General features: G+C 38.2%; 1 protein-coding gene across 1 annotated transcript; it reads left to right on the forward strand.

Moving 5' to 3' along the window:
* The first annotated feature begins 1,460 nt into the window (after window positions 1-1,460).
* On the forward strand, window positions 1,461-86,147 carry LOC145989865 (uncharacterized). The gene is made up of 4 exons (XM_083125330.1): window positions 1,461-1,867; window positions 14,853-15,011; window positions 38,541-39,037; window positions 81,602-86,147. The coding sequence occupies exons 1-4, from the start codon at window positions 1,721-1,723 to the stop codon at window positions 83,955-83,957; spliced, it is 3,159 nt and encodes a 1,052-aa protein (XP_082981456.1). The 5' UTR covers window positions 1,461-1,720; the 3' UTR covers window positions 83,958-86,147.
* Window positions 86,148-144,179: the final 58,032 nt, after the last annotated feature.

Raw genomic sequence — 144,179 nt, forward strand, 5'->3', positions numbered from 1 at the left:
GGTTAGCACAACGCTTTACGGTGCCAAGGGCCCCCAGGTTCGAATCCCCGCCAGGGAATGCGTCTACTCTCCTTTCTTCAATTTCATCATATCATCACGCATCCTCATCTTCGCGATTAGCCATATGTGACAGATAAGCGAAGTAAAATAAACTAAGTCTATTAATCAATTATTTTTTTAAACTCAATAATTCTTCCTTAGCATGCCACGTTTTTGTTAAAATTATATTACGATTTGTAAAATGACGAAATTCTAAAGGAGAACACGTAACTTTCTTTGTAGCGCATCGGTCAGAAAGTTTCAGGAATATGGATTTTCCATATACATTTTTTCACATGTACTTTGCCCCTTTTTAAAAGTAGCGCGTTTTCAATTATGTTACTAATCATTACAAGGATGCCTCAATATCATCTTGGAGGATGACAATTATTATTTTCCCCCACCTAAAAGTAATAATAGACTTTCGCTCTCTCAATCTCCCATATAAATGCTAGGGGCCGTCTGCTTCAGCCGAGCTCACTGCTTCTCCGGTCTCTCACGCGTTCGTGCAAGATCGGCAATCTTCGGATGGCTTTACCTAATCTCTATCTACCTTGGGGGCTGCTATATCTCAAGCCGTTTAGTTCATCATCATGGGCGTCCGTAAGAGGGGGTCAAGGGGGCCCTGGCCCCCCTGGAAAGAAAGTCAACCAAAAAGTATGTATTTTACACATATAATTTCATTTTAGCCACAATAATATATGTTTTAATTATTGCATGAACATCATAAATTCAAATTTAAGCAATGGTTTTTTAGGGAACGACGCTATTTTTGGAGAAAATGTGCTTTGTTTGCCCCCCTGGAAAAAAAAATACCTTCCTTGCCCCTCCTTGGAAAAAATCCTGCGACGACCATGTTCATCATAAATATTTTCTCATTGGTCGCACTCACGGCGCTGCTCGTTACCCCGCCTTCCCCTCCATTCTCATACAGTTTTCCTCTTCTTCCCTTTGCCTCACGAGATCGAAACGCTATATTCTGTGGCTCAAACCTTTGGCGAGCAAGGTTCAAGTTCGCTCAGCAAATAAGTGAGTAGCGCTCCCGGAGACGCGCCCCAGACCGTTGCTCCGGCTTTGCAACGCGTATACGTACCTGTGCGTCTACTCATAAACTGTGAAATTTTGCAGTTGCGTCCTTCTTTTTTAACAGATCGTAATGGAATTTGCTTTATGAAGCAATGCAAGGCAAAATTGTTTGTTTATGTTCAATATATTTAATAGGAAAACAAATAAAAAATATACTAACAAATAGTATGACATTTCATTGTAAAATATCCGGTCGTTGTGCAACACTGTAACACTATCAGTAACCGCCCCTGCCTATTCAAGGCGCTCTACCTATACCGACCATTTCCCAAATAGGAGTTTTTCACCACTCGGATACAAGTAGAATTTATCATTAATGAGAAAGTTTTAGATATTCATTTCCAGCCAATCAGGAATGAGAACGCCATCTTTGTTGTGCAGACTTGTGGAAGAAGAATCTATTGTGTGTACTATGTTAGATATAATATTTGTAGAAACGTTAAGTGCGTTAGGGAATACAGGAAGAAGTTAGTGAGAAATAAGGACTATACACCAGCCGAAAATACGTGACTTCTTTTAGTGAGTGTGTGTTCGAATAAAAAGTAATAAACTTTCTGTGTGACTGAGTGACAGTTTGGTCTGAACTCGTGAAACAATGTTACAGCAAGAAGGAACCGATATTTATAATGTGCTATGCAGATTATGTTCATCTGATGATGGAATCAGAATTGTTAACATATTTGAAAACGAAGGGAAGCGGCGTCGAATATCGTCCCTAATTCAAGCCTGTCTGCCTGTTGAGGTGAGTATTTGTCGTATCACAGAGTTTTTTTTTCAAAACGTGACTGAATGAGCCGGTGACCGACCTTACACCCTCGAAAATAGAAAGTTTTAAATATTTTTAACAGAATTAGTGTCTTCACTAGATGCTCAATCTACCTTTGAGGTATTGGTACTATTATAGTATAAGGGAAACACCTATAAATCGTATATTTCGCACTTCTTTACATTGCTAACGTACTATTCTGCATTGCAGAACATTTCCTAAGGTGAAATAATGTATTTCTGACGAAAATAATGTCTATTTCTTACATTAACGAGTACTTAATGTTGTTCCTTATTTCCCACAAACCATCCACGGGTAGCCCCCAAAACCATTGGTTAGCCCAAAAATTCACGAACCATCACAGGAACGAGGTATGCCTACTAGGTTAGGTTAGGTTCCATTAGCACTCCTTTCGTTCAATTTAGTATATACGGACAACACCAGCTGGTAAATGTCTGTTATATCGGAGACACATTTCTAACGCATATTTTCAGTTTCAAATGGTTCGTACTTACCAATTTCCATACTTGACCGCCAATTATTACATGCAGATTCATGATTAGGAGGTCTCAATTAGTGAGTAGGCGAAATTTCATAGCAATTGGAGAATTGTACCAGTTGTGATGGTTAATAATTCTTAATTTCGTCGCTGGATGGCACTGGAAGCAAGGGTTCGTGCACAGTCTCAACTGTTACGTCAGTGTGTTGCCAGGACAGTACCTGTCAAAATGCCGTGGATGTGCAACCGAGGGCGAGTGATCGTGATATTGGGTTTGTGTGGAAACATGTTGACCTTCAAACCAAATAAGGAGCATGTCCTGCTTTTCTTTTTCAATCAAAAGAAAACTCGAGTGAAAGCATCGTATCCTTGTGGAAACATATGGTGACAATGTCCTAACGCAAGAAGCGTGTGTGTGTGTTGGTTTCGACGATTCAAAAGTGGTGATTTCGACTTGAGAGCGACAAAGATTGCCTGGGCCAGCTGAAAAAATTCCAAGATGCCGAATTGCAGGTATTGTTGGATGAAGACGATACGCAAACGCAACAACAACTGGCAGAGATGTTAAATGTTGGTCGCCAAACCATTTCTGATCATCTTTATGCCATGGGAAAGATCCAGAAGGCAGGAAAATGGGTCCCACATCATCTGAATGACGGACAAATGGAGAAGCTAAAGACGGTGTGTGAAGTGTTGCTTTCTCGGCATGAAAGAAAGTCTTTCTTGCATTGGATAGTCACTGGGGACGAAAAATGGATCTACTTCGAGAACCCAAAATGCAAAAATTCATGGGTTGACCCAGGACAACCTTCAACATCGACCGCAAAACCGAATTGCTTCAGAAGGAAGACAATGCTGTGCATTTGGTGGGATCAGAAGGGTGTGGTTTTCCATGAGCTTCTGAAACCAGGTGAAACAGTGAATGCCGTTCGCTACCGTCAACATCCCATCAATTTCAACCATGCATTGATCGAAAAGCGCCCAGATTGGGCGACAAGATATGGAAAAGTGATTATGCAGCACGACAATGCCTCATCACACACAGCGAAAGGCGTCAGAGACACCATTTCTGCACTTGGCTGGGAATTCTTGCCTCACCCACCATACTCACCAGACTTAGTCCCTTCGGACTACAACTTGTTTTCATCGATGTCTCACTCACTTTCCCAGCAACACTTCAACAATTACAAAGATGTCGAACAATGGCTTGCTGACTGGATCACCTCAAAATGTGAATGATTTTTCTGGAAGGGCATCCAAAATTTGACGCACAGATGGGCACATTGTATAGCTAGCGATGGTGCATACTTTGAATAAAGCATTTGTTACCTTTCTCCCCAGATACACTTGTTTTCTTTCGGATCAATTAAGAATTATTAACCGGGACACCTTGTAAACTCGTTCCATTTTTCATTGTATTTATGATAATGGAACCTAACCTAACAGGCCTAACATAACATTGTAGGCATTCCTCGTCTGACGTTGGAACACAAGGTAGGAAAACTGTTTTGCAACAAGAAATGCGAAATAAACATGGTTGTCAGTTGCTTTGTATGGAGAATCATCGTGGTATTTAACAAGGTTATTTTACAACTTCTATACATTATTTTACAATTTCCATGCTTGACCGCCAATTATTAGCAGATTCGTGATTAGGAGGTCTCAATCAGTGAGTATGCAAAATTTCATACAAACTCGAGAGTGGTCCGGTATTGTAAACTCATGCCAAATATTTTATTTTCTAAACATAGAATTATCATGGCTCTTTAATGGTGCTGGTTATAAGAAAATGAATGGAAATTTGTAAACATTGTTTATTTGAGGAATATGGTACTCTGAGAATTGGATGTGGTTATCATGGCATGCTCCAGGTGTCCTGGGTTTGAATTCCATCCTGGCTATGGCTGTTCTTTGCGAGTGTCCCTTCATCAATTTCATTATATCATCATTCATCTTCATCATTAGGATTAGCCAAAAGTAGCAAAATATCTACGTAAAATATCCCAACCCAATAGCATTTTGGATATTCTCTTCATTCCACATTTTTGGATCTGCCCCCCTCTTATGCCTTCTGGCCATCTTGTACACCATACCTACCTTGGAGGGGAAAGCCACATAGAACATGTGTTGACATCACATGCATTTATGGACAAACAACTAGCATCTCACACATGACCGCGCTCTTTACGAGCCAAGTCTCAGGTGTCAGCTTCACAAGAAAACGAGTGTAGCTTTCATTTGTTCGGTCCCTGACCTGTGCCAAAAATAGCACAGCTAACTCAGTTCCCCACCCTCACCTCCAACTTCCTTCAATTTAGCTTGTTCCAATGTCCTGGCAAGCAATACCTGTGTGAAAAAAACATGCTACTGTGTTTACTGTTCTCTAGATTGGCTGAAACACAACTTCATCTTCCTTTACCTATCACTGCCATTAACCCTCTTCCCAGAAGTGAAAAGATCCCGATTTTGTCCGCAAACATGAAATAATCTCTAGATTTCAGAATTGATGAAGAGAAGCAATGTTCAAGAATCCATGGAGAAAAATCACAAAAAGTAACTGCAATTTCTTTTTGTCTCCCTTCCCCAGATATAGCCAGAATCAAATTACAGCTAAGGTAAAAAGGGGCACCGAAATTAATAAAACTGTTAAATGTAAGCCTCATGTATAAAGTAGTAATTCGATTACATGTATTGATCATAGAACCGTGTCTTTTATTCCCCAAATATAAATAAAATACCTAGTGGGACATATGTTGCAGCTTGGCCCTTAAGAATTAACCTCTGTTTCGCTGAGGCTTTTTCGCGCGACGTTTAAATTTGTACACTTATTTCGGAAAAACGTTATAACTTGTTGATTATTGGACCAATCTGCTTCGGGTAAGTTTTGTTTTCAAGCTAAGAAACCAGGGCATGCAACTGTGTACAATTCAGAACGCCAAAGTGAAAAAGACGGGCTGGCAAGGGTGCCGACTTTCCAAAATTTCTGTGGGTGCATATCAATGGCGGTTAGATCTGTAATTATCAAGTATTGTATACTTTAAACAACTTACATGGACAATGATTGCAAGAGGCAATGATATTATCAACACATTACTAAAAGAAAATACCACATTCATACAAATTAAAATAAAAAAATCTTCATAAATGCAAATAATTTTAATTGTATTGCAGAAAGAACTATGCAAGGATTTTGTTGTGAACAGAAACTACAAAATGACTAAATTTATGCACCAAATAACAATAATCATGACATGTTAACTTTCAATATAAAACACATTCCTTCTTATGTCATTTGCACTTATGAATTTGTTTGCAATTTTGGTAATGTCAATATTTTTAGTCATTTCTTTATGAACATGCAAAATTGCCAAATCATTCAATCTTTTTTGGGTCATTGTTGACCGCAAAAACATTTTCAATTGTCTAAATAACCACTCAGAGGTATAAGATGTAACAGGTATAGTTAAAATCACCTGTACAAACTTCACAAATTCTGTGAGCATTTCACGCATGGGACCACTGTTTTCTCTACTTATAATATTTGTAATGTCTGACAAGTTGGCCAATTTTTCTTTGTTCGTTCTGCACACATCTAGAAACATGTCCCTGTGCAATGTTGGCTTGTCTTTATCAAAGTCTGTCCCATAGAACTGCACAAATCGATCAGCACCAATTTGACCGATAGCAAAAGCTTCAAATTGTGAAATACGTTCCAAAACCTTTGTTTGAAATCTACGATTTAGTGAATCCACAGCCACATCAATTATTTCAAAAAATATTTGTCTGTACATTTCATCCTGTGTTTGATACGTATGAGGATCACTACCTTCGTCGTAGTGTTTTTGGCATCTTCCTTTTTCTATTCAAAACTGGTTCATCAATGTTCAATTCCTCCGCTTTCCTCGTGGTTTCATTCCACAACTCAAAAAATATATCCCTTTGTGAAGCTAAACTTGCAGACATAGTTTCCACCAAAGTTTTGATTTCTCGGTATGACAATGATTTCTTCTGAGAAGAAGAATGAAGTTGTTCAATCCTGCCGAAAACTGAAATTAACATTTTCAGGAAAATAAGAAATCTGAATTGATGTAGGTTTGAAAAATATCCACTAGCCTTCCCACTGATTTCACTTTTTTCTTCTGACAGATCTTCCAAAAATTTTAAGAGAACGTCATAATTACTTTCCAACAATTGTAGTGATTTTACCCTCACACAGTCAGTCTGGGAATGTTTTTTTACAACACCATCTTCGTTGTCTCCTTGTAGCGATTGAAACACTGCTAGCCTCTTTGGCGAATGTCTTACAAATCTTATTTCACGAAGAATCACCAGAAAGTCTCGCACATAACTGATACCTTGCATCGCATCTTGCACTACCAAATTCAAACATTGATCAGAACAATGAACAAATATAGCTCTCGGCTCCAATTGAGTAATTTTATTTTGTAATCCTGTTAAATGTCCACTGACAGTACTTGCACCATCATAACATTGACCACGACAGTATTTTATGTCGAGAGATAAACGTCTTATGATATCCTGGACGACTTCAAACAATGTCCTAGAACTTGTTGAAGCTACTTCATAGAAGCCCATAAACACTTCTTCAACTTGCAGATTTTCATCGACAAATCTGAAGCATATGGATATTTGTTCCTTCACTGATATGTCGGAAGTCTCATCTACAATGAGAGAAAAATATTGTGCCGCCTCAATAGATTTCATAATTTTTGCTGTACATAGCTGGATAATAGAGACAATTTCATTCAATATATCGTGAGAAACCCACTTATATGTAATTCGCTGCAGCCAACATTTCAACTCAGGAGCATCTTCTGCTCTAAGCAGCAGCAACTGATGAATATTTGATGCTTCATCGGTGTGACCCCGAATTGCTATTCCTTGCTGACTTAAAAATTGAAGGGGCGTTATTATCTTTAAAGTCACCTTGCGTGCATTTTTCATATCTCCTAATTTATGTTTGAGATAAGAGATGACATTGGTTCCTTGTTTCGTAGTTGCCAGAGCAGTCACGGATGAACGATGAAGTGTACATTTTTCATGAGCCCTGAAACGTTTAATTGCCTTTTGCCACTGGGAAAATCCATTTCGAACTAATGCATTACTGGAATCAAAAGCATTTTTACACACACTACAGAACACTTTGTCCGATTCTTTGTCGTAATAAATCCAAGGAAATGTCTTTTTCCATCCTTCATGGTATGATCTGCCTGATGATTTCTTGACACTTGTTGCTAATGTACTACAGGAACTAGCAGAAGACACATTCTCGGGTTCCTTATTTTTTTGACTGAACATGCTTTTCGCTATGTTCAGTGTCAGTAATCCACCTGTGATGACGACGACAAACATATGACGAATTTATCCATAGCGACTAGCAAACCTACTGTTCGAATTCGAAAGTATGTAAAGAAGCACGTTTGAAAATTGCAAAAATTTTTGCCCGGTGAAGAGCTTTTGCTCCACGCATCTGGTCATTAGACCCTTTTCTTGGTACTAACTATTAACACGGTAACACCCCTTTTTTCTAAAAATGAGAACTTCCCAGTCTACAATCTAAGCTCCCCCGTCCTTCTAAGCCATTGTCTCTCGGAGAACAAGCAAAACGATAACAATCCAGATTACATGAAAACAACTTCACTGAAATCGTAAACCACGCTCTTATCTGATTGAAACAAACAACAGAAGGAAAAATCAACTATTGAGGTAGTCGGTCACAATCCGTGTTTCGGTTTATTCTTTATTAGTGCTCAATTGTCACTTGTAAGGAAACATCAAAGCAAGCAGAAAAGATGGGATTCTATTCACAATACAATATACTTCCATTGTTATTGTGGGAACTATCTTTGACTTGGCCAGAGACAGGCAAGGAAGGGAGGAATGTGTTGCTTGCTTGCCTTTGCACAAACACATTTGAAACAATTATGTTTTAGAGGTTAGAAATTTTAACTTCCATCTCAATGTTTTAATTGCTTATTATTTTTTGATAATGGCAAGTGAGAAATATTTATTTTATTTTGTTTTTATCAAACTAAAAATGTTGTGGGTGCGACGCACCCACAAGATTATTTATGTGGGTGCTCGAGCCCCGGAGCACCCACGTAGTCGGCGTGCATGCGGGCTGGGGTTAGCATGCCCTACAAATTTCCATGAAAAAATAATGAAAATCTGGACTTCGCCCCATCTTTCCCCAGTCCTATGGGAAAAGGATGCAAACTTTAGCTTTCTTTTTATAGTATGGTACTTTCGTAATGAAATGAAAGTTGTTTTGTGTTCCTCGCTTTCACATATTTACACAGTTTGCCGAATGTAACCTCTGATTCGCCGAAGCTTTTCCCCACGATATTTAAATTTTATTTCGGAAAAACGTTATAACTCTCAATCTGCTTCGGGTAAGTTTTGTTTTCAAGCTAAGACACCAGGGCATGCAACTGTGTACAATTCAGAACATCAAGTTGAAAAAGATGGGCTGGGGTGGGCCGTACCCCCCAAATTTCCATGGAAAAATCTGAAAAATCTGGACTTCGCCCCATCTTTCCCCACTCCTATGGGAAAAGGACGCAAACTTGAGCTTTCTTTTCATAGCATGGACCTTTTGTAATGAAATGAAAGTTGTTTCATGTTCCTAGCTGGCACACAAAATGTAATATGAGCCAAAATGTTGAAGTCTGCATGCACAGCTCGAAAAACAAGGTTAACAAGGGCTTGAACACGTGACCTTGGCATGTTGAAAGGGGGAAAAAGTGCACCAACTGTGACAAAAGCTTTTTCCAGAAAGCCTGTTAGTGTTTCCACCACAATATAAAAGTATCAAGGTGCAAATAGCGTGGGAATTTTACTAATTCGTCTTGACACACATATGTGACAACGGCGACAAGAACCTTATTTTGCGTGGCACACATATGTTTAACAGAAAATTTATTTGAAGATGCAGCTTGTCACCTTTCCCTTGCTAGTGATTGCTGGACAGTTTCTGTGTCAATCAAAAACTAGGAAAATGTCACCTAGACAGCGAGGAGTGAATGGGAAGCAGAAAAGCAGTACATATGCACAGGGCTCGAAAAATCCCGGTCGCCATGGCGACTAAAAATTTCAGCCTAGCGACTGTGATCTTATGCTATAATATGTATGAAATTTGGATGATTCTAAGTTCAAATTGCAGTACAGCGTAAGTTAGCAAATGATTTTTTTTTAAAATCAACGTTGTGAACATTCCAGAGTGTCAGTAATAATTTCTTACTCTTTGTCCCCCAACACCCCATTTCCTTCTCGAATGATTTAGCGTTGTTTTGAATACCGTGATGCTCAGCTTCTTATACAGAGTGTTTCAAAAGTTGCACAACCCAAACTTTGAAAATGTATATCATGAAAACCGTAAGAGATATTTACACCGGGTTTTCTGCATTATATAGTCTCATCCATTGAGATATTTTTCACAGTGGTCAGTGGTTAGAGCAATGGCACAGTATATCAGAGACCCGTGTTTGAGTCCTGGTCGAACCTGCATTTTTTCGCTGAAAATTTCTACGTTGGTATATATTGTTGAAAATCAATTCTCAGATGTTTTCAGCAAATTAACAATATTTTTTTGAAATTTCAGTCAACAAGTTCATTTTGCACAATTATCATGATAGCGGTTAGTATGCCGTACAAACATTTATGAATTCCTGTGTAGCTTATTCACAGTCTAGCTTCCCCTCAGCAATGGAGGAAGGGTGTGTGTGTGTTGGGGGGGGGGGGAGGGGTAGCAGTAGATATCTAGAATGACTTGTGTTGGTGCTAGAAAGTTTAGAAACTTTCGGCAAGCACGGGAATTCTGACACTTTACGCCAAATGCAGTTTATTTAGCCCCGAACCATACGCAACATTTGTTCAATTCTTTATATCTCAGAGCAGGATATTTTAACCTTTTCTAAGTGGGCTTTTCTAACTCCCCAGGGAACAGTTTTTTTTTTTTTTTTTAGAATATCAAGTTTTCCCCAGGGGACAAGGGTTTTTTTTTATATAGAATATAGTGTTTTCCCTATAGGACTGTGGTTTTTAGAATTTTTTTATTTATTGATAGATTCTAGGAGTTCTCGCCATTATATGCATATTTATGTTTTGTTACCATCTACACTGGGATGTTTGCCAGCTAAATGCATCTGATGTTCAGAAAGTTGAAGAAAGAGATGGTAAATTATTTGCCACATGCTCTAGATGTCCAGCAAACATGGGATTTATTATAATGAAGTTCTGGTCCTTCATCTTTTGTTTCTTAAAAAAAGTGGAAATGATTATTTTTTGAGTTCCTCGGGCAACTCACCATGCTCTGTGGATGAGCAAAGGTGTCTATGTGCTGAAGATATTCTTATTTCTACATCAATTGCAGTTGGGCCCACGAGAAATCAAAAAGATAACTGACCAGCATCACAGAAACAGCAAACATGGTCAGCCATCTTCATCAGGAATCTCCATTTCTGAACACACATAAAATTGGATTGATGCTCAGCACTGCACTCCTGTCTTAAAGATGAGTGTGTTGTTCACCTGGTTGATAGCCCGATAGAATCTTTTCATCATGACTTAGCTTTGTTTGTGAGCTTGGTCTAGATAAAACAGTGAAATGAACAGGGTGGCTACTCAATGGGAATTCCTTAAATTCTGGGAATTATGTGTAAATGTTTCTCCATAGACATGAAGAATTGCAACTTTTATTAATTCAGATTCCATTGAATTTATACATATTTATAAATACAACGAGACCCAAGTTTTTCACAGATTAGTTTGTATTTTTATGTAGGAAGGAATAGAAAGCTGCATGGAGAATAAAACAGAATTCTCTCAATCCATGTACTTTGTTAGTGTCCTTTTCAGAACAATCTATCTGACAAACAGAAGAATATAGAAGATATCTTGAAGTTGATTAGGTAAATTTGAGTTTGAAAATCTTATACAGTTGACAATTTTTCTTAGATTAGAGTATCCTGTAAAATTTGTGACTTGCGTTTGTAGGTGTATTTTGAGTCTGAGCATCAGGGTGTCTACCAGTCTGGAAAACCTGGAAAAGTCAGGGAATTTTATTTTTCTGGAAAAGTCAGGGAAATTTACTATTTCTCTAGAAAAAATTGTATTTTTGTTTCTGGGTCATACCAGAACTAGTGACTTGCTCCTGGCATTTCAAGAAGGTGTAAAAAATAACAATTTGAAAAACATAGTGCAAATATCCATGGATGGACCAGCAGTTAACTGGAAATGTCTTACCTTTTTCAAGGAAAACATAACTATTAATGAGCCAGAAAGTACAACATTGCTGGAAATAGGAAGCTGTGGACTTCATGTTCCTCATGGTGCTTTCAAAGCATCTTTTCAGAGTTCTGGTTGGAACATAGTGGTACTCTTAAGAGCAGTGTGCAATTTATTTAAAAATGTTCCAGCTCGGAGAGCAGATTTCACAAGAATTACAGGATCAAAAGTTTTCTCCAATTCGGTGGTTAGACAATGGAAGTGTAGTGGAAAAAGCACAGTATGTTTACCATTTCTGAAAACCTTTGCTGACAGTTTCTGGTACAAAGGAACAACCAAGGTGTGAAACCTTTAAAACTATAGTCACAAGTGAGCAATCCTCTGTACCAGTCAGGCTAGCTTTCTTTCAGACTATTGCAGCTGATATAGAACCCTTTCTTGTCAGGTTTCAGTCTGATTCACCAATGATGCCTCCTTTCCTTTATGAACATTTGCTCAAGCTACTGAAATCCCTTATGTCCAGGTTTATAAAGAAGTCCATTCTGCTAGAAGCTGTATATCTGAAGATCTTTTGAAACTAAATCTAACTGATCCAGAATGTGTGTGTTCTGCAAAAGAAGTTGACATTGGATTTGCAACCCGGCCAGCATTTAGATCTGTGAAACTATCTGACGTTCAGGTGTTACATTTTCGTGAAGATTGTCTGAAAATATTACAATGTTTGTGTAAGAAAATATGTATGAGATCACCATTGAAATATAGGCTCACATATGGTGCAGCATGTCTCTCTCCAGCATCTGTTTTGGATGGAAAAGTAGGTGAAGACCAAGTAAATATGGCATTACAAGTCCTAGTTGTAAAGTGCCATTTTTCTGGTCCTGCTGCAGGTGATATAAAACGGTTCTATACTGACTTATTTAGTAATGACAGTGTGATTGCAAGAATGAAAAATGTTGAGATTGTTGTTGATCGGCTGGATCAGATGTGGATGACAGTTCTTGAAGACTGTAACAACAGTGCCTTTATACTGTTCGTCCAGAAGATTTTAATGTTTCACATGGAAATGCTTCTGTTGAGCGTGGTGTCTCTGTAAATAAGCAATGCCTTGTGGATAATCTTGGTGAGGACTCACTTATTGCCCAACGATGTATACATGATGCAATTGTAACTTATGGAGGGGTTGAAAAAGTCCCTAAAACAAAATCTTTAATCCATTTAATCTGTTTCTGTGCAATGAGGTGCAAAGGGGAAGTCGAAGAACCACACTTTTCTCGGGTCAGTTTGATGTTTGTGTGGTGAGCAGATGACATAACCCCCCCCCCCCCCCTCCAGTGACAGTCAATGTGGAAGGGAAGCCCAGCTGTATGTACTACTGTTGCCAACATAGCACCAAAGAACTATCTTTTCGTCTAATACCTAACTGGTCTCATTTGTAGTTAAATCCAGCCTTGGCTTTGCAGTCTACCTCTAGTTGCTTCACAGAAATAGTATCCCCCTTTTAGGCAGGATTTAGCTCTTTTCTGCCAATACAATGTGACAACACTGGCTTGTGTCCGGCAGCCCTCACCGGTAACTGGGCCCCTAAGCAGACATATGAATAACCCCAGAGCATACTTGCCCAATAATCTTTCCTTGCATTGGCACCCACCCCCTCTCCTCTTGTTACCTCTTGAGGGTAGCGGTACGGCATCTCTCTTTTATTCTGTCAGCTGCAGAAAAAAATGTCCTCTGCAATATCTACTCAATGGCAACGCTGTTGGTAAACGTATTTAACCATGTTGAATGTTGTAATTTTATTAAAGCAACTTTTTAATTCTTTACATTTTGGCAGATCCATGTAATATGCCAGGTGTAAATATAGTAGATGTCTGGCACTGTGGTCAATCAGTCTAAGGCATCAGGCTTTGGGCTTGGGTTTCAGGATGCGTGTTGGTTTAAGTCTCCTGGGGGAAGCGTATCAACTTTTCTCCTAAAATTTTTGCCATGTATAGGACCAGTTTCAACCCCCCCCCCCCCCCATAGTGAGGAAATTAGGGAGCTACGAATGAGAGTCTAACCCAGTCATGGAAACCTACAACCACGACTGCAGGTTCATTGTGCAGACCACACGTCACCCTGTAACTGTGAAAACATATGGGAGTGAGGCCGGAAGTCATTATGCCGGCCTTGGCCCTCACGGCCTGTTGCATCATGGGTTGTTGTTAATACGAGAGCATGCAGAAAAGTAGTGCCTCCTATTTTTTTTATTGGAAAACTTTTGAATTTACTTGAATAAAAGAAATGCAGGTAACTTTGTGGAACTTTATCGTCCACATTTACTGCGATCAACACACATCTGCCAACAAGATACTAGTTTCTTAATGCCATCACTGTAGAATTGTTGATCTCAACGACTGAACCACTGCCTCACTTCTGTTTGTATTGCATCACCAGATTCAATTTGAACTCCTCTCATGTGTTCCTTAAGCTCTGGGACACATCACCTTCAAGTTTGTAGTGCTGAAGCAACTGTTGGCTAATGTCCAGTCTCTTCTGTTTCATGCCTGGAGTGAGCTACCAAGGCACAGCCAGATCTGCGACAAGTATGCCACACTTGAATGCAAGCTCTGCCTGGGTTATGCGACAGTTCATCGACACGATACCAATGGCCATTGTTGCAGTACGTGACTTTTCACTCCATTATTTGTCACACACACACACACACGTTGGAGGGTTCCTTGGTTTCATTATGAGCACTTGCAGCTTAACATTGTACAGTACTGCCATCTACACATACATCCCCATAAAAAGCTTTCATTCTCTGATGAATGTCAATTGGGGGAACGGGAATGTTTTCTGCAATTAGAAACTCGATCACTGATTGCTGCTTCAGGCGCACCGACATAATATGGTTACATGGCACCATTTTTCTTGCTATAGTTTGCTGAATTCCTGGTGATAGAAGATTGAAACTTGTAATGGAGAAGTGAGAAAGTCTGATGAGTACAGCTTTAATGAATGCTCAAAATTCGAAATGGGATTTAAAAAAAAATGATCTTGTATATCCATCCGTGTTAGTCAAGTGTATTTTAGATGCTTCCCATAAAGTTATTGCTAATACACAGAGTACGTGTATTAGCACTATTTTAAGTAGTTTATCAACATATCTTGTGAGAATGTATGTATCACTAATGTTAGACATTAACTTTAATAAATGAAACTATTTCTTTCTCCTAGGTTTCTGAAGGTGATCCTCTGCCGAAACTAATATGCCACCGATGTCTTCACAAATTAGAGATGTTTGATGAGTTCCGTGAAAGTTGTGCTCTAGCACAAGAAAGACTGAAGAGCTACTTTGCTTCTGTTGAAGCAATACCAGCCATAGGGTCCAAAAAGGTATGTTTTGAATTCTTCATTATCTCTTTCACAATTTTTATTTAGAAAAATGTTAATTTTTTTCGTGTAAGTTTGTTAAGTTTGTGTTGCTTGAGCTTACAAAATTTTCGAAAATTCTGTAAGAGCACATTTTTTTAAAAAATATATTTTTACGTTCACTGGTTTCATGAGCAAAAATGTGGGGATCGAGCTAGGAAATGTTTGGGGACCAGATGGTAGAGCTAGGTACGTTTAAGTTCCCCATAGAATCTCCCTAACAAGTCCTCGACAGAGAGTGGAAGATATCAAGGGATGTTGTTGTTGTACATTTTACCTCTCGGCCAAGCGGATGTATGCAGATGCCAGGTGACAGATCAAGGAGTCCTGGGTTCGACGGCCCACAGTCTTCCGTTTCTGTGGCAGGCGACGAAGCTTGCTTCGGTTCTAGTAGGAAGCCACTCTTGGGAAGGTGTCCGTGCATCGGTCTGAACCGACGGCTGATACCTCGTGAGCCGTGGTACTGAATTTGTCTAACTTATATCGAGACTTCACGGTTGCCCTCGACAAATGCGGCGTCTCGGAATCCTGAGCCTTGCTGAAACCTGAATAGTGTGCAGGAGGTCTTCGCCTGGTAGCTGATATCTTTCTGAGGTCAAGATCCTGAATTCTTGTGGATACCTCTTTTAAGCTGCTGGTAATCACTTTCTAGCCGCATACTCAGCTCTTCTGGTAACTTTTTGACAACAGAAGGCATCACCATTGTCCTGGCAACTGTTGTGTTTGGAAATTTATGGGTGAAGGTAACCCTCAGGTTTAGATCATTTTCCATTGCAACAATCTGAAAAGCATGGCAGATAGCAGGCTGTGCAAGTCATGAAACCTCTTGGATAGTAGCTAGCCTCATAGCAAAACCTAAACACCATACAAATGGAAGTATGTGATTGGTTAGCTGCTTCGAGCGTAGTTCTACTGATGCTGTGGCTGAATGATAAATATAAAGAGTAAGGATAGAAATAACAGTAAATAATAGGGCTGAGACGATACTCCTACTGTACCCTTACTGAATCCCACTGATACCATGCTTCAAAATTGTAACAATTGAAAGTTGTTCAAAACTATGATTTAGTATTGGTTTAGTATTCCACTCCAATTTATCAAGTTTTGCTTTAAGAGCATGCGGAACAGTTTCCCTGAGGCTCTTCCCTGGCAGAGGTGGTCACCCTCCGGAGGGCGACCCTCACGAGGGCAGACCTCACCCTCACCCTCCGAGGACTTGTGAGGGTGAGGGCGAGATCGATCCGTGAGGGCGAGGGCATGTGAGGGTGAGGGCGAAGCCGAGCCGTGAGGGTGAGGGTGTGTGAGGGTGAGGGCGACTGGTGAGTCATGAGGGTGAGGGCGTGTGAGGGTGAGGGCGAAGCCGAGCCGTGAGGGTGAGGGCGTGTGAGGGTGAGGGCTACCTGTAAGTCGTGAGGGTGAGGGCATGTGAGGGTGAGGGCGAAAGGCGAGTCGTGAGGGTGAGGGCGTGTGAGGGTGAGGGCCATGTCAATCCGTGAGGGTGAGGGTGTGTGAGGGTGAGGGCGAAAGGCTAGTTGTGAGGGTGAGGGCGTGTGAGGGCGAAGTCGAGTCGTGAAGGTGAGGGCGTGTGAGGGTGAGAGCGACTGGTGAGTCGTGAGGGTGAGGGCGTGTGAGGGTGAGGGCGACTGGTGAGTCGTGAGGGTGAGGGCGTGTGAGGGTGAGGGCAACCTGTGAGCTGTGAGGGTGAGGGCGTGTGAGGGCGAAAGGCGAGTCATGAGGGTGAGGGCGAAAGGCGAGTCGTGAGGGTGAGGGCTTGTGAGGGCGAAAGGCGAGTCGTGAGGGTGAGGGCATGTGAGGGCGAAAGGCGAGTCGTGAGGGTGAGGGCGTGTGAGGGCGAAAGGCGAGTCGTGAGGGTGAGGGTCAGGACGAGGGCAAGGAAAATCCGTGAGGGTGAGGGCGAGCCGTGAGGGTGAGGGCGAGGGATGAAGGTGAGGGAGATTGAACGAAAACGACCACCTCTTGTCTAAAGTTGGATCCGAACTACAGTGTGCCTCCTCCACCGGGTCTAGTAAGAAATAGGCTTTAATATTTTTAATTCGTTTCGTGGTGTTTCTAGTCCAAAAACGCATTTTTATATTGCCTATAAATGCCTATTAGGTGAGTGCCTATTTTGCTTAATCGTCCCTAAAATGCCTATTCTGCAATTTTTGCTTACTTTATCTTTGTTATGCGCCTTTGACTTTCCCTATGTTGAATGTAAGCCTTCGTTGACGTTGAACTGACTGAAAGCCTCAATCGGGGTAAGCAAACTGGACAACCTGTTAGTGACTCATCATATATGTGGACGTAACGACGCCAGCTCTCCCCTTCTTGGTCTAAGTTGGTGTTCTAAGTCCACCTAATCGGGACTGGACCTACAGTTTAAAGTGGGATCCGAACCACTGTGCCATGTGCCTCCACCTGGTATCGAACCCGAGACCCCTTGATTACAAGGCGACGACGCTACCAATGCACCATCGGGCAGGCCCCTCTCCCCTTCTTTTTTCCCCCTGAAAGATTTGTGGGAATCAATCAGTACTCATTTGCTTTGTTGTGCCTGTGAAAAAATGTGGTTGTATGAGGAGGTATCATGTGTTTCAAAATGACAAGGATATGACAGCCAGAAATGTATTAATTAGTGGCGTGCCAAGAGGGGATCGGTGGGGGTCGTAACCCCTCCCCTTTGCTCCAGTATTATTTTTAAAAAGTGAAAGGCAGTAAATGATAGAAATTACTGCAAAAATTCTGGACACGCCACTGGTATTAATTAACAATTCATCTTCGCAGGGAATTGTGAATTAAAGTAATTCTGATATAAAGAACTTGCACTAACCATTTGGCCAATTTGAACAAATATCCCAATTTCGGATGGCATCCCATTTCGCCTAACCGCCTAAACCGGTCGGAAGGGGAAATGAGGGAAATTTTGATCCAAGTAAACACCAAACAATTTCCAACATGTGCCCATGCCAAATAGCCAGGTGTTGCTCCGAAAAAGGAGCATTGTCACACAATCCAGCAGCCGGTGGTGTTTGTTATATTTTCTATAAGATAAAGGAAAATATGACTCCATTTCTTGGTCTATCTTTTAGTAGGCAGAAACAATCCTCCACTCGTCCCCCTTCAATCTCTGACTTTAGTCGGATTAGAAACTCTAAGCTGCTTCATTGACGCTTAATGTTCTGCTTGTTCTTGTTTTATCTAACCTAACAAGGTGTGCGACATCAAGGATAACTAAGAATGACTTTCATAACTTGCACCGGAGTTCGGGTATTTATTTTGGTTAGAATAGGCAGAAAAAAAAACATTTATAATGTGGAAAATAGGCACCAAATTAAAAAAAATAGGCACAATAAACAAAAATAAAGTGGGAAAGTTCCAAATAATTTATCTCTATAATTTCATTTTAAAATCAACATGTAAATAACATATTTACTTTCATTTCTTGCCTTGATTACACACAACCACTATTTTTTTTTTTGAACATTCATTGCTAGCCGTCTGTCAGAAAGAATGATTTCATAACGAGAAAATGATCTCATTTGACCTCCCCTGAAATAGGCTATTGTAAGAACTGGATTCATATCGTGAATGAAATATTTTTTCTCGTTTAAGAATATCACAAATAGTTTTTACTCATTACACCTTTGCACTTTTCTGAAACTGCTAACTTTTTCTCCTGACACTTCAATTAGTAGCTGCACCGATTCCTCCAAGACTTTAATGGATAAGAGTTTCACCACTTTTTCCTAGCTTTGTAATTGTTTCTGGCAACTGGCAACATCGTAATGTGCTAATAAATAATGTTTTTGAAAGAAAACTAAGTTATGTACAATTTTTTAAAAACACATTCTAAAAATGTAATTGAAAATTTAAAAAAAAACAGGCGTAAAAATTAAAGATATAGGCAGTAGGGTATAAAGTAGGTAAAACGAAAAAGTTTCTAAAACATTATCACCAACATAAAAAATGTACAGGGGATGGACAAAAATATGGAGACAGCACGACATCGGAACGGGTGATATCGACACACTTTTTCCACTTGAAATCGGACACGTTGCGACATTATTTTGTCTTGCGCCGTGAGATAGGACCCTGTCGGACTGGTAGGAGTCGACATTTGCACTGTAGATAGCGTGCATCGCAGTTGATACTGAATCATGTCGGAGCTGACAGTGTTTCAAAGAGAGCAAACTGTTGGTGCCTGCCTTGCAGGGGCCTCTGTTACCATAGTAGCCATGTTATTTGGCGTAATCAATTTCGGTGCAGTGGCGGCGATAGGATTCTAAAACCGGCAGGGGCAAGGTGCCAAAACTGGGGGCAAAGGCAGTATATTTTCCTTTGTAGATAAGGTTTAGCAAAGTACGAGGGCAAAAGTGGCGAAAAGTTGGGGGGGCTATTGCCCCCTCGCCCTCTAATCGCCGCCACTGCCTCGCTGTTGTATTTCCTTTTTCATGACATAGGAGCTCCAATAATTATTTTAAACTTTCCTTTCAGAAGTAACTCAAAGAAAAAAACTGTTGCTGGAGGGTAATTTAAAGGGAAGATTTCCCAAGTTCTTTAGATTTTCTTATTGTCAAAAAATTTCGGGGAGGGGTTGTAGCTCCTTATTCCCCCCTCCTCCGCGTACGCCAGTGGGGTAAGCAAATTGTGTCTGCTAGTAGTGGATTCCCGAGATCCTTGGATTTCAAAGCGACAGCGTGGGCACTACATTATCTGGGAGTTACCAAAGGGAACCCCACGATACAATTAACCATGGAAAATAAATGTAGAAATTGACTGACATATTTAAAATTATAACACAGTACTATTGTACTTGTACTTTGATTGCTGTTCTGTGTCATTAATTTTCTCTTTTCAAAAACTTCCACCCAATACGTCATTATATTTCCATTTCCACTCTGTCTTCAAAACTCTTCATTCACCAAGCTATAGTAAATGCTCCTGTTCCTTCTGTGAGATTACCATCATGGTTTCCAATGTCTTTCTTCAAATCGAAACTGTCCCTCTTACAACAAAGGACGGGGTGGAGGTAGGAGCTTTGAACACCAGCGGGGCAAGTCTTCCTTTTCCATGGAATTCCAGTAATTGTCACGTAGTAAGATCAAGTTCAACACATTTGTGCAGAGGATGAAGTGATCCCTCAACTTAGATGTTTACATATTATCAATAGCTTGTGGATTTTTTGCGGATTTGCCTTTTTCATTCTTTCGTAATAAAACATAGGCTTTAATATTTTTAATTCGTTTCATGGTGTTTCTAGTCCAAAAACGCATTTTTGTATTGCCTATAAATGCCTATTAGCTGAGTACCTATTTTGTTTAATCGTGCCTAAAATGCCTATTCTGCAATTTTTGCTTATTTCAGCTTTGTTATGCGCCTTTGGCTTTCCCTATGGTGAATGTAAGCCTTCGTTGACGTTGAACTGACTGAAAGCCTCAATCGGGGTAAGCAAACTGGACAACCTGTTGGTGACTCATCAGTCATCACCGTGGACATAACGACACCTACCGCCTAACTACCCTTTCTTTTTTCCACCTGAAATCTTGTAGCAGTCAATCCGTACCCATTTGCTTTGTTGTGTGTGTGTGTGTGTGAAAGGAAGTAGACAGTTATCTGTGGAGATATCATGTTCATATGTTTAAAAATGCCAAAAGCACAAGACTGCCAGATGTGTATTGATTTAAAAATGGATTTCTGCAAAAGTTTGTTTAACCACCGACGGAAAATTTGATTTTTGTTATTCAGCATCGCTTTTCTTCCACTTTTGGCTAATCGCGAGGATTCGGATGAGGGATGACATGATGACATTTATGAAGGAACACTCGCAAAGAACATCCATGCCCAGGCCAGGATTCGAACCTGGAACCCCTGCTGTGCTATCCACTTCCCCACGGAGATCGGCCCCACTGACAGAAAAGTAATTTTCTGTCAAACTTGTGTTAAATTACTATACAAATTAATATTCTATCCCACATACACGTACGTACCTATATAGTTTTACAAAATATCCTTGTTCAAAACTCAAGTTCTCTGTACGTGATTTTAGGCTCCTCTGAAAATGTATTTCTACCTATCGCGTTCTTAGGAAACAAGAATAAATGGTGAACAATGCACACCGAGATGAACCCTCTTACATTGCCTCAGTTCTGAATGAAACAATGCTAAGTTATAAGTTATGTGAAAAACTTAGTGTAGTGCCTTTGTGTTGCATAAGTCAAACGATGCTATTTATTCTAAAATGTAATGCCATACAAATTAACAGCTCAGGTATTAGTGTAATGTGCGTAATCAGCGCAATGAGTAACGCAAGTTCATTTCTTCAGATACATTTTATTGGGAACATCCACAATTTATTTTAAGGGTGCAATTTTTTTTCATAACTTGCAAACAATTGGGCATGAAACTGGTGGAATTTACGTAAAAATGGCAAAGGCAATAGTGGCAACGGAAAAAGTGGCAAATTGAAAATGGCAAGCGGATAAAATGGCAACGATACAAATGGTGAGAATAAAAGTGGCAAATACAATTATTATGATTTTACTTGAAAACTGAGAAATTTCTCGCATTTTACAGTTTGAAATTAAAATTTAATATAATGGTATATTTTTGCAGATATATTTACAAGAAGTATAACTTGCACATGTAGCTCAATATCGGACACACTGGACGGAGCAGAACTAAGCCTGAATTTTTCTTCATTAAGTTTTAGCCTAATGTACGAATTTCCATTGATTGATTTTGTTTATTTTACTTAAATTTTCTTGGGTGATCGCGAAGATGAGGATGTGTGATGATTAGGGTGCGGATTTATAGGCACTAAAAACCTCTGAAATAGGCAGGCAATAGGCACCAAAATGATGCAAATAGGCACTTAAAAAGGGGCTCTAAAATAGGCAACCAAAATAAAAATACATTAAAATAGGCATTTTTTACTTCCAATGCACATGCATACTGTATTAGCATTCCAGTTTACATATAAAAGTGGGCTAACAATTCACAAATTTCAGAGAATCGTCAGTTCAAGTGATTCTCGCAGAAATTACTTGAGCTAACGATTGTTACGTGAATAATTGTTCTGAAGTGATGAAAAAACGATTTGCACCATTTTAACAAAAAAATATTTTAAAGGATGTTCCGATTAAAATTTCTCCGGAGAAATGAATTTCTGTTACCCACTGTACTAATTGCGCACATATGTTTAACGAACTATTGACAATAGTTTGAATGAAATGATCATTTGCAGGGAAGCTAGGATAACACAACCTGGTTAATTTATTTATTTGAATGTATTTTACTTGCACTTTTTGCACGAGTAGATGAGGTGGCCGAGTGGTTAGCACATTGCGCTGCGACGCCAAGGGTCCCGGGTTCGAATCCCGGTCGGGCTTGGTTGTTTGTGAATGTCCATTCATCAATTTCATCATTTCATCACTCATCCCCATCTTAAATTAGCCAAGAGGCACAAAACGCGAAGTAAAATAAACTCAATCAATAAAACAATAAAACGAGTAGATGAGCTGTTCATCTGTGTATGCGCATAACATTTTATAATAAATAATATCGTTTGATTTGGTGTCCGTGCTCGAAGTGAGTCGGCATACGAGCGGATGGCATCCTCGCAACTAGCGCCAAGACACGCTATTAGTGTAATTCTCCATATTCATCACAAAGCCACTAAACGAAGTTTGTCACATAACATAGCATTGTTACATTTAGAACTGAGGTAATGTAAGCTGAAGGCTCGTCACAGTGTGCATTGTGCACCATTTATCTTTGTTCCCAAACAACACGAGAGGTAGAAAAACATTTTCTGAGGAGTGGAAATTTATACGTGAGCAGCTCAGTTTTGAACAAGTGCAATACATAAAACTATACATATGTAGTACCTAGGTACATGTGATATTTCCCATGTGAAAGAAATTGTTTATTTGGAAGTAATTTAACAGTTAAAGATGTCTGCTTCATACAAGCTTGACAGAAAATTACTTTTCCGTGTGGGAACTACCTCGGTGGCGGAGGTGTTAGTACATCAAGGCTACAATTCAGGGGTCCCGGGTTGGAATCCCGGCCTGTGCATGGGTGTTCCTTGTGAGCAGTGTCGTGCCCAGGATTTTCGAAAGGGAGGAGTTATGTATATTTTTTCTTGGTAGTCAGCCATCATTTTGTCGTATTTTCCTACCTTTGACGTTCTTTTTTTTAGGAATACTGGGCGAAAGGGGGGTTATAACCCCCCATTAAGCCCCCCCCTTGTGCACGCCACTGCTTCTGAGTGTCTCTTCATCAGTTTCATCATATCACTCATCCTCATCGATGCGATTAGCCAAACGTGGAGAAAAGCGGCGCTAAATAACAAAAATCAAGTTTTCAGCCGTAGAACAACCTTCTGCATCAATCCATTTTTGATTAATACACTTCTGGCTGCCTTGTACTTAGGCATTTTAAACATATGAACACGATATCTCCACACATAACTGCCTATCTCCTATCACACGCTCAACAAAGCAGATGAGTACTGGTTGACACTAGAGGCTTTCAGGTGGAAAAAAGGAAGTAGTGGGTTCAAATTTGGCGAATACCATATTTCAGTCAGTTCAATGTAACCAATGGCTTACCTTCTTCAATGTAGGGAAAGCCAAAGATGCATAAAACCAGCTGAAGTTATCAAAAAAGGCAGAATAGGCATATTTAGGCACGATTAAGCAAAATAGACACTAACCCTCAAAATAGGCATTTATACGCACTAAATGCGTTTTCGGACTATAAACACCATGAAACGAACTTTAAACATTAAAACCTATGTTTTCTGCAAAGGAATAAAGAAGGCAAATAAGCAAAAATCCGCACGCTAGTGATGATACTTTAAAACTGAAGAAGGGACACTCACAAAGAACACCTATCCAGGCCAGGATTCCAATCCGAGACCTGTGCCATCGTAGCGCGCAGTGCTAACTACTCCGCCGCGGAGTAGTTCTCTTAGAAGAAGAAGATGAGAAACGGTTGTAGCAAAAATACCGACCTAGTTTAACTTTAACGTGGTGAAATGATGACAGTGTGGCAGCGGGTGGGATGATCTGTGAAAATGTTGCTAACTCGGGGAAACCATGCTCCCTCACTTTGAGAACTGCTTATCCTCTTTTTTTTTTTTTTTAAAGTGATAGGTAGAAAAACAAACCCTGTCCCGGATACGTTTTCGAGTAGCCGAAAATCACGTAACCAGCTGATAGTTTTAAACAAGGCCATTACATAAAATTACATATTTTTCCCATGTGGGAAATAAATATTAATCTGTCTTTTGATTTTAGGGTGTTTTTTGAAGTGCTTATTTTTTTATTTTTGTGCCCATTTGTCTGTCTATTTGAGGGCTTTTTAGTGCTTTTAAATCCGCACCCTCATTGTTAGACATTATACACGTACACATTAATATCTACTGTTTTCCGGGCTCGGTTTAAAAACTGAAAAGTGGAGTTTGATCTTTCCAATTTCCCTTCAATTATGTCCATGGAATGATAACTACCAATTTTATTGTATTGTCTTCACACATGCATATTTCTCAACATTTATCCCTTAATAATCAAGTAATGTAATTTTATCATAAATCGATTGTGTTTTAAATAAAAATGAGAACTTAGCAATATTCCAGTGGTTTCGAGGCCAAATATGTGACGCATACATAAAACATAAAAACATTCACTGTCAAACGGGAGGAAAGCAAAGTAACAAGAGGAGAAAAAATAACGGATCCTGGTGTGCCTAACAGTACCAAGTTTAGTTCTAAAGAACATAAGTATCCACTATGTCGTAAACCAAGATTACGAAATATTCGGTTTTTGTCAGATGTCGTGGATAAGATCTGGCAAGCGTAAAAAATATTAGAAGTTGTTGATTGATGTGATGAATAAAGATAGAACTCTTAAAGTAGTCTGCCAATGTTTTCGACATTGTCAAACAAAACATCGCAGTGTCTGCATGCCAATCGTATATTTCTTTAACTTCCCTATTGTTTTTTTGGCACTTGACAATTAATTAATTAAATTTTCCTCAATTAGAGTATCACTTACATTTCTTTGTGTGTGTGTGTGTGTGTGATGGTGTGTGTGTGTGTGTGTGTGTGTGTGTATTTGCATACATTATTTTACAACATATTGCCCTCTCATCCCACATCAGTCCTTTTTATTCCTCTTCTTATCTATGTTCCTCGTTTTTTAAATTTACCGTACTTGTTGTTGCTATCCCCTGATACTACCCAGGTCTTGTGAAATATATGCCGTCAAATATTTCTCAGTGTTCACATTATGTATATATATGTAGACAGAGACAAAGGAATTGAGAATGGGAAAGAAATAATTTAATAATTCCCATTCAGTATCGATGCCTCATATGCAAACAGGTAGGAGCAAGCGAGTACTCGACTGTTTCCCCTATTGACAATGACGTTACTGTAACCACATTCGTAAAAGAACAGCATTTATATCATGACGATCAGATTTCCATTTACCTGGTAGAGTTTAAATCAACAAATTTTCTTGACAGAAAATAAACTCAAGTAAATGTTTGGTAATTGCAACGTTGTGTTCTCTTAAAATCGAGACGAATTACATGTGGTGTAGGCAGCAGTAGCATATGATATTCGTAGTATCTTTGCCATAACCCACTCTGTTAAACGCAGGAAGGAACCATGTGATTATTTATTAATCGAAACACTGACCGTGTATTATGACGGATTTCTTCCGAAAAAAAATGAAGTGAAATATTTTTGTGGGGAGAGAACATGAAATGAAAAGTTTCATGTGCCCAGATATGTTTTTTTCTTTATGTTCCCTCGCCTATTCCTTATTCATGTATCTTTATCGTTGCTATTCTAGAGAAGTATAATTGGAACGTGAAGAAACCAAAATACTATTTGATTGATTGATTGATTTGCTTTATTGTACTCCGCTTTTGTGCCAATTTTGGCTAATTGCGAAGATGGGGATGCGTGATGAGATGATATGATGAAATTAATGAATGGTGATTCACAAGCATCCATGCACAAGCCGACAGTCGAACCCGGGACCCCTTGCGTCGTAACGCGATGTGCTAACCACTCCGCATCAGGGGCCGGTTCAAAATAAGAAGAAAAAGAAGCAATGTACATTGCCCATCAACAAGGTAGTAATATTTTATATTCGTTATCAAGGGATGTAGTTTGTTAGACGTAAATTTTATGCTCAAATAAGCTAATATGTACTGCACCTACAATTACAATGGGAGAAGTACTAAATTGTGCACCAGCTAGAAGTGGAATCCTTGGATTCCAAAACGCAGAGGGTGCAACAACGAATTTTTGTCGGGGCGGGGCAAGTACAGTGGGATCCACAAGTATTGCTCAGCAAATTGTCCATGACTATTTTCGTTGGTTTTTATCTTAATGTTACGTATTTTTAAGGACTGATTTTTTATGTATACTGGTTCAGAGGTTGTAAGCAGATTGCTTGGTGTTTTTTTTTGTCAGTTTGTGAAGCTCTCATTGCATAAAACAAAGGGAGTAAATGTTGTGATGGACAATTTGCTTGGTAATACTTATGGATCCCACTGTACCAGGGTAAAAGTACCAATAGTAGTAGTAGTAGTAGTAGTAGTAGTAGTAAAAATGACATTATTGTTATTATTATTATTATTATTATTATTATTATTAGTAGTAGTAGTAGTAGCAGCAGCAGCAGCATCAAAAACGTTATTATCCTCTTAAATTACGCAAAAAAAGGGGTAGAAGTCGGTGCTAAAGCATTTGTTTGGTCAAACGATTTGAAATATTTTTTCAACACTTTCAATTTCACATTAGCTAATAATGGAAAACAAGCACACAAACTGTTTTTTTTGAATGGCAGAAAATGCACGATAAATGCATTCCGATTATAATTCTTTTCGTACACATGACATGTATAACTTTCATGTACATCATATGTTTTACACATATGCAATATGGAGCGACATAAAATACATATGCAACATGCTGCCACTAAATTGTGTACAAATTCAAAATTTATTCAATACATATATGTACAACAGATGTATATTGCCTAAATATATTACATTATAGAAAACAATTATATTGCGAGCAAAGCGTATAAGAAAATATTTAGATCCAATTTTTCCAAACTGAAAAGAATATTGATTTAATATGGCGCAAATAATTTCACGGGGCGCCTTGGCATTCTCTCTTTTATAGCTTTTTTAATTTAGATCGCTCGGCGTCCATGGCCGACTCCCGCCGCCCCCTAACTACGGCTCTGAACTTGACGAGATTGAGTAAAGCAAGCAGTCCGAGCGAAGCGAGCAAGAAAATTTTACGAAATGTATTTTATTTGCACAAAATTTGAAATCAAGGGGGGCAATTGCTCCTATGTACCCCCTGGAAATGCCCTTGGCCGTCAACGTTTGCCCCCCTAGAATTTACTTCCGTCGAAGCTTTAGGGGGCAATGCCTCCCTGCTCCCCTGTAGTTGCGCCACTGCCAAAACGACAGCGTGGGCACTAGTCTGTTTGACAAAGGAAAGTTTATTTAACCACGACACGATACAATCAGCGATTCACGAATCAATGAAAAATAATTTTTGAAATTGACTGACATATTCAAAATTGTAGCACAGTACTATTGTACTTTGATTGTTCTGTCTTCATAATCACAAAATTTATGCCCCGTCAATATATTTCCCCCTTTTAAAAGCTTCTACCTTCAATTTAGTGAACATATTTCCATTTCCAAGATGACTTCAAGCTACTCTAAATACTCCTGTTCGCGGTGCAGATTTCCATCACGGTTTCCAAGAAGATCAGTGAATGGAATGTTGTTTTTCAAATCCAAACTGTCCTTGCAGACAAGAGGGTGGGGGTAGGGGCTTTGAACGCCTGCGGGGCAAGTCTTTCTCATCTATGGAATTCCGGTAATTGTGACGTAGTGAGATCAAGTCCAACATCTCTGGGCAGAGAATGAAGTGATACAACTCAGCTGCTTGTATATTATCATTGTTATAGTGTGATAAACAACAAGAAATAAAGACAGAGCAGTTGCATCTTCCAATGATAAGGTGTTTATAAAGTGAACGCTACTGTCAGTGGCCCACCCAAGGGCCCATCCACAATACTGTATACTCGTATGACACGATTTTTGTGACAACGTATAACTCAAATAATCTTAGTCCAAAATGATACTCATTGTTAAACCTTCTTGCTTAATAAAGAAAATTTATTATTATTATCATTATTATTAACTTCCTTCACATGAATGAGTTAACAATTTCGTGTCATTTCAATGTATGAAATGCACGTGGTAAAGGAACCAGTTATTTCTTCAAACATCGCTAACTCTCTACGGAGGGCAACCCTCATGAGGGCAGACCTCACCCTCACCCTCCGAAGACTTGTGAGGGTGAGGGTGTGTGAGGGTGAGGGCGAGATCGATCCGTGAGGGTGAGGGCGTGTGAGGGTGAGGGCAAAAGCAGAGTTGTGAGGGTGAGGGTGTGTGAGGGTGAGGGCGTGTGAGGGTGAGGGCATGTGAGGGTGAGGACGAAGCCGAGCCGTGAGGGTGAGGGCGTGTGAGGGTGAGGGCGACCTGTGAGCCGTGAGGGTGAGGGCGTGTGAGGGCGAGGGCGAGAGGCAAGTCGTGAGGGTGAGGGCGTGTGAGGGTGAGGGCGAAAGGCGAGTCGTGAGGGCGAGGGCGTGTGAGGGTGAGGGCAAAAGGCAAATCGTGAGGGTGAGGGCGACTGGTGAGTCGTGAGGGTGAGGGTGAACTGTGAGTCGTGAGGGTGAGGGCGTGTGAGGGTGAGGTCGAAAGGCAAATCGTGAGGGTGAGGGCGTGTGAGGGTGAGGGCGAAGCTGAGCCATGAGGGTGAGGGCGTGTGAGGGTGAGGGCGACTGGTGAGTCGTGAGGGTGAGGGCATGTGAGGGTGAGGGCGAAGCTGAGCCGTGAGGGTGAGGGTGAGGGAGGTTGAACGAAAATGACCACCTCTGTTCCCTGGGCACCAATGTTGCCAACTTTTACAAACAAAAACACCTAAAAACCTATTCCACAAATTAAAATTCAGAAGGGAAATATACATTATTATAAAACAAGGGGAAAATCAAAACTTGAGCTTCCAAAGCACATGCTAGTGCTTTTTGAGTCATATTTTACGTATTCAGCTGCAAACTCAAAAATCTATTGTTAAATGAACAATATCTGTGTTCCAGCACTCACAATTAGTAGATCTGAATTCTGAACCAACTTCCTAAAAACAAGTATTCTCATTTTGGTTCTTTATTTTCCCCCTTACATGTTGCCAACCCTTCACTATATTTTGTCCTTTCTTGTACATTAACAATATTTATATGTTTTTACACATAATATAAATTTGTATTAGTCTTAACTATATCATACCAAGCACAATTGTGTGTATTAGTTTGTGTATCCTTTGTGTATTTGTTTTCAATCTTTTTCCTTTTTGTATTTGTTCCTTTTGTGTCTTCTTTGTTTCTTTGTTTTGGCTTTATTTGAAAAAACATGTATGTATTTAGCAGGGCCGCTAGGTCGCCATGGCATCTAAAAATTTCAACCTGGCGACTGTGATCTTTTGCTGTAATATTGCCGTTTATTAAGTTTGCATGTACGAAATTTTGAAGCTTGTAAGTTCAAATTTTCGTACAGCGTAAGTTAGCAAATGTGTTTTTTTTATCAACGTTGTGAACGTTCCATAGAATCAGTAACAATTTTACTCTTTGTCCCCCAACCCCACATTTCCCATTTTTCTCACATGATTTAGCGTTGTCTTGAATACGGTGATTCTCAGCTTCTTATAGATTGATTTGCTCTATTTTACTTCGCTTTTTTTGCCACTTTTGGCTAATTTGCGAAGATGGGGATGAGTGATGAAATTGATGAATAGACATCACAAACTTCCATTCCCAGGCTGGGATTCGAACCCGTGATCCCCAGTGTCGTGTGCTAACCACTTCGCCACATGGGCTGGCTCAGCTGCTTATAGTATGCACAATTGCTATACCACGTTTGTTACAACCTGTCCCCTTTCCTGCGCTAGGGAGCGCTCGACAGTTTCGGTGCCAATGAGAAACGAGGAAAAAATCGTCTGCTGGGCAGCGAGGAGCGAATGGAAGCCAGAAGAGAGGCGCTTACGTAGACGCTGTTGCCACGTGGCGTATTTTAATTGGCTGCCTGACTTTTACTTTCCCCAGCACCGAGAAAAGCCAGGGAGCAACTAGCGCGGGAACCGGGACAGGTTGTAACAAACGCGGTATAGTAGGTGGTTTCCTGGTGCGTGATTTTCAGAGCTAGCACCTAGCTCTGAAGAAGATTTTTCGAGCACTGGTATTTAGTATGTAGTTTGTATTTAGTATGTATATCAATCCATTGCGGTTGGGTGGCAGAAAAGCCGCAGCCTGAACCTCGCCTTTCAATAAAGGAATATTGAAAGTGAAACTTAGCTCTCTTCACTTATTTGGCTATGAACTGTGGAGTTCACCCCCTCCCCCCACCTCACTATAATGCCATCACTGGCCCCAGCCCACGTAGACCAACTTTTCACTTGTGACATTATAATGTTGCATTGGCTGCTTCTCCCCACCCCCTCTTACCTCCCCAGCTACTTTTTATAGCTCCATGGCTGACGTGAAGATGACATTATATTGTTATCTGGGAATCCTTTGTTTTAGATTTCATACGACCATTGGTAGATTATTGAGAAGGGTGACGCCGCCAGATCTGGATGGTAAAAACTAAGAGTAAATTTGGCTTTTTGTGCATAAAGTGGAGTTAAAACAATTCAATCTGAGAATAAATTGCCATCACTTTAAAGTTAATGGCAATAGCAGTGCCCCCGCTCCTTTGACAACTAAAATTATCTTAGGAGGCACTTTATTCAGCCTTCATAAATCTAGCTCCTTAGAAGTCAACTTTAGCTCCATATAAGGTGAAATTTGGCTCTTTTATGCACATCAGATTTGGCAACAGTGCCTAGGTGGATTAGCCTACTTCTGCTGAGTGCCTGATATCAGGTGAGAGACCAAGGTACTAACTACCTGTGACTGCCATGGCAAGCCCAATGGTCAACCATGGGATGCAGGGCACTCAGAAGTGTAAATCATTATCAAACACCCCTCGTACCATTATTACAGCTGGCATAGTCCATATCAATTCAGGCAGGAGGGTTACCTTCATAATCTCAGATGTTATTGAATTAAACATATGTTAAAATTCAAGAAAAAAATTCCTGGCCCGCGATACAGGCTGCCAAAGATGGTGCCTTAGGCATCATTTCTCACGTGCGATTTTCGGCAAAATATTAAAATGCTTTATGTCTGGAATGGTTCAAGATATTTTGTTGCTGTTTTTTTTTATTTGAAAGAGAATAATTTTCTGATTTAAATGATAACCGTTGTTTGTAAATATTTGTATAAGTTCTCTTGCTGTAGCCTTCTGATTTTTTTTTCGAAAATAAAAAAATATTATTTTTTTTCAAAAATGCCAATCTGAAAAAATTTGATTTTTTTAACTGTTGATCAGTACCATACAGTATACATTCCCTGAAAAGGGGAACTTCCACTTTTGAATTTAACAGGTTTTATAAACAATGTTCATGTTTTAATTTCTGTGGCTAATTTCTTTATTGCAGTTTCTTTTTTTTTTTAAACTTTTTTGTCTCAAAAACACCAATCTCAAAAATTCTGAGAATTTTACAGCAGTTGTATATCTAAGGGTACTACATATCCTGAAAATGATAACACACCACTTTGGTTCTGGAATTTTACATAATGTTTTTTTTTAAAAAATCCACTCAGACCAATGTGCTCAATGTGATGGAATAAAAATGATCAATTAAACAAAGTTGGAACTGGTGAAATGTTTTTATTCTTCTGGATTTTCTTTACATTGAACGTTCCAAATTATTAAAGGTCTTCTGGAACAATGTGGAAGTGTAGTGTGGAATGTGTAGATGCTTGGACAGAATATCAACAATGACACTAACTGAACAAGAAGAAGACATCATGGTGTAGATGATGAAGAATTTGTAACTACAGAAGAAGAATTAGATTCCCTGAATCAGTCAGCTATAGAGATTGGTGTTAAGAAACAATGGTCAGTGAAGTCAAGTCGTAAGCTGTATGCACCAAGGAAGCGCAGAGAAATTACTGAACCTATGGGTGAATACACCAAAACAAAACTGACCAAACTATTCAAAGTAGAAATTCCATCAACATCAATTCGTAGCGTTGTAGGGATGTAACTTGCCCCTCCCGATTAGTACTAGTTGATGGTAGAGACAGCCCTGAACGGGCAGGTACAAATATCTAACTTATCATTAAAATAGACTCATGATTCATTTTAGACTGAAGTGAGCAATGCGAATGGCAGAATGGGGTGTAGACTAGCTTACCCTGTTCGGTTTAGAAATAAGACCAGTAGCTCCTGCTTCTAAGATGATTCCAGATTAAAAGACCTCGTGTCGCTCTCATGCGCACCTATTTAAACCCTCGCTTGGCCTCTCGTCACCTCTTGCCAAAGGCCAGTGTTCTTACCATTTCCTGTGAAAGGCTTACCCAACACATTTCTGAGCAGGAGCTGACAAGGTCTGCCAGGGTCAATATTTCTTAATCGAACAGGGTATGGTACGAATTCAGCTGTTGAATCATGTGAATCCTACAATGAATAGGTGCAAGTTCTAACAATTATCCCAGTGTACCCTATCTAAGGTACAAATTTTACACCACATTCCATCTGCAACAAAATACATGGTGGACAAAACAAGAAATGTTAGGGCTGCAAAACGAGTGTTTGGAAAACCGGATCCCTATTATGGGCATCCTGTGAATAAAGCACATGTTCAAATGGCACAGTCATTTTATCTGGAAGATAAATGGGACTGTTCTCGCCAGAGTGCCAACAAAAAAGACACTATCTTTATAATAGTTGCAGGAGAAAAAGTGGTGAAAGTGAAAAGATACGAGGGCCACTATTTATATTTTGAGCCTTGGCAACACTGATTGAAGTTAGGCGCGATTTGACGTTTGCAACAAATCGTCTGGCATTGTTGACCATAACGTACTTCAAATGTTTTGTCAATAGCTTGATTTGTGTTGTTTATGTTGCCTTGGAGATTGCGCGACAACAATGAAATGGAATTAACTTGTGAACATTTTCGTGCGATGATTTTTTACGATTTTCGATGTGGATTATCAAGACAAGAGTGCATCGATCAACTTACTTCCACATTTGGCAATGAAGCCCCATCCTTTGCCACTGTGAAACGCTGGTATAACGAATTTAATCGTGGCCGCCATTCGCTCACCGACGAGATTCGCGAAGGTTGTCCAAAATCAGTTGTTGTTCAAGAAAACATTGATGCTGTGCAAAACCTAATACTGCAAGATCGTCATGTGACATACTGTGAGATTGAGGCAACCATAGGCATTAGTTCCACCAACATATATAAAATATTACATGATCATTTAGCTGTGAGAAAGGTATGTTCTCGTTGGATCCCACACAATTTGACAAGAACTCAAAAAGATGCTCGCGTCAATTGGTGCAAACAAATGCTCAATAAATACAATTGTGGTGCTTCAAAAGACGTATATAAGATTGTAACAGGTGACGAATCATGGATATATGCATATGAGCCGGAACGTAAACAGCAGTCGACTGTATGGGTGTTTCAAAATGAACCCAATCCAACAAAAGTTGTTCGTGCTCGAAGCACATCGAAACAAATGGTCGCCTGTTTTTTCGGGAAAACTTGTCATGTGGCAACTGTGCCTTTAGAGGAACGTAGAACGTAGTCCTGATTTGGCACCCAATGACTTCTTCTTGTTCCCGAATGTCAATAAAAAATTGCGTGGACAACGATTTTCATCGGCGGAAGACGCCGTTGATGCGTTCAAAAACCATATTATGGAGGTGTCTCAAGAAGATTGGAAAAACTGCTTTGACAAATGGTTCGAAAGAATGCAAAAGTGTATTGACCATAAAGGAGAATACTTCGAAAAACAATAAAGCAGTTTTCAATGCCAAATTCCTGTTTTTTCATTGTTAGGCTCAAAATATAAATAGTGACCCTCGTACATGACCCGCAGTATTAAAGAAACTTTCACCATATATAAGAAGGAACATTCAGTATTCCACATTGGAAGATCAAAATTTTATGCAGTACGACCTAAGTGGGTGGTTCCACATCCACCTAGAGATGTCTAGTACCTTTGAAGAACTTGCTTGATGGCGTGACATATGACACCTTGGTGGATGTGTAAAGTCGTTAGTAGTCTGTGATGTAGAGTGAGAGACCTGTTTGTTTCAGGAATGTGGTGACTGCACTGGAAAGGGAGGACTTGTCTTACAGACACTTGGTTTGGAAAACATAGCAGATGACTCTTCAGAAGTTACATATGCAACATGGGAGAAAAATAAACTCATTAAGAAAACTGTTGCCATTGATACCTTCATTGACGAACTTGGGAAATGGACAGTGAAAGCAGTAACACACCAACATCTGAAGAAATTGCAACAACAACACATTGCAGAAGTGAAGAGATGTGTAGAGGCTGAACAACTATGTTTAGTGCTTCACTGTGATTTTGCTGAGAACTGGTTTGTGATTCTGCCACAAGAAGTGCAAGGGTATCACTGGAGTAATGACCAAGTTTCAATTTTTACAGGAGTCACATATTTTCAAAACGAGACCACAAGTATTGCAGTTACAAGTGATGACAGAGGACATGACTCAGCACATGCATTGTTGGCAATACGCAAAATTCAACAACAGCTGCAATCACAGGCAGAAAAGATCATCATTATTTCTGATGGTGCCCCTGGTCACTTCAAAAATCGTTATCAACTGTTTGAATTGACTAAGTCGCTTGTGCCAATGGAGTGGGTATACAGTGCTACTGGTCATGGGAAGGGGTCTTGCGATTGTGTAGGAGGCCTGCTGAAGCACCACACTACAAAACATAATCTTTCCAGCCCAAGTACAGCTGCAATTTAGAATGCCGAGGATTTTACAAGAGTGGTGAAGTCATACACATCAACAGCCCTCATCCTGTTGCCCAAAGAGGAAGTTGAAGAATTTCGCCAGCAGAAAATAGAAGACTGGTCCAACCAAACTACCCCTGTGAAAGGAATTCAGAAGACACATGTCTGGACTCACAGTGATGTGCAAACCTATATTGCACAAACTTTAAAGAGCAAGAAAGAAGAAATTTCATTTGTCCAACCAAGATCTCAGAAACGGCAGGAGAATATTCAGATTCACAACCTACAAAGAGGGTTGTTTGTGGCCTGTGTGTATGACTGTGACTGGTGGATTGCAGAGGATATAGATATCAGTTGTGAGTTAAGTGAAATCGTCGTGAACTTTATGCTACCACATGGACTGACTGCAAGGCAGCAACACCACCGCCAGTGGCCACTTCCAATTTGCGATGTTTTAAAGATTGTGGGTGCCCCAGTTCCTATTGGATCAACAGGATGGCATCACTCAATATCAAAGGAAGATACTGATGCAGTTGAAGAAATTTTTAGTTCATTGAATTGCTAATTTCAGTTCTAAGCAGAGTGCACAGAAGTGGTATGCTTTGGAACCTGTTTTGGAAGTTGTACATATATTTTGGAAGCTCTAATATGTTTTGAAAGCTGTGTCTGTTACTTATCTTTATGAAGAATTAAAATGCCATGCCAAATAAGACTAGATTTTGATTTCATGAGACCAATATGTGAGAATGTGGTAATGGAAACTGGTTTAATGTATGGCAAAATTTTCAATTGTTTATAAAACCTGTTAAACTCAGAAGTGGAAGTTCTCCTTTTCAGTTAATGTAGTACTGTATAGTACTGATCAACAGTAAAAAAATAAAAATTTTTGGGATTGGCATTTTTTAAGAAAAAAATATATTTTTGATTTTTCAAAAAGAAATTCAGAAGACTACAGCAAGAGAACTTGGACACATATTTCCAATTGGAGGTTATCATTTTAATCAGAAAATTATTCTCTTTCAAATAAAAAAAACTTGAACAAAATATCTTGAATCGTTTCAGAGATAAGAGCATTTTAATATTTTGCCAAAAATTGCACGTAAGAAACAACGCCCGAGGTGCCATCTTTGGCAGCCTGTATCTCGGGTCAGGATTTTTTTTTGGATAAAACAAAAAAATATGGGTTTCTTACTTTGTTCTGAATTTTAACATATGTTTAATTCAATAAAATCTGAGACTATGAAGGTAAGATTTTTTTCTTTGCCTGCCTGAATTGATATGGACTATGCCAGCTGTATCATGTTTTGCTAGTCCTGTTTCTTCTAATTTCTTCTACCCTGTATACTGTTGCTGCAAGGAGGCATGTGAGGTTGCCTCGTATTCTCTGGTTGCGTATTTTCATTGATGGGAAAAAAAACTGTAACATTTTTATCAGTATATTTTTGGATATCGTGAACACAGTTCCACATTGTCACATTGACCCTCTGTTCCTCTGTAGTAGAGAGAGTGATTCCATTTCTCTGAGTGCTGTGTCAGTGTTCTTTGTTTGTTTTCCATACATTTTCTTCCATTTTCTCGGAGCTCTACACATCGCAATTCCAACTAGCACCTGGGAAACAACGAATTAGCTGTCAGTTGAGTTCTCTTCGACTGACATCAGGCATTTTCGAGTCACAAGGCACCAAAAGTTGCTGGCAAGATGAAACAAATGAGCATCAGATACACAGTATGTTACCAAACGTACTGTAAAACGAGGAAGAGAGAGTTGATCAGCTCCGTTACTGGATAAAAGTTGTACAATAATACACAAAGCATGGAAAATTAGTACACAAAACACCCAAACACTGTACAAAGAAGCTAATAAAAACAACTGACAAAAACATGTATGCTTGGCAACGTTGTAACGGGAGAGTGATGTTACCTTTACAGCTTTTACTTCGCAACTGAGGTTGCTCAGGAAGAGCTTAAACAGCAATAATGAACAGTATTGAGTATATGTACAGGTGGTGGACAGTGAAACTGAAACACCTGAAGTGCAGACACTAATCTTTATTAGTATGGTGTTCGGCTGCCTTTGGTGGCCAGTACAGCAGCAACATGTCTGGGGAAGGACCAATTGACGTCCATCGGTCCATCCTGCACTGTGATGACAGAGATTTGCAGCCATTCCTCCTAAAGCACACCGTTGAGTTCACGATATGTTGTTGGTGGAGGGAAACGTCAGCGCACACAATCCTCCAAAAAACCCATAAGGGCTTAATAATGTTCAGGTCCGGTGACTGGGCAGTCCATGGCAGATGTTCAACCTCATGGTCACGCTCATCGAACCACTCTGTGACCTGTTTAGCAGTGTGTATCAGTGTGTTATAATCCCAGAACACTGCACTACCGTCCAGGAACAATATTTGTACCATAGGATGCAGATGGTCATCCAGAATTGCTCTGCAGCCCTTGGTATTGACATGCCCCTCTAGAGCAATCAGTGGTCCCAAAAACTGCCACTATATTGCACCCCACACAATCATGGATCCACTCCTATGTTTCACTCTGGGTACTAAGCAGGCTGGTTGGTATGCTGATGGACTTCTCATATAAACTCTTCGAGAAGGTGGACTCGTCCGAGAACACTACACATTTCAGGTTGTCTAACGTCCATGATTTTGCACTGCTGGCACCTGCCAACCTGCTTTTTGGCATTGGTGCTGGTGACCAAGGGTTTCGGTATGCAACCCTGCCATGGCTGTTGGCCTTATGAAGTTCTTGACGGATAGTTTTGGTGGAAACGGCTTGAGTCAAGTGTGTATTGAATTATGTGGTGACTTTTGCAACAGTGTTTGATTGATCGATTTGGTGTTTTAAGTCCACTTTGTGCACAGTAAGGCTAATTGGGACTGGACCTACAGTTTAAAGTGGGATCCGAACTACTGTGCATCTCCACCGGGTATCTAACCCAGGTTCCCTTGATTACAAGGCAACGACTTTTGCAGCAGTGGTTTTACACTTCTTGGACACAATCCTCCAAAGCCCTGATGTCCCTGTCAGACAGCTTCCACAGTTACTCCTCCTGGATGTGGTATGTTCCTTCATTCTGGTATGCTGCCATGACCCTTCATAGTGTGGTTCTTGATATCCTACAAATATTTGCAGTGTTACTCATGCACTGGTGAGACGAACACCAACAATTTGCCCTATTTGGAACTCTGATGTGTCTCCCCCCTTCTACTGCGCAAAACTGAATGTTCGGTGTGCAGTCCAGCTACTACTGTGCCAATGTGATTGGCAGACACACACCTACGTGCTCGTATACTCTGTACACTGTGCATGACGAACAGGTGGTGTGTTCTATAATCACCGGTGTTACAGTTGCAATGCCCACCACCTCTACTTTGTGCTTGGAATTTTTAGTGGTTCTAGAAAATCAGCAATTGAATTACTAATCAGTGATTACAGTTGAGAAGATTAGTTAATTGATGATCAATCTTCTGTTTTTCTTTTCAGAGACGAAATAGTGAGAGTGAGCTTGAAATTGTGGAATGTGTTAAGAGAAGGCCACACAGGGTGAAAAGGACAGAGTTGAGGTCTAAGGTTCCAGCCGAAGTAATTGACAGCCGACCTGAGCCAGTTCAGGGAACAAGTGTACAAAGTGAAGTTCCTTCAATTCCCAACGCGGAGACTGAAATCATTCAAATACCAAACACAAACACACAGATTGTAAAGCTTCCGATCCAAAGAGAGACTGAAATTCTACCTGTTCAGTGTGCTGCAAGCGATGTTCATTCTCCAAGTGAAAATGTGTCGACGGATAATGTGATAGATCGCACAGAAACCAATAATGCTGTCCAGGACTCCTTCCCTTCCACAAGCTCTGCACCTGTTCGTACGAGTGAAGTGTCAATCTTTCCAGTTAAGTCGCAGGAGATTGAGCAGGTGAACGTTAAGCAAGAGATCATTGAAACTTACCAGGAGAGTGACGCACAGGAATCTGCTTCACAAAGGTGAGAGATCATTTTTAATTTTACCTGGCAGTTTATTCTCATGCGCATAAGAAAAGTTCTTCATTGTGCATTTTTATATCCCTTTCTTTTATTAAGCACTTAAATGCTTGCCAAAAAACAAATATCTGAATTGTTCTAAATTATAGGCAGGGTACTTGAGCAAATACAACCCTTTTTTTTAATAGTAAAATTGTGGTAAAATATAATGTACATGAGTACATAACTCCTAATCTGATATAAATGACATTGGAAATATAAGTGTACTTCAAATGTGTACTAACATTTATTCTGCAAACTTAAGCAACCCATTATATCAGGCAACACACAAGCAGTGGTACAGGAACGGGGGTGTACAGGGGTTTGTACCCCCTAAATTTTTGAAGGGGGTACTGCACCCCCATAAATCCATAAATCGAGTTGTACCCCTTGTACCCCCCGTTGGTAATTTGACAGCAGACGCAAGGTGCTACTGTTAAAATAACCTATTTTCAGTTCACCAAATAAAAAAGTGTATATTGTTTATAACTTATAAACATTATCTTTCTTACCACAGAAATTCAAACCATTCTAAACTTATTCTTCTACATTGTGGTTGCTACTATGTAGTTAGTTCATTGACCTAAGTTCTTGGAAACCTCTTTAAGGAGATGAAAATTGTTTAATATGTGTGTGGAACGATGGAATCAGATTTGCTCTCAGAAAATCAAGCTGCAGACAAATGCTCCTTTGCGTAAGGGGGGTACACTTTTCTAAAGAAATTATCACGTTGATTCGAAGTTAAGATACAAATCTTCATGAGAAGAGTATATGATTGATCCCATTTCCTTTTGAATATTTAAAATGGAATTTTCCAAAACAATATACTTACACGAATGAGAGGAGACACTACAGACCAACTTGGGGGTACAATCTACTGCTGTACCTCACCCATATTTTTCATAACTTTGTAAGGGGGTGTTCGGAAAACTATACTTAAACCTATATATTAAGAGATTTTGAAAATAGAGTCCCGATTAGCCTATCTGAGCATGAAATGAATCTAGAATAAGTTTTAATAACTCCTGATTGGAAACCGAAACAAAAATAAACACAAACAAGAACGAGGCAGACCTCGCCACACCAGAGACGAGATGAGACTGTGACAATTCTCAACTCATCGCATCGCGATATCATTCCTAGGTGAAATGAAATTTTTCCTAGACATTTAAACAGGGTGCAATTTGCGATATTATCAGAGGGGGGGGGGATTATTTTTACCTATGTATTAGGTATACTTATAATTGGACATTAATTGCTTAAAATTAATTTTGGTATTGAATGCAACACACACAACACCATTTTAAGTCAAACCCTAAAGTCAATCTGTAATAAAATTACATTAGTCAGATGAATGCACGAATTAAACTCGCTGCAGGTTCTATTGGTATATTTTAGATTGGATTCACAAGGTCTTTGAGTGAGATGGGAATGTTTGATTGATTTATTTGGTTTATTTTACTTCGCATTTCTGCCACTTTTGGCTAATCGCAAAGATGAGGATGGGTGATGATATCATGAAATTGATGAACACTCACATGCCCAACCTGGGACCTCTGGCATCAAAGGAAAGCGCTATGCCAACACCTCCGCCACGGAGGCCGGCGATGTGGGAATGTGTTTTGGATTTTCTTTGTAGATGCGAAAATGTTTAACTGTGACACTCACATGCTTTTGCTTACATTAAAGTTTACCTTTTCACATAAACAAGAAATTGACATGTCACCCTAAAACACACGCATGTATCTGCATTTAATACTACTACATATGAAAATAAACCTTGGGTGGTTCTTCATATTGTCCACCAAAGATTGAAACGAAAGAAAAACTAAAACCTTTTGAGCATATGTCTTTCCTTGCTTCCTCTGACATCTGAAAGATTTCGGTATTGTATATGTAATGACTAATGATAGTACTTTCAGTTCTTGAAGAGTGTCATTAGGTACAGCTAATTATATAACAAATGCTTTGTCAAATTTTTCACAAATATTTCAAATTTAGACTTCTTACGAGTTGATTGGGAACCATCTCAACTCAGTTTTTTTTCTTTTTTTAATACAACGCCCTACATATGTTTGAGTAAATACCAAATAAATGGCTTCTAAAAGACATTGGATGTGGTACACATCTGCCATAAATTGTTTAAAGATATTTTTATGCGTAGCTATGGGAATTTAAAATTAGAATGAACCGAACTGGAACTCTATAAGTATGGTATATTCAATAATGTGGTTTCTATATCCAGTGGGTGGGAGGTGATTATTCCTGGTTGGGGTGGCTCAAGATCCTTCTCACCCCCTTTAATCTCAACCTGCATTAAAATGAATAATGTATCTTTGTTCGCAATTTTCATATTTCAAACTCCTGATTTTCCGTTCCGTTAAATTCGAATAAGCCCAGAACGAAGTCTGGAGCGTTATATGTTTCAGAATTGTTATCTGGTTTTGCATTAAATAATAGGACATTCGTGTGTGCTGTTCTAAAATAGAATATTTCCCATGCCTTCACATTATACCTAAGTATCAAGGATGTATTTAGGAGGGTGTCCGGACACTCCCCCGAAAGACTTACCAAGAAGTAAAAGTAAATAATCAAAATATAATTGTTTAGCATTTGTTATATCATCGATGGTTATTTCCGCTGAACTTATTGGAAGGCAAGGAATTTGGCTCATACAGCTTTGAAGGGTTCCAGAAGATAATGCACACAACTAATGATAATATCCATAAAATATTAATCAGAAACTTTACTTTTCGTTAATTGGATTTAACTCCTTGTTTCTTATTAAATAAATATTCAATTATTTTTTTCTATTTGACATTAAATTCCTTGCCAGGGCAGTTGTTTTTATGAATCTTGGCGATCTTAACTACACGTAAGCTAGATAACTTACATATTTAATTAATATTTTAATTTAATTAAATATAATTATTATAATTATAATTATTTATTATTATTATTGTTATTATTTCAACACTTGGTTGGACCCCCGAAATGTATTTCTAGTTGCAGTTGTATGTGTGTTTATATATATGGGAGGCTGAATTTTTTACCCCCCCACCCCAAATGAAAAATGTTCCTGCGCCACTGCACACAAGTACCGTTTTGAACCTCATACAGGGTTGTTAAATGTCCAGGAATTCAAAAATTCTAATTGGTTCTGTTGGGTTCCGTAACAGAACCAGAACTTTTTCCCTTGCACAATTTACATTTGGTCCAAGCTGCATATTGTTTCGTTTCTGTACTGATCTTGGACATTTATATTGATCCAGAAATATAAAAGTTCTAGTCCACCGTAATTAATGTTCTATATGCTTTCCGAATTTATTTCTATGCTCTATCTGGACTAATTTAAAGTTTTTTATAAAAGGATCTGTCAGTACAATTTGTATTTGAAAGGCACATACAGTGGTTGTAGAAAACATACCACAGGGAAGCAATAGCAACTCCGTTGTTCTGTCATGGGCCAAATTCATCAACCTTCCTTGGTGATGTGTTAACGCAACGAGTAAATCTGATTTAGGATGAAATGTGGAAAATTGGTGTTATTTTCCATAAACACAAGCAAAGACTGGTGCAAGTGAAACACACCGTCAGTATCTTTGGTTTCATTACATGGATATTCCCATCTACAGCGTAATTGAAAATAACTCCAAATTGACTTTCACATTAAGAGAAACAGCACGAAAACCAAAGGTCACACATGGTTCCAACACAAAACAAACACTATTCCGTTTACCTGAATTACAGTATTGCAGCCACAACGTTAGTACCTCTATTTCTTCGTGTTGGAGACTTACTCAAAATACATACATATAGAATCTAAGGAAGATTTCTGACCAAAGTGACATGTGACACATATAATTCACACAAAAGTGACATGGTATCCTTGAGTCTGTAGCAAAACATTCATTGTGCATGCATGAACAATGGACAGAGGTGACACGATGCATGGTATTGAGGAAATGCCCTAGTCTGATTGGCACACAAGCAACATAGTCTGACCGATATGTGCAGATATTTTGCTGAATTATGCATTTTTCTGATAAAAGCATGAAACTTCAAATGTCGTTTAATATCCATCTTAATATTATTTTAAAGATTGGAGGCATCTAAAATACCCTGTTGGTCAGCAATGGCAGACATTTTCAAAATGGCAGCTGATTTATTTACACAAGCGGTGTAAATGAACTTTTATTGGTCCTGCTTGAAGCTTTATCGCTTGTTATTGGTCAAAGGAAAGGAAAACTTTCCAATAAGGCCTATGAAAGCATTCTAAATGTGTATTAAGGACAAAATATATATCTTGATTGCCCATGTTTAAGGGGCGCATTTTTCGGTATTGTTTATAATAGCATGTTGCTGTTCAAACCACTTCAGTTTTGAAGTCTGAAGTGTAATCGTTAATTATCAGCACATTAGTTACTAATTATTATATTTCACGGATGTGGATATATGGGTTGTATAAATTCCAGGGGCCAAACCACAAAGAAAGACTGAACCATTTATAGTCGGCCCAATATGTGCACATATTTGCTGAATTATGCATTTTTGTGATAAAAGCATGAAAATTGGTCAATAAATTAGTAATATGATATCAAACGTTTTGAATGTTGGTGGCACTGAAAATACCCCATAATAGGGGAGTGGGGGGTATTTTCAAAATATCCGTCATAGGGATCCTCAATACATCTCATGTGCTATATTTTGATACTATCGTCACTTTTATATTGTAGTCACGGAAAAATAGTGCAGGAGACTATACAAGTAATTATTACAATATAGCAATGACATCTGATAAGAAGTAAATGCTACTTGTGTTAAGAGATGTACTAATAAATCGGTCGCCATTTTGAAAACATCTGCCATTGCTGACCAACAGCAATGCCTCCAATCTTTAAAATGATATTAAGACAGAAATTAAACTACATTTGCAGTTTCATGCTTTTATCACTAAAATGCTTGATTTTACACAGTCTTCAACAGTCAACACCAATCGTAAAGTTAAATTTCCGTAAAAAAAAATTCTTTTTTAAATTTCGGATTCTACTACATAATTGAAAATGTGGTTTCTTCGACCATAGGCTTATACCCTAGTTTGTACTGAAGGGAACAAGATATAATATTTAACTAACATTCATTGTTTCCAAGATAAAGAAGAAAGAAAAGAAAAATTTCGAATTTGAATTTCCTGCGAAAAGTAATCACTGCTTTTACTTTAGAATATTTTTTCCTCTGAAAGTATCATCAGCAAGTGTGCAATTCTTGCCACAAGGGAATATGCGGGTGTCATTTTGAAACCTCATGCCCCTGCGTTGCCTATGTGAGGACATGCCGAATTTCAAATTTAATTTTTCCCTTCTGTGGTCATCTGCTAATTGATAAATGAAAATTGGGGTTTTTGTGACAAATATCTTATACCCTAATCTGTACTGACCAAAACCAGGCATAATTTGTAACTATTATTTGTAATTACAGAAATTGAAATTTATGTGATCATAACCATGCTCCTGCCACCCCCAGGTACCCATTTATTTGAGGCTGGGTGAACCTCAGAACCACTTTATGCGGGGACAAGGCCGAAGAAATTCTGACCTTCGATAACCCACTGAGGGAATCGAACCTTGGTCTGTTGTGTGTCATCGGTGCTTTGAAACTTATAAAATTATGTTGCATTTTTAATTCTCTTGATACATACAAAAATAATGTCTAGTTGCAAGACCATCTAGGTCCAATTCAGTAAAATTTAACCAAGCTGCAAGCTAAATTATTAAAAATCTGTTGATCAAAGAGGAACATCTTAATTTAATGGCAGTGATACTAATGAAAAATTGTTTAGCTAATAACTCATGAATAAAACATATTTATTTTAATTTCCCCGTTATCCTTCTTATATCCTGAAAAAATATAAATATACTGACCAAGACAGTAATTTATTTTATTAAAAACATAAACTAAACGTAACGTTTCAACCTTCTAGCAAGGTCTTCATCAGACTCTGTATCAAGTACAAAAGTAACAAGATACACAAAAAGGGCATTATATATACACAAACTTTACTCCCTCCAGACTATTAGAAAGTTGTTAGGAACTTTCTAGCAGGTGGCTTTCACTTTCCAACTGTACTTTCACCTAAAAGGCTAAACATAATTACTTTCATATAGAATGTGAAGAGATATTCATATTGAATATCTTGCGCTCTTTTTCCTTCATTTTTCTCCCTTCTCCTCTCCTCTTTCTCTCTTGTCCAGTACAGTTGGAAAGTGAAAGCCACCTGCTAGAAAGTTCCTAACAACTTTCTAATAGTCTGGAGGGAGTAAAGTTTGTGTATATATAATGCCCTTTTTGTGTATCTTGTTACTTTTGTACTTGATACAGAGTCTGATGAAGACCTTGCTAGAAGGTTGAAACGTTACGTTTAGTTTATGTTTTTAATAAAATAAATTACTGCCTTGGTCAGCATATTTACATTTTTTCATAAACATGGAAACAAGGCTTAATGGTGTTATTCTTATATCCTGGTTATATGTGGTGCTGGGAGATTATTCAAGGATCTTAAACTTTATGTGTATTCAGTTCATTATGATTATTATTTTTACATTTCTCGTTGTTAAGGCCATGCTCTTAAAAAATATAGTTAAGTGAAATAATTTTGAGTTGTATTTGTTTATGTACTTTATTGTTTTTGTAGATATTTACTTATTGTGAGGCAAGAAAAACCTTTGAAATGAACTTTTTAATGCACAGAAGAATCTGCCTATGTTTTGTAGACTTAGGTATATATTCTACTTGAAATTTGCTCCTAACACTGTGTTGTTTTGTGTTACAGTGTTATATATTGTATTATGTATGTGTGTTGTATTTACTTGCTTCAGATACAAAACATTTAGCACAGGTCATAGTTACAGTATAGTTCATCTTGATTTGCATACTCATTTAAAAAGTTCACAGTTACGTACATACATTTTTCATAATTTGTTTATATGCCCTTGAAATAAGTTATTACCGCTGTAATATTGTTTTTCTCTGCATGTTGAAGGGACGAAATGCAGAGAAGGCAGAACTGAAAATTGTTCATTGTAGATGCCTTTGCACAAGTAATTAGAACAATCCATTGACATGGAGAAATAAGAAGATGATAATAGATATTTAATAGTCATGAACAATAACAATAATAAAATTCAGCTGTGAACTATGAGACTCGTTGAAGTTTCAGAGTCATCTCAGATACAGGGATAGTGTTAGGCACAGGCAATATTTAACAGCACAGAGTAATAAAAGCACAATACTATGGATTACTTGAAAGGATTTATTATGATATAATACAGCTGTGATGTAGGCCAGGGGGTTCCCAAACTTTTTCGTTTCATGGCACCCTTAAGTGTTTCAAGATTTTCCAGCGGCACCCAAGTCAGAATGTAGGCCTATGTAAGACCTGCAACGCTCAGTTGGTGTGGTTAAGTTGCTTGCCTCATGTTAAAAAAAATAACACGTAATGTATGGTGAAAAAAATTGCACAAAGTTTGCAACCCTGCGGAACTGGCAATACTAAACACTGGCACACCATTTGAGCTGTGTAGGATCTTACGTCTACCAGTTATGTAGTGTGAAGAGCAAGAGAAGGTTGGTGTAAAAACAAGTGCGTATGGAGCTGAAAGAAGACGACCGTCGGAAAATGATCGTGTAATATTGGACAGAGAATAGTGATGTTCGAAAGTCCAAGCTTGTGAAACATTTTCAATGTGTAGGATTTTCCCGTCGTACAGTTTATAATATTGTGTCACTATTACAGAAGGTGTTGCTATGGCTTGCCAAGAGTGAGAAAGGACTGTCGAAACCTCAGTTTTTCAAGGCTGGCCTTGCACTCAACACCGACCGATAGTAAAGTTCTGTTTGCCTAAAGTGAAGCAGTTTATCAATGAATACCATCGTGGGGACAATGTTGTTTTTTGGCGAGATTTATCCAGCTGCCAATACGCTGCACAAAGTCTTGCCGCCATGGAGCACTTCGGTATCCCTTACATATCCAAAGAACAGAATCCCCCTAATGTTCCCCAACTGGGGCCCATTGAATATTTCTGTGGCAAATTTAAAGCGGATGATGTATGCCAATAATTATCAACCATGAACCGTTGCAACCTTCATCCAACGGATCTGCAGATGCTTGCTTGATGTTGATACATTGACATTTGCTTCATCTATGCAGAAAGTGCCCCAAAATTGTCGCAAGGCTAGCAAACTCGGTGTGAATGTGTTTGTTCATTGATGTTCAGATATCACCCTTGTATACCAACCAGCACACAAAATACATCTGTGCGTTTTTGCCCTTGACCACAGCATTTTTTTTTTTTTCACCATACGGTATTTCAAATTCAGGAACATTTTGTGTAAAAGCACTAAATAAGAACAATCATTATCATTTCAGTGAAAATATTGGAACCTTTTATTGGCACTTCTGTAAGCCAGCCACTGTGCCACAGGGTACCATGGTGCACATTTTGGGAACCACTTATGTAGGCAACTGTTATACACAAAGTGAACTAAGGATTTTGCTATTTTGATCTGTGCTTCCCACTTGCACTTGTTTCCAAAGGTGATGGATGCTTACTCGGAGGCAGCCATTAAAAATATACCGCAGCTACTTTTAAATATGAGTCAGAGTAATTCAAGCTTAGCACAGAAACCTTGTGTGGCTACCGGATGGTATACATTAAGATATAATCGAACTACAGATGCAGAGAATCTCCTAACAAGATATCAGCTTTCCTTCTAATTTGCCTTGCAAATAGACTATATAGTTTGGTAGTGAATGACTTCACGTAATATCTAGGCATGGTTATCGGCAAGCCTATGATCACATAGATCTAGCTGTTATCCCAAAATCCCACACCAAGAAGCAGTAACCGAGCCAATCTTTTGGTTTCATTTCTTTGATAGTTACTTTCACTGGCTCTGCGGTGGTCAATGATGTGCGGCAAATCGAATCTTCTCAGTTTAACTTTCTTCAAGATTAATACAGATGAACCAGCTTTAGTAACTAAATATGCTCTATGCTCTAAACAAAATCGACATCTACATAAGATTCAGTCCAAGATTATATAAACAATTATAACTTATTACTTAAGGGGAAGAGTGACAGTTTTACACCAGTTGTGCATGTATTTCAGTATTGTAGGAATGGGCAATGCTACTAAAAAAAAGAAAACAGCAGGATGAGAGAGTATGAATTTCTCTCCATGTTGCAAGTGGAAGCGTTTTTTTAAGTTTATTATTAAGCTAGACATCAACTTCCTAGCCCTACTCATCACCATACTGAGCTTGGAGTCTTTTGTAGGTCTCCGTGGATTTTATGCCTTCCTTCACAAAAAACTTCATCACCACATGCTGTTCCATACACGCACTTACATTGTTGCCTGCCTTCTTTATTAACAGTCTCCAGACTGGCCCATGACACTAATAGGACACATTTGCCACTTACTACCGCGTGTAGAACCACCATGCCAGCATACATTGTTGCACCTGCAAAATTAAAAGTCCCGGTTTGACTTGAATGCCCCTCGTATAATGTATATTTGTTTATACAAGATTAATAACAGGATCATAACTTCCCATAAGATGTAATGCAAGTGTTAATTACTAGCCTTCAGTTACTTTATATCATGTGCACAATCTGATTCTGAAACATAAGTGTTCATGTGCATAATATGATGTAATAGTAACGAATAAGTAAAAAAAAACATGTTATATAAATTTGGACCGTACACTTTACATGGTATTGCAATAGTTGTATCCATTTACCACATTATTTTTGTAGGCAGGTAAGTTGCTATTATTTCTTTGAAACAAGAACAAAGCAGTGCAAGTGTAGGAGCAAATAACTATGAATACCATACATCAAAGTACACAATACCTTCTGGTCTATCATGCAGTTTTTTGTGCCAAGATGTGTAAAATTTAATTCCTGCTTGTCTGGAGGCAGCCTGTATTAGTGAACTGGAGCATATACTATAAGCATTAAATACTGCTTTGAAGTACTGCTTCCAGGTTTGGATTGTCTTAAGTACCTATTTGTAAAGTAACTATTTGTATTAGTTTACAAGAAATTGACTCCATATCACCATAATTTATATTCAAACTTAAGAAAAAAGAAAATTTATGTTGGATTTGAATAAGTAAAATATGTAAATTTTTAAAAATATCATGCATAGTCATCATTCATCCTCCTCATAGTGAGATATGGGAAATGGACTTAAAGTAACTCAACAACGACAAATGATTTTTTATTCCCAACCTAATTTTGCAGAGGCCATGGTCGTCTAGTCGGTAGGGTGTCTGAATGCCATGCGGGAGACCCAGGTTTGTTTCCCAGGGCAGGTTATCAAAGTCTGGAATTTTTCCAGCCTTGTCCCTGCATAAAACGGCTCTGGAGCTCACCCAACCTCAAATCAATGGATACATCCATTGAATCAGTGGCAACCTGGGGAAAGGGGGGGGGGTAAAGGTGGCCAGAGTGCGATGCTGATGTGTGGGGCCCTACCCTCACATCGCCTAAACATGCCTTCATGGCACGGTGCTGTATGCACAGGGAACTTTACCCTTTTCCTTGCCTAATATTTTGCATAGCCTGAATGTTAGTTCTGCTTTCACCTTTAGACTATGCATATAGAGCAGAAATCTAATTGGCAGATGGTATGCACAGGTTAAAGGCATAATATCTCTAATCTGAACCACAGATGCAAATAATTCTATCCACATTGATGGGAATGATTGGCATGGCAGCTTTCTTCTTTGCTTGGTACTTTGGAACAGCTTTGTTAAAATGTGTGGAGCGCATGGTTTATGGTTTCTATCTCAAAAATTGTCAAAGCTCTGTTGGGCTGTAATGATCTGTTCAGGGAAAGAGAGAAAGAACAGGCCTTCTCTTTCTCTCCCCTCTCTCTCTCTCTCTCTAGAAGAAGAAGAAAGGGGGAACCCCCTCTCTTTTCTCTCCTTGCCCTCCCTCTCTCTAGAAAGAATAGGAAAGTACTACTCTTCTTGTCTCCTCCCCTTTCTCTCTCACTAACTCATTTTCCCATTTCCCTATATCTCTCTCTCTCTTCCCTTCCCCTTTCTCTCTCTCTATCTCTATCCTCCGTCTCTCTGTCTCTCGCTCTTTTGTTACAGATGTCCACAACCCAGCTTGGATAGGGTTTTCAGTCCCTTCAAAAGATCACTGCCTGCCAATTTGCTATCTCCTAGTTGCACATGGCCTTAGCACAAGTTTCCCATATATGATCCCCAACAGGATCCATATCATTAGTGTACATCTAGCACTATGATGGTGCATGAGGAGCTGTTGGATGATAATTATCAGCGTGATGCACATAAAGAATTTAGATAGAAACAGGAATGGGAGTCAGCATGCTTGTGAACCACTCAACAGGTCTGAGCTTGCAAGGGGCTGTTTTATATCTCAGTTTTTAGTTTCGGATAATATATCATTACTGCATATTCAACCAATTTGCTTGTATTAATATTCAAAACAACTAAATCTCTTGGTTTACTATACTGCTATGCTTGTATGGTATTCATGTGTGTTTACTTGTTATACATATGTTGTTAGTATGTTTTTTTCATGTGTTTGCAAATGGTTTCATGTTACTTGTGCTTTAAGCTGTAGATTTATGTCATAGAAGCTGCAAATATTTGTTGGTGTTTCACATATAAACATCCCAATAAGAAAATAAATGTGGCTTCAGTTCTTTGCTAGTGCTGTTCTCTGATTCACAAATTATCATACGTCATGGGAGTAGTTAATTAAAAGGTGACATAGTAACACAAATCAACTAAATACGAGGGATGACCAGAGGAAAGCAATACAAAGTCTGTAAATTTCAGTAGGTATTTATTAGATGAACACAGACAGACTCACGTGAAAGGGTACTTCGTACACTACTTCTCAACATAGTCTCTTCCCCGGTTGAGGCATTTATCCTAGCACTTAACGAGGTTCATGATTCCTGACTCATAGGTCTCAGAGTCCTGTTGTCGGAGCCCAACCCTTACCTCGTGCTGCACAACATCATCCAAGTGAAGCCGGCGTCATCGTGAGATGCTTCTTCAAAGGAGCAAGGAGATGGTAATCACTTGGAGCAAGGTCCGGGGTGTTTGGTGGATGTTACAGCACATGGCACCAAAAATCTGGCAGGACGTCACATGTATTGTGAGCTGTGTGTGGAGTCACGTTGTCATGAAGCAGAACGACTCCTGTGGTGAGAATCGCTGTTCTTAGGTGCAGCAATGACACACGTTTCACTCTGATGATGATGTGCACCACGAAGTAAGGGTTGGGCTCCGACAACAGGACCCCAAGTTCTATGAAACAGGCATCATGAACCTCATGAAGCGCTGGGATAAATGCCTCAACCAGGGAGGAGACTATGTTGAGAAGTACCGCATGAAGTATTCTTTCACGTGAGTCCATTTGCATTCGTCTAATAATAAATACCTTCTGGAATTTACAGGCGTTCTATTCTTTTCTTTTTTCAATCATCCCTCATACAACTACAAATACTAAGATGTACATGAAAATAAGAAATGTTTAAAAGATAGTCAAGAGAGTCCCAAACTTTGAGAAACAAATTTATCTCAAGCTTATCATCAAAATTCATTAAAAATGTTGCACATTCTAATGAGACAGATCTCCAGCTTATAGCACATAATACATTGATAAAAAGTATGTGTGTTTATATACAACAGGTAGGGATTGTACTGTTTTTCGGTTTGTTTGCTTATGGGTGATATTTTGTTTTCATTTTGAAGTTTGTGTATACATACAGACCCTATAAAAGGTTGATTCTATTCTATGTTTATCATATTTACAATTATCTATGTGGATGCAAAGTGCACACTATTAGAATACAATTACATTACTTCCAAGTTGGTTTATGAACTTCCCATTTTTGGTAACTAAACTGAAAAGCCTGAAGAAAAGTAATATCAAACTTTCTGTTTTGAAGGAGACAAATTTTTCGCATTATATGATGAACTGAAGTGTTTTGGCTTTTGAGTCTGCCATCTCTTATAGTGGATTAGTAAATTTTTAGCAGTGCAAATATAAATATCAAGGCCAAAATTTTCCTTTTAATGTGCCACGTAAAGAAGTATCAAAATGAAATACTTCTCCCCCCACCCATCACAGAAATGATATACATAATGCTGTTTAACCAATCCTCGGAAAGCAAGTCCATTGTTAATATTCAACAATGAATCCTGTAGAATCCTGTTTAATTTAGGGGGGAAACTCTGTATTGACAAAACAGCCAAGGTGTTCTTGCCATTGTACATACCACAGAATTGTGCAAAACAAGAGAAGAAAGAGATTGCATAATACATAAATTACCATTATATTTGATGACACATAAAAAAAGTTTATTGAATAGTTTTATGAAACATACTGCTATGGGAGTAGTTTAATAAACCTTAGCCCTAGGCTAGAAACACACATAGCCATGGGCTGTTTTGCTTTTATTCTTCACTAATCTTCTGTGACCTCAATACACTTCGATGTACATTATATTGTAATACCATGCATAAAATGTGTTTCTCTTCATTGGCCAAGTACTTCCATTACAGCCACCATATCATCGTTATGTTCAAATCTTTTTACCCTTGCAAGTGATCTTTTGAATTGAGGAATAGGTTATGGATTGCTCAGGAGAATTCAGAAATTTGAAATAACCGTCACAACTGATTTGTTCATCTTGTTTGATCTCTTGTCATTTCACAGCTTCTTGCAAGTTTTTTGATCAGAGTAGTGCAGTACTCACCCGTGACTCCATGTGACAATCATGACAATTCACTCAACATCCCAGTACATCAATAACCATGATTTATCCTGCACTGGGATAGGCACAGAATTTGCAGGTCGAATGGAAACCACAATTTCCCATTCCAGAAATTTCCTTTTTTTTCCTGTGAATGTAGTGGTGGAATCTATCACAATCTGTCTGTATGTACGAGTTGTCTGAATAATGCTGAAATTTGACCAGGAGCTGTTGAAGATTGACTAGCCACTATCTTTCTGACCAGTTGTTAGTAGGATCACATAATTCTGACAATTTTCTTATTCAAAACGTCAACTAAAATTAATTTTACTATGGTTTACTATCTTCTATTTTCTGCTCAGCCTGAACCATATCGTTTGTCCTGTTGGCATTTTCATCATGCTGAAGTGACCTGGACATGGTGACTTGACAGACTTGAATCAATAAACTTGTGTTGCCATCTTTTCACAGTCGAGTTCGAAGAAGAGTCCTCTTAAATAGTGTAGTTCACGAAATCTTCACATATTTCCTTTGTGTTTACGTGGCACTTAATGTTGTGTACTGGTCAGAGGACTCCATTTTTAGAAATTACCATAATACACTCAAAACATTTACTTCAGGAAAAATATAGTTGTGCTAGGAAATTGAAATTTTGAAAATAAGTACATAAATGAAAATATGACTCGACAATAAATTAAAGGGTGCTTTCCAGAATCCACCAGGTCACAGGCTGGTGCACCGCTGATGCATGCTTAGGCATTCCGTATTTCTTCGGTGTCCACCAGTTTTCACCAGGTTAATCCATGATGTCATCATGGATCAGGGCTGCTGAGGCATCTGAATTAAAATGGCATCGTCTGCGTTGAAACATGTTCTGATACATGATATCCGTTCTATATGCAATAGTACGAATTGTCATGCCAATTTTGTTGCACTGAGGGCGAATAAACTGTTACAATAAACTGTTGAAATTTTTAATAGGACTACACCTTCATTTGCATGCAATGTGAAATAAAGTATGCTGATGCATCAAAACATTCATCTGTGTTCTACTGCAACATGCAGGAAAGTCTCCATTCACAATATTCAATATTTTTACAAACATACCACCTAAATTTGTAGAGAGCACGGAAAATGAGTTGTCATCAAGTGAAAATTCATAATTTTCGTGAAATGTCTTCTGTTATTTAGGCATTATCAGTTACTTTTTCCTAATAAACGCAAGTATGCGTGCGCATTCCGAAACTAGTCATTTGTTTCAGTATGAAGTTTTCCGGATTTCACCGAATTTGACATTTTTGATTCACCAGTCTGATACACACTGGTGAATTCTGGAAGGTGTGGAAAGTACAACTATGTTAGTTGTAAGGTTTATTGATCCACCCTTGCATGTAATGAAAAATGAAATTTTACAATATAGTGGAAATTTATATGAACAATTTGGTAGCAGCAAAGCAGTGGAAATTTGATACAGATCTGGATAAAACAAATTAAATTTCTTAATTTTATTGGCGTAAGCAATGATGTGCCCCTCGTCAAATGTGCAATAAGCAGCACTTTTGAATTGTTAATGTGGCTAATTTTGTAAATTGGCAGAAAAACTTAATTAAAAGGACACTTACTGTTAATTACAGTGGAACCTCGATTTACATTTTTCAGGGGACCAAGCTGAAAAAAATTAAAATTAGGGCTGAGCCGATATGGATGCCGATGTATCGGTATCGGTTAGAATTCCTTTTCCAATACCACGCAATAGTTTTCCAAAATTTTGATCTTTCACGGAGTCCACAAAAATGCCACGCGACACTTTCGCGAAGTCTAATTATCCTAGAAATTGTGCAAAATTCAAACTTTTTATTTATTTTGCACCAATTTAGCATGAAAAACTGGATGTTGTGTTTATATAACATGCATTTTAATATTCTGATGTAATTCTTGAATATTCTAAAGCAAAGTTATGGGCAAATTGATGAATTGGAGAAGAATCTTGACACACCAATATTGATCAATATTTTGAACAAATTTTATTTATTTCAAAAGTATCGGTATCGCTGGAAAGAGTATCAGCATCGGTATCGGTTCATAGTGGTATCGGCTCACCCCTACTTAATATGCAGGAAAATGTAAAATCAAATAAATTTTTGTAACATGTAATGTTGGGACCAGTCAAGAACCGCAAAATCGGGGTTCCACTGTATTTCGAATTTATATTGCTCCTCAGTTAAGAATATTTTACTTGACAGAGAAATGTTTATAATTTGTGGAGAAGCGACTGGGAAACAACCTTGTGGACAAATGTGATTAAAGCAATTTTTTTTTTAAACTAAAGTTGCCTCACCATTGCATTAGAACTAAGTTTTCTCATGGAAAAAATCAAAAGAGGAACAATTAACACCATTCTCATAAGGATTTTGCCTCAAGTTACCATGCTATCATCAATTATCTTTGTCACTAATATTAGTGGTCTGCTTTGAAACAAACTGTTAGATGTGGGACAATATAATTGGCAATTATCTGTGTTGGATACTAGTGAATAAGTGAAGTAGCATTTGTACATAATTATCATTGAACACAAAAATGCCTTGTTCAAGTTGTGAAGTGTAAATTGGAGTAGCTCACAATGCACAATTATTTACAAGATCACTTTTGGCTTATTGTATCTGTTACAACTGAAACGTACAGTACAGCTTGCTCACATCCATATCTTTCTGTGTAGTTATATAGCTGACATCTTGGATAACAGAAGTTACTGCCATCATCCACTTATCAATAGTTACAAATTGTACCAATGTTTTTAATCTATCTAGCAATCATTTTAAGTAAAAGCCAGTATTTGCTTGTAATGGGCGATTAAAACTAATTTTTAGTGTGGTCATTCTGTGACCAATTACTTTGAACCTATCTTAAGATTTTGTGGATGTTAGGAAGCTGTATAGCATTTTTTCTGTTATGGTACAGCAATTTGGTAATGAACGTATGCATTTTCAACAAGACGTTTTTCCACTAGGCAGGTGTCAGAAGTCCACACTTGCAACAGCAGTGTACAACCCTGTGTGTTCGGAGGTTTAAGAGAATAGCTCCGTCTAGTTCGCTGCACTTTTTGGTTCTCTCTACACTTGTGCTTTTAGTTGGTTACATGCTGCAACATGGACTCATCTACTTGGTTGATTTTGTGTCTGCACCGTTTGCAGTACGTTCTGGAGCGGTGTAGTGTAGTGTATGGTCACGGGATGCATGCTAACTAATCAAATGATCATTTAATGCAGCAGACAGGCATTTGTTGAATCTTACACCGTCTATCGTCTACTTGGTTGAACGTCATTTCCTTGCACCAGCCGGACACTGAGATACACCTGCACTACACCTAGTGTCAAAAAGTGCGGCAAACTAGACAGGCCTAATGAAAGATCTCATTCTAGATATGGGACTCCATTTCTGAGAACTTGAACAAACTAAACTTTTAATTCATACGATCACAACCTCTGTATCGAATGGTACTCGAAAGTGCCCCAGGGAGAGGTCGGTCTGATGCTCGAACTAGGCAACGTAGCCCAGTTGATGTTGCCACACAGTGTGTGGAACCATCAACTTTTGTCACGCTCTAGCTTTGCTTTTCCCACATGTGGCACCAGCGCAATTCTGCCCAGCTGTCAGATCTGCGAATTCAGTTGATCAGCAAGCAGAAGCCACCTAACTTCCATACTTCGTTTTTTTCCTTGATGACCCCGAGAAGGGGATGATAGCTTGGGCCTGAGTGTTTAGTGCATTATATGTCATTTATTGTAAAATGACAACTGTATTTTTTCTCAAAGTTAAACGGTGGTTCCAAAATATGATCATATGTCCTGGAGACATATGTATGTGGACATGTCACTTGATAGCACTGTGATGAACTGTTATCGTACAGAGGGCGGTGTTAATTCATTGTTGAGTCAACCTCCATTCCACAGTGTAAACAGCATTCGTGTATCAAAATAGCCATTCTTCAGGGGTAAATGCCAGAGAATGCCACAGGAAACTGGGTAATAGTGTCCTACTCTAGTATGCACCTTGTTTGTAATGCTAATGTGTGCTTTGACTTGTAATCACACATGGCAAGATGTTTCAGGGTGGCTACTCATCAGGAATTCTGCATGAATTTTTCTCCGTAGATGTGGAAAATTGCAACAATTTATTAATCCAAATCCCTTTAAATTTATACATATCTTGTAAATGCCCTGAGGCAAGTTTTTCACAGTTTAGCATTTATTTTTATAGAGGAAGGAAAAGAAAGCTAGGTGGAAAATAAAACAGAATTCTCTCAATTTATTTACTTTTTTAGTGTCCTTTACAATACAATCTATGTGACAGATGGAAGCTTATTGCAAGATATGTTGAAGTTGATTAGGTAAATTTGAGTTTGAACTTCTTATACAATTAAGTTTTTCATAGATTAGTGTATCCCGTAATATTTGTGACTTGTGGTTGTAGATGTATTCCGAGTCTGAGTACGTGAAATGCCCAATTCAAACTCTGCACTTAAAATATTTAAATGTATATACTGTTTATTTGAATTGAATTAAAATTTTTGGATATGTTGGAATCACACAGCACAGCCCCATTATATTGTTAACATATTTGTGTGTGTACATTACAGTCCCGTTTGACCGAATTTGATGGGACCAATGGTTCTTTGGTTGAACGAAAATTCGGTTAAATCGGAAAAAAGGTTTTTTGATATACATACAGTATGTACATTTTATTATGTACAGTATTTTGATATACAGTACATATGTATTTCAGCATGTAGCCATAAACAAAAAGCTTACAATAATACGTAGTCATGTAACTCAAGAACATGTATTACAGTAACATTAAGGCTCTGGTACAAAAAGCCGTATGACTAAAGGAATGAAGTTTAATTCAGGTTGTGAAGAAAAATAACAAAAAAAAACAGACAAAAGTGCTTCGTCGGTGCTCCCACGTAAAACATGGTTGCGCAAGAGTAACTACTTATTTTTAGCAATTTGGTTAACCTGGAAATTTGGTTAATCGGGATTCAGTTAAAACCTGACTGTAGCGTATGTGTGTAGGTGGTAAGAGGCGGTAAGATTGAAATAAAGAAAACATCTGCTTGTGCCCTTGAATTTTTGGAAAATTCCTCTTTTAAACCGGGAATTATACTTGAATTTTATCATGGTCTTAGAGTGGCCACCCTGTGTTTGTTTTGCTCATTTTCCTATCACACCTGATACACATGATCTGCATTGTTCATACATTCCAAATTACAATACACTGCCCCCTTCCATTTGTATATTTTGGATTTCCGTGCTGGTCCCACATTCTTGTGAAAAAGAAAAGTTTCCATGACTTTCCAGCCAACTAAATGAGTCAGATTTGAATGTAAAATCAAAGTTGAATTCTCTTTGCAATCCCAAGGTGTAAGGGAATGACCTTTTGAGAAGGCACCCAAATGACAACTTCACTTCCACATAGTACACCCTGGAAACTGCAGCCTTGCAGTCCAGTGAGGCTCTGGTGTGTGAACCTACAGCCAGTGTAGTCATCTGTAGGGTAGTGTGTTGTCCTGTGTTTTGTCATATACACGGTGCGGCAATTTGAAATCGAGACTGGTGCTGTAAAAAATTAACAAGTCTTCATAGAAAGTTACTTGCCTTGGATCATTCAAAGTAGGACCCTCCTGCATCCACACATCATCGCGCAATGCCTACCAGTGCATAGAAGGATTGCTGGAATTCGTTTTGTGTAACCGTTTTTAAAATCCATGCCGTAGCCTTCTTGATTCTTGGTACATCATAAAAGTAGGAACCTTTCAGTGCAGATTTTGGTTTAGGAATTAAAAAATAATCACGGAGCCAGATCCGGTGAGTAGGCAGGGTGTGACCATACAGAGTCGATTTAGGGTCAAAAAGTTCTTTGCAATCACAGTCATGAAGCAGACGCCAGCTGCCATCATCCCGATACTCGGGCCTCACAGTGTTATTCCTTGCACCAAACGTTTCAGTCCCTCAAGATAAAATGCAGCAGTAACAGTCTATCTGAAATTTCAGTCTTCAGTAATGATTATCCTCACTTTCTCAACCAATTTTGGTGTTCTCACCGTCCTTGCTACACTTGATGTTCGTCGTATTCAATTGGCTCCCGTCCTTTACTGAAATGCCTGAGCCATTCAAATACACACGTACATGATAAACAATTGTCCCTATAGACTTGCTACAACATGTCAAACGTTTCCGCAACAGTTTTACCCCAGAGCACACAAAACTTGATGTTCGCTCTTTGTTCCATGTTGAAATCACTACGCACTTTCATGACACGTGCCCACATTCAACAACGTCAAGGTCAAGCTCAAGGTCAACGAGCTCTGCATCGATTGTTTGTGAGATACCCGTTACTTGTTCGCACCACAGAAAGATTGCACAGTGGTTCCACCTACAGAGAAAAATAATTAGTCTCGATTTCAAATTGCCGCACGTTGTATGTGCTGTGTGCCCCTTTACAGCCTCAGCTTTTAATTAGGTAAGGAGATTTTAGTTCTCAGGAACAGGTGGTGATTTTAACTACAATCTCTGTATAGTGTGACGTGGCAAATAGGCTAAGTGCTGAAGCACCCACGATTTCTAATTTCAATCAATCAATCTTGGCAATTCCAAGACAATTGGCAGTGGGTGTAAAGAAGAGAGAATGCATTCATGTTTTCACACTTCCTTAAACCCACAGGAAATAACTATAGTTCACCTTTCAAGTTATACTTGGTCTGATTTGTTTCTATTTCCTTGTTCCAGTTTTCACAAATATGTTATTGTGTGCTCTTTCTAATGTAGCAACCTATGAAAAGTATACAAATTATACTTTCATATTGGGTCATTATAAATATAATTCATTAGATACCTTTTTTATTTTATGCATAATTAAGTGTACTGGAAGCATCATATAATATTACCAGATAAATTATTTGCAGATGTTTCTAGTATTCTAGTCAGCCAATGCTACTTGTGAGTAGTGAAAATGCCACCTCATTCATAATGGTCTAGAATGAATATCTAAATTCATTAGAAGCAAATAGTCCAGTTTTCTGAACCAAGAGATTGAAATACTCTCAGAAATACATGTCACATTTAATTTTCAGCACTTTATTTCTTCAGTTTTTTAAGAGATATCACTGATTTTTATTGTAGCTTTCAGACTATACTTAAGCCTATATATATTTTGCTTATGCTAGAGCCCTGCATGGGACCACTTTTGCTCAATTGTTCTAATCCCCCACCTTTAAGCATGCTATGATTAAATGTACCACACTCTTAGTGAGATGGGCAGGTGTAATCGCCACTCATGAGGTTATCCTGTATTACAGAGCCTGATAACCAGAACTCTTAACCAAAGAACCCACATATGGAAGGAAATGCAGTGCAATTACATGCATTGCATTTTCTTCCATAATGTAATTATAATGCAATTACAATTCTAAATAATAATTTTGTACATTACTATATAAGATCCAAATACAATATATATGAGAGTATGCAACATTTGCAGTCCGAAACATAAAATGGGACCCCTGGATACACATGCTGACAGACCTGCTTAACCACTTCACATACCGTATTTATGCATGCTTGATACGCACATTGATTTTTTGATGGGGGGAAAAGCAAGAAACAATTGTATCTCATATACAATGTGCAATACAATTCAGGTTAAAGAAATGGCTTTCTTAATTGTAAGTCATAAAACTGTTGCTATGCTGATCAATAACGAATGACATTGTTACCTATTCAATGAGTCATCTGTTGCTATATGGATCAAGTGGAGAATATTGTTTTGTGTATACAATGAGTCGCCAAACTCCCCCCCCCCCCATTTCATTCCACTGTGTTTAACATCCCAAAGCTTCCACTACTGCAACCACCTTGTTTATTCTGTAGTAGAAGAAAGTGAGATCAACATTATGTTATCGATTTGCAGCACTCAGGTAGTTATTTTCTATTTCTTCTCGCTCGATAAATACAGCTGATACCCATCCCATGTGATGGGAGGTGCATGCTTGAATTCTGCCAGAACCATGCAGCACGCTGCTTTTCTCGATGTCACAAAACAATCCATAATGTTGGGTGTCCAAATTATTCTGTGCATAATACCCACCACAGATTTTTTTTTGAGGGAGGGGGCAAAAATTTTGGAAAAAAGGTGCACATTTTACATGAGTAAATACAGTAACAGTGCAACAAATACCTGCACATAATTATTCTGTGTGGAAAAGTATAGGCCTATTTTGAAATAAAGATGTACTGTAATAATATACAATCAATCAAGCATCATTTTAATGTGACAACACTTAGAAACATGATGTTTGATACATGACTTTAATCGACAATGGGCAAAAGTGGGAGATATTGGAACACACTTTACTGCTGCCTTCTGAACATTCAATAGTTGGCAGTTGTCGAGAATACCTACCTGGGCGCCTGAAGCAGTTGGAAAAATTGAAGTAATTGGGATGTTAAACACAGTGGAATGAAATAGGGGGGGGGAGTAGTGGATCTATTCCTTTTTGCCAATTGGGTTATGTAGTGTTTCTTATGGGACGTTGTATTCCTGTTGTGACTTCCACCATACGCACACATGGCTGTTCCTCTGGATAACAGCTTTTACAGGGTGGCTACTCACCGGGAATTCCTGGGAATTATGCGTGGTTTATTGGCTCTGGGAATTATACATAAATTCCATGTGAATTTTTCCCCGTCGACGTGAAAAACTGCAATTTGTATTAATGCAAATGAATTCATACATTTACAAATGCCCCAAGGCAAGTTTTTCACAGTTTAGCTTTTATTTTTATCTAGGAAGGAAAGGAAAAGAAAACTACGAGGAAATTAAAACAGAATTGTCTCAATCCGTTTATTTTGTTAGTGTCCTTTGCGGAATAATCTATCTGAGAGACTGAATATTATTACAAGTTGAGATAACTTGAAATTGATTAGGTAAATTTGAGTTTGAAATTTTGATGCAATTAACAATTTTTCGTAGATTAGTATATTCCGTAACATTTGAGACTTGTGTTTGTAGATGTATTTCGAATCTGAGTATGTGAAATGGCAAATGTAAACTCCTCACCTTAAATAAGATATTTTAAATATATATATATACCATTAAATTGAATTGAATTAGAATATCTGATTACATTGGAATCACACAGACCTATATTGTTATATTTGTGTGTGTGTGTGTGTGTGTGTGTGTGTGTGTGTGTGTGTGTGTGTGTGTGTGTGTGTGTGGTGTGTGTGTGTGTGTGTGTGGAGTGGAAGGGGGGTGAGAGGCAGTAATACATCAGATTGAAACAGAGAGAACTTCTGCATGGACACTTGATTTTTTGAAAAGTTTGCCTTGAAAACTGAGAATTACGGGGGGGGGGGGGGGGGAAGTTCTCGGCCGACCCAGAAGGACTTTAGCTACAGGCACGAAAGTTTCAGGTTATTCAATGTATTCTCCCCGAAGGTCAAAACACACTTGGCACTTGGTTGCTCCAACTTCTCTAACCCCTCCAAGAAAAAATGATTTCTCCTGGTCTGCAAAAAACTGTTTGGTAGCTGCTATAACCTCATTATCACTTCTAAATTTCTTTCCTTTCAGAACTTTTTTCAGTCTAGGGAAGAGATAATAATCAGAGGGTGCAAGGTCTGGTGAGTAATGTGGGTGGTGAATGCACTGAAACCATAGGTCCTTCAGAAAATCCATTGTTCTTCCAGCCTTGTGAACGGGAGCATTGTCCTGCAGAAACAACACACCTCTTCTCAACTTTCCCTGCCACTTTTCTTTAATAGCATCCTTTAACTTAGCCACAAGACTGCAGTAATACTCTGATGTTATGATTTGTCCCTTTGGAAGGTAGTCTGATAACAAAACACCATCCTTATCCTAGAATATTGAGGCAAGCACCTTGCCTGTGGACCTCTGTGCTTTGAATTTCTTTAGCCTGGGAAATCCTGAGTGGCGCCACTTGCATGACTGCTGTTTGGTCTCAGGATCAAAGTAGTGGAACCAACTTTCATCCTGGGTTACAACCCGATTCAAAAAAATCATCCTTAGAGTTCACAAAATACCGTAAAATCACCTGAGAAGATGTCACACGTTTGTGTTTCTCATCGGTGTTCAAACGTTTGGGCCCATTCTGCGGAAAGCTTGTGCATGTCCAACTGATCATGGATTATTGACCAGACACATTCTTTGGATATGTGTAAGGTCTCTGCTTTCACTTGAAGTGAAATTTGCCTGTTACTCAAAATCAGGTCATGAACCTGACCCACGTTTTCCAGAGTTGACACTGACACTGGTCTCCCACACCTTTCACCATCTTCTGTGGAAAAATAAACACGCTTAAAGTTTGAGCACCATTTCTTCACAGTGGAGTGTGAAGGGCAACGTACACCCAATGTGTCTAGCATGCAACCATGGATTTCCTTCGGCGACTTCTGTTGCAGGAAGAAGAACTTCATGACACCTCACAACTCCTCCTTGTTAAATTCCACATTTGGCTGCACCATGGTTCATTCAATGACCTGTAAAGAAAACACCGTTAGTGATACTATCATCCCAGCTGGCTCTTAAACTTCCAAAAGATCAATGTTTCAAATGCAATGCATGATTTCAGCATGACATTTGCGGAAGGGGGTCAGGCCGAGAACTTATCAGCCCCCCCTCGTATAGTTGAATTTTATCATGGTCCTAGAGTGGCCACCCTGTTTTAGTCAGGAAATCCCACTTTTTGACACCCACCACAACCTCAGTGACACTTTGACCTGCCTCAAGCTGACCAACTGCCCTTCCACAACCGTAATCAGTCAGAGGAAATCTTTCAGCCATCGTCTATGAGAATATTCACTCTACACAAAAGTATTTCACTCAAATTAATCACTGTCATGTTTGGCAGTCTACCTTGGTTATGGCCTACAGACTGACTTTGGCTAGGTTGTCTTTCTGCGTGAGGTCAGACTGTTGTTTATTCCAATGGTAAAGGCTATTCACTACTTCCCTCTATTGGTAGCTTTATGTAGCTACACAATCACCAAGAAGAAATTCATGCAGAACTTGAGCTGTTCCCTAGTAGTTGTCAAGCAGTGTGTGTGATTACACGGATATGCGTACAATATATGGATTAGTTCTAAAAGTGCCAATGTCACATTTTGATGAAATTAAGACCAATGGTTGTCAATTTTGTTATGTGAAATTGATTGGGCAGTGGTTTCCTTTAAACTTTCTAGTACTTTAGTATTATACGGACTACCTCATTTCAGACAGTCTGTTTTAGGTTAGGTTACCAACTATTTTTGTGCAATAACATTAGCAAAATGTGGCATTGGTCCTTCCACAAATATATATATATATATATATATATATATATATATACATATACACACAGGGTGTCATTTTAATGGCGCCCACGGACCACGGAAACGTATAGAGGACATGAAAACAAACAATTTTTCTCAGTAACATTTTTCTCGTTGGTGCATCGTTTCGGCGCTAAAGTCATTCAAAAAAGCTCGTTTTACCACCTGAATGCTGGCAACCACACACAAAATTTGATTGCATTTGTGACGTCATATCCTGTGGTGAAGCTATGCGTTCCAGGGTTGCCAGGAAGACACATATTCTGTGAAAAATGACATAGCTACAATCAGCCACATTATGTACTGTAAAACAAAATGAGAAAACACGTTCTGTAACCTAATAGGAAGTAAACAAACAATACGAAAAATGGTAGAAAGAAAATAGAATTCAAGTGGAAGTGGTCATATCGAATTTTGTCTCAGCTTACATGTCAAATATTTACAAATCTAGTTACCAAGTTGGCATCTACAATTTAGTCTATCCTTCGTCCTTCTGATACTAGTTGTCTGTGACACACTGGACAGATGGCAAAATAGAAATGAAAGAACTCAAAGTTCCGAAGGTAAGCAACACATAGGTTAATATAATGTATATTCAGGACATTACGAGGCAAGTGGCAAAAATGTTTGAAAATACAGGGATATAAATAGTAGTAATAGAAGCTCTCTGACCACTGTGTTTATCTATGCATCGGATACACATATAATAGTTTGCAACTGTGAGCAGGGCAGTATATTCGCTACTGATTCATCATTAGATTGTTACTGTGGTTGTGCGTGTTTTAGCCGTAATGTAACAACGTGAACTTCGAATGCTTCCGTTATCAGCACAAAAGTACCACAAGGCATCTGGACACAAACCTGTAGATATGAACCTTGCAACGAGATTTGCAAATATAATGGACATGTAGTTGGGCGTAAACAGTCACATGTAAGCTGCAAGTCCAATAAAATTTATTCATGTAGGCTGAGACAAATCCGATATTGACACTTCATTTTGAATACATTTTTTTACCATTTCTCATATGGTTGGTTTACTTCCCTGTTCCACTGAGATGGCTGCTGATCTTCTGGCTGTTAGGCTACGATGTTCGGTCTACTGTACGCATTTCTCGCTTCGTTTTACAGCTAATTATGTGGTTGGTAGTTTGTCATTTTTCATAAAATTTGTGTGTTCCTGGCAACCCTGCCGTGCGCTGATTCGCCGCAGGAAATTATGTCACAGATACGATCAAATGTTGTGTTGGGTTGCCAGCATTCAGGCGGCAAAAGGGTCTTTTGTGAATGGCTGTAGCATCGAATCGACGCACCAACGAGAAATCTGTTACTGAGAAAAGTTGTTTGTTTTGATGTCCTCTATACGAATCTGTGGTCCGTGGCCGCTATTAAAATGACACCCTGTATATATATACAGATATTATAAATACAGTCTTATGTAGGAAGAAGAGTTACTGAATTGCGAGAGACAGTTATCAAAAATATTTTATGGCAGATCTTCTATTCATTTCAATGTTTATCATTAATGTCCATTTGTTATCACTTAAGATAATCAACACTGATGTTCCTGTTCTGTTTGCTACCATTGTTGCATCCAGGTAATGCAATATAACATAAATAGGAAAAAAAATTCCTATGCTTATGTGGAATCCAGTGTGATATTGGGTCGTACGAATACAACTATACACTTGCTCATTTCTCTCAACTTTTTGGAGCAAGAACCTCCATGTCAGTGAAGAAAAAGACAGAATCTACTCCCACAGTGAGTATGTATGTGTTCTTGTGATGAGCACGTGCTCTGTGTGTGTATATATTGGAATACATGCACATGAAAATAGGCACATGCTCACTTCTGGACCACCCACTCACACCTCATATGATATGATGTTAAAATATTTGAACATCTATAGCAGTATGTCTGTATGGACTACAGGATGATAGACATACTTTACACACACTGAAACATATGTAAGATGATCAAGTCTTTGTTAATTTTGAGAGGAAAAGAGATAAAGCTTGGTTTTGTTCACTGGATTGTGTAATGATACTTTTGAAGGGATACAACAATATTTGTATCAGTACTTGTTTAGTTTCATCGTTATTCATTTGAACTTCACTGGAATTTTTTCCCCCTTCACAGTGTGTCAAATATACCTGAAGACAACTGGATAGATGAAAGTTTTAGAGGAGAAACTTTATATAATCAGTTTCCAGATGACACTTCAAGAAAGATTACAAGTGAAAGCAGTAAGGGATCAAAAACACATTACAGTGCACCATTTAAATGTGTTTTATGCAAGAAAGAGTTTCAGTACAAGCAGTCGTTGATGATCCATTTTAAACTACATACAGGAAAGGGACTTTTTGAATGCCCCATTTGCAGCAAGACTTTCACTCGGAAAAGCCATGTTACAGAGCATTTGTCGGTACATGACCGCAAAAAGCAATTCAATTGCCATATTTGTTCTGGATCTTACACAAGGCTTAGATACCTTCGAGTGCATATTATGAAGCACCATCCAGAAGAATCAGTGCTTGGAAGCACCCAAATGGATACTTAAACCATTGTACTCTTTCATAGTGACAAGAAAAGAGAATGTACTGTGTTGTGAAGCTTTTTACAAAATCTGTTTTCCAAAGATTGCCAAACTAGGTCTTATTTTTGTTGTAACTGCTTAATTAATTTACCTTGTTTATTTTTTGTGTGAACTTTGCTATGAATTGTCTCTATTACACAAATGTAAAGTTTGCTGTGAAAAGAAAAATCATTTGTAACTGTGATTTCTGTAGTATTATTCTTCAGCATGTTAGTGTAGATGTGTTATTAGTAATACATACTTTGAACACACAACAACAAATGTGTATGTATGGCATTTGGCATCTACTGAATCCATTTTTTCATTTTGTGATGACATTCCAACTTTATAAACTAATAGAGAAAGTTGAGTTATTTGGGTGTAGCAGTAATGCTAATTTTCTAATTTCATTTCCATAAGTGATTCTCACCCTTACAGTTTTTTTTTTCTGAAATTTGAAATTACCAATTTCCACATGCGGATTAAAGTTAAGTAAGGTGGTGTCAGTGTTTTATAAATCGGCTTTTGATTTCATAATTTTTGAGAGAGAAGCATGCAAATATATGCAAATAATCTATAATGGGAGGTTAACAAAAAGCTGAGATGAGGGGTGTGCAAGTAAATTACTTTCTTTATTCTAATTTAAATTATGGAACATGACTGCATCTTAGGCCTCCTCAATGGCATAGCAGTATCATTGTTACCTTGTAATCGAGGTGTCCTGGGTTCGATACCCGGTGGAGGGACATAGTAGTTCGGATCTCACTTTAAACTGTAGTTCAAGTCTGTGCGTGAAGTGAACTTGAAACAAAAACTCAAATGACGGCATCTTGTACTGCCACTCCAACCTGAAAATCAAGGGAATCTGTAATGCCACGTTTATCTGTTTCTTAGAATTTCATAGTCAGTTGACTTCAGTATTTGATACAGGTTCACACTAATACCTGTTGCATCCTGCTTAAAATACCTAAGTAGCAAGAGTGGCAAGTACAGGGTGTTTCACTTGCTCTCGCTCCCTTATTTTTACTTATAAAAATCAAACTATTGGTCATAATGTAATGAAATTTGCTACGGACATACCTTGGTCTTAGAAGCATGGTGACATCATTGGAGATGGCACCACAGTGTCTCTAGTGCCCAGACACTGGTTTCAGTTTAAAAGAGGGTATCATCCAAGTAGCTGACACTGGGAGCTGGATTTTTTTTTTTTGTAAAATTTATATTATAAAGTTACGAATCAGTGTTACGCTTGACATCTTTCTCGAAGCTATAAATATTTAAGAAATTTACTAAATAGAAGAAAGGGCATGCGTGTGCATCTGGGCGATTTCGCCGTTAAATGCCAAAACTGAGCCCATAAAGGCATGCCAGCAAAAATTTATTGCACAGTTTTGGGTCCAGAAATCGCCTGCAAAGTGTTCCATTCAATATGAGGTGAAGCAATTGGAGACAATGGGAACTTTGTTGGATGTGCAGGGAGGAGGACTCCAAAAGTGCCAGAAGCAATGGTGTAGGAAGTGAAAAACAGATTGCAGGCCTTAGCAAAGAAGTCGTTGTGTAAACTGTTTCAGGAAATGCGAGTTTCCACAAGCACATGTCAACGAGCTGCCAAAAAAGCAAAGCTGTATGGATACCATGTTACTGTTGTAACATTTGCAACCTCTGGACAAAGTGAAAATAGTCAATTACGAGACCACTTCCAACACTTGCTATGATGTCACCATGCTTCTCATACACCAAGGTATGTCCGTAGCAAATTTCATTACATTATGACCAATAGTTTAATTTTTTATAAGCAAAAATCAAGGGCGGAGAGTGAGTGAAACACCCTGTACAAATTTATGTGCAGACAATCAAGCCAGCCCTCCACCTCTTGCTCCTGAAATTGTTAATACACAGTGGACAGAACATCTACACGAAGAAACTTGTGAGAGTTTGCTTAAATAATGTCGAAAACAGATCCATTTGTGGTGAAGAGCATATTTTTTTGAGTACGTATCATCCTGGAATTATGCATTTATATTTACACATTTCTATCATTTGATTGATGTGTGCTGTAGAATAAATGCTTTGAAGAAATGAGGTAAATCAAATCAGATTTTTCCTAACATATGTATGAATGCCTCTGCCTCAACTCTTAGCTTGCACCTTTTACTTATTTAGATTGGAATCTTGCTCTTTACAATACTGGGTCAACACTTAACCCATTACCTGCGGCAGATCTATATATAGACTCTAAAACTGGTCCTTTTTTTGGGTGAAGCATCTATATATATATATACGAGGGGATGCTGAAAAGTTCGTAGTCCGACGTAGAAAGAATGCACTTGTAATGAAACTTCGTAGTTACTCAACATACTCCCCTCAAAGCTCAATGCACTTTCTGGCCTGATGCCCCAAGTTTTGCAAACAACTTAAAAAAAAAATCTGAAGTTTGGTCCTCGCACCAATGCTCTGTGGCAGTAATCACCTCCTGATCTGAGGCAAAATGGCATCCCTGCAGGTGTTTTTTGAGCTGAGGACACAGAAACTAGTCCGATGGAGCCAGATCGGGGAATAGGGTGGATGATCAAGACAGTGAAAGCCCAGGTCTTGCAATTTCGCTGCTGCTCCATGGGCAGGTGCATTGCCGTGGAGAAACACCCATGGTCACTTAATGAACCTGAAACAACAAGAAAGCCTGTCAATTATGCGATGCCTTTTGGTACATGTACATACAAGGATATGTACTTTTAAGACATAATGGGACCTTCCTCTTAACATTTTGTGAACTTTGTTGGGCTCTGAACTTTTCAGCATCCCCTCGTAGATGGTATTTCAAAATTAACGGTTGTTGTCTTGTGGCAACTCATTTTTGAAGACACCACTTTTTCATGCTTTTAGTAGTCCATATGAGCTGCAAAGATATGACTAATTTAAGGCAACCTTGCACTGGTTCTTTTGCTTTGAAATCTTAGAAGTTTTATCCAACTCAACTTTTTCACAGGGATCATGTTTTCCTGACTTTCATGCTTTTGAGGCACTCAAATGATTTTTTTCCCCTTCAGAAGAGAATTGATGGTACAAGTGGAGATAGATGATGTAAAAGAACAGATGTATAGGGAGAGGTTTTGTCAACTGGTGCAAGCTTCATAACAAATTATTAACTGTGGCGTTGCATGGAAATGTGGAAACTATTGTCAATTTAGCCATAATATGTCTTACGTTGATGTTGCTTTTTCTCACTAAATAATAATTTAGTTACATACTCGGACAATATATAACATTGCAGGTAATATTTTGATTTAAAATATCACATGATCTACTCCACATGTTTTTCTTTTTCGTTTTTTATACTTTGAATTTAGAATTTTTTAATTTTTGAAATCTGAGAATGCAAGAAGTACTTTAAAACAGATTAATAATTTGTCGGAGTGAGAGTTCTGAAACTTATTTACATTCTTGTATTTTTCTTCTACTATTAAGAATCCTAATTTTTGTATATTTGTATCCATGGATCTGAGTAAGATGCCTTTAGGGGAAAAAACAGAGATTATGTGAATCATTAGACCACATGGAATCTCTGTTAAAATTATTTCATGATAAAAGGGGTCCTGGGTTCGATACTTGGAGGCACATAGTGGTTCGGATTCCACTTTAAACTGTAGGTCAAGTCCCGATTAGCCTTACTGTGCATAAAGTGGACTTAAAAACACCAACTCAATCAATCAATTCTTTCATGAGAATCCAGATTGTTTTAGGAATGCCCTAGTACTTTCTGCTGGATATAAAATCATGCCCATTTTAAAAATTAATGTTGCATTCTACTACAACTCTCACACATGAAATTAGGGTGAATGTTACACATATTAAACTTTTCAGTTGTGCATGTAACTAATTTAAGAAGAAAGCTCAACATCAACACTCAAACAAGGTGTGATCTTACCCAAATGTTAACTTTAGTGTACATCCTGGACACTGCATTATTGCATAGGCAAATGAACCTTTAGTGTGTGGTCCTACAGCCAGTATAATCGTTTTTTTTATCCCTATTCCATTTTCTTGGAAGTCCTTTTTATTTTTCAACACAGATCATGGATTAAATATCAACAGTGTTGATAATTATCTTCCACCAAGAAGATTAAATGGTTTTTTGACCCCTTTTTTCTCCCTCTTTCAGCCCACATTCGCTTTTCTTAACCATTTTTTAAAACATTTTCCTTTCTGGTACCTTTATTGACTAGTTTTTCAGCCTACGTTCCTTTCCCCCCTTTTTTTTTAAAAATATTTTCCTTGGTCTCTTAATTGACAAGATATCAAATATTTCGTAACACAGTTTTCCCCCTGAACAAAACATTCAACAACTGTCTATTTAGTGCAGTTTAGAGGAAGGAAAGAACAAACTCCTTCTACCTTCCCTTCCCTCCATGAGTGTTGGGAGTATGTTGCAGGGATCGTTGAAACAATGCGATCTGGGCTTATGCAGCAACAAACTTATTGTAAGTGGCACGACTGTTGGGTTGAAAGTGTAATCTGCTAGATTTAGACTTTTATTGTGAAGTTTTTTAGAATAGTTTTAACTAACTGTGTGACAGTGACGACAGTACTGAGTATCAGTGAAATGTCGAAGCCAGGTACAAGTGGCAGCAAGCTATGGAATGCAGTTGCAAGGGAGATTTCATCGAAACGATGGTAAGATTATTCGCTGTACTATTCCTTCAAAAAAAAGGAAGTGAAAATGGATTACATTTTATTTTTGCACTCCACTAAAAATATTATTTTAAATTTAAGCAAAAAATATGCCATTCATATATAACCATTCATACACTGCTCCACAAAACTTAAGCAACTCGAACGAAGTAGTACTAAATGAAAGGAAAATGTCAATTCACCAAGTTTAATGAACATAAGGAAGGTACAGATGAACAATGCAACACAAATGAACACCAACAATGAAGATATGGTGTACAGGGTGGCCAGAAAGTTCAGTAACATTAAACCTACATGAAAAGCTGGAATCTGAGAGGGCACAGGCTGTCAATACGGTGTGTAACCACCTAGAACAGACACACAGGCACGGCATCTGGCCTCTATGCTGTGGATCAGTGTGGTTCTCAAGTCTAGAGGAAGACGGGGCCATTCCTCTAAGAGGGCTGTCTGCAGTTCAGGAATTGTTCGTGGTGACAGATTGCAATGCGCTATTCTTCACCCAAGAGCATCCCAAACATACTCGATTGTATTAAGGTGCAGCGAGTATGCAGGCCATTCAATACGGGCAATGTCTTCTGTCTCCAGATAATCGGACACAAGATGTGCACGGTGTGGGTGTGCATTGTCATCCATAAAAAGTAAGTCCGGTCCAAATGCTCCATGGAAGTTGCAAACACGTGAATGGAGAATTTCATCCTGATAACGTTGTAGCGTCAAAGTTCCATGTTCCACAATATAGAGGTCCGTTTTTCTATCCAGCATGATACCACCCCACACCATGATGGAACAACCTCCAAAAGACGGCCTTTCAACAATGAAGTTAGGGTGATATCGTGTTTCTGGCTCTCTCCACACGGATATCTGACCAGAATCAGATGATAGGCAGTATCGAGACTCATCAGAGAACATTAGTCGTGCCCACTGGCCTTCTCTCCATTCGACATGTTCCTGACACCATATGTATCGCTCCCGTAAGTTTTTGCTCCCGTTTCAATGGCACACACAGCACAGGCCTCCTGGCATACAATCGTGCTTTATTCAGCCACATACGAACAGTTTCACGACTAACACGTCGTCCCGTAGCTTGAAACAAATCGTTTGCCAGTTGAGAGCAGAACTTTTGGCAGTTACGTCTGGCAGTGATTGTGAGAAACCGGTCATCAGCTCCTGATGTCGTCCTCAGATGGCCTCCTCCATAACGTTTACTGACAGTAGGACCATTTTGGAAGCGAAGCCACAACCTTGACACCACACTTTTATTCACATTGAATTCCCGTGCCATTTCCACTTGGAACCGACCCATTTCCTGTTGTCCAATTATTCGACCTCAGTCAACGTCACTCAAATGGTGTCTAGGATTAATTTTAAGGTGTCTACACTTGATATCCCACTCACGAACCACCACTTCACTGCTTGAGGACTGGGACAATACTAGGCTGTGGTTTGCGCTGACAGGCACAAGCTGTTAATCTTGGTTTATAAGGTGCTGGTCATGCGTTATAGAGGGCACTTGCACTGCCTGTGCTTGTTTATGTTTGTACATGTCTCATACAAGTGTTGAATGGGCACCGCATCTCACCTATCCCACGTTGTACAGAGTTGCTTAAGTTTTGTGGAGCAGTGTATATATAAAAAGGGATACATTAATATGAAATTGAATGTATCCCTTTTTATATATGAATGGTATATTGAGCTTTCATTTAAAATTGTATTTTTAGTGGAGTGGAAAAAAAGACAACTATAGTTCATTACCTCCCCCCTTTTTTGTCCTTTTTAGAGGAAAGTATTTCCCTTTAAAATCTGGTCTCTATTAGTTACTATTCATCTCCATTGTCATGATTAGCTGAAAGTGTCAGGAAAGCAATGTTAAATGAAATAAATCAATGAAACTTAAGACATGTGCATTCCCTTGTAAGATGGTTGATGATTCAGAAACTTAGTCATAGTAGTAGTTGTGTGTGTATGTATGTGCTAACTGGATGACTGCTGCAAGGGGAATATAGTCAGGGAAGCAGGTCTTCTAAAATGATCTTTGTTTCGCTTGAAAGCCATTGTTGCAACTTGTAATCAGCATTACACAAGAAAGTGAGTAATAATAAACAATGTGCACAAATGAAATACTAATCTGAAAATCACAGCATAGTTTCATTCATCTTTGCACTTGCCTTCCCTTTCATGTTTGGATTCGTCCACTTGAGCTAGGTACATCTACAGCGGCTGAACAGAACAGTGAATTGTACCAAATATGATGGCTCCTGATTCTTCAATATTTTATTACTGTGTGTTATGAAATGTTGTGACCAATCCAGTATCTTTTCCCCATGAAATAGTTAATAATAGATGATAAGAAAAGCTCTCAAACACATTCTAGTAATAGGTCCAGGGGCTGTTCCATATACTTGTAGGCAACTTTCTTTTGTATTCATTATGAATACCAATTGCAACTGCTAAATACACATCTTTTCTCCATACTGTTGAGACTAAAAATAGGTAATAGAACATGGACTCACCATTATGTAGTACTGCATGTTGTAAATGTGTTTATCCTGACTGCACTACTCCATATAAATTTGTTACAACCATCTTCTAAGTAAGACTTGAAGTTTTCCTGGCGACGAATGATGAACAGATTCTCTTGGGCTATCGACCAGGTGAGTTGTGGAAATTATTTCAAGCTTTCCAGAGCTTACATCACTCTCATCTTCAGGGTAGAAGTGCAGTTCTGAGCATCAACCCGGTGTATATACGTTCGTGGAGGGGGGATCCTGGTGAAGATGGCGGACCAATCGAGTGGCGTGTCTGCTACGTGTGCATTTCTGGTTAACTAACGCAGCATGGCACTGGTAAGGGAAAGGGTACACTCCACACGCCGGGAACTTGAGCACGTCGACTGGAGTCTACTAGACATCCACCTGGAAATTGCATCATCTGTATCTCCGATGGACTGGGAATGGATCGACTCCACAACCAGAGCCTGCATGGAGCTACAAATGGACCAGGTTACAGCAAATCAATCAAGAAAATTCAGCCATCTAGAAGCAGCCAGTCTACCAACAGCCAAGCCAGCCAACAAGAACACCAACCGGACCGTGGTCATCCTAACGGACAAGACCTTGGATGAAGCCACAATATCTATCCTTTTGAAGGGTTTAAACTTTGCTGCAGCACCCAAAAGTATCCCCTTCAGGGACATAATCAGCAGTATTGAGCAGACTTTAAAAGATCTTCCCGACGAGACCACTCAAGACATACATTGAGAAACTTATGTGGCCCTTAAAAGGGCCGTTCCACCTATACCTAACATTTCCCCAGCAGAGAAATTCGCACTCAAAGCACTAAAAGAAGACATTGACATCCTCATATTGCCAGCAGACAAAGGAAACGCATCAGTTATTCTCCAGACTGCAGACTTTGACAAGAAAATTTCAGAACTTCTAGCAGACTCCACATCCAGGAAACTTCCCCGAGATCCTACAGCAGCAGTTGAATGAAAGACCAGAGCACTTCTGAAGAAAACATCATTGCCAAAACCCATTCAGGACAAATTGACACCAAGCGGAACAATACCACTACGACTGTATGGACTGCCAAAAATACACAAGACCGCAGTGCAATTAAAACCGATCGTCAGCGCCATTGGATGCCCAACGTACAGACTTGCCAAATTCCTGACAGCCCAGCTTGAACCACTGATAGGCAAATGTGAACATCATGTGACAAACTCCACTGAATTCATCAAGACACTTCAGCAGATCAGAACATCATCAGATGACATCCTAGTCAGCTTCGACGTAGTGTCACTCTTTACCAAAGTGCCAATTCAAGATTCACTTCAACTACTAGAATGCCACTTCACACCAGAAATCATCAGTCTGTTCAAGCACACACTTACGTCGACGTACTTCAGGTACGGTGGACAGTACTACAAACAAACAGACGGTGTGGCCTACCGTAGCCAATTTTTTCATGGAGAACTTTGAACACGAAGCGCTGCGCACAGCTCCGTTGAAACCCACCACCTTCAACAAATACGTCGACGACACCTTTGTCGTCTGGCCACACGGTAAAGAAACTCTTCAGCCATTCCTAGATCATCTAAACAATCAACACCCAAATATAAAGTTCACCATGGAGACTGAGAAGAACAATAGCCTACCGTTCCTGGACATTCTCATCAGACGCAAGCCAGATGGATCCTTGGGATGCAGTGTATACCGGAAACAGACTCTCATTGATCTATATCTCAATGCCAACAGTTTTCACCACCCATCTCAATGAGCTACAGTTCTCTCTACTTATTTCACCGGGCCATCTCCATCAGCGACACAGAGCATCTATCAGAAGAAATACAACATCTTCGCACAGCTTTCAAACAGAACTGGTACTCTGAACACATCATCAACTAGACATTAAAATGAGTACTGTCCAAGAAGACCAGCACACCAGGGAATCCGGACACATCGGGGAATCCAGACTCACCGGGGAATCCACACACACCAGGGAACACGGACAAAGATGACCAGAAGATAGCCATCCTTCCTTACACCGGAAATCTCTCCGGAGTTATCAGCTGAATTCTAAAGAAACATAACATAAAACCATTCACAAACCACCTCCGAAGATCAGAAACCTACTATGCAACCCCAAGGATGGATTAGGACTCAAAATACCCACCGGGAGTCTACGGTAATACCTGTAATTGCAGGAAAGCATACATTGGGCAAATGGGTAGGACAATAGAACAGCGCTGTAAAGAACATCAAAGCTCCATCAAGTATTTCCATTCTAAAAAGTCGGGACTAGCAGAACATTCAATCAACGAGGAACATAGACCAGATTTCAGCAACACAGAAATCATAGCCAAAACTTCAAACTACTGGGACCATATTATCAAGGAAGCAATAGCCAATTATGAAGAAAAATACAATCTTAATCGCGACATGGGGCTCAAACTGGACCCAGCCTGGTTAGTGTTAGTTAACCAGAAACGTGCATGTAGCAGACATGCCACTCTATTGGTTTGCCATCTTCACCGGGATCCCCCCTCCATGAATGTATATACACTGGGTTGACGCTCAGAACTGCACTTCTACCCTGAAGACGAGAGTGATGTTAGCTCTCGAAAGCTTGGAATCATTTCCACAACTCACCTGGTCGATAGCCCGAGAGAATCTGTTCAACCATCTTCTAAATCAAACTATTCAGCACTATCCTTGTGTATAGTTAGAACAGCAATTTCATTAAGTCTTTGTTGGGACATGACTGAATCCAAAAATACCTTTACTCTTTTCTGTTGAATAAAAAAATGCTTTTACTCTTTTCAAAGCAGAAAAGGATCTTTCGACAATGGCTGTGGAAACTGGCATAGTGAGAGTTCGATGTATAAATTCTGGCACGATTTCACAAATAACATTCAACTTCAGGAACTACATCACCAAATGTTGTAATTTCTACACACAACATTGCATCACCATCACACACAATAATCCTCTGTGACTGTGAGATTTCACAGTTGCGAATATCATCATTGAAAACACGTCAGTTTTTTAAATAACAAAATTTTCCATTACATTAACACTAGAATGGCGGGAGGGGTTAAAATGACCCCTTTCTTTGTCCTTTTTAAGATGGTATATTGAAATCTACACAATATAATTTATTTCTGTGAAAGTTTATGCTATACCATGGCGTGAGACACTGGACAAAAAAGAGAAGTTCCCTAGTTGGATTAATTTCCATGAATGTATGCAAAGCCTTCAGTACCGTTGATCATAAGTTGCTAAAAGAAAAATTAAAGAACAGATTTGGTTTCAATAGCCAAACAATTCTCTGGATGGAAATTTTTCTCGCGAATAGAAAAATCTCAACAAAAGTAGGATGTTCACTTTCCACCAAGCAGTCAGTGTCCTCAGGCATTCCACAAGCCTCTATACTTGGTCCAAAATTATTCTACCTATTTATTGATATCACACTAATAAATTCAGATTTATCGATTACTCTGTACGCAGATGACTGACTACCTTCTCGTCCATGTTGGAGAAACGTACCAGGATGTAAAGCAGAAAATGGAAAACTCATTCTCCCAATTATTAAATTGGTACATCATTAACAACCTGAAGCTTAACATTGCAAAGACTAAGGCTATGGTGCTACACATCGGTAAGGGAATCTCTGCTAACAAGTTAGATAATACCCTTATTGATGCCAGAGTACTTTTGAGCAATCATTTAAAGTATCTCGGAATCATTATCGACCCTCAGCTAAATTTTAACCTCCAAATAAATAACTATATTCGTAAAATCTTTCACCATGTTTACATATTTCGAAAAATTCGTAAATATCTCAATAGAAATCTTGTAGACATTTCTACCTTTCCTTTATTCGTTCCTTATTAGAGTATGGTGCTAGTCTTATTTTTGGCGGTCAACTTAACTCGTCTGAAGAAACTTGAAACAATCCAAAACAACTCCTTAAGAACCATTCACCTGCACCCAAAGAAAATAATTCCCAACAATTGCGCAAGATTTACAACATACCCACAGTCACTTCGAGATTACATTTGTAACGTTCTGCTTGATACAAGTTACGTTTGGGGAAGCTAATCAAAAAATAAAGAGGCCAGGATGTTAATTTAAGAATATAGCAGAACATACAAATTGCTTTGGTGGAGGTTAATGTCACGTTGTTACGTGACGCCTCAAAGTTCTTCAAGAATTTCAAATGTGGGCCCAATACCTTATTAAGAAATCGCAAATGAACAATTATGTCATCAATAATCATATAGGAAATGGCAATAATCCTGAAAAGCAAGACACATTTCAAAAGGTTTGCACACCATTCCACGATGCATAACACAATTTGTCTACTACTACTACTACTACTACTACTACTTTGCCAACACCAATTACGTAAATTGACTAGATTGTACCTTTTTGTTGCTTGCGATAACAAGGTTAATAACAATTTGAATTTAAGTGGCAACAATAATGACAATGTGTTATTCCACATTAACAATTCATTTCTCAACAATTACAAGATTGATTAACACTTGCAGGCATGTCCTTGTAACATTAACACGTTCCATCATAATATTAATAACAACTTTAAATAGAACACAATTTGTGTTAAAATTACGTTGACGATTTCTCAATTAAACTAAGTCATTCAAAATATGTGTTTATAATTAGACACGAATTTCGTCCAGTGAAATCAACTTACAAACAACTCCCAATAGATACAGCAACATTTATCCAATTATGCTTATTGGTATTACTCGTTGCGCAAGTCTAGATTTAAATAGCAGACACAACTACAAGCGTTCTTTTTAGATGCTCTAAAGGGAACTAAAGGTACTTAAGAATTTTCCATTTAGGTTGGGGATCAAAAAGTGTTTTAGAGAGAGACTTAGACAAACTCGCACCTGCGTGCAAATTACAAATTAACTCTTAAACACGTTCGTATCGCCACATAATCAAATACTAATCACAATTATTGAATGCCACAATTACCATAATTTTACACGTGGAGCACTTCCATATCACTTTAGTTTGCAAGTAAAATACGTATAATAACACGTCTCGTGTCATTGGCAGTTTACGTGGAATCATGCTTAATCGTGTCTACTGCAACGATTAAACAGTCGTATACATTCATTGTCAAATATATGCACATTTAGTTTTATCATCAAATTGGTGCGGAACTCGTCAAAAGGCACAAGCGTCAAATTCAGTTATCAACTAAGTTCACTTGTCATACCTGAAAATACGGCATTTTTCTCGGCACTTGCTTCACGACTCCGATTTTCCTCGTTTTGGTACCAAAATTAGATTGTACAGCTGCATCATCCATTCAATGTCAAAGTTACGTCTTCCCTTTCGTAACTCTTGTGTCCGCTTCAACTCTGAACTTCATTACAATGTTAGTGTTCTCATGATTTCTTCATAAATCATGTCCACGAGTCGTAGTTCCAGAAAATGTACTTTTATCGATCTTCCATATTCCTCGCCGATGTTGAAGTTCTTTTTGATTCGGGCCATGTCAACTAAAGCATACTACTGGCCGACCACGGAACATGTTTCTTCCGCTCCTACTTGTAACAGCTACCAAAATCAACTGTGCCGACTCTCTCACAATCCTGGAGTACAACTTGCTGCGATGTGTCGTGCGAAGCATGATACGTCATCCACGAGATGGCGTATGTGGCTGGAATTGTACCTTGCTTGGTGCTGCCATCTCTGGAGAGTTTGGTTAACTAACTTGTCACTGCACACACTATAAACGCGAATAGCCCAGCTGAGAAATTGGAGACGATTTTGCATTATTTTTATATGTTCGTGGAAAATTGCTACACATTACTCCATAGTATACATAACAAATCATCTCCATTGCATCATAGGATTAAGCTTCGCTCTGAGTTCAGCACCCGAAACACCAGATCGTCCTTACATAGAGACCTAGTAATCCCCAAACCTAACAAAAGCAGATTTGGTCAGAAGTCTTTCTCGTACCTAGCAGGAATTCACTCCCGACTAAGGTCAAACTTGGTACCAGCCAAGTGCAGTTCTGTTGTCTTCTACGTTCTCATGCATATAGATTCTAACTCCAATAATACTATTTTCAGTGCCACAATTCCAACCACACACACATTTTAAAATTTTCATCCCTATACTTCAAACAGTAATTCCATACACACTCATATCCAAGCCCACACACCTTTACACTTTCCTTTCTTCTAAATTTGTATAACTCTCAAACTTTCTTTTACATTGCTACTATAGAACACTTTCTATATTCATGTAAATTCATCACATTTTTCTTAGATGTAGCTTTTGTGTATATTTTTTTTACTACATGGCCATCAAATCATTATTTGTATTAATATTGTTCAAAATGAAATGTTCTATGGGTTAATTCTAACTCTATTGAGATAATAAATAATAATAATAAGAATACCCTAGAACAGCGGGAGGGGTCAATTTGACCCACGTAAATTTTCATTTATGCATGCTGCAATATCAACGTTAGGTTGTAATTTCTCTGTCAACCTGTCTTTAGCATGTTCCCCCTCTTCACAATTTCCATGTCATCATGTAGGTAGGGTTATTGGTCTGTGAAGGACGTCTTTAAACATGTTGCATAATAGCAGTTTCGCGTAGTGAAATGTGTATTCTGGAGTGTTCAGTTGTTGTTGATTATAATTTTTATTTGTAATCAAAATTTATCATAAATCACCTAAACACACTGATTATAATACATAAAGCACAGAAAATAATATAAATTAAAAATATGTTCACATTCTAAAATAATTAGAATTTTAAATGCATTTCTTATGAGGGGTCAATAATGCAGAAAGTTACTCAGAGAACTTGCTGCAGAAAATGTGCAAATACTTAGCTATGTAAATTAACCTAAATTACCTGCAAATTACGTAGTCTTCTAACAATGGTATAAAGGTCGAACATGAATAGTAGAGGGAAGAAATTTGCAACTTCCTGACTGTCAGAAATTTTCGGTATGGGAAATGTTTGAAATTTCCCGATGCTCTAGAAATCGCTAATTCTACATGACATTTTCACCTCAAGTGATTGTTTTTGTATTTCTGTAATAAAAACTAACAATTTTCGAGAAGTTTAGACACTTGCAATGGAGAAAACATTGAGAATTAACCACTTTTAAATAATACCATTTTGAATTTCCCGACTGTTCGGGATCCCAAAAAGTCTGGAGGTAATTTCCTAAGTGAATCAGGATGTGAATTTTTTTTTTTCGGGTACTGATATTTCAGAACCCCGCACACAGTAATGAATAGTAACAAATAAATAACTGAATTAGTGCAGCTTGTTTCCCAACATTGTGCATTAATATCTTTCAAAACATTTCAACATACCAATTTGTGTCTGTACTTCAGTCTGCTTATTGTGGACAAGAATACTGGAGATAATACATTTATGAAGACAATTGTATTTGCTATGTATTATATATATAATCACATTCTTTCCCTTCAAAACGGAAATGTATGGTGTATTCAAAACTTTCTAGACAAGGTAGTGATTTAAATTGCCATTTCTTTTCCAGACTTAGGAGAAGATGGTTAAGAAGTAACAATGAATTTCAGCAAAGAGGTGTCACAGATAGTGGAGGACTTCAAGATTATCAACTTAGGGACAGAACAAGGCAGACATTTGCACATGTGCCTAAAAGTGCCAATGATAATTGGCAAGAGCATGGTCTAATATCATTTCCCTGTGATCCACACTTCACAAGCCAGACATACTCACAGCCATATAAAAGCACTAATCATGATGTAATAGATTACCGTAAAACACCAATAGTTCTTATTGACTCAAAACTTAGAAATCAGACATCCATACAGCCATGCAAAGACACCAGTCATGATACAATAGAACTTGGAGGTAAGGTTGGTATTCGTGACACAAAACAGAAGTTGATGAAGTCTCTTGAAAACAGCAGTAATGATTTAAAAGAACAGTGCAAGAAGTTAATTAAAGAAAGTAAGGCACCAAGACAACTGAAGAGCACCAATAGTGATTTCAGAACATGTGATGAGAATGTACCTCTTCAGCAGCAAAGAGTTACAAGACGAAAGTCCGCAGATCAACTTGAGAGCACCAGTAAAGAGCCCCATGAAAAGCTAGTTGTGCATAAAACAAAAACTAGAAGACTGAAATCTCCAGAGCCTCTGCAAAACACCAATAATGATTTAGAAGAACCCGTTTCTTGCGATGTAAGAATTACAAGAAGTAAATCCACACCACCTCCTGAAATAACCAATGTCGACTTGAAGAAATATGGTGAAATTTCAGTTTCTCGTAAGAGCAGGCGTAAGTCAACATCTCTTGAGTGCACCAATGAATATGATGGAAAGGAAGGTTCTCCTGATATTGAAGTTAAAAGAGGAAAATTCAAACATACATTTGAAAGTATCAGTTATGAACTAAAACAACTGGCAGAGTCTTTTCCAGATATTACTATAAGAAAGTCAACAGGAAGCAACATATCTGATAAAACAGATTGTAGTGAAAATGTAGTTTCTGCTAACACAGGTGTTACAAAGGAAAAGTTAACACAACCACCAGAAAGTATGATTAGTGATGCAAGACGGCCACAAGCCACTGTTGCTTCAGAAAAACCAATAGCAGAGTTCACAAAACGACATAAGAAAACCAGTGATGGTTTAAAGGAAAGCAATAAAAAACTACCATCTTCTGACTTGAAAATTACGAAGATTAAGTCCACACAACCAAGCAAAAGTGTCCAAGGAAACGTCATTGACTTGAAACTTATGGATCAGAATCCCATACAGCCAGCAAGCACAATTAATGATGAGTTGGAACACAGAAATGAAACATCCTGTCTCAGTTTCCAAACCACAAAGGAAGATGTTAGACAGCCACAAGTCAGTAGTACAGAAAAACCAATACAGAAGTCCACACAACCAGATAAGGAAAGCAATAAAGAACTACCATCTCCTGGTTTGAAAATTACAAATATTAAGTCCACACAACAAACCAAAAGTGTCGATGATTTAAAAGGGAACTTCCATGACTTGAAACTTATGTATCAAAAGCCCACAGAGCCAGCTAACACAATCCAAGAAGAAGAGAATAAAAATGTCAGCAGAAAGGTGTCTGACTCAAAGTCTGGAACTTCTAGAACATTGCGGCCAAGAATTCCAGGAGTAATCAGCCCTTACGTATATCTTGAGGACGAGACAGACAACCGTGACCAAGCCACTGACAGTGCAAACAGGAAAGCGAGAAATCCTAAACAGATCAGTGGTGATACACAGAGCAATAAAAGAAGCAAAGCAACACAGCGCAAGCCAGCATCCCGAGGGGTTCATAGGAACACAATAATGCAAGCCCAAAAGTTCACCGGTGAAGAAAATGCACCTAGTAAGGAAAAAGTTGAAGTAATTCCAGACACGAAAGAATTAAAAATACAACCAAAAGTAGAAGAAAGTGATGATGATGATTACAAAGACGATGGACATTTGTCAGAAGGAGAGGTAGTGGAAAATGAGCCACCAACTGATCCGGACGAAAAACAAGTTAAGTGTGCATGGTGCAGTAAAATGTTTTGGGGTGCAGATAACTTATTGAAGCATTTGAAACACTGCGGCACAAGTAGGGCAGAAGCACTGAAGAAGAAAATTTTAAAAGAGCCAGAAATTTCTTTACCCACTACATCATCTGCTTCTGAAACAGAAAGCCAGTGTCTGATTACTACCAACCCCCCTGAGTTTGATCTTGTTTTAGCACCTGGCAAGCTCTCTTACGATTTGTGCGAGACAAGTTCGTTTTTAAACCTTAGTCGAGATGAAGAGGAAAAGCCATATATTTGTGTAGTATGCAAGAAGGGGTTCAAAAATAGGTACACCTTAAAGAAACACTCTACCATTCATGGATAATGGCATTCCAGTGAAGGTGAACGGTGCACAAATATCTAGGTTTATTATGTGTAAAGAACACTTGCATATTTGGTGAAGATGTGTTATATCATGGATAGTATGCAATGATTTTGTCAGTGTTGTTAGCTTTAATGTTAATAAATATTTGTGAATTTATTTAAACAACACTCTTTCGTGATGGAAGTTGTGCTTATTAGCTTGTTTAAAAACATATTAGCTGCATTTTATTATAGTTCATGTTACAACAGTTGTCAGTGGTAAATGTCATACTGCAAGAGAATATTTGATGTGATATTTATATTTTGTCACTCAATGCCCAATTTGGATTTATTGTAAAATTGTTATTTGTGCTTGCATGATATACTTTAAACGAGTATAGAGTTATGTACTTGTGTTATGCATAGATCTTGCAGTATTATACAACATGGAATCTTTTTAAAAAATATTGTAAAGAATCAAATTAGCATGTGAGGATAGTTGTTCCTATAGGTAATTATACTGTAGTGGCATATTTTCTATTCAAATCAATGACCCATTTGAGTTACATTTGCAAATTTTATCTTGCCTTTACCTTTTAGATAGACAGCAAGTGATTTTGTATTAAAATGTTAGTGTGTTCCAAATGTTAACATGTTTTGAATGGATGGTATTTCTCTTACTCTCCTTATATTTTTTCTACTTAAATATTTTAATAACAATTTTTAGTTGTACGGGGTATGTCCTTGAAGAAAAAGTAGAGCACAGTTTGTTAATGTAGCTGAAGAATGAAAGCTTGATGTACAAGAGAAAGCTTTTTTTTTTGTCAGCAACCAACTAACCAAAATTCATCTCACTATTGTTGTACTTCCTTTTCTGAAATTAGTGTGTGTGTGAATTTTATTTGAACCAGTATTTGATTGTCAAGATGAAAAAAAATTACATTTCTTTTCCGGGGAAGGTTTTGTTACTTTTTTAATCATATTTCTCATAACATGTTTAACAAGTATGTGCACACAGAACTCACATAGTATATTTCAAATTGTTGAAATGGAAACTTTTAACCATGTTCAGTTATTTTTACATAGTGCTTCCTTATTTCTCTTCAGTATACATAATTCCATTTGCAAAGTATTAATAATTTTCCAAGTATCAAAGTAGCTTACTTTTAAGTTACTAGGGATCAGATCTACTGTACCTTAAAATGTGTTATCTTAGACTTTGTTCGTCTGTAACTTTTGATTTCCTTTATATTCACACAGCACTTTGTTTCTCTGGCATTTCTCATAAGGACTGTGCAAAAAATATTACAGTGAATTACAATACATAACATATAAATATAACTTTCACTTCTCTTCATACTTCTGTCTTGTATCAGTCAGTTATTAGTTAAAAAAAATACAGTCTGTGCCAAATCTAAATTAGAATTTGATTATGAGAATATGGAGGAGAAGGAAAATGAAACAAGAGGTAAGGTTTAAATGCTTATTGATCAGTATTAATGTGTTTTAGTTTGTTACAGTGGTTAAAAGTAACTGAACAGTGTAGATGTTAATAGTAATTTGCATGCCTATTAATAGATGTGTGGCTGGAGGAAGTTTGTGTGTACAAAAAGCTTCAATTAGTGTGCAACATCACATTTATTTTGTTACATAACATCTATATTGAAAGCTTTATTATTATTCAGGGCTTTCATTTTGAAATACGAATCAAGCTGATAAAAACAGGTTGTGCTTTGTGTATTTTATTATTCGATATCAGTGTAATGGATGTGCTTTATGCATTTCTATATGCAAATTGTATGTTCTCTGTATAGATGTTTGGAGGAAAAACATGAAACAAGCATTAATGGAGATGCAGTAGTTCATGCATATATAAAAGAGGTTAATATGATTTGTTATATTTAAATAATTTTTAGACTTCTTTTTTATCTATTCATTGCAGCACTCTGCTATTTTATGGCTGTGAACAGATGTTAGTCAAGTTGTAATTTCTTTCTGTATAGAAACTTATGGTTTCGTGTGAAGGTTTTTGAGTGATCATCTAGAGGAACATTTTACATAATGTGGAATACCTTATTACATTGTGTGGAATCACAATAATTATCCCAGTTTTGTGTGCATGCATTGTAGAAATCAACATTAAGATTGTACCTGATTTGATGTTAGCAGTTGTAACATCAATCTGACCAATTAAAGTATATTTTAAATTTAAGTTGTTGTTTGTTATTTAAATTTGTAATTCAATATAATTTGTTATTTTGGCATAAAATATAGGGTCTGACAATATACAGGGTTTCTATAAATTAGTTATACAAAAGTAACCGTTAATTGTGAAGAAAGTGTGTGTAACAGAAATGGTTTATACATCAATGAATACAGCATATCTTCAAGTTTATTGTCGCACGTTGTTAGTTTCAGATGCTACCACTGGAGGCGTGAGCATTTGTTTTTGTGACACAAGTACCAACTTGGATTGGTCGTGGTAAAACGATTCCGTTGCCATCTCATCGACGTTGCTGGGAAGAGGGGGAACAAACACACGTTCTTTAATGTAACCCGAGATAGAAAAATACATGTGGTCCAACCAATCAGGCGAACGAGGTGGCCACGGAACCGTTCCACCATGACCAATCCAAGTCGGTACTTGTGTCAGATAAACAGATGCTTACGCCTCCAGTGGCAGCATCTGAAACTAACAACATACGACAATAAACTTGAAGATATGCTGTATTCATTGATGTATAAACTATTTCTGTTACACATACACTTTCTTCACAATTAATGGTTACTTTTGTATAACTAATTTATAGAAACCCTGTATATCTACAATTTTAACCCTTGTGAGGTGCAGCCTCACAGACCACTTAAAGTTCGGGAAGTTTCAGATTACCGCCTTTCGTTCAAGCTAGTGTCGCCACCTTCCATCTACCTTACGCAAAAGTGTCCTTGACCCTACTCACAGCATCAGTTTCTCGCCAGCTTATCGTGTGTAAGGAGTGAAGCTTTGTTTATTGCCAAGTGCAGTCTGCCTGACGTACCTCACATGGAGTGGTGACATTCGCTACGAGACTCGTCGGCAAGCGGCCCGGCGCAGAGCATTCTGTGACATCCGCTACGAGACTCGGTGGCAAGCGGCCCGCCGCTGTCCTCCGGGCCACTTGCCGCCGAGTCTCGTAGCAAATGCCACGGAATGCTCTGTATTAGACTACTTCTATTTTGAACACTTTTTGCTTTCTGTAGTTAAATTGCACTTAACTAGTTGCTAAATATATCATAAAAGGTTATTTTTTGTGTATATTTTTGACAGTATGACAAGTGAAATGAATATGTTCACATTTATAATAATTTTTCTAGATGGATAAACTAATGAATATGGTAGCTTTATAACTTACGTTCTGGCACTAATTGCTGTCAAATCAGTCACTAATACCCCTAATGTATTATTCTTTAATATCAGAATGTTAAATTGGTAATTTAGTTGAGGCAGGGGTGAAAAGATTCAGAGGGTCTGACAGACGTACCTCACAAAGTACGTATATCCCAGTATTAGCACCTCACAAGTTAAGGGTTAATATATTTCCTGTCATAACACAGTACAGCTGATATAAAGCAGGGTAGTCGTAATTGATAGATAACATAATACCATTTCTAAGACAATAACACAACACTGTTCACTTCGTCTCATTTTTTTGAAAATCACATCTGGTAGATAGCCACCATTCCGTGTTGTACACTCACTGAGTCGATAAACAAAATTATCCATTACAGACACCAGCATTGCCGGTCGAATTGGCTGGACTTCTTCTCTAATTTTTCTCTTCGGGGTCTCTAAGTTAGGGATATGTGTTCAAAAACGTAGTTTTTGAGGTACCCCCAGAGAAAGAAGTCGCAGGCAGTCAGTGTGTGCTGTGCAGCCTCCATACATTGTACCATATATTACTTTTAAAGTATTCCTCTACCACAAAAGCATTGCCAGGGCCTGTACATTGACTACACATGGTGTAAATTGATTTTTAAATAATTGCTATTGATGAAAGTGGTAATTGATGATGATCAGATCTGACTCTAATGAGCCATTTGACAGGACCTGTAACTTGGTGATTTTTTTCCTGCTATTTGAAGGTGTCCATTCGATTCCAAGGAAGAATGGCATTTTCAATTCTGATCTAGTGTGTGGAGATAATTGAGAGCTGGTGGAGTTTGAAGTAGTTGACTTTCTTGAAACAAGCATTAATGGAGAATGTATTTTAGTTACTATGCAACTCATTGAAAAGTGCGCTACAGAAGACTGCCAAACAGTTACCAAAGATACTAGTAAAGAAAGCAGTAAGGTTGAAGAGTTGAGTAGTGACAAATCAACGTGTCGAACTTTAGATATGAGTAGTGCTCAAGATATTCCTTTTTACTCCCTTTTGACAGAAAAAATATCTCAGTTTGGTTACTTCACTTCTTCAGTCTTTAGTTTTCATTTCCAATTTAGGGGGTAATCGGTTATGCAACTATGCAGAATGTGTTCCGTATCGAATGATTAATGTGAACAGATAAATTCGATAGTTTGACTTCCATATTATCTGTCCACAATACAGAGTAGAAGAACATTTAGAAAACTGTCGAGACCTACAGATACTTTCATTCAAGGCCATAAAATGTATACTTCGTGCCGTGGACCTGAATGCCTTTAGCACTGACCAAAATTACAAGCATGCAGTCTCTCAATCCATCAAAATGAGAGAAGCATACAGAAGATCTAGCCAGGTGAGATCCAGGGAAGATGAGTCATGACAGATGGTTCAACATTGCAAATTTCAGAATGGGTTTGCACATGGGAACAAAGGAACCATCTCCACAGCTACCAGACTTTAGTAATTTTTGTTTTAACCCTATGACATTCAGCTGGTACAAATCTGTACCATCAGGTATTTTCGCCAATGCGTGTCTGGTACATATTTGATTGATTGATTTGCTTTATTTTACTTTGCTTTTTGTGTCACTTTTGGCTATGCTTTTTGCATCACTTTTGGCTAATTTGCAAAGATGGGGATGAGCGATGACATGATGAAATTGATGAATGGAGGCCCACAAAGATCGTTGCCCAGGCAGGCATTCAAGCATTGTTAACATGTGGTATGTGATGTTTGGAATTTACTGTGACTGATAATATTTGGAGATGAATGTTTTTGTAGGTACATGAACCTTGAAGAGTGTCTGATTCTGGCTATATTTTGGGTATAAGGGAAATGTGTATTAGATATGTACTATTTTTTTTCCCAGTAAATCATTCCTGTTTTTCAATTCTGTAGCCTAAACTTGAGTTTCGCAGACAAATCTGGTGAATTTCCTTTTCTGCTAGGCTAGTGCAAATGGAATGGAATGGGGAGGGGAGGGAGCCATGCTTCATGCATTGTAATAGAGCATTCAAGAATCAAGCATGCAGCCACTGCTTGTCAGCCTAGCGGGACCCTTCTGTTGCACCAAATATCGGCAGTAGGAAAACACACTCTGCACAAGAACTATAAAGCATGCAAGATACTGTTTCTTGACCACATTTGACTAAAGTGAATTTCACTATAGGTACCCACCACAGTCGCTAGCACTGCTTGTAGTTGTCAATGTGGTGACAATCAAAGGCTGTTCCTGCCATGGTTCCTTCCTGCCTGCAAGTGTTACCACCTATGAATAAGGGCGTGGTCCTCCCCGATAAATTGTCATTATTTTCAAATTTGTTCGAATGCGCTGTGTAAATATTGAAATACTCCAAAAACTGAACATGCTCTGCAACACAGAAAAAATGCCTGATTAAGAAAAGTAACCAACATGTATAGTGCCTTTCTCAACCTAGGTGCCCGCAGATAGGCATCTAGCTCAACGGTCAATGAGAGCTCGTCTGCCGGCAAACTGGATGCAACATCCGCATAAGTGGAACTGCTAGCTATGTAATGAAATAAAGCTTGTACAATTACATTGACAGTTACAATTAAAATGAGCACGTACCGAGCTACAAGAGGTGTTGGAAATGATGTTCTGCTTCCACACATTTACAGCATTTTCTTAAGGAAATTTTCACCAACACGTATCCCCCCCGAAATTGTTTGTTACTCTCCTGTTTCTTTCAATTCTTCTAATGTATGGTTTTAGGTTTAAAAGCTTGGTAGGTTGCCATGCAGACGACATGCAAATGTCTGTTTCTTGTGCTAGGCACCGGAGGGATTTGTGAGGTGTGTTCCAATCGTTCTCTGTCATCTAGTATCTCCTCAGTAATCACACCCCATTTTACCCTTTGCATCTTACCAAGAACAGACACTGTTTCCCTAAATTTGTTCACAAGCATCCGAAAACTCTCTCTGTGTGGAATGGGAATGTCTGGAAATTATGTTGCAAAACCTCTAACTTCCCTACAATAATTTGTAATGATGTAAGAGTTGCACATAAAAAGACATTGTTTGAAATTGTACGGATAGCGTAGCATTATTAGACTGCAGAAACACACCAGTAATACATAAACTAAAACAAAACAATCTAAAACACTTGTACCTTAAAACTTTACAAACACATGCAAACTGGACACCAGCTATCTGGATACTGAAACACAGATGTGTCAAAGTGGCAAGTTACCATGCAGCTGCGGGTCTAAATGCTGGCAGATGCGGTCTTACTTCTCGTAGAGCTAGCTGCTGCTCTGCAACCATCGAGGTTAAGAAAGGCACTATATTTGTTCATGCTAAGTTCAGCATGGTATTATTTTCTCAATAATGCTGATGGATTAAATCAATAAAATTTATGACATTTAATTACAATAACTCCTTTCCATAATAACATTTAGATGCTCAAATATATGTGCAACCTCACAAGTTTTTTCAGTGGCTTATTTCAGGTGTTAACTGTCGTGCTTGACTCAATAAAATAAACTTACTGTGCAATTAAAAATGTTAAAAAAGAAAAAAAAATGTACCTTAAAATGGAAGAAAACTGTGTTTATATATATTTAGAATTTTGATTTTTTTGAAACATTTGTTATGGTGGATTGTCAAAATTTGTCTTCACGAAACCGAAAGAAATATGTGACTCAAGAAATCTTGTTGTACAGTTTGTGAAGATAATTACTATTAACTTTGGTGCGTTTTATCCCATTTAAATAGTATAATAATGGTATGTTTATTCTTCTTCCTTTTTTTTTAAAAAATAATAATAATAATAATAATAATATATGCCAGCGACAGAACTCAAAGCGGCTGGTTCCCACTGGCCGGGTATTTGATAATCTGCATAGGCATCGCTCACCATTATACTCATTTTAGCATGTCTTGCACTCTTGTCTGATTCGGGACTGTGGGCTTATGATTCATAACTGCTGGCATGTATGCATTTAGCGCTGATAAAGCTGCCATTGTTCAATGTGGACAGAAACTATTTGAGCTGAGACATTGTTTGGAAGCAACGTCGGTGTCACAGTGACAGCCAACCCTTGTGTTGATGACCTGCAAGGGGAGAAAATTCTGAGGAACATCAGAAGCAGTCTGTTCCTATGGTGAAATACACTATACATCCAACAACAAATGAAACACTGAAGGCACTTATTTGTTACTGAAGGCTATTTTGTGAATATTCCCATCATATCTGCACAAACAAGTCATTTTAACTCTGCTTTGAATTGGACATAGGCATCTTAACATATCGTCATTTGCTGCAAAGGAGAACCCTCCACTGTGCTATGTCTGTAATGTCATTTTAAATGTTCGACACATCCTTCTCGAATGTGCAGATTTTAATTTCCTTGGAAAAAGCTTTAACTTTCCCAGTGATTTATCATCCATGTTGGGAGATGATGAGTAAGTAGGGTGCGGATTTTTGCGTATTTGAATTTTTTATTCCTTTGTAGTAAAACTTAGGCTTTAATGTTTAAACTTCATTTCATAGTGTTTCTAGTCTGAAAATTCATTTTTATAGTGCATATAAATGCCTATTTTGAAGGTTAGTGCCTATTTTGCTTAATCATGCGTAAAAGTGCCTATTCTGCAATTTTTGTTACTTCAGCTTTTTTTATGCGACTTTGGCTCTCCTTACACTGAAGAATATAAGCCTTTGTTTATTTTTTATTAATGGTTTGTTAGTAGTTAATGTACTTTCATGTATAAACTGAAGTGCTAATACAGTGTAACCAGTGCCGGCGATTAGTTACCCCCCCCCTACTTTTTGGAACTTTTACTCCCGCAATACTAAACCTTACATACCAAGGGAAAGTAAACTGTCCTCCTTCCCCCTCACCCCCCAGTTTTGGAACCCAATCGCCACCACTGAATATTACTGTGCACTAGAAGAAGAAAATTTACATAAGTTTATGTTCATTGTCTATTTTAATGCCTTTTATGTTTTAGGGTGCTTTTAAGTGCCTAATTTAGTGCCTTTTCTCAGTTTATAGTGCCTTTTTAAGTGCCTATTTCTATCATTTTTTGTGCCTATTTGAGAGGTTTTTAATGCCTATAAATCTGTACCCTAATGATGAGAGTGATTTTACTATTGTTTTTGCTTTGTTGAGAAGAGCAGGTCGTTTCCACTCTCTTTGAGGAAGACTTGGAAGTATATCCTTATGTTAATGTGTTGTGTATGTCCCATGCATGTCCTTTTTTAACCTGCACTTGTAACCTTTCTCAAAGGACTTTTTATGCCTCTTTTTAACTCTAGGGTAAGGATTTTAGAAAATTGGATTTCCCCTGCACACATTGAAAGATGCATAGTGGCTGTATATGGCTGGTGTACAAAAAAAAATTAAAAAATGATGATTCATTCATTCATGAGGATGATTTTGACTGAAGAATTGGAAAGTCTCTCCCAGTGTCATCGCCATACAGTTTGTTTAAAAATCCTGCAGGATTCTAAAAACCTATAACTTTTAAAGTAATAGGTTTATTACAAGGAAAATTGTTTGTTACACAGTGGAAACTTTAAAAAGTAATATTTGATGTGGTTTGGTTCATCACCAGGTCTCCAGCTGGACACCATTATCGCCCAATCACTCTTGCAATCTTTGTTTGAATCTGAGGATGGTGTTCATCTGGAATGTTGTGAATCACATCACATACTCTGTGATCAGAAGTATCCGGACACCCAGTTGAAAATGAAGTACAAATTTAAGCCACCCTCCATCGGGAACACTGGCAGTTAATATGGTGTTGGTCCACCCTTAGCCTTGATGACAGCCTTCACTTTCGCAGGCATACTTTTAATCAGGTGGCAGAAGGTTTCCTGGGCAATGGCAGATCGTTCCTTCCAGAGTGCCGAAATGAGAAGTATTGGTGTGGGTTGATGAGGTCTAGCACGACGTCTGTGTTCCAAAACATCCCAGAGATGTTCTATGGGATTCAAATGAGGACTCTACACAGGCAGTCCATTAGTGGGACTTTGTTATCAAACCATTCCCCCATAAGCCCTGCAGTATGGACGGGTGCTCGGTCGTGTTGAAAGACACAATGGTCATCTCCAAACTGGCCTTCGATGGTGGGCAGCATGAGAGCGGTAAAAATTTCATCGTAAGCTTGTTGTGCCATGACATGCCACGTAAAGCAGCAAGGCGGCCAAACCCCCTCCTGAAAAAAAAAAAAAATGTCTTGACATGTCTCCACAGCCAGTAATCGGAATATGCAAGGTCTGGTGACCTTGCAGGCCAAGGTCTGGGTCCTCTGCAGCCTGCATCGATGCCATCTTGGAATCACATGATCACCTGCACACAGGCCATTCAGCAGTGTGGACAGAACAAAATTTTAAATTTTCCTCCATGTAAAAAAACATTTCATTGTAATAAACCTATTACTTTAAAGTTATAACTTGTTAGAATCCTGCAGGACTTTTAAAACACACTGTACAACTCTTCTGCTTCTGGATCGTTTCAACATTTTCTTTATGCATCACTACAAATCTTTTTGCTCTGGTGACATCCAACTTATGCCATCTTCATTTAGTAATAATAATAATAATCATCATCATCTTTGGCCGTTTCCTGCCTCTGGTTGTGTCAGCATAGAAGTCAAGCCTCTCCATTTTTTTCCTTTTCTTCCACCACTCCTCTCTTTCCACGGTATTCCAATCTTGTCCTCTTCTCCTAACACTCTCCGCTATCTGCTCTTTCCACCGACATCTTGGTCTTCCCCTTGGCCTTATTCCCACTCCTTGTGCATTGTAAGCTCTTACTGTTAGTCTTTCTGCATCCATCCTCTTCATGTGTCTGAACCATCTCATCTGTGCCTGATCTATCATGTCCTGAAGCTTCACCGCACCCACTGTCTGTCGGATCTCCTCATTCCTTATTCTATCCCTTCTAGTCTTTCCCAATATATTCCTTAAAAAATTCATCTCCACTGCCTTCATCTTTCTTTTGTGTCTCTCTGACATTGTCCAAGTCTCTGCTCCGTATGTAATTATTTGCATATAGTATGTTATATATTACCTTATTGATTGCATTTATTTATTTATTGATTGATTGAGAAAATTTCAGATACAGCACGTAGCCATTTTACACTGAAATCAGTAACAATGAAAAGAACAAAAATAAAAATAACAAAAGAAGACAAAAGATTAATATAAATAAGTCAAGATAGCACAATTAAATATTATTTAGCAATATATGTTCTGATGGTTGACCGAAAGGCGTACTCTGTGGAAGAGCGATCTTTTTTGAATTTCCAGTCTGGGCTTTTTTGTGTAAAATAGATTTGTGTTGCATGTTTTGCGCATAGGCACTTGAAAGTGGAATTCCTGGAGGAGTGTGTTGCAATGGATTTTGCCATTGACAATTTTGTAAAAATACCTAAAATCATCCAGTAAACGGCGCTGATAGGGAATCTATAAGTTTAGAAAGGACAGGAGATGTGGTGTTTAAAAATTGCGTAATGAGGGAACCCTGTAATGAACTATAGCAAGGGAAAAGTTAAGAACAGAATTGATTCTGGAGAGCTGAGTGGGACATGACATGGACCAGACAGGAGAGCAGTATTCTATTATTGGGGAAATGAATGATTTGAAGTACAAGGTGAGGGCTGAGATGTCACTAATTTCAGTGAAACGATACCGTAAACCTACGAGATGCATTGCCTTTTTTGTCGTGCCTGTAATATGTTCTTCAAATGTGAATTTTTGGTTGAAAACAATGCCTAGGTTTTGTGAGAGGATACTGCTTTGATGTTATTGCCAAAGATGGAGTAAGATGACTTGAACAGGTTCTTTTTGAGAGAGATGGTGAGAGTAGTACATTTTTCAGGATTTAATGTAAGTTTCCATGTCAGGCACCATGAAAAAACCGTTAGGTCATTCTGGAGAAGATGAGTATCATTGGAAGTGGAGATTTCTCTGAAAATCTTAGTCATCTGCGAAAAGAAGGTAATTACTAGAGGTGGCTGTGAGATGGTTGGTAAGGTCATCGACGAATAATATGAACAAGGGTCCTAGAACACTGCCCTGTGGTACTCCAGAAAGGATGGGAAGAAAGTTAGATAGAGTTCCTGGAAGAACTACACGTTGTTGGTGATCGCTAAGGTAATCTGTGAGCATGTTAAGAAAGTTACCATGAATGTTGAATCTATTGCTTAATTTGTGAATCAAAAGACCATGACTTACAGTATCGAAAGTTTGGATAGATCAAAATATATAACGTCCAGTTGTGAATTGTTTGAAATACATTTCATAGCATGTGAGAGAAAAACAGACAGGTTGTAAGAGTGAAACTACCAGAAAGAAAACCATGTTGATTTGAGCTTAGGTATGGAGAAACAAATTTATATAGCCTGTCTTTGATTATTTTTTCACAAATGATGGACAGAGGAGAGAATAACGAGATTGGCCTATAGGAAGAAGCAAGGTTTTTGTTGCCATTTTTGTGAATGGGAGTGATGTTAGCTGGCTTCGAAGCTTGAGGATAGACGCCCTCAGAGAAACATCTATTCAGAAGAATGCAGAGGGGATAAGAAAGGGATTCCCCAGTTTTCTTCAGGAACATAATGTTGATATTGTCCGGTGCTAGGGCACGGTGAGCTGGGAGAGACAACAATAGACTTTTCACTTCATCAGTTGTAGTGGCAAGCTTTGTTAGAGAGGAAGAACAGACTGATCTCATGTTTGGCAACGTTGCAAGGGGGCAGGTGGACAGAAGTTACCGTGTAAATAAGCATTTAAGAGTTCAGCCCTTCGGCCACATTTCGCACTTTCACTATTGTGTGTAATTTCAAGAGGAATTCTGCGGTTGTTTCTTCTCGAGTTTATTAGACAGAAGAAGTTCTTTGGATTTTCCTGGATTGTTGCATTGATATTGTTTATGTATTCTTTGTATTTGTTTCGGAGAACGTACTTTGAGTGCCGTCGAAGAACAGCGAAAATATTGTAAGTGTGCTCACTTGGGAAGTTCTTCCAAAGTTGCCAGGCTCGATTCTTGTTAGCCAGTACTTAGCGCACTTCGGAGTCGAACCAAATTGGAAATCTGAGAGATGTTATTCTTTCCGAAGGAACAAGGTCGTTCACCGTTGGATGAATGGCAGCTGTAAATAGCTCACCTGCGTCGTCGACTGTTCCATCTTCTAAAAGGCCCCAGGGGAAGCAGTCGTAGGTACGTCTTATCTCCTCCCACGACGCTCGGTTTCACAGGTGACGCTTCTTCTGGATCGAGGGGCGATGACCTCTTTTTAGTAGGTGGGGGGATGGAAATGGACACATCCAAACTATCGTGGTCAGAACTCTGGAGGTTCTTATGCGGCGTAATGTTTATATTGTTCAATGTGGACACAACATAATCTAGACTACTGTCCTTCCTGGTGTTGAATAAATTATGCTGCCTTAGCTTTAAACCAGAAATGAAAGTTTCAATGAACCATAGGTCATTTGCACACTTCGTGATTCCATGACCAGGGTCTTGCCACTCAATAGACAGGTGAGTATCCGAAAAGCGCAACGTCCCACAGGGCATTTGCTGCAAGTTACAAATCTCGACATTCTTCAAGAAGGTAGAGAGTGGACTATTATTATTCGGTCTATAGTACGAACCAAGGAGAAGATTATTTGCATTGGATACTGAAACCTCGACCCACAGTAATTCACAGTTCCGCTTTAGGTCATCACGTACTTTACTTGGCCATTTTGTGCTAACACATATCATTACACCACCACCGCGAGTTGCACGATCTTTTCTATATATATGTTAAAATGGCTTGATAATGGTAGTTCACTGTCACTAACATTTTCAGTTAACCATGTTTCAGTAAATATTAAGCAATCGTATGTCATTAGATCACACGCAGAAGCAGCACAGTCAGTAAGCTTGTTCTTAATGCTCTCTGTATTTTGGTAATACACAGAGAAATTTGCCAACTTTTTCAGAGATCCTGGATTCACTTGTATGTCCCCACAGATTAATGCCATGCATAGGAAGTGAAAGTACGGGGCTGGGGTTTCCTTACCTGCAGAGCACTGCTCCCTGCTGCTGGGTGAAGCCATGACGGAGACACGCATCTGTTGCCGCGAGTGCCGAATATGAAAATTCTCTCTCATCACATCTCCATCACAGTAGATCATAGGTACATCTCTGCTCCATATTACTCTTCGATAGTCATTCCATAGTAATCATCAATAATGCAAAATCAAATCATTACGTTTTGATGGAAATCTTCCTGATGGACATGCTGATGAAGCACTGAACTGATGTTCAAGGCACTGTAGAACTTGACGTAAGTATAGAGTACATTTTGGGAAGACTTCATTGGACTTTGATGCCTCTTGTATGGCTGTATACCATTTGAAGAGCCTCGTTGGTGTGAACCACTGCTACTTGGAGTAGGAGGAGTTGTAGCCTCATTACACAGCATTTTTTTTTCTGCGTGAAGCATCTGCCATACGGTTCTGTTCCCTTAACCCTTAGATGCCAAATCTGTTTTTCCTGGTATTTGCCCTAACACCCAGCATGTTTTCAAGGGGAAATTCAAAATCGTGTAATACTTTAAATAGAAATTAATATCTCGGAAACTAAAAATGATAGTTACAAATTATACAATTATACCGTGTTTTGTTCAGTGTCGAAGAGGCTATAAGTCTGTAACAGGAAAAAAAATCACTATCAAGTGGAATAAAAAGAAAATTAAGAAATTTATTATTTTCACGAAATTTCTAATTTGGCTAACCTTTACTTAGCTTATGCCGTGATGAGAGGGTTCAAAACTGTACATGCATATTGCCTGATAGGTGTAGCAGTCTCGTTTACCACTTGCTGTTCATAGTTCTGAGAAATATTTCGCAAATTGAGGGAAAACAATAACAACACAACATTTATTTCTCGTTCCTTGACCTTATTTGGCTGGCATGTGAAGGCAACGTTACTACTGTCAACACTTCCCACACTCATTATGACAACAATGTCATCACCACCCCCTCTGAATTCGAATCCAATATACCAAGCTTCATCTCAATGCCCCTTGGACAACAGAATGGGTGTTCTGCCCACCGTATGCACTTTACTTCTCTTTTAGGAGAGCCCACGGTACGCCACTGATCTACATAGAAACAAACAGGTGTTTTCGGGTTACCAACCAGGTTAGATTGGAGTTAGCTCCCAACGTTTCGAGTGCATACATTGCTCTCATCATCAGGGAATATCCATATATACAGAGCAATGTATGCACTCAATTCCTAATATCCATATATTCAGAGCAATGTATGCACTTAATTCCTATCTTCCCTGTGTCAATCTTCTCTCATTTAAGTGTCCCTTCCTTTCATTAAAATGTTGGAAGCTAACTCAAATCTAATCTAGTTGGTAACCCGAGAACACCTGTTCTAATCACGTCGCCATAAAAGCTACAATTCCTATTTACATAGAAACAATCACACTAATTACAGCTTGCAGTATGCCATTGATATAATATGAGACATGTGAATCTAAGAATGAATCTTTTGCAAATCTGACTTTGAGGAAAAGAACAATGGAGTGGTAACTTTGAAACTCTTTGAGGAAAAGAACAATGGAGCGGTAACTTTGAAACTCTTTTCCTCTTCAGTTTCCTGGCGTTCAATCGAGGCAAGAATGGACACTGGCTTCTTTCTTGGCAGGCTGTCAAAACTACACTGGTTTCTTGGGAGGCTGACAAAACTGCACCCTTCATACCCCTTCCACCTGCTACCCCACCTGCTGTTCTTTTGACCCTGTGGTCTCTTTTCTGTATTGGCCGACAATCGGAGCATGTGAAAATGTATGACTTTTTCAGCTTATCTGTTGTAATTAAAAAAAAGTTACTTTCTCCCCCTCCCCTTCCCCTACCCCTTTCAATTCCCACTCTTCCGATATGTTCAAAGGCTAAGCTTTATGAACACAGAGAAACATAACACTGTATGGCAGAATTTAAGTACTGAAAACAATTTTCTGAAAAACCACCAAAAAAATATATTTAAAAATTAAGCATGTTACCTAGGACCCACTAACCCCCCAATATAACAAGAATAAAATTACAGTTCACAAATTACTATGACATACTTGAAGACTCCTGTAGCAATCAAAATATGCATCTCCAAACATAATCTGAGTCACAGTATGTACAAAAGTCTCATATTATGTGACGAGAGTGACATATGCATGTATGTACCAGCTGGGCATTAGTGGAAATACCTGTATATATTTGTACCAGCAGGGCATTTAAAGGTTCCACATAATCTCATAATCGGAGAAGAAACCAACATCAATTATATGTTAGTTAACTCGCCAGTTAGTGCATGTTGCCTAGAGCTATCGGTCCACCAGATTTTCTTTTTGAAGCTCTGGCAGTTTCTGAATTAGTTGACACAGACAAGTAGAACCACACAACCATCACACAATGGTTCTCTTCCAGCTTTTCCTGATCAGTGTCCTAAAAATGACTGATATTAGCACACACCACACAAACTGGTTACGTTGGACATAATGCAAGTTGAACTAGACATGATATATAGAATGCAATGCATGTTCATTTCCCTATTGTCACAGAATTTCATTTGGATATAGCAAGTACTGTTTTTCTTGTACAGGGTGCATCACACAAAACAGGGCACTTTTTGAAATGGATAATTTGAAGCAGGGAGAGAGGGTCGAGATGGAAGTAGGGTGGCATTGAACTCGCTCGACCATGCCATTTTCGGCTCAGTTTGAATTGGATTGGCATGGCAGCAGTACATGCAATGTCAGTTGTGGTCATGATACCGTGGACATTAGAGCCTTGCATGTTTGCATACAACAGTTTCATGAAAAGTGGTGAATTGATTATTGACACTTGGCAGCTCTTGTGGTGCAGTTTCAATATCGGCCACCACTTTTCACAAATCTGTCATATGCAAACACCCGATGCATCTGACATCCAAACTGAGCCGAAAATGGCATTGCCGAGTGAGTTCAATGCCACCCTCCTTCCATCTCTACCCCCTCTCCCTGCTTCAAATTCTTAATTTGAAAACCACCCGTTTCCTGTTACATACCCTGTATTTTATTGCATTTTTAACACTTTCATTTTATTTTTATTTATGTGTTAGATTAATTAGCATCCTTATACTATCGTCCACCTTATTAGATGATATTCTTTTTCAGAGAGGAAATGCTTCTTGAAAACTGCATTCAAAGTTTGTGTACAGAACTATCAGTTCAACATGAGAGTGATGGAATTCCAGTTGAGATTATGAAATTTACTTCTACTAATATCCCAGTCCATTTCATGGATTGTTCTGAGGGCAAAGTGTATTTTTCTAATGGTAAAGAAAGCAAAGCAACACAGCGCAAGCAGGTAGCCAGGCGGGGCCGAACGAGCACAAGGATTCAGGCACAAAAGTTCACCCGTGAAGAAAATGCATCTACTAAGGGAAAAGTGAAAATAATCCAATACAGTCCAAAAGTAGAAGAAAGCAACAATGATGATAAAAGTGATTACAAACAAGATGAACATTTGTCAGGAGAGGTAGGGAAACATGAAACTCCAGTTGGTCCGGAGAATAAACTTTTTAAGTGTAGATGGTGCAGTAAATTGATTTGGGGTGCACAGACCTTAATGAAGCATTTGAAACAATGTGACACAAGTATAGCACAAGCACTGAAAACAAAAATTGAAAAAGAAATTACTTTACCGACTGCCTCTGAACCAGAAAGTCAGTGTTTGATCACCGCCACACCTCCTGAGATTGATCATGTCTTGTCACCTGGCAAGCTCTCTTATGATTTATGTGACACAAGTTCATTTTTCAGCCTTAGTCAAGATGAAGACAAAAATACAAGTATTTGTTTGGTGTGCAAGAAGGGTTTCAGAAGTAAATATTCACTAAAGAGGCATTCCGCTCTTCATCGATAATGGCATTCTGGTAGATTGGGTGAAGATGAAAGGTACACCTGTATCTCAGTTTGTTGTACATAAACAAAATTTGTATATTTAGTGCTAATGGTGTTGGCAGAGAAAAAAATATCATTGGTATTATCCTCAACCAAGTTGCAGTACACAGAAGTCTTCTATGTAGTAGCAGTAATATTTAGTAAAGTTCGTTTTCATATGTGATCTTAACTAAATTCAGAATGATTTTGTCAGTGTTAACTTAAATATTGATAAATTTGTAAAGTTATTTAAACAACATTAATTTGTGCTGGAAGTTATGCATATTAGCTTATTTTCAAATATGTTTACTGAATTTTATTACAATTTGTGTTAAAGCAGTTGTCAGTGGTAAATATCATACTGCAAGTGTTGAGTTGAGTTGGTGTTTTAAGTCCACTTTATGCACAGTAAAGCTAACCGGGACTGGACCTACAGTTTAAAGTGGGATCCAAACCACTTGTGCCTCCACCGGGCATCGAACCTGGGACCCTTTGATTGCAAGGCAACGATGCTACCACTGCGCCATCGGGGAGGCCCTCATACTGCAAGTGGAATATTGCAATGAGAATATTTCATGCGATATTTATATTTCACTCAATGTGTCATTTGGTGTGGGTTGATTATGCAATAGTTATATGTGCTTACATATATATTTTGAAGAGCATATAGTTGTGTACTTTTGTTATGGAAGTTGGAAAGTTTATAGAATTTACAGTTTTTTTAACACTAGGAGGATGCTGATAGCTACCAATTAGGACCACCTCGTCATTTTAACGGTAGAGTTTTCCCTTGCAAAGTTTTTCACTGTTGTTATTCTGAGCGTAAAACAACTTCTGTGTTTCTTTATTTGTCTTATTTTCACATCATTACAACAATTTCTTGGAAATTCTTCCTCCTACAGCTTATACAGAGGTTGTTTCCAATCTATGGTGACGATTTCAAACTACACCTACCGTAAGAGAAACCATGTCTCTACCATCGAGAGTGCTCTATTTGGTGGCCCTGCATCTTGGCCATTGCCTGACAGTGAAGTTTCTACTGTAGGAGACTGGCACAAAGTGTAGTCATGTCCAGCCTCAACCACTCCTCCTGACAGGCTTTCCATAGCTCTTCAATGGTGCGGGGTCTCCTGTGAGACAAAGCTTGTTTCAGAAGGCCGAGGGTGCAAAAGTCCATTGGTGAGGCATCAGGTGACTTCACTGGAATGTCTGTGAAAGTAATGGCACAAATTCCAGTTTTGTCTGCCATTTGTTGGAGGGAGAAACGGGTTGAGCGAGATGTGCGACTTAACACCTTGTCTTGAGCTTATGAAGATGCCCCTTGCATCGCTTTTCCAAACCCAAATTGCGGTGAATGATGGTGTGCACTGTCTTCAGTGATGTTTGTAGCCGGTTCGCGATACTTTTGTGTGTGGCTGTATTCTCCCTGGTGACCAGTGCCCTGACATCCCGAATTGTAGCTGGTGTGCGGATAGTGGCAGGCTGGAGGTTGGCCTGTTTCTGCCCCACAGGAAATATCCCACGCCTCACCTTACCTGCCCCTTTCAACACCCATGATATGCCATTTTTGGACATAGCTCCATGCTCCTTGCACAGTGTTATAATGGCACTATCACTGTAGTTTACGTCAGAAAGTGCAGATATGTAACCCTCCCAATATGCACTGGTTTTCGGAGGTATTCTTCCCCATATGCAATGACCACACCTGTCACACATAGTCAATGGTCCAACATGCCCACATGAATGGCAGCTTTGTTCTCTTCCCGCTTGGTGGTGCTGCACAAGTCGTGCAATTTCGTCACCATAGATCGGAAACAACCTCTGTGTAAGACACTAATAATCAGATCAGAAGAACTATGTTATTCATATTCATTTAAATCATACATTACAATCTTTGGATTTTAATTAATCAAAAGCATTGGAGGCATCAAAGCATCGAACCAGTTCAGAACAAGGTTCACATACATACTTCTTACAGTTTGTACAGAGGTTTCACAACATATTCTTCCCTTTACAGCCTCCTGTCCAGCAAGTCTTGTCATGACTTGGGATGCACTAATGGGCCATATTTTCCTTGCCCCCCACATAAGGGGCAGCCAATTCTTCTATAATTAAAAAAAAAATAAAAAAAAAATCTGCAAATAAATTTCTTGGTCATAACCTCTTTGTATAAGATCCAAGAGTTGGTGGCTGCGATATCTAAAACATTGAAGATCACATGCATCGTCAATCTTCTGCATCCAAACTTCACCTTTTAGAGGCACACCATTTAGTGAAGAATGTCGACTTGCACTTTGATCTGAACTAACGGTCAACTTGAAAATACATGGTTAGACAAGCAACAGTGAGAAATAATGAACATAGGCTCACTTCCACTTTGAATGCTCTGATGCGTACAGATATATACACCTAAAAAACTTGTGAATTACAGGTGATCGTACTTACAGTAGTAATCCATTGTAGTATCCTTTGGAGGTGTGATTGAAATTTAACTTTTTATGGAAGTGTAGTGCACTAATATTTATTAAAAGCCACAGAACATGGATATCGTGGATTAAACTTCAACATTGTCAAATTTTAATAAAAATCAAATTTTTTCATCAAAGTGATTGGTCCGTCTTCCTAGTGTTAAATGTGTAAAAGACACAAGTTAGTGTGTAAGGAAATTTTTTATTTCAGTTTATTATACTGCTTTATAATATGTACTGGCATATTTTACATACAAATCTATGGCCCATTTGGGTTACTTTTCCAAATGTTATCTTGCTTCAGCTTTTAATAGGCAGGAAGTGATTTTCTTCTAAAAGTGTTATTATGTTCCAAATGTTAACTAGTTTTTAATGTAAGGTATGTCTCTTACATTGTATCTCATTCCACTTACTAAGTCCACTTACTCTTGTTATATTCTTTGTACATTAATATTTTAATAACAATTTTTAGTTGTAGAAAAATAAATCGGAAGCTTGCGGGCCAATGTGCGAATTATAAAGGATGTGCATATTGGTGCACATTGTATGATAATAGAATACTGTCAAAATTGCTAAGAATTCAAATTAAGAGAGATTTGTGTGTACATAAATATAGATATTAAAAATATTTTTTTGATCAACCTTGTAACCAGCATTTCTTTCACACCCAAGGAAAATCTCACTCTGATTACTCCATTTCACCAGTTTTCACATTTCATCTGAAATTTTCAAAGGTAATGGGTTATGCAACAGAACAATGTGTGATGCGTTTCTGCAGTTGTATGCATATTCTGGTGTGTGTGTGTGTGCAGTTGAACACAAGATATAAATGTACAGTGTAGCTTGAATCTCATTTTTATCTTTCTTTCTCGAAATAAATTTGTTGAGAATAACATACCTTACAATTTACAAGATCACTTTAAATCAGTTTGTACACCATTGATTCATTCATCCTATAAATTATTGTGATCTATTCTTGGAAACTATTAGAACTATTTGGTGTATTTGTAGAACTACAATATACAGTCTCTTCCATAAAGATTTGCCAGTTGATTTTAAGATAAATCCAACTTACTTATTTTTGAAGATGGCACTTTCTTGATGGTATTTTGTATAATTATTTGTAATGTTCACTGAAATATAAATTGATAGGTTGACTCACAAGTTAATTTATTGTCCACCATATGGAAATAAAAAAAATCAAGGTGGCTACTCCAGGAATTATGCATGAATTATTGGCTCTGGGAATTATGCGTGCATTCTACGTGAATTTTTCTCCTTATATGTGAAAATTTGCAATTTTATTAATCCAAATTCCAATGAATTTATACATATTTACAAATGCCCTGAGGCAAATTTTTCAGTTTAGTATTTATTTGTATCGAGGAAGGAAAAGAAAGCTGCATGGAAAATAAAACAGAATTCTCTCAATCCGTTTACTTTTGTTAGTGTAATTTGCAGAACAATATATTAGACGGAAGATTATTGCAAGATAAGATATCTTGAAGTCGATTGATTAAATTATAGTTTGAAATTCTTATACAATTAACACATTTTAGTAGATTTGTATATCCCATAGCATTTGTGACTGTAGATGTATTTCGGGCCTGAATATGTGAAATTGCAAATGTGGATTCCGTGCCTTAAATATTTTAAATATACTTATGTACCATTTAATTGAATTGAATTAGTAATTTGGATACATTGGAATCACACATACCCCTTTTCATTGTTAATATATTTCTGTGTGTGTGTGTGTTGGGGGGGGGGGGGTTGAGAGGCGGTACATAAGGTTGAAATAATAGAGGAAACATCAGCTTGTACCCTTGAATTTTTGGAAAGTTCACCTTGAAAACCGGGAATTATACTTGAAGTTTGAAGAGGCCACCCTGAACGTGGACCAGACTTATAGATACTTTCATACAAGGCCATAAAATGCAAACTTGACCAGAATGACCTTAGCACTGACCAAAATTACATGCATGGAATCTCCCAATCCATGATCTAGGTAAAAGAGATCTGAAAGTAATGTGTCACACCAGATGCCTCAGTTCTGTAAATTTCAGAATATGGGTTTGTACGTAGGAAGAAAGAGAACTTCTCAACAGCTTCCAGACTTTAGTAACTTTTGTTTTAACATTTGAAACTATGCTGGCACAGATTTATACTATCAGGTACTTTTGGCAATGCCTGCCTGGTACATATTTGTACTAAGCAACGTTGTTGTATATTATTTGAATTTTGGAACTTACTGTGACTCTGATATACATGTTTTTATTCTTATATGAGCCTTGAGGTGTCCCATAAGCCTTGTAAGGGCTTTGAAGTTGATGAGCTACAAAAAACTCAAAAAATGACCCACAATGGTAAGAAAATTACCTACAAATAATTTTTTTTCCTCTTAAACGAAAGCTTGATTCTTTTAATAAATTACATGAGAGTAGTTTAATACTTAGATAGAACCTGATGTTTGGTGGTTTTTAATTACGAAATAATCAAAAATAGCCCATGGCGCAACGGCCCTTGAGGGCCAAAGCCTACTTCTCGACTACCGACCTCACTCCCACGTGCCTCAGCAGAGCTGGACGATCAACCAACCGGTTATGGGGTGACATGTCAGTATGACGAACCCCCAGTCAGTTGTAGGTATCCATGACCAGGTTAAACTATTAAAGCAAAGGGGGAAAAAGCAAGTGGTAATGTAGTTTTATTTACTTCAAAGTTTTTATGTAAAGTCATTCACCTCTTTTCGGTGGACCTTACACAATGCAGTTGTTGGTCAGCATCTGAAAATACAGTTTTGTTTCACGTACATCAGATATATATATTTTTAATATTGTGACTAAAACCACAGATTAAAGCAATTATAGTGGCCAGCAAGGGAATCTCGAAGTAGGCTTCACACAAAGCATGAGTGGTGCATTATTGCCCCCATGGGGGACAACCAAAGTTGAGATTTCGTAAAGAAATAAGTATTTTTAACATAATATCCAAGGGCCTTTTCAGCAGGAAGGTTGTGCAAGGTTTCAAATAAAAAAAATATCTCTGTAAATACAAATCCTAGTTACAAATAACTTGTTTTTTTCCAAAATAAACTAAGCTACAAGCCAATGGTCAAAAAATCCCAATTTTCGTGCACAAATAGAATAAGATGAAAGTAAAATAGGAAACTTTTTTAAAATTAAATTTGAACTCGTCGGGCCCCCCATGTAGGCAATGCCAGGACGTGAGGGTTCAAAGCAGCACCTGCGTATTGCCTGTTATGTATTCCATTCTCATTGTAAGAATTGTGTACTTGGTGCTGATACTTTTTGAAAAAAAGAAAGAAAAAAGAAAATTTAAAATTAAAGTTGTTTTTTTTTGGCAGGAAATTTAATATTGTACATGGTTCCCAATAAAAATTTATAACACTGTAACTACAAACACTACATTTACAAATTTCAGCTCATTTTGTTCAGCACAGATTGAAAAGAAACTAAAGTTGATGAAAGTAAAACAATATTTTTTAAAAAAATGAAATTTGAACTCTTTGACAGACACCACACATAAGTACTGACGGGACATGATTGTTCAAGACATGAACTGCACATTGCCTGATATGTGATCCATTCTCATTGCAAGATTTGCATACTTACTGCTGACACTTTTGGAGGAAAAAATATTCTATTGTAAAAGCAATACATTTTTCTTTGGTATGAAATTCAAAATTCTGATTTCTTTTTTAATATCTCGGAAAGTATGAATGCTACAGTGAAAAATTATGTCGCATTTTCTTCAGTACAGACTAGGATGTAAACCTATTGCTCAAGAAACTTAATTTTCATTTGTCAAGTAGGAAAAGAAGATGAAGATTTAAAGCAATGTTTTCTTTTTACTCAATTTTGAACCTTGTCTGGCCCACACATATGCAGGGCTGGTGCATGAGGGTTCAAAATGATGTCAGCATATTACCTGATATGTATTTTGTACTTGTAGCAAGAATTGCATACTTGCTGATGATACTTTCGGAGGAGAAAATATTCTAAAGTAAAAGCCATGAGTTTTTGGGGGGGGGGGAGGGGAGGGGATTGCCCCTCTTCACCCCAAAAATATATCCAGAATGAAGTTAAACTTTACTAAAGTACTAATAGGATGCCTCAAGGCTCGTGTAGCACTTAACACATGTATCTCTGAGCATTACCTGAGCCTGAACATTACCTGAACCCAGTATGCTCCAAAAGTGAAAGAAATCAAATGTGACATATGTTTCACATCCCATCATTTGTGGGTTAACTTTCATCATCTTCTTCTTCTACTTGGTAAAGGTAAGGTTGAGTTCCCCATGTATATAGCACTATGCCATTAGGGTATGTGAGGGTAAGGCCTCCCACATTCTCGATCTCGGCCATTTTGGAGATGATGTGATCAGCACCTACACTCCATCCACCTTTATCCCCAGGGTTTCCCCACGGTATCCATTGATTTGAGGCTGGGTGAGCCCCAGAGCCACTTTATGCAGGGACAAGGCTGGAAAAATTCCAAACTGGTCTCGCATGTGGAAGTGAGATGCCCTACCAACTAGACCACCGTGACCACTCTTGATAAAGCACGATTTGTTTTCATGACCATAGGCTTGTAGTCTAATTGCACTGAGCTAGACAAAGTATGGTTTGTAAGTTGTAACTTTACACAGGCCACTTTGATAGATTACAAATTTAAGAAATATCTTGAAATAGTTACAGGGAACATCATCATCAGTCAAGCCACCTGTAACAGTTGGTGTTGAAAAACAATGAAGGTTAAAATTATGTTAATATTAATACCAGTGTGTTTTTTGTCAAATTCTAGCACATTTAAACATGTCGCATGGTCAACATCTTATTTTTTTTAGCCCTCCATCGGTCACGCTGTATCTGTGAAATCATGCAACTAAAATTGTTCATTTTATCAGAAACGAATGAGGATGCAGTTCTAAGCATCTCATTAGCTGCTTCCCTCCTTGTCTGAATACAGATGATCACAGTAGTGTCTGGAATTTGTAGGCTGTTTGTATCTGTGAGATATAGAGCGACCGATTTTGTTCTTCTTAATGGTAGCTTGTAGAATTAACTGTTAGGATCTGGAAAAATGCTGAGTTCATTTGTTCCATGCTCTGCACCAGTGATGGTTAATGCAATGAATACAATATCATCACTGATAAGGGTTTGTCGGCAATTGTGATAATGCAGAGGTAAGGCAAGGTAATTTAGAGACTAAACTGGAATGTGGTGTCGATTTTGATAATGGAAGAATTATGTATATAAATAAATGTTTGTAAGGTTGCTACCTCTATTTGTGCAAGGTACATAAATCTTAATATTAAACCACGGCTAATGTATCTTCAGGGTAGGGTTCTTTTTGAAAATGAAACCAAACAGGATGCCTTCCGATGGAGACGTTTAAACGATTATATTATCTCAACAAGGATACATGGAAGTATATATTTACATAATGAGATACATATTGCTCTTGTTCTTATCTACGGTCAATTAGTATGCTCTTAGAATTTCTTTCTTCTTTCTAATTTGTATAATCTTCTTTAGTATATGCTTCCTTCTATACTTCTTTCTGGACTTCCTTCTTTGTGGGAATTCGGATATGGACTTCCTTCTTTGTGGCAAATCTGGATCTGGACTTCCTTCTGGACTCTTATATAATCCCTGGAATGCATCTCCTTTATGCCAATTCCTTTGGTATTTTTATATTTAGGTTTTCTCTCTTCACTAAGTCCTTTTTTGCAAGCTGGTAACACCCCACTTTTCCTTCATTCGCACCAAGTCCTAGAGGGTTACGAGTTCGAGGGTAAGAGTTGATATCTATGTCACCTATTTCTATTCTCCTCCCTTGAGGCAATGGCTGGAATGCACCAACACTAAAACAAGTCCAACAAAGTGTATACTTGGTGCCAGATGGTTGAAACGTGCATCCAAGTAGGTGCAAAGGCCGGGACGTGCAACCAAAGGTAATGTAGTTTGTGACTGGAACGCGCCGCCACTGGTATAAATAAAAAAATTCCACCAAGGGAAATGGTAAATCAAGCTATCAGATTCGAGATCTGTTAAAAGACACAAATTTGTATCAGTGTTTTCACTTCTTTAGTTTTCTGGTGTATTTTACATATGAGCACCAATTTAATTTATTAACTATTTACATTAATTTATTGTTTTTATATCTTTTCTTCATCCTCTTATAATGGATTCTATTGTTGTTCATCTTTCCAAATTACTCTGCGCTAATTTACACTGCCATTCGCATATCTCATGTTAATCTTCAATCTTGCACACCTTGTGCTGCCATCTCTATTCCACCTCGGCAAACCGTTTAAATGAGTTGGTCCCATTGGGACATAACAAGTTGTTAAGAATCATTATACTAGGTATGCAATGCTAAAATAAAATAAGGTGAAAATTGTAAACTAATCTTGAATGTACTAGCAAAGCCATACTAATTTTTCCAGGTGCAACCGATGGAGAGTTAAAAAAGGGAAGTTAATTCCAAAAGGGCAGACTTCAAGATGGCCACGTTTTGGTAACAATTTCTTCCTTCAGGCATCAGAATATTTGAGCCATATTTATGTATCAATATTTCTTACAACCTCATAAAGTGGGATTTAAGTGTCCTGCCTGCTATATTATATTCCAAGCGGTATTTAAATTGGTCACTCCTTTGCATTTGTTCTGCTTGTGTGTGTCTTGTTCACAGTAAGGTGGATTACTTCTTGAGCAAAGAACAATTTGAAAGAGACTTAAAACATTCTTATTCTTTAGCAGACACGTGGTTTCAAATAAACCCAAATTATAAACTTGGGAGAGCTGGTTCCAAAGAAAACCAACACCACAAGGCAGCAATTAATCGCATCATTTGTTAAAAACTGCATATGATAGTTCTGTCTTTGTTCATTTATATACTGCTGGACAAAAAAAACCGGACACTTGCATTTTTTGTGATAACGCAATGGGTCGATAAAAGCTCTGGTACAAGGGCTAACTAAATGTTGCAGAAACTGAATTAAGTACGAATGCATAAACAAAAACCGAGCCTATGAATGGTGCATATGGTACTACATGATCTGTCGAACATTCTGTAATATACCTGCGAGCTGTTATTGCAATTCAGATGTCAAATATTAAAGTGTCCGGTTTTCATTGTCCAGCAGTATATATGAAGGTATGACACTGGAATAACAAAACACTATTTATTGTTATTATAAAACATACATTTTAAAAATTCAAGTTTTTTCCCAATAAAATTTACAAAATGTTATTACACCATTAAGCCTTGTTTCCATGATATGAAAAACTCAATGTGCTGACCAAGGCAGAAATTTATTTTATTATAAAACATAAACTAAACATAACGTTTCAACCTTCTAGCAATGTCTTCTTCAGACTCTGAATCAAGTACAAATGTAACAAGGTACAAAACAGGACGATATATATACACAAAAATTACTCCCCTCCAGACTATTAGAAAGTTGTTTTCCTGGAACATTCTAACAGGTGGCCTTCCCTTGTCAACTGTACTTTCACCTGTAAGGCTAAACATTTTCTTTCATCTGGAAAGTGGTTTGGACTCTTTATCTCACACTCTTTTTCTTTCATTCTTCTTCTTTCTTCTCTCCTCTTTCTCTTGTCCTTTCCACTCTTTCTAACACCTTCCATTCTTTGTTTATCTTCAGTCCCCCATTCCAGTTCATTGCGTCTTCTTCAAATTTCTTCTCTATTTCCTTGGCCTCCTTCCATTTTCTCACTAGTATTCTCTTCTCCCTTCCTATCTGGTTAGACACATCCCACTCTATGTCATGTCCTGTTTCTCTCATGTGTTTAAATTTCACATTTCTCTCTCTCTTAAGTCATACATCATCCAAATGTTGTTTCAACCTGTCTTGCAGCCTCTTTTTCATTTCTCCTATGTACACACTCTGTCATTCTTTACATTTCACTTCGAGATAATCCCTTCCTCTTCCTCTTCTCTGTTTTCCTTTTTCTTGGTTGCATTCTTCATCCTCATCCATTGAGATATTTTTCAATGCTTAAAATTTAGTTCACTATAAATCGCAGAAAACAATACTCTTTGTAATAAAATATCGCTACAATTTCACTATTCGAATTACATGAACATTACTAAAGGAAAAAGCAACAAGCGTCACCAACAACAACCAGGGAGCTCACACAATGGTTAGGCAATGTCACCGACTTTGACGTCAGAGTTACGGAAAATTCAACGTTTTGACTGCTTACAGCACCATTTTGTACCCTGGTGGCGAGAATTGGAACAATTTTTGCATAATTCGCGAGTCATTGCTTCATTAGCATATCTACGAAGTTTCAGACTGCTACTCTCATTACAGCCCGTGCTGTATCACTCTGAACACCGTCACTTTAATTATAACCACCTGGTAGAATTAATGTATTATTTTATATGTTGTGAATCGAGTCAGTATATATTACCTTAATACATTGCTTATGTCATGCACCAAAATATTGTGTTTTCTAAACAATTACTTGCTGGAAAAATATTCCAACAAAATGAAACAAATGAAAGTAGGCTTCTCATGTTCTCAGTCAACATGGTGACTGATGATTGCAGTATGTACCTATTATTTCATATGTTTGGAAGGGAATAGAACCTCCCACAGTTACTGAACGCATTCACTAAATGAAAAAAGGAATGTACGTGACTTTTTAATTAAACTATGCGAAGATAAGGACAAGTTATTTAATTTCATTACGTTAAGCATAAATACACTGCTCTCCATAAATTAAGCAAGAAATGGTGATCATCCAATAGAATCAAACACAAGGCCGGAGGGTGTACATATTTTATTTGTAACGAAAGTGACCGTTGTCTGACACTAATAAGGGATATGATCCCTAACGCATTCGTTGCTTTCTTTCAGCGTGCCCACCACTCTTCTTCTCTTTTCTCCAACTGTTTTCTCTTTTACCACACATTTTCGTGTTGTTGCTTAATTTCTGGAGGGCAGTGTAGCTTTGATTATTTACTGTCATTAATAAGGGCCAGCCACACACCAGATCCAACATGATCTTCTGTTTTGGCGATCTCCTGTGTCAATATAATCATGTTTAATTTGCAATGAAATAAAAATATCACCACCATGATACTGTGCTCCAGTTCGGAAATGTTGGACTGAAGTTGCCTCCATTTTCACTCTGTAATTAGATGTCTGTGGCTGAATTGAATTGATTCACACATGCGCAGATCATTTCTTAGCAAGCTGCTCCATGTGATACCAAATTCCCCAGATCAACCATCGCAACCTTACTAGTCAAATGTTTCGTCCGGTGTGCGGGCGCCCATAAGAGCCTCATGTTAGATGTTCCTTGATTCAGTTTGCAACAAAAATGACTTGTAGAATTACATCATGTCGGATCCATTGGGCAGCAGGCCTAACCGAACGGTGTTCTCCAGTGTGTAAATCTAGAAAACTGTGGCAACCGGCCTCTGCATGCTGACTACACCACACCCAGTGCATGGTGGCTAGTCACTGGGAATTCCAGGGATTTTGTATGAATTATTGACTCTGGGAATTCTGCGTGAATGTTTCTCCATAGATGTGAAAAATTACAACTTTCATTAATCCAAATTCCATTGAATTTATACATATTTATAAATGCACTGAAACAGTTTAACTTTTTATTTGATCGAGGAAGGAAAAGAAAGCTGCATAGAAAATAAAAATCCATTTACTTTGTTAGTATCCTTTGCAGAACAATCTATCTTGACAGATAAATGATTATTGCAGTAGCGTGCGGTGACCATTTAGATAGCCAAAGCACTGAATATATAATTTATAAATAAACAATAGTACAACCTTGGTGACAATGAAGTTCGACCAGAAAGGAATATGTGATTAAATGCACAGAGGCATAGGTGGTGGAATGGGTGACCCGCAGAAGTGACGCATGTGTGTAAGAAGAGGCGTGTGAGCAGGCAAGAATCGTGATCCCAGCATGTTCCACCCAAAGTCACGTAAAGAACGAAAACGGGGAACTATACGCGTGACATTGAACTTCGACCAGACACCAGACCCATACGGAAAATTCCAGATAGTGGCGCATTCGACGGAAGCATGACGTCACGGACACGATAAGGGAGTCCACCGTATATAAGCGCATGCTGTGCACCGAGGAACCGCAGTGCATCATCACCATGGCCAGGGGCAAACCTATTGACAACACCATGAGAAGAAGAGTGGTGGAGTTGCAACGGGATGGACTCAGTGAACGGGAAATAGGGTGCCAACTGAACTTACCCAAGTCAACCGTCCACTGCATCATCAAACACCACCAAAATACGGGTACTACAGAGCCAGGTAAGGCCCCCGGTCGAAAACGCCTGCTGAGCATGCGTGACCTACGGATATTTAGGCGCTATATCCAGACCAACAATCATGTTTCTGTGGCCGAATTACGACTGTGGACTCGAGAACGCTTTCACATTGAAGTGTCAACCAGAACCATTCGTCGTTACCTACAGCGATGCGGTTGCCGAGTGTACAAGGCAAAACGTAAACCCTTCCTTTCCATGTTGAACAAAGGCAATCGACTACGGTGGGCACGAATGTACCGGGGATGGACATTTCGGCAGTGGAACAGGGTTTTGTGGACGGACAAATCCATTTTCAATGTTGTGTACGGGAAAATACGGAAAACAGTCATTTGTCGGAAGGAGGAACAGAATGAAGCAAAATGTTATGCATGTCTGGTACAGAAACTTGCGTCAGTGATGGTATGGGGATGCATGACGGCATCTGGGGTTGGCCCACTACACGTCTGTGAGTGCATTGTGAATGCACATGCCTATACACGCATACTGGAGCGGCATCTTCCCACAGTACGAAGGCACCTGTTCCACAGGCGGCATCTCATCTTTCAACATGACAATGCCAGGCCTCATACAGCGCGGCTGACAAGAGAATGGTTGACTTGCCATCACGTGCGAACTCTGCCATGGCCACCATCGAGTCCCGACCTCTCGCCCATTGAGAATGTGTGGCATGTTCTTAAGCGACGTGTGCAACAGAGGGGGTCCACGACAGTTGCTGCTCTTATCGCCTGCCTGCAGGAGGAATGGCACCGCATCGATGTGGAATACCTTGAACGACTTGTCCGCAGCATGCCCCGACGCCTTGCCACATTTATTTGCCGACCGGGTGGCGTCACACCATGGTAAACAGGATCCCCTCTAACAGTGGTCGAACTTCAATGTCACGTGTAGATGGACGAAAATGTTTTATTTTGTGTGGACACCATACATTGCTGCGTTGCAGCGGAAATTTATGTTTTCCTTTGTTCCATGTAGCCTGCTGAATAAAATATGTTCAGCATATGCATGTGTTCTCCTTCTTTCACAACGCACTCCTATATTTGTGACTGGTCGAACTTCATTGTCACTAAGGTTGTACATCAAGGGACAGGCTTGCCTTGATGATAACACTGCACGCCACTGCTTTGCAACATTTGAGTCTTTCATGCAAAATGCCTCTCGACACTTTCGGGGAATCTAATTATCTTGGGAATTTTGCAAAATTCGAATTGCATTTCAAAGCAGTGCTTCGGTAGCTTACCTTGTATGCACACCACTGGATTATTGCAAGAAAAGATATCTTGAACTTTATTAAGCAAATTTTAATTTAAAATTCTTATACAGTTAACAATTTTTCGTAGGTTTGTAAACCCTGTAACATTTGTGACTTGTGTTTTTAGATGTATTTCGAGTCTGAGTGTGTGATATGGTAAATGTTAACTTCACATCTTAAATATTTTTAATGTGTATACGGTTTAATGTAACTGAATTAGAATTTGAAATCACATGGGCCTTTTATATTGTTAATTATATTTATATTTGAGTGTGTGTGTGTGGTGAGATGCGGTAATACATAATAAGGTTCAAACAGAGAGAACATCTGCTTGTAGCCTTGAATTTTTGGAAAATTCGCCTTGAAAACTGCAAATTTTACTTGAATTTTATCATGATCATGGAGTGGGCACCCTGCGGTGGTATAGGTCCTGTGTCAGCATGTGTTATTGTAACAAATTAATTAAAGGGCTCGGGTGTATAACAGGTAACTGACATTTTGGTAATTTTTGAGTTTCAAAGTAAAATGTGCCAACCTTCAATTTTCGAGTGAAATTACCATGTCATACAATTTGCATTGGACTCAGTGAAGCCTTGTGAAATTGGTAAACACAATACGAAAACAATTTGTCTACAGTATAGCGCCTAATAATTTTTTTCTTAATGAACTCAGAAATGGCCAAATTGTCACTTACCATGTTTTACACCCGATCCCTTCAATTCATTTCTGACTCAGTTATTATACTGCTACAGTGAATAATTATTTTGCATACCAGTTAGCAGAATTGTTGTGTTATTTATTTATTTATTACGTCACATTTGTCTTTTCCCACATATTGGCAGATTGATTGTTCTGTCTGAAGTTAATACGAGGGTTACCTCAAAAGTCTTGGAAACTACTTTTTTTTCCACGATAATGCGGGTCAGGCAAGAAATTGTAAAATATGCAATTGGAAGATCATGATATATGCTAACGTTTAATGTATGAATTTTGAACAACATGGAGATGTATATCAGGATAGAGAAAAATATAAAATAAGAGACCTCAATCATTTGTTACACACGTGTATGCATATGTATGGCATCATATTAACACAAACTTGTTATGCTGGACATAATGCATGTCGAACTAAACATGATGTAGAGAATGCACCGGCAGACTAGTGCAATGCAAAATATGACGTTCATTTCCCTATTGTCAACAGTGAAGTGATATTGAGTAAAATCTCAGAATTTAACTTGGATATAGTACAAGTACTGTTTTTCTTGTATTGTAGTGCATTGTTATCATCTTAATTACCAGGTGTTTCAGAAATAATTGAGGGCTTAAAAATTTTATTGCAAGTAAACTATTGAACTTCCATTATTGAAACCAGTCCAGATTAAACAAGGAACACAAACCGTTTGTGCGTGTATGTTTTGTTAAGCTGAGAGTTCACATCCCGGCTGCTAGGTGACACTCGCATCACTCACAGTGTTTTGTTCAATGCTTTTTTCCCTTACACCATGTGACTTCTTTTTGTGGGTTTTCATCAAAGACAGGGCATTCGCCCTACCGATGCTTTGTTATATCACAAACCTGAGGGAGCATATCATCACAGTGATATACACTATCGACAGACTCATGTTGATGCGAATGTGGCAATTAGTAGTATGCCGTGAGAGCCTGGTGCTAGGGGGATTAGCAGTGAGAGGCACATGTAAAGAAACAACGTAAACACGTAACCAAGTAAAGGGGGGTTTGCCCCTGTGAAAAAATAACAACACTTAAACTTTAGAGTTAATCACTTTGACGGTTGACTGGTCTGGCAGGGTTATGAGAATGTAAGAATGGGGATAAAGGAATGTTCGGTTTACCTCTGGCTTCATGTAGCTTGAAATTCCCATAGAATCTGTAGATCCTGTTACGACGAGTGATGCTAGGTGCACGGTCCTGAAATAAAACTTTGCTAGCGCCCACTCCCCGCGTTAACACTTTACGTAACGATCGTACTCAGCCCATAACTGGGGAAGACAAGAACTGTTCTCGTGATACATTTTGAATAACAACTGGGTCGAGAAATATTATCTCGAGCTATTTATGTGAAATTCGAACTTTCAGTTGTTTAAACCATTGACTCGACCGCGTCAGTAGTCAACAGTGATTTCTGAGGATAATGCTGATTTACTGTATTTCATATTCATCCAGCCTAGTGCAGCTTCAGCATAGGTTTACAACTTCACTGACGGTCGCTGGCATGATTTGCTTTTAAGAAGCTCTTTTCCAATGCTTCAGCGGGACCCCTTTTATGACGTGATTAGCTTATTAATTTATGATGCCCGGGGTCCTAGGTTCAAGTCACGCCTGCGGCACGATACGACACATTGAACATTTGTAGGTGTACAAAAAAACGGAGTTCCTCGTTTGTTCTGGACTGGTTTCATAAACATAAGTTGAATACTTTACTTGCAATAAATTTTTGTAACCCCTCAATTATTTCTGAAACACCGGAATTTTTTTTTTTGTGTGTGTGGGGGGGTGGGGGTGGGGTGGGGGTGGGGGGGTGTTATATTAGTTGGCATCCTTATAATACTCTTCACCTTAGATGATATTCTTTTTCAGAAAGGAAAAACTTCATGAAAGTTTGTATACTGAACTATCAGAGCTGCGTGAGAGTGACGGAATTGTAGTTCAGGTTATGAAATTAATCTCTACTAATAGCTCATTTCATTACCAAAATCATAAAGGTGCTGTAATAAAGATAGATAAATCGTTTTTGGATTCTTCCCAGTGAAAAGTGTCTCTTTCTAGTGGAAGTAACTTTTTAAGTGATAGAAGTGGTGCAGCGGACAATGAGCGCAGAAAAACATTACTATATCATCAGTGTCCCGTGTGCTGCAGGTTTTTCCGAAATGTTCAGTCTTTCAAGAGACACGTCAGAGTACATGCTGAACATAATTTAAAACCATGTGAATTTTGCTGGAGGAAGTTTGCATCAAAAGGCGAACTTGATAGGCATAGACGAGTGCATACTGGGGAAAGTCCTTTTCTATGTGACATGTGTGGATCTGCATTTAAGAGAAAAAGTCACTTGATCATTCATATTCGGTTACATGCTGGGAAATGTTAGAAACCAGCAGTGGTAGAAGGGTAAAATCATAAACTTTTTTTAAAATTTTAGCATGGAGGGGTGTACAGGTTGAAGTTGTTATGTTTTATGCACTACACATATACGCACAGGGTGAGTCAGAAATATGGCTACACGTTTAAAGTGAAACTGTGAGACTGGCGAGGCATGATTTTAACGTAACATTGGTGCCATCAGAAAAGTGGAGAAACAACTGCTTACATCAAAATGGTGTTTAGTTTAAGTATATTACTGTGCACACGACTCTCACAATCATTGTGATGTGCAATTGTACATGTCGCAACTGTAACTTGCTGCTGCATGTTCAGCGTCAACTTGCCTAGTGACGTAAGCTCGCGTGTGTCACCCTTAGCTGAAGTAAAAATATAAAGTTCCGAGTTTGAATATAACATTCACCATTTCCCTCTATATTGTACAGTAACACATTACATTTACTTCAAACATGTAGCCATATTTCTGATTGATTGATTGATTTAGTGTTTTAAGTCCACTTTATGCACAGTAAGGCTAATCAGGACTGGACCTACAGTTTAAAGTTGGATCTAACCCACTGATTGCCTCCACCGGGTATCGAACCCAGGACCCCTTGATTACAAGGCAATGACACTATCACTGCGCCACTGGGGAGGCTCATACCCATATTTCTCACTTACCATGTACATACATTTATACCTTAGAATTTACCACAATAAAATACAGGTAATAGACAAAATAATATGAACACCAATGCAATTGCAGAAAACTTGTATTAGTAGGGGTTGCCCCCCCCCCCCCCTTGCCTGAATGACAGCTTGTATCCTACGTGGGATAGACAAATAAAGGTCCTGTACAGTGTGAACTGGAATACGTAGCCACTCCTCGCACAAAACAGTCTCAAGTTCCGAAAGTGTCATTGGAGGTGGAAACCGATTACGCACTTTGGCCTCCAAAATACCCCACAAAGGCTCAATGATGTTAAGATCGGGGGACTGTGGACACCAGATGAGATGTTCTACCTCATCACTGTTCTCGTCAAACCATGCATCAACGCACCTAGCAGTGTGAATAGGGGCGTTATCATCTTGGAAGATGGTGCATGCATCGGGAAACAAAGTCTGAACCATGGGATCGAGGTGGTCACCCAAGATGGTGCAGTACTTCTGTGCGTTGATTCTCCCACGCAGGATGACAATTGGGCCAACACCATTCCAAGATATAGCCTCCCAAACCATCACAGACCCCCCCACCATGTTTCACGGTAGGCACTAAGCAGTCAATATCAAATGCTTCAGCAGGAGTTCTCCACACATAAACACGTCCTGTGGTCTGAAATAATGTGAAAGACGATTCGTCTGACCATATCACATGTTCCCATTGCTGCTGTGTCCAATTCTTGTGCTCTTGGCACCACCTTCTTTGTGTCACTGCATTACGTGGAGTCACCAACGGTTTGGGGATGGCAACTCTGCCATGAATGTTCACAGAATGCAGATCCCTTTGAATGGTTTTCGTTGATACAGGGTCCTGGAGGTGATTGTTCATCTCTGTGGTTATCTGGGACAGTGTTGTCTTGTGCTTTCGAGTCACTATTCGCTTCAACACACGTCGATCCCTGTTGGATAACTTCGTTTTTCGCCCAATATTCTCCCTTGCAGACGTTGTCTTTGCATGTTGTCTGTAGGCTGTCAGAACAGTTGACACTGTGCTCCGTGCTACACCAACAAGTGTAGCTGTTTTTGTCACAGATGCTCCAGCCAGGCGGGCTCCTATGATCATGCCTCTTTTGAAGTCTGAAAGGTCGGACATACCTGCATTTGACGGATAGCTGACTGCTCGCATGCAACTCTCACACCAGCTTCTGATAGACTGATATGTTTGCTTTCATCGCCACTAGATGGTTGAAATCTCTGCTGAGTGTTGTTCCTTTTCCACGACGGCGTATATATGCCTTTGCAAACCAAGGTGTTCATATTATTTTGTCCATTACCTGTAGATCAATGATGATGACCATGGAATAGATTAAAAACAATCGAAGTAAACTCGTTAATTCAAATTTCAAGGAGGTATTTATGCAGTTGTAGTACTCCTATCTTCATAAGAGATTACTCTTCCACTCACCATCTTGTTTGCACAATTTGAAGACTTCTGAAATTAGAATTTTTGTTATAATACTAACATACAGTATTGAAAGGTTTTCAGTGTAAGTTATGCACTCTTATTTTTCTAACTTGATACAGTCTTTCAGAACTGCCCTTTGAAAGTAGTATGTGCATATAGATATCTTTCTCAGCATACAAAATAATGTATATGAATTGGGGTCAATTTACTTATAAATCTAGAAAAATCTTAGGTATTATTACAGGTACTTCACAACAGAACTGTATTTAGTACTGAAGAGAACTTGCTAGAAAATAGCATGTATTAACCTGGCTCAAATTTAGCAGTTTCTTATTGCCATGTTGCGGCAATCTGGTGGTATTGTGCCCCACATCTCCACCACGTATCCTTCCTAAGAATAAGGAAGGGCTGCGAGAGGTAATTAACGTCTACTCATTGGGGATGAAATAGGAGGATATTCATCCTTGGCAAAAGGAACAAACATACGCGTACGAATTTAAGTTGTCTAATTACAAACTGCCCATTTATTCCCACATTTCTAATAGCTGGTACAACGACAAACAGATTCACATTTAGGTGGTTGGTATAATTTACCTGGGATGATTGAGGACCTTCTCCTTAATGGACTCTGTTCCGTTGCCGGTTCTAATTCAACTGTCCACTCTTGTCCCTCCTTTTTCCTCTAAAACTCCCGATCATTTCCCTCTCTATGTCAACACCCTTCCCACATCTTGCACTCGCACCATTCTGCATTCTAGCTTGTGCTGACGCTTACACTTCCTCGTTCCTCATTCTTTCCAATCATGCCACAGTATCCTACAAAACATGAAGAAAGGTTAAACTGACACAAGCGAGTCACAGTGCTTTAAATTATCCATAATTACTGACTATACTATATAGAATTTTCCCTATGTTTATAGCAGCCAAGTTTCCTACCTTTATCTGCACCCTCTATTTTGTAGACTGAGAAGGATCTCTCAGTCTCAAATGATGCAATGGCAAATTTCATGTTGGAACCGTAGATGTGATTCCTTTAGTTTGGCTGGAAAATGAACCATGAAGTATCTTTTTCACAAACATTACAAATGATGCGTTTCTTCTCGGTAGTATAAAACATTTCTGATCATGTCTTGTGACTGATATTGGCCAGAATAGGGACAGATGGAAGGCTTGTGTTGCTGCAGCCATAAGCCTTCAGGTTTAAGAAGGCTAGTGAGAAAGAAAGACCGTGTGTCAACAATAAAGTTTTCACCACAGTACCAATCATTCTGTGGATAGTAACTAGTGCTCTGGCATTCCTAAACCAGAAGGTTCATTGACATAGCAACTTAAGTTTCATATTGTGAGGAATATCCTTCCACAGTATACTTAAAAAAAATATTCCAATCATCTTTATCCTCAATAAGTAACATTTTTTTGTATCATCAACTCCCATCTCTCTCTATGTCCTCTTTGATTAAACCAAGTGAATTTAGTGAAAATGTTCTGGAAAAATTGTGACTCACTTAAGGTTAGAGCTTAGAAGTCTTGACATCCTATGCTAGTGTCCTAACAAATTGAACCACCAATTCATGTCCTAACAAATTGAACCACCAATTCAAACCGTGTCTGCACCGTAATTTTCGCATGTACTGCATAGAAGTCCACAATCACACTTCATGGCATAACAGACTTTAAGGGCCATGGCTTACCAGAGGTGAGGGGTGGGGTTAGAATGGACCCCATGCAATCTACTCTTCTGTAATTGTATATGGGTTTCTAGACTGGAATTCTAGTGCATGACTAAATTTTGGTACCCCCCTCCTCTCCAAGCTAATATTCAACCTCAGTAAATCATTCTAAATATGTTTTCTTATTCCTGCAATGTCCAACCTTGATCCATTGACTGACAACTGAAAAAGCCATGATTCTATTTATGAAATTGTCCAACCTCCTGCCCAGGTGGTGGTGCTCTAGTGCCGCAGTGTATATGATCCATGATGGATGACAATAAATCTTCAGTTGTAGTATTGACTATATTCAAGAAATGTTCGTGGACAATAAGAATATCTGTGGGGGGTAAAGGTGGCCAGAGCATGGTGCTGATCACATCACCTTCACAATTTGCTGAGGCTCCATATGCTTCCATGGCATGTTGCAGTTTAGTGTGGGTTACAGTGAGGTGCGGTGCTAAATCAGGCAGGGGAACAGATCACCTGGATTTGTTCCCCCCCTCCCCATGGGTGTCTTAATATAATACAGTAGATCAAGTAAAATTCAATCCTTATTGAAATGAACCAAGTAAATATATTACAAATTGTCAGAAGTGACAAACATGAGGCAGGTTAAAATTTTATGACAATAATAATTTTAAAGGAAATATGATATAAAGAAAACATTAAAAAATTGTTGATGCACAACAAAGAAAAATTTATATTAGCAACTTATGAGTGATAAGAGAAAAAAAATAATGTTTTGTCGGAACCTGTTGATCTCTTTATTCATAGATTAAGTTGACGTTTTTTTCATAGAGTTGAGTATTCTTGTAATTCAAACGTTCTCAATGCAATAATAGCACACAGATGGCTGAGTTGTTTTCATGACGTCCACCAGATTAGTAGAAGTTGTTAATGTGACAAACCGGAACTGTTCCAGATTCCCTTCTCAGGATCAAACAATGACAAAAATGTAATTTGCCACTGGAGGAATAAACAGTTACAGAGTTGTAGTAACTTATTTGAAAATGCCTTGAGTATGATTTTGTTTTAGTTTTTAATTGAGTTGGGATAGTTGTTGGTTTGTTGTATTTTCTGCAAAGTTCAATGAACTAAAGGCTTTCATCTTCAGCCGGTCGATCATACAACATACACAACATTCGCTTTCTTGTCCTGTCGCTGCGTGCCTTGAAAATTTGGTTTTGAGGCTGGTAGAACAGATGGATGGGAGCTGTTCCATCGGAATCTATTTCGAAGCGTGAGCCAAGGTAACTTACGGCATTTAGCAGACGCTTAGACTGTAGAAATTTTTCCAGTTCGTTATGAATGTCAGGCACAAGTTCGTAACGAGATTAGCAAATTATAGACTTACTGCACTCAAAACTTTCACTATGACGCAATTAAACTTCAGCACATTGCAAAAACTCGAAGAAAAGTGAATCCGCTATATGTCTCGGAGGGAACAGCTAGGGAGTTCAGCTTCAGTGGTGGGACCATACTGATCGTTTACCTTTGCGTACGGTCGGAAATACTCGGCATCAGGCAGTAGAGGGTGGGAACGATGAGGCCTGAGGCTGTCTATGCAATGAGGGTAGTGACGTAAACAAATGTCCAGCCACGGTGAAAGATTTTCTTCAGCGTTACTTTTGGAAACTTTGATTTCGGGAGAAAGAAGTGTTCTTATTATGTTAATATATATAATGTAAATAGCTCAAAAGGGCGATAATTAGGAGGGAACACTGTTCCCTCTGTTCCATGGAGGGACCACCACTGGTGGGTTACCTGTACCTCTTATGTACCTTACTATTTAGCCAGGTTTAACAATTATGTTTGTTACTGGCGTGTGTGATGCCATGGTTCTTTTAATCATCCATTATTTTCCTACTGCAATTATAAACTTGATAATCCAATCAAGTGATCACAAAGTTAACTAACTGCTGATCAGTTAAAGTATGTGTTCCTAGAAGTGTTATTCAATGAAGGCAACTATGGCCACACTCGCTGCCAAAAATCATCAATGTCCATTTCGCAAGGACTGCTTTCCTAAGGAGAAGACTGATATATCAGTCGCAATCTATCCAGGTTTTCTGCTATTAATTGTTTTTATGAAAGTGTATTTTACCTTTATTCAAATCTTCTAGCAAGTTATAGATACAAAAGGAAAGTTTTTGGAGCACATCAATAATTGTTTATTGGAAGGAGCAAACCTGCTATTTTTTTTTTTTTTTTTTTTTTTGCAAACACCTATGTTTACACAGAGGAAGAAAGATGGATATTATTCAGCTCTAATTACAAGACAATTGATTGACGATGAAGTCCGATTCAAGATTTTATTTTCTGACTCGCTACGTGCCAGTTTCACCAAGTATTCCACTTAATTCAGAACAGTGGGAGTGATTGGGTCCCAAAACCGGGGGCAAGGTGCCAAAACTAGGAGGACAAAGATGGTATATTCCCTTTGTAGATAAGATTTAGCATAGTCCGGGGGCCAAAGTGGCAAAAACGGGAGGGACTGCCTCCCCGTAATTGCGGCCACTTAATCAGAATGATATTCAATGTCAGTTGTGCAATCGAGTTCGGGAACTAATTTCACCATTTGAGAAGCTTGCAGTTACATTGAAAAATTTATTCAATTAGAAAGTAACTTTCATTATTTAAGAAAACAAATACATTAGAACATACAAATATATTTATGTAACCATGAAGACAAATGTTTAATTCCTTTGAATTTTCTTTATTACTATTTATTATTTATTGAAATGCTTTTTCCGAACATTCCATTACCAATGGCACTGGTAAAATTTAGAATTCTGTCGAGGAGAATGCCATAGTGAAAACACTAAGTTCTACTACAGTCTGGGAGGCAAATAGTTAAATCAAGTTTGCAAATTTTATTTCTTTTGAATCCTTATTTCAGAATATTCATAATAATGTAACTCACAGTCTAAGCAGAATATTTCAAATTATATTGTTAAAATATCACCATGTTGAGTTAGTACTTTCCCATTATCCACCCAAAATTCATTCTCTTGTAATGGCATTTTCGTATTCCAAGCATGCTGGACTGTAGGCAGCAGGATACTGGAATACCTGTTCGATAAGCTGCTGATCTTAACATGATTGAAATGTTTCTCTGTTATGACTTGTAGCAAACAGAACTTACTGCTCTTGAAGAGGTGGTTGTCTTTCAAGTCATCCTGACTAGGCAGCGGGCTGTTGCATTCAGCAATAAAAATGCAGCTAGGAAAATACATGCGATTGAAACCTAGGGTGTGTGTTGTACCCATTCAGCCACACTCACCTGCATAAGGTGACATCTCTAGGAAAATGTACCTTTAAATGAGAAGGAACATATTTGTAACCTTCTTTGAAGATACCCTCCCATCATTTGCCTCATGTTACGCAGGGTCAGTCATAATGAAAAGTACAAAGCTCATCAATCACAGTGTGTAATAACTACCACACAAGTATAATAACCTGCCCACCATGCCACGCAACAGCCCATTGAAGACCTGGACCTATCTACCGACTGCCAGCCTCACTCCCACCTGCCGAGGTGGGAGATCATCCAATCAGTTATGGGGTGACACCTGGTCAGCACAACAAACCTCCAGTTGTTGTTGTAGGTTTCCATGACCAGGTTACACTATTCATTCCTAGCTCCCCAATTTCCTCACGATGGTGAGTGGCCACCAGTCCCACACACAGGCTGAAATCACAGGAGAAAAGTTGTTATGCCTCCCCCAAGAGACCTGAACCTGCATGCATCCCCTAGCCCAAAACATGATGCTTTAGACTCCACGGCCATTGTACTGGACACCACACAAGTATGTTACTATATATTTACTTATAGGAAGAAAGTCTTAGAATAAACCATCTCTTATCTTAGAATGATGAATTCATTTTTTTTTATGAAGACCTAACTACTGATATGCACCATTTAAATATAATACATTAAAATTAGAAATTGGTATGGACTACTACTTTTTATTATTTCGGGGAAAAATGGGTGATGCATTTAAAAGTCTTGGCCTATGTTAAACAATTCTTTGACATATTCTCTCACATTCTAATCATGTAGAAAACATGATAAGTAACTTCCCTTATTTTGTGTTTCAGATGTGAAAATTCCAGAGAAAAGGTTGACTTTCAAAAATGTAATGATGAGTTGGAATTCCCTCTCACGTGCAATAATGAAATACGCCTAGCAGAATGTAAGTCCAATTTACTTCTCCCATCATTTAATAATGTTAATGAGGAAAGTAGCCAACAGGGTGAACTTTTGGCTGAACACCAAAGCAGCTCACATGGACAGAGATCGAACTCTGACAACGCACTTTTAATTGCTCAAGATATACTTGGTGGAAGTGGCGAGAGCCTTCTCATAATTGGATCGCAGTTGAAACAAAAGAGTGACGAAAGATATGTTTGTGATGTGTGTAAGAAGGTTTTGCGATCGAAGTATTCCTTCCAAAGGCACATGAATCTCCACACAGGGGTTAACCTTCACCAGTGCTCAATATGCAACAAGAGTTTCTCACAGAGGTGTCACCTTACGGATCACTACAGGGTGCACACGGGCGAAAGGCCTTTTGTCTGCAAGGTTTGCTTAGCATCTTTCAAGCAATTGAGTACTCTTAGACTGCACATTCGCCAGACGCAGCATACTGCAGCATAGCAGGTTGCAGTTGGTGCTAATGTAATCACTATTTCTGATAGGGCGGTGTTTACATTAGAGTTATAAATGGGTATAGGCAAGCATGGTTTTCCCATGTGCTGTGTGTATATAGTAAGGTGGTGGAAAGAAGAAATTATGAGATAAGTTCAAAAAATTTCAGAACATGTAATGTAATAACACAATTGTACAGGGAAGTCCAAGAGGAGCCTTATCCTAGTCGTAATCCTCATATTTTCTTTTAAAATATAATTCCCATGTATCGGGTGCTTTAGTAAAAGCAAATGTGTACGGCATTCCTGGCAACAATTTTCCTACATGATTTTCAGGTGCATGTAGTTTTCTTTTAAATTTTGATTTGGATAAACCTTTTCATAAGGTTTCATTAGGCACACTGGTGTACATAGCTTCGCTTAGGATGGGGGATACATGATTAAAATATGTCATATATTTAGAGATTTTCAGTCTATTAAAATTGTACTCAAAGGCAAAAATAGTAATCGGGGTCACTTTAAAGGGGGCTTGCTTTTACACACTGACTTTTTTAGTTCTAAACTGATTTTCATTTGGAAATTTAATTTTCTAAAAGTTTCAGAAAGGCTGTAACCCCATCAGCCCCCTCTGCATATGCCGGTGATTAGGCAGTATGTTCTTCCACTGTATGATGAGGAGAAAATTGGCATTGGTATGGCATCATTAAACAAACTCCAAAATCTCTATAATTCATATCCTTTTTGGCTGACCAGCATGATAATGGTAAAAATGAACAGACTGTACACCAAGGTTGCTTTTTCAATGAATGGTGTAAATTGTTGGAATTTCAGCATCTTTTTCAGTTATTCATAGTTGGGAAAAGAGAGACACGGTAGTATATAAATACGGAGAAACTAGTACTCACTTTTATCCGCGAAGTTGTTTTTTCTTTGTCGATTAATTTCAGTGGCCACCTTTTAGTGAACAAGCTAAATAGCATCTGCCCCAGGCTCAACTTCACCGTAGAACAAGAAAAACATGGTAAAATCAACTTCATGGACATCACCATCAGCCGTGCACTTAACAAATTCACAACCACTGTCTACATAAAACATGATGCAGGTAACCAGTACATACATGCTCTCACTAGCCATCCCCCCAAGCAAAAAGCCAATGTGTGGCTGAACTTTTATCGAAGAGCCTTCTCCTACTGTTGCAGAGAAGAGGATCTACGAGAGGAGATAGCCACCATCACTGAAATAGCCTTGAAACTTTCCACTTGGTGCAGTAAAGCGGAAATACAGGTCAGACACCCTAACCAACCACAATCAACCTCCAGCGGCCAATATAAATGGTTTGCCTTTCCCTACCATCCCACCACTTCCAACCCCATATCCAAAGCCCTTCTCCCATATGACATCAAAGTAGCACACAAACCCAATTCCAAAATAGCAGATAAACTGAACAAACACAAACGGTACTTCCTCTCCCCTCTTGATAACCCAGGTGTATACGATGCAGAGTGTGAATGCAAGGCACATTACATCGGCAGGTCCATCAGATCTGTCAATGAAAGAATCCAACAGCACCTAGCAGATGCGAAAAAAAGCCCAACCCACTACTGGTCTTGCTAAACATATCAAATACAATAGCCATAAACTTCAAAAGGTTCAAGTCAAACACACTGCCCACACACTCGTAGACACCAAAATCAAGGAAATGCACGCCATAATGCACTTCCCGCACAAGGTAAACATTGATACCGGCAAGCACACCACACTTGGATTCCCCTACTACAACAATTATCGCCCGGAAATAGCAGATGACACACACCCAGATGCACAGTTAACAACAGCGCACCTAGCGACAGCCAGAGAACAACAAACAAAAGAGGGACACCAAGCAACAGTACAGCAAGTTCCAACGAGGATGGTGGCAGTGGCCACTGAAATTAATCGAAGAAAAAAAAAACAGCTTTGCGGATAAAAGTGAGTACTAGTTTCTCCGTATATTTATATTTTTCAGTTACTTCCTAACATTGGCAATTTTCTCCTAACAACAAATTGGCCAAAAATAAATTAAGGATGACTTATAAATATTTGTCCAAAGTAAGACATCTGCTACATTGAAATACAAGATGTAATAAATGCAGTTCAAAATATATATTAGTCAGCATTTCTTGGATGCATCATGTTGAATCAGCTGTAAATTCCTAAACTGCAAGGAAGATACTGCTCTAACTACATAGCTACTAATCGGGTTCTCTGTGATAAGCCACTTCCTGCTTAGATGCTTGGATTAATGTGTTTTTACAAATGTTCTGAAACATTTTGTACATGAAATTTAAGTTTTGTATTGTTCACAATAAATGGCACTGCTGAAACAGTTAAAACCCAGCTTTGGAGGAGAACAAGTGAATTGTATCTACTACATGAAGGAAAGTAAGGATTTTTTAGTGTAAGATATTTTAGCAATTGCAGAGAATGTACAGAAATGTAAAATTTCACAGTAGAATTGGCTCAAGTATAAAGTCAACATAATCACAGTGTGCAGGCATGCAGAGAAAATTATTTATCTTAACACATATTGTAAGAATGCTTTTCAAAACATTCCATTTACTTGACACTGAATCACTCGTGTATCCAGTTTGATACCATATTACAGTTGTCCAAGAAACTGGACATTGAAGATGAAGGAAAATTAAACATATTAATGAAGTAGTTATGTTTCACTGTTACTTTTTCTGAGCACACTACTAATAGGACAAGCAAGAGCCACGGTGGTCTAGTCGATAGGGCATCTGGCTGCCACGCGAGAGACCAAGGTTCGATTCCCGGGGTGGATGATCTGAGGTCGGAATTTTTCGGGCCTTGTCCCTGCATTAGGCAGCTCTGGAGCTAACCCAGACTCAAATCAATGTGTATATATATATATATATATATATATATTATATATATATAATAATTATAACTCGTTTTAGCATGCCATTTGTTCTGAATAAAAGTGTAATAATTTTGCCTTATGGATATACAGATCATTTGTTCATGGTCTATCTTCTTTCAGAAATAGTTACAAGAGGTATGGGTCTGTCAATGGAGGTCTTCATTCTCATGTTAGCAAATACTTAGTATCTGTTCTGCATCGACATACATTTTAGTATTAGGGTGATATTAAAATTTGGAACTACAGTTTAATTAGCTGGGGAGATAATAGTTATTACAATATTCCAAAACTGGAAAGAAACACTAAGATGAAAATTCAGTATTGTGCTAATGATGAGAAAGTGTTATTTAATTTGACTGTTATACATTACAAAACATCAGTGCAAATTTTATAATTAAGGGTTCATATGTACCTTGTCAATATTGCCATTGTTTTTGTTGTTATTTATATGTTTGGTAATGGTTGCAGATCTTCAAATAAAAATATCTATATTTTATACAGTGTTTTATTTTACTGTAATGCTGATACAATATCATGTACACTCAGTTGATTAATTTATTCACGTAAAAAATTTCTATTGCATTTAGTGCATGTTATAGTATGTCATTCAAATATGACCGCAACTATTTTTTATTTATTTACCAAATCCTTTATTGTCAAATACTTATTTGCATGTCACACTCCCAAACACTACCGATGACGGCGTCATTATCTGCAAACCGCATGCCTTCCAAGTCTGATTTAAGCCACTCAAACAGGCAGAAATCACTTGGGGCCAAATCGGGACTGTACTGTGTGGCAGTACATCCTATTTAAATTTGCTGATGGTTGCTATAGTTGTTTTGGCTGTATGAGGCCGTGCATTGTCTTCAAGGAAGGCTACCCGCTTTCCACCTCTCTTCTGCTTGGATCAGATCTTTTCCTTCACTTCTGTTGTCAGGAGTTCTGAGTAATAAGCTGCAGTGCCTGTTTTGGCATCCGTAAGAAAGTCTTCATGGATAACCCCTTTCCAGTCCCCCCAAAAAACGTTGCCATCACTTTTCCTACCGAACGGGCCCTCCACACTCTCTTGGGCCTGGGAGAACCGATATGCCGCCACTCACGTGATGACTGCTGGGGCTAGGGAATAAAGTAGTGAACCCAAGTACTTACACCACTCAAACACACGGGTTAGTGAGAGACACTCTTCTCCATATTGTTGTTTGAGTCTCTGCAAGATTTCAAATGGCTGGACGTTTTCTCTGAGAAATTTGATCACAATACGTTGTTCCAAGCTTCGCGGCACCTTCTGTTCGCAGATCACTCTAGCAACACTCATACACGGCTGAGCAGGTTCTAACCTGGGCAGGAGGGAGGAGGGCTCTATTTTCCCAAGGACGCACAACTGCTGCACCTGCCAGGTTGTTTGAAAAAAAATCAGTCCTGGTCATATTTGAATGACCTAGTATTTCAATAACACCCAGGTTAAAGTACATTATTTTTTGTTTGGTGGGATTGACTTCTTTAGTATGTGCGAGTCCTGTACAAATGTTACAACCATGTAGTCTTCTTTATTTCTATGCTTTTTCCTGAGAATAAATAGTTTTTTTTGGATAAGCATAGTAATGTTTAGTTTTCCTCATAGAGAAACTTATTCAAATATTTACTTAACCAGTCATAAGCAACAACATTTGTCTACAGTTGAACTGAACTCAGTTATTTTTCCTACAGTTGTTTTTCAAGTAGTTATTTAAATAATTGGAATTAGTATTTAACTTGAAGAGGACTAGCAGTATAGATTTATACCAGTATGTGCATTCTGTGAAGGCCGAGAGTATGCCATATTTGCCAACGTATTAGACACACCTTTTTCCTTTAAAAATGTGTGTAAAAACAGGGTGCATCTTATATGGTGACACTCAATTTTTGCTTATCGTCATTTCTGGAAATTTTCTCTATTCTGAGTTAGACAATTTCTTTCTTTCTTCCTTGTGGTGCATGAGATGCAACGTACCACTACAATCATAACTCCAGGGTATGGAGCCACAAATTAAGCAACACCCTGATCCTTGGTCTGGCCAGACAGTTGGAACCACAAGTTCTCATACAGGGATTGGGATTAAGACAATCCCCATTCCTCCAGGAAGGTAACCACCGAATTGTAACACGTCACAGCAAATAAAATTCAAATATTTCAAGATTGAAATGTCCAAAAAAAGCATATTTAATGCCGTATCGCACACGTTACGTACTTATTCACACAAATTAAACAAATGATATGCTGGGTCCTGCTTGCTTGGAGGCAGTGATTAGTAAAATTTGTCTCGACAGAATGCGCAAGACCTCAACTGCTTACCTCAAGCTTTCTTAACAATGTTACCATCTCACATCATAAAAATTACACAAGAAAAACTGATAATTTGTATGTCAGATCAATGCTAATTAGCAATAGTAAGCTTAGGTTATGGTTGGCAACAATTAAGAATTCCAATGTAGAACTTCTTGATGTCGCCATTTACACGTAGCATCATTCCTCACTCCTAAAATAAAATATAGGATAACGCTATGTTCATATTTGCCCTTGCACATAAAATGATTAAATAAAGATTTAGTTTACATATTTTTATTGAAGACTTAAATTACTTCAATCTTGTCCATTGTTGAACAAAAATCGTTATTAAGAAGAAATCTATGTAATATGTGCTAAAACAACAACTTCTGCTTGATAGATAGGAATAATCGTAGCCATCTTGGATTTAAAAAATAATGAAAACGTTGCATATACTATTTGGGATAATTATTAGCCCATGAAATCTGAATTGGATGTTGTAAAAATAAGTGAATAATATAATAACATAAGATAAAAGATAAATATATATGAACATATTACTACTCACTCACGTAAGTTATTTATTTATTTATATATATATATATATATATGAATGCAGAAAGGGACCTGAGTCACATTTTTGAGGTATCAGAGTTATTGGTATTTTTGATTTTCCTAGTTACAGACACATCTTTTAGTGCAGAAAGGAGGCTATAGCCAAGAAAATGCACAGTGAAAAGTGTACTTAAATGCAGAAAGGTACCTGCATTACTGACTCGGGTCCTTTTCTGCAATAAACTTAGCCGTATTTATACGTTGTACGAACTGTGTACGCTAATCTGTAATGCAGCTCGGGGCGGTAAAAATACTGTCAAACTTATTGACACCAGTAACATTATTGGTTTCGCAACGTGGTGGCCTCATGTCTAAAAAAAAATGTGGCATCTGTGAAAACTACCATGTGTTCCTACAAGAATAGGCAGTATTTTCAGATTTCCAAGTATCATTACTTTGAATACTGTGTTGAACATAAGCGTACTCTCAAGGTTTCTGAATTCATCAAAGGTCTTACACCTTCTATCTGTCCAAAGGTGCAATAATTGTAATTCCTACGCCACGTGCGTTCCCAGTTGCAGGTATGCCGATCAAGCTTACTAAATTGAAGGACATAAGAACTGCCTTGTCGTATGTACCAGACGACGTCAAAGGATTTTATGAGGATATTCTTCAATGGCCCACTACACGCGCCAATGAAACAGACTCAGATGTAGAATAACACATGCATGTATGAGCTCGTACATTATTGTACTTCAAACACCGACAATGAAGTCCAGAAAGTGCAGTACACTGTCATTTATTGATGACTCTATAATATTCTGTGGCATATGTAACATAGCCTAACCTAACCTAGCATATGTGGCAACGACAAACGGGCGTTTGTAGGATATTTCTCGTCTTATTTCTCACAGTTTCCACTTTTATTGCAGAAAAGTACCGAAGTCACAACCTTTTCATCTCCACTGTCTCTAGCAGCATACTGCAGGGGGGCACATTGAGGGTTGCAAAATTAACTTTCCTTTAAGCTGAATATTTGGGCCAACAGTGGTACATTTCTTTCTTACACTATCAATATTATACGATTTTTCTTGTTTTTCTCAGAATTGTGCAAAAGTGACTCAGGTTCCTTTCTGCAATAAGCCATTCATTCATATATATATATATATATTATATATGAATTATGAAAATAATGAAGTATAAATAATTTAATGCAAGTTATTAACTTGAAAGCATACGAATAAGAGATATTCCAATACATGACTGAAATTAGGTTAACATGGTGGTCGTTACAGAGAAAATTCCAGTAAACCAGAGTTCACACATATGTATGAGGACTCAGATTCTAATTTAGCTCTGGATATGAATGTCTGGGTTTTGATGAAGATTATTAAAATGTACTCTTTCCTAGTTAGATTAGGTAAGCTTTTTGCTTAAAAATGTGTAGAAAAAATCTTATACATTGGCAAGTACGGTATATGTATATACCACCTCCACATGGCAGCAATTAGGATTCGTTCCTTCAAACTGCACATGATAATTTAGTTCTGTCTTTTTTGTTTACATTTGTATAATATGAAAGTATGACATGCTGGAAAGACAAGCAGAGGGATGATTTCCATCTTCTTCCTTTAACTTTCATTATTGGGAGATACAGTGTATAAATTTCACCTCCGCTTGAAACCCCTGTCATTTAGTTCTCAAACTATATTTTGTTTTGTACTTTGTGGCAAGTTGGAAAAGCATGTGCCTGAAAAGTTCTCATCTGGTCTGTATAGGCTAACGTGCGGGAAAGGTTAATCTGAAAGGATGTTTAGTATACGTGCTTCATGGAAATATGTCACTGCGGAGTAAGATAGTGAAAAGTCAAATGGTTTGAATTCCTGGCTCAGAAGAACTGAACCACTTTAGAGACAATTTATTTGGAGCTTTGATGGCAACTATTTATTTACAAATGATACAAAAGAGATACCTCTGTGAAGCTTTTACAGCTCTTCGATGTAGTCACCAGCATTGTGTACAACACGTTGCCAGCGATGTGGAAGTCGTAGTATTTCTGTAGCAGTGCCTGTTCGGTTGATGGTTCAAATGGAACAGTCTATTGCGTGAAGAATCTCTGAAACAGTTCGGAAGCAAATGCCCTTCATCTTGGGGATCAAATAAAACTCCCAGGGCTTAAGTCCAGGGAATATGAGGCATGATAGAGCACCTGCCAGCCCCATCGAGCTAATAAATCAGTCGTAAGTTGCACTATATATGCCCAAGCATTGTCGTGTAAAATGATAGGAGGATTCAACAGAAAGTGTCTCCTCTTCTTTTGCAATGCAGGTTGCAGGCAGTGCAGATTCCCCACATGCCTCACGATGACCTTGATGACACTGTCGTCCTGTACTGCCATGGAACATTCAATCTTTATCCAACTCTGCTCTTCCAGCTTTGAAAACACAACTACACAACTCTAGACCATCAACTCCAATGATAACTCTACTCCTCTCGTCGCTGCACATGTGCCTAGTGTTGGAAAGAACAGTCCATTTACTGGGAGGTAGTTTAGGTATGAAACTAACGTGTGGTATAAGCTAGAAGCACCGGTTTTGTTTCATGGCATGTATACAGCAGTGTTGCCACTATTAAATCTCCAACCCATGTATATTAAAATTTGCTAGAATTTGGTGTCTCTTTCAGTTCATTTGCTTCATACCAGTGTAACTTAAGCAGTTCTGTAACTGTTACTTAAGAGTACACATGCACTATTTTTTTAAACTAAAAATGTGCCACAAAACACAGCTTACTTGGTATAGTTCGTACAACCTGTTACTCGCAAATGACATCCGTAAGAATGGAATGAAGGACCTCTCACAGTGTGCATTGTTCGAAGTTTTCAATTTTGAGGGAAGTTATGGGGTGGAGTGTGGGCAGAAACTCTCTCTAACACTTATGATAAGATGATTCAACATAGAATGGAGTGGAATTCTCCAATTTCAATACACAGTTGGTATTTTTGTTCAATTTGATCTTGATATTCTATGTGCAAAAATTTTATTGCAATAGAGAAATATCTAGGGGTCACTCACAGCAATCAAAAATTCTTCATACTATCTATATGTAGTATCAAACAGTTTGACATGTATTATGGTCATGTCATAAAACTTAAAATGAACCGGTTATTTTGTACTATTTTTTAGTGTTCAAATAAATTTATTCACACTAACAAGATGAATCAAGTATAACATGCAGTTTGAGTCAATGTTGCAGGGAGAGCAGATGTAGCCAACTCTGTATGAGAAAGAGAGTAGAAGTTGCTGTATACTGGGACAGTGTGTGCTGCTGATTAGTTAGTACTTAGCGAAACGTTACTAGAGCATACTTCCAATTGTAACTACTCATGTCTACACAAGCTGCTGGAAGTTCTGCTTAACCTTCCATGTAAACAGGTGGGCAGGGATTAAGAAACATTTTTCCCTAGAAAATATCAGAAGCAGTCAATCATTCCTTCACTACCTGTTCCAAGAGGGGATGGGGTGAAGTAGCTATTTATTATTTCTTATTTTGGATGACACAGTTAAGGCACAAGCTTTTTCTTCCACCTTTACCATCTCTACTTGAGATTTTACAAATTTATTACAATAGCTAGTTGTTGGCAAAATATGTAAGAACTAGAAACATTAAAATACAAATGGAAAGAAAAACACATAAAAAATATACACTGTAAGAAAAGTGAAAAATTAAGGGTGTTCCATGTAGGATGCCAAATTTGAATCGAGTGCTATTGTTTTGTTTCAAGGTTGGCAGACCTGTTCTTACCAATGTTGGCATCTTTTGTCATGCCAATTAATGTAGCCTCAATTTTTTTGACTCGTTTGTTGTGGTTTCCTTCCGAAAATCCTCGAATAATCCAGGAGCGTGAAATCCATCCATCCGCTGAGAACGACTGTGTGGTGTGGGTTTTGGCAGGTGAAGTGTGATCTTACACCCTGTGATTTCTTCTTATGTGGGTTTGTGAAATCACAGGTGTACGCCAACAAACCACAAACACTTTTTGAACTGAAGGTGGATATCATACGGGTGATTGGAGGCATCAGGACAGACATCTGCGATAGGATTATCAATAATTTTGTGGAGCGTATAAATGCATGCAGACTCAGTTGGGATGGACATATGCTTGACATTGTCTTTCATACGTAAATGGGAGATGTTACTGCTTCCATATATGTGAAATATAACTATTTTCATGTGATATTTTCCCTATTTTTATTTAATTTTCTATTTCGGCATCCTATATGGAACACCTTATATATGTAAACTCTCTCACACGCAAAAGTACTTAATATACAGAAGAACAAATGAGTTTTTGTAACAAAAAGTTTGCAAATATTATTGTTTATTGTATTTCCGTCTCAGTACTGGTAAGTTAGCTTCAGAAGGTGTAAAGTCTGCTATAAACTAGACTTTTTTTTCTGTGGATAACAAATTGCTTGTTAAAATTTCTAGACCATGCTGTGATCTGTTTCATACTCTTTTTAGAAAGTTGCATGGTCAAGTATTGAAGGAGATATGTTGACTATGAGAACCAAGCCATTGAAATTCATCTTCACTTTTTAACTAGGACCTCCCCGTGCCTCCCTTCAACTTTCCACTTAAGTACATATATGCATAAACATTCTACACTACAGTAAATGTTATATTTAGCCATTGTGTACAAATTGCACTGTGTCACATTACAAGGTCCAGTACTTGATTAGAAATCAACATCGCAGTTCTAAGGCAAGAGATATTCTTCACAATATATATTTTTACTTTCTATTTTGCACACAAAGGCAAACTCACTGGAAATCCTTTGAATTCTGGGAATTATGCGTGAATTATTGACTCCGGGAATTATGCATGAATTTTTCTCCGTAGATGTGAAAAATTGCAACTTTTATTAATCCAAATCCTGTTGAATTTATTTATATTTATAAATGCCCTGAGGCAAGTTTTTCACAGTTCAGCTTTTATTTTTATTGAGGAAGGAAAAGAAAGCTGCGTGGAAAATAAAACAGAATTCTCTCAATTCATTTACTTTGTTAGTGTCCTTTGCAGAATAATCTATCTGACAGATGGAAGGTTATTGCAAAATAACATATCTTGAAGTTGATTAGTTAAAATTGAGTTTGAAATTCTTATATACAATTAACAATTTTTTGTAGATTCATATATTCTGTAACATTTGTGACTTGTCTTTATAGGTGTATTTCAAGTCTAAGAATTGTGAAATGGCAAATGTAAAATTCTGCACCTTAAATTAAAATATTTGAAATATATATATATACCATTTAATCCAATTGAATTGGAATTTTTCGATACATTGGAATTGTACAGACCCTTTATACTGTCAATGTATTTGTGTGCATATGTGTGAGTGGTAAGGGGCAGCAACACACTAGGTTGAAGTTGAAAAAAGAGACATCTGCGTGTGCCTTTGAATTTGTAGAAAGTTCACTTTGAAAACCGGAAATATACTTATTATGGTACCAGAGTGGCCACCCTAAAAGGGTAACGAGGGCTCTGCCTTTGTTTTTCTATGTGATATGAACATAGATATGCCCATTTTGAATTAATTCTAGATTCCAGTAATATAAGTGTTTGCAGTCATGTGAAAGGTTACATGCACAATTTTGTACCACACTAAAATTACCCAGGGAAATACTTGCAATCATAGAAAATTAGTCACCATTGCAATAATCTCCTAACTGTTATGAGTGAACATGCTTGAAATCACATAATCTTAATTTAAGTAATACAGTTTTGTAATTTTGAAAAGTTCGGTATTACAGTGTATCAATCAGAACTTTAATACATCTTAACTGAATAAACAATAGCATAGAAATTCGAACAGGTGTTCTCGGGTTACCAGCCAGGTTATCTATGTTGGCTTCCAATGTTTCGAGCGCATACATTGCTCTCATCTTCAGGGAATATAGAAATGGAAACCAGTGTAGGTTTAAATATATGACAATTATGGTGTGGAATTTGGATTTTGTCTTTATTGGCTCGTTCTGGATTCTGTTATTCTTATTGGCTGCAGCTTTGTTTTTACACAGGAGCGAATTCCAGGTGTAACTGAGCTGGAGTCCCTCGTCCCTGTTGAGATTGGTGCTTTCCTGTGATATGGCTATGGCTTCTTTTACTTGTCGGTCCCAGTAACTGACACATTTGGCTATTATTTTGTGTCAAAAAATAAAACCCTGTGTCCCTCTATGATGCTGTGTTCTGCAAGTCCTGACTTTTCAGGTTGGAATAATCTACCTACCACCTTGCCAAATACCTCACATCGCTGCTTCAACCTCTAGTCAGACAGTCAGTCAGACAAAAATATCATTTTTGTTGATTTTTAAATTTAAATCTATCATTTTTATTTTTTAAAAAACATGCTTAAAATTGCTTCTATGGTTTTTGACACTATACATATAGATATAGTTTTTTTATAGAAAGGCTTTTTCTAGTAAACAGCCCTGTAAAATACTGTATTTGAACGGTTTGTTAAAGCAAATAAAAAAATATACATAAATTACCTTTACCTGTTTCTGATACTGTACCTATTGTGAAAATGTTCGTTAAATGTGTTAATGAAACTATAATAATTTCAGTAACTTTTCTTCCAGTGAAAATAAAACATTCTGGATGTACTCCATAATTGTAACTTAAAATATTAACTTAAATATGTTTATAGTCGTTGTAGCTGAATTTGGGAGATTCTTTTATTGATAGTTTGAAAAATATCAGCTATCATGTTTATTTCAGTTTAATGATAATGACACTATTTATGGTTTAACATAATTAGTATTTTGCATATTTTTCTACACAAAATGTTTGCTATTTTTGCCTAAAAAAATGATTTAATTTTAAATGAAGAGAAATGTGTGTTTACATTCCCTTTTGTATCAGTTTCACACCATCAGTACATATATTTTATTTCCTTTATTTTCCTATCTTAGAGCCTAATAAACACCATTAAATGATTACGAGATTAGTGTACTTTCACCAAAAGTGATTCTGATATCTACAAGAGCCTTATGTACCTAGGTACATTATTCTATAAATTGATTTAAATCAGTATTTTTTTAAAAAAAATCACCTGATTTAAATCACAATTTAAATCATTCCACCTTTCTGTTTAGTCACTTTATTCTGAGTGAAATGGTTATAATGCAATTCAGTCATTTTCTTCAATTTGGTTTCCATTCGCACATTTAATTTTTTGTGTTAATTCAAGATGCCCAGATTAAGAATTGTTCAGAAACTAATATAATTATTTTTAGTTGTTCATTTATTATACTGTATCTTTCAGTGCTTCATTCAAAGAATTAATTTGTATGTACCAATAAAGAATTGAAAGTTTCACTTGATTTAGGTTTCTATGGATTTCTAGTGTGTGTGTGAAAAGTCACACAACCAAGATTTTGAATGTGCGTAACTTTTGCACAAAAAGTGATGAGACATGAAACTTATGCTGCATAAGAGGCACCTAGAGTCGTTTTCACGTTCAGAAGACACAACGGCGCTTATGGAGAAACCGCACAGTGTTGCCAATACAGCGCTAGCTCATGTCGCCGGGAAATGATGACCTTCCTTCACAATGAAGGTGTTACATATTTTGTATATATAATGATAATTATATGTAATTATTAATATTAATATTATACTGTGAACGTTACAGTTACCCTTTTTACTATGATTCATTGCGATCACTACACACGCGAGTGTAATGCACGAATATGACACTTCAGAAATCACTTTAAAAAGTAAAAATCACTGGGAGCTCTCACACAACTGAAAACACTTTTTCGGGAGTGGGAAAATGTCTAAACAGACCAAAGTAGATCTCTCACTCAAGTAAGGGGAACCTGGCACATGGGTTAAATTCAAGTTGCAACCCAAACAAACAAATGAGTTATGGCCCACGTGAACTGATAAGACGTGAATGACTCAAGCAAGGCAAATCATATTTCTATCTTGAAGCCCCATATTTTGTCACGTGTTGGAAAGCCTTTCAAAGGTTAATATGGTGTCTACGAATTTATGTGTACGTTGGAAACTGAAAGGTGATCTTCATTTCAGTATTAATGTCGACAGTAATGTAAACGAAAACAACGTGTATTTGCGACAGCACTAATGTTGGTCACAACAGCAGCATTGGAAATAATTGTCAATTATTAAATTTAAGTAATTTCAATTCTATTATAACAAACTGCATGAAGTTCATATTTTTACTGAATGGAAATAAAATAACAACTCGAAAACTTGGTGGTGATAGCCGGAATGCTGCGGTGAGTCGGCTCAAGATGGCCAGACAACGTCTCCTTACTTCGCACGTGGTTCGGGTTAAAAAGAAACTCCAAATACATGGAAGTAATGTTTCTGGGAACCTTTGAGTGGTTATAAAAAATAATTTCATTATTTTCTCCATAACTTTGTCGCTGGAAGTTTTTACTTGGAATTACAGAACAAAAAATGGCCAGCGACGACATTTTCTACTGCACGAATATAAAAAATCGACACATACTTTATTTGAATATTTTTTAATGCGAATATGCTTTAAAGTATTGATACATTCTGAGTACCACCGTCACCTATGACAATTAAAAAACAGTGTCAATTTTTTTAATAATGAATGCTTCAATTTTACGTCATGTTTCAACGTTAGGAATGAAAACAATGTAAAAATTGTGTTTTCACGGAAAATTTGCATTTTCAATTTATCTAAAATTATGTAAGCAAGTTACCAGTTTTTTGTGTTCACCATCGTATTCTCTACAAAATTTCCTGCAAAACTGCAGGTACCGATTTTACTTAAGCTAAATTTGTAAATCCAGAAATTTCACAACAGCACGCTCGTATTTCCCATAAGAAAAGCATTGCCCATAAGAGCCCATTGTGTCTTCTGAACGTGAAAACGACTGTAGTGGTGGAAGCATGTACTACAATGGGCCTGCCCATCAGAAAACGATTCCAGATTCTTTTGGACCCCCCCCCCCCTTTCTCGTACATACTATGCTAGATTCTATTCAGTCTGCCAGAGCACTCATGTAACCCATGAAAACATGAATTTGAGCACAGTAGACACACATCAAAGGCTTCTTGCATGAACCAACTGCTGTTTATTTTTTCTTGGTATGTGACAAGCTACCTGCAACACTGTTTGTCATGGTGCAGCAATTAAATAAGATGTATTTTTTTAGCTTTTACTTATTGCTAATATGAATTCTGACTTCATTATATGATTACTATGTGTATCATCTATAAAAAATTGAAACAAATAGCCTGTTAGATAAATGTATGTTAAGTAGTTATGCCAAGTTTGTTGAAAATTTAATAGAACAGCATGTAGCAAGAAAATGTGTGTTTGAAGATATCATCTTTTCTATTGATATTGGACAAATCATTTGCATAGTGTTAAAAGGTGTTTCTGATTGAAACCTCGAGTCTCGTGTGAATTTAAGAGAATAAGTGGATTCATTAGTTACCATATTTTCTGGCATGTAAGATTCCTTTTCCCCCCTTAAAAATAGGTCTGAGAAACTGGGTGCATCTTATATCCCAATGGTCAGTTTTTGATTACCTTAATTTTTGGAAATTTTCTGTGTACCGAGTTAGACGATTTCTTTCTTACTTCCTTGCGGTGTGACGAAGAAGATTAAAGTGTTGTCCTTCCTAGTAAAATTAAATGCATGGCCATGAAAATAAGCAGTTGGTCAGAATTTCGCTGGTGCCATATATGGGAAAAGCAAAGAGTGGGACAAATGTTGCTGGTTCCTGCGCACTGTGTGGCAACGTGCCACACTGACCTCTCTCCGGAGCATTTTCGAGTCCCATTCGATATACAGTTGGCATCCCTGACCTTTCAAGCAAATACTGTTAGTTTGTATCATATGGATTACAAAGACCAACTCTACAACACTATCTTTCATTCTCTTAAACCTCTGAACGCACGAGGTTGTGCTCTGATGTGGTAACAGCGTGGACTTCTGCCACCTGCCTAATTTCAGGGCAGTGCATTTAGGTAAGTTATTTCTTGAAAGTAGTCCTTCATGTTACTTTATATTTGAAATACTGTGTAAATTAATTATAAATTTAGTGATAAAGCTTTTTCCTCAAAAATGTGTGCACTGAAGGTCAAATATGGTGTATGTTGATTGTGAGAAAATTTTGTCCAAGAGCATCAAATGAGTCTAGCCGTAATGAGACTCATTCTAAAAATATCATCTGAAACAACAAATGCTACGTATAGTCATTATATTGTGTATGACCCTCCTAACTTTCCACAGAAAATTTATAGAATTTCTTAATTGATTTTCTCACTGCCATTTCTTCAGCAACCACGTCAAGTCACTGTAAATTGTGTTTGTTGTGTTTATTTATGAATGTTAGTTCTTTTCTGAGCCTAGTGTAATTAAAGTTAGGCAATATATTCTGTATACAGATTTTTTTCAAATAAATGAATGTACTACATTGATATATTTCTTTCTTTTAATGTATATTATTGTTTAAGAATCATTTCACATCAAAGTAGTTACAAATCTTCACTTTTGGTTTCTTCTCTTTCCTTTTTCAGATTGCTTGCATCAACTTCTATGTACAACTGTGAAAGAGATTTACATAATACTGATACCAGTAAAAGTATTGTGAGTCAAAATGAAATAGCTAATTATGCTGAAATAAAGTCTGAAGAACTTAGCACTTCTAGCGATGAGCTGCACTTTGGCAGCACTCTCTCTGTGCAAGAAGAAAATAGGTTGCTTAACCAGAGGCACTGTGATGGTCCAGCAAATCCTCAGAGTAATTTTGAATGCAGTATTTGTAAGAAGACATTTTGTACTGCTGCGTCATTTCACAAACACACTCATTTGCACACGGGAGAGAAGTTGTCTCGGTGTGAAACGTGTATGAAACTAAGAAAGAGACTAACGTGCTTTGTATGTCCAGTGTGTGAACTTCACTTCAAGACTAAATGCCACCTTAATGAACATGAGTTGAATCACAAAAGGCAGTGCCATTTTACGTGTAAAGTTTGTGGAGTTGTTTTCAATACATATGCATCCTTTGTCTACCATGTCAACAAGCACAAAGAATAGAGAACTTGGATAAATTGTGAGATTTTTTATAAACCTTTTCCTTCTAGCACACTTATATACTAGGGGTGACCAAATGAATCTGAATATGAGAAAGTGGATCTAGATCTGGAGTTCCAGGTCTAGGATCCAAGATCTGAATGCAAGGACCTGGATCTGAAGTTCTGGATCTAGGAGCTTGTTGAATTCTGTTGAAGATAGTACTGTTATAATTCTTTACAATTTTAATGTTATCTGACCTAGTGCCTTCAAAATAAAGGGTGTCTCAAAAGTAATGCAGGATTTATGCGCCATTCTTTCCTGCAGGGTAGGCAATGTTCTGCAAGGTC

Source organism: Lepisma saccharinum, chromosome 7 (assembly GCF_977018435.1).
Source record: "Lepisma saccharinum chromosome 7, izLepSacc3.1, whole genome shotgun sequence".
NCBI lineage: Eukaryota > Metazoa > Arthropoda > Insecta > Zygentoma > Lepismatidae > Lepisma > Lepisma saccharinum.

What these genes read in the sequence shown, in the direction of transcription:
- LOC145989865 (XM_083125330.1), top strand. Translation starts at nt 1,721, where the DNA reads ATGTTACAGCAAGAAGGAACCGATATTTATAATGTGCTATGCAGATTA. An exon ending in AAGCCTGTCTGCCTGTTGAG is followed by an intron (nt 1,868 to 14,852) that starts GTGAGTATTTGT and finishes TCTTTCTCCTAG; the next exon opens with GTTTCTGAAGGTGATCCTCT. An exon ending in CAGGAATCTGCTTCACAAAG is followed by an intron (nt 39,038 to 81,601) that starts GTGAGAGATCAT and finishes TTTCTTTTCCAG; the next exon opens with ACTTAGGAGAAGATGGTTAA.